The sequence below is a fragment of the Castor canadensis genome, chromosome 5 (genome assembly GCF_047511655.1).
Source record: "Castor canadensis chromosome 5, mCasCan1.hap1v2, whole genome shotgun sequence".
NCBI lineage: Eukaryota > Metazoa > Chordata > Mammalia > Rodentia > Castoridae > Castor > Castor canadensis.
Genome location: NC_133390.1, coordinates 9,592,965 through 9,731,013, shown reverse-complemented (window position 1 = coordinate 9,731,013; position 138,049 = coordinate 9,592,965). Strand labels below are relative to the sequence as shown.

The following is a 138,049-nucleotide window of genomic DNA, read 5'->3' as shown; positions in this document are numbered from 1 at the left end:
AGGATGTAAAATTCAGTGTTTCAAAAGAGTAAGAAAAGCGACACCTGTTGTTAAGCTTGTCTTTTAGGGTGGGCTCACCCAGGATTTATTTTATTTATGCTATTCTGTGTTTTTCATTTTCAACAACAACAACTCCAAATACTTTAATGTTTAGAGAAAAAGTTGATAAACTTGGTCTGAAAACTGCCTTGATTCTTTCTTCTCAAGGTCTTGCTGTCCTTCTGCCTACCTTTTCACAAAGGATGCCACCAGAAGAAAAAATGGATAAAGGGTTGAAACAAAATGACTGTCCCACCAAATACAAACCTTTTATTCATATTTCAGGTGAGTATTCATGGAGCACCTCACACCAACTGCATAGATCATCACCATCTCTGCATGTGGGGGCAATGCCTCCCACCTGTCACCAGGTATTGTGAATGGAAATGTTTTCGGAACAGTAGAACACTATGTAAGTGATGGCACTCTGATTTCTCTTCCTGGTTCTCCCCATTCCACATATGATGGATTGTTTTATTATTAGAGTGCTGCGGTTGTCATTTCCTATTTGTCAGGATGAGGTGTGATTACAGGTGAGAAAGTGTATTCTGTTACCCTTGGAGAGCTTGAAATAGTTTTTCTCTTGTCTTTTCCCTTCTCTTCCTCTCCTCTCACTTTACTCTTTCCTTCTTACCTCTTCCCATCTTACAGGTATGATTATCTTCAAATAATCATAGTAACAGAACCACAGCTACAAATCTTTGGGCTTCTCTCTCTCTCTCTCTTTCCCTCCCCATCTCCCTCTACCTCTTCTTCCTTTTCCTTTGTTCTTCTATCCTTTACTAGAGGGGTGGCAAACATGGCCACTACCTCTCTTAGTGGATTCATCTTCATCTTCCATGAGCTCTTACCTCAGTGAACATGATCCCCAAAGTCAAACCTCGTTTCTCATTTTCTCTTAGGAAAGTTGAAAATCTTAACTCGTAATATGGTCATACTGCTTTTGCTCCTAACTCTGTTCTTTCTCTGCTACTGAGAAAGAAAGGTTCAATTGGTTGCCAGAAAGGCCTGATCGTCCACGTAACCCACCTGAGGCACAGGATCATACAGACAGTTCTTGGCCATTCCTACTGGCTGCTGTTCTGCTGGTGTCCAGATGGTTTTAAGTTAGGCTGGAGACATTCCCTGCCCTTTGGTCTCCTCTTTTTTTGTTGTCTGTGTTACCCAACTTCTTATTACTATAAAAATACCTGAGCTAATCAGCTTATAAAGAGAAAAGGTTAATTTTGGCTTGAAGTTTTATAGGTTTTAGTCCACGATTGGTTGGCTTCATTGCGTTGAGACTGTGGCAAGGTGGGAGCACATGACAGAGCAAAATTGCTCACTTCATGACTAGGAAGCAAAAAGAGTCAAGAAGGGATGGAACCCCTCAAAGACATGCACCCACCCCATGACTTAAAAGCCTTCAACTAGGACCCACCTCTCTCATAAAGCTGAGAACCACGCCTTTAACACATGGATCTTTGGGGAACACTTAGATCCAAACCATGACATTGCAGCTTTATTCCTTTACCCCATGCCTCCTACCGTCCCCATAGGCACTCTCATTGCCCTGGGGCTTCTATTACTTTAGAAGAAACACACCTAAGGCAAATGACTTTTCTTTATACTTCCTCCCCAGGAGAAAGACAAAGGAAGAAAGGGCATGGAAGTCACTCCTGCCCTCCTGGTGAAAGATGATAGTTGCAGAAAGATGGAAGAGAGCCCCACCTGGCTATCTGGATCATTTCCATCATCAACCCACATGGATGTCTGTGTCTTCAGTGTTGGCCATTGCTCTTAAGTCTCTTCTGTTCCCCTTCTTTGACCATACCTTCTGAATGATTCTCTTAGTTACAAGAGGCCTGCCTCAGTTTCCTCTCAGAATTCCTCTGAGCTCAAGTCCTGCTCATGAGGGGAATCCTTCCCAGATGCTGGGATTTCCTGGCATTCTTCTAAGGGCTCCTGGAACATTGCTCTGGTTCTAAAAGTAAACCACTGCTACCTGCTGGGGCCCTGCAGGCTGCCCCAGCCCACCAGTCTCATTCCCATCGCCGTGCCCCTCCAGCTACCAGACCGACAGCAGAAGCACCTCTATTCTCTCCATGACCCGTTTCCCTCCTTTGCCAGGGGAACCTTCCCTCAGTTTCCAGTTTTATAAGCCCCAAGCTGAAGATCCCTCCTTCTAACAGGGCCTAGGACTCCTTCACATCTCAGCACTGTAGCAAAAGACCACAGCTGAGACCTCTAGATAGCTCTGGGCAGGTGAGCACAGAATGTGTTTGTTTATTTAATTTTGAAAATTAAAAAGCAATTGATAGCTGTCATATGAAGTATCCAGATTTGAATTTCTATTACAAAACTCAAGGAATGTGGAAAAGCCATGCACAGACTTTGGCAGGGCAGCAAACTGGCAGGAGCTGATGGTGTGAGCCCCTCTACACAAAAGGCAAATGAGAGTTAGCACTCTGCCCAACAAGGACCCTTGACAGGCCCCAGTTCCCAGGCCCTGCCTGGTCCTGCTCTCGACCTTTTCTTTCCAGGACCTATTTTCTGTAAAACACCTGCGAGCCATTGCCTGTTCTTTCCCTTCGCATACCTGCAAACTCATTTCCTCATCAAATTGCTTTGACCTTGCTCATTTGTTGTGTTGCAAGTGTTTTTTGGCTGTGTTAGATGTGCTTGTTGTGTTTATCATTTTAGAGCAGTATTTATTAACTTTTCTGAGTTCTTCTTAGTGGGGGGAAGGTTGGTGGGATAGCACCTACCTAACAAGTTGCAAGACCCTGAATTCAAACCCTAGGACTGCCTCCCAAAAACATCTCCACGGGAATTTGAGAAATGTTATAGCTCTCCTTCTCCCTGCTCCAAAATGCACATATGTGCAACTTTTTACCAACTGTTCAAGAGATTTGTACACTACTGATAGTGTAATGATTTGTGGCTGCTACATTAAGTATCATTGATTCAGGCCACTGTCTTTTCCATGAAGCAAACTCAACTGGGTTGAGTTTGGGTCTCCAATGTGTACTGGGCTCAATGAAGGCCTTTGAATGTTGCCTAGCTGGTGGACAGCAAGATGTCTATTAAAATAGTCACTGGAGCTGCCACTGCCCAGGGCTTGGAAACAAATGCAGTAATTCACAACACTGTCCAGAAGTCCATGGAAGAGGATGCAGGTGACTGTCCACCCAAGATTCTGGCAACACAGCTGCCCTTGCATATGACAAATAACCATAATCTCCACAAAGTTATGAAAAGAACACATATCCAATTAAGAAAGCTTTTCCAAAAGAAATAACAAAGTTCCCACCCCCGTGCCTCTCTCCACCCCATTTTTTGTACCAGAATAATGCAGTGCTGATAAGAACATGGATAAATTAATTACAGTGTGGAATGTTATTCATGAGTGGGAAAGAACAGTAAAGCTATTCACATAATCTTGAATAATTTGAATACAAGCACTGCCTTTATGTTTTCTTAAAAATACTACATTGGTCCAGTTTATACAGACATGGGTATAATCTTATTAAATGCTGTGGATTTAAATTCGAAAAGATAACAATATGCCGGGTGTTCTCCAGAGCCAGAGAGTAAAGAGATGCAGGAATTAGATTAACTCTCTTCAGTCCCTGCCTGTCTGACGTTACTTTGGTGTACCTCCTGAGAACGCAGCAGCTCTGTTGCGGATGAAGTCCCGCAAATGGAAGGACATTGGCAACCCTGCACTTAAAACCAGTACTGGTGGCCTTCCTGGGAAAGTGTGAAAAGGTTGCTTTTTAAAAACAGGATTATTTAAGGTCATTGTTATGATTCTGTGTTATTTCGGCTAGGATCTTAAACCTGGAAGTCAAGATCCATATGGGTTGGTGTGGGTCCCTTTGGTATTGAATGAGTAAGTGAGTAACACAGACAGAGGCTGGCTCAGAGGATTGGAGAAAACACATTCAAAGGAAGTCTTTAGAAAAGGAAATTTCAAAACAAATAAACAACAACAACAAAAAAACCCATAGTATAAAATTGGTAAGAAGTAAAAAGATTTTGATGACAGCCTGATGTTCAGGTTGGAATGAATCCTTACTCTAAGTCACATTCTGATGTAAACTTAGACTCCTTTTCTTAAATTTTTGCAGAAATCATCCCCTCTGATGACTAGTAAGTTCCATTCAGTAATAAGTGAGTTCTTGTACACATAGAGTATGGAGCACCATATCAATGCATGTCTAGATCTGTCTGCCTTGAGGGACAGAGCTAAAATGCCTCCTCTCTCTTCTCACCAGCAGTCCTCCCAACCATAAAACATTGATTCAATTCAGCTTGTTTCCTTGCTGGAAACAGCAGTACAGCTCTTGACAGCTTCAGAGTGTCCCCTTCCACCACCTTCTGCCCCTGAAGGCTCTCAGGACTATTTTTCTCTTTTCATTTCTGAGAACCCCAGGAAAAACCAGCTTGGATCTACTTTTGCAAGGAATCTGACAAGAGATTCTAGGCTGATCTCCTGGTGTAGTCTGACCCTTCTCCACCTGATCTTGGGTGATCCATTTTACCACATTTCATTTCTGTCAGATATGGATGACCACCTTGGCTCTCTTCCTAAGCTACAAGCTTCCATGGATAAGTTATACCAATTGATTTGCCCTTTAGGACTTTGCTGTGACCAACAAGGAGCTTGGCACATAGGAAGGGCTTCACGGATATTTCTGAAGTAGATAAATTGGTTACTCATCTACCCATGATTTCAGGGTACCCCTTCCCAGAATAAGTCATAGACTAGTCGATGCCACCTGGCGGTGCCTAAGCACAAAAGAGCATCAGTGAATGTTTGTTAGGTTGAGTTGACTTCAGAGGAATGTTGGAACATGGAAATTTGGACTAGAAAGGTGAGTAGGAAGAATAAATGTGAGTGACAGTATCTAAATTAAAATCTTTGTCATGAAAGCAGATCAGACCTTTTCTCCTCTGGTATTGTTCTCTTGGAAATCACAAAATGCCCACAGAATCACAAGTGTTGAGTAGCCAGACAAGGAAATTGTCTTCAACAAGGGCGGTGGTTACTCAGTGTTGTTTCTCTAGACATCAAGAGTGTCCCAAAGACTAGTGTGTGCCATGTCTGGAGCTCCTTATGGAGTCCCAGGCACTGCAGCCATCCATCCACTCGTTACACTCTAGCTGAGGCACTGGAGCTCTCTGTTTCTTGTCTTGTTCATTTGTCATTCTGAGTGATAAAAAACCTGCTCCATTTGACTCACACAGTGTCTACCTGATGGCATGTGATGAAGGTAGACACTGTGTGAGGAAGTAAAATCACTCCTTTAAATCCCTCTGCAACAAAGCAGTGAACTGTAAATAAGAAAGACAGAGAAGAACATTCTGGATGAGAAAACTCAATGAGTTTGTGCATTGATCTATCTTTCAGCTCTGAATATGAAGCCATAATGGATAAGATAGAAAAATGGAAAGCTAAAAAGAGATATTTGGTTTAACAAAAGCATAAAAGAAATTTCTGGAAGACTCTGACCTACAGGGATCTTTGTCTAGAGCCATCAGGGAGCTTGGCCCTTGCTAGGCAAACTCAAGATGCTCCACCGAGATGGCAGACAGGAACCAAGTACACTATACAAAGTCAGAACTCGGGTGGGGACCCAAAAGGTGGAAATAGTGACTCATCTTTGCCTGGTGACCAAGACTTTGGAAAAATGAGACCCAACCCCAGGCAAAATCTAAGCCTAGAGACAGCGTCCCAGGGATCACAATAAGGCAGAAAACCCAAAGTGCTGTTACAAATCTGGTCCAGGATAGAATCCCAGAGTCCAGGTAGAAGCTGCCACAAAATGATTATCAAGGAAGGGCTGCTGGAAAGAAACATTTAAAGAAACAAAAAATAAAATAAAATAAAAATTCACTCAAAATGAACCTAAACACCGAAATTCAAAGACATATGAGAAAATCTAACATTAAGGGCTGCTGACAAACCCTGTCTCATTTTAGGAAGTTTGCACAGACTTCCAAACCACAAGGGGCAGGATCAAAAAGGAAAATCATAAGACAACCTAACTGAAAATAGACGCAAAAATCTACATGAAATATTAGCAAACAGAATCCACACAGCGATAACTCTAAAATAAACACTGTATCATTACCAAGGTAAGTTTATTCTCGGAATGCCAGGTTGGTTTAAATAAGAAAATCAGTAGATGTAATTCACATATTAGTAGCATTAATATTACAGTATGATGGTCAATTTTATGTGTCAACTTGACTGGGACATGACAAATATTTGGTTGAACATTATGCTGGGCGTTTCAGTGAGGATGTTTTTAGATGAGATTAACATTTAAGCTTACGGATTGAACACTGTGGGTCTCATCCAATCAGGTAAAGGCTTGTGTAGAACAAAAGCTGATCTCCCCTGAGTATGACACAATTTTCTTATCTGTTAGTCTCGAACTGGGACATTTTGGTTCTTCCCGGTTGTATAGTATTCTGCTGGCTCTTGAACTTGAACATTGGCTCTGCAGATTTTGAATTTGTTAACTCGACATGGTGGTGTATGCCTGTAATCCACTAGGGAGGATGAGGTGGGAGGATTGTGAGTTAGAGGACAGCACAGGCTACATAGTGAAACCCTGTCTCAGTAAACAAAATGAAAAAAACCCAAAAACAAATAAAATTGGAAACGGTATGGGAAAAAATTAAGCAAAGAAGGGAATAGGGAGTGCTGGCTGGTGTTGCGGGTGGCAAGGAGAGGCCTCATTGAAAAAGTGACATTTGAGTGAATCTCTTAAGGAAATAAGGAAGCAAGATATTCGGCACCCTGGGAGAGCAGAGGAAGCAGCACAGGACCCTGAAGTACAAAAGGGTCATGCAATGGTTTACAAGTGGTCTGTCCCCCAAAGGTTAATGTGCTGAAAGCTTAGTCTTCAATGTGACAGTGATGGGAGGTTGGGCCTGATGGAGGAGGTATTTGGGGTTATGGGGTAGCACCCTTGGAAGAGATTAATGGTGGTCTTGTGGAGGTGGGTTAGGTCTCATGGAGTGACTGCCCATCATGCCTCTCTCTTGTGCACACCTGCTCTTCTTTGCACTCAACTGCTTCTCCTGCTTCTCCAACCACTAACCTGATTTTTGCTCCTATCATTTCACCTTTTCCAGAATGTCATGTGAATTGTCATACAGTTGGTAGACTTATGTCTAGCTTCTTTCACTTAGTAAAATAGTTTAGAGACTTCTCTATATCATTTCAGGTTTCAGTAGTTTGTTCCTTTATATTGCAGATTAGTATTTCACTGTGGATAATTTACTTATCACTAGTCAATAGATACTACCTTTGTTTCTGCTTTGAGATTCTTAGAAATCAAATTGCTAGAAACACCCACTTGTGTGCATCTATGTCAGCATTTATCTTGGCTAAATACTTCAGAGACATAGGTGCATGTTTAGAAGAAACTTCTAAATCGTTTTCAAGTTGGTTGTAGTATTGTATGTTCCTACTAGTAGTATATGAGAATTCTGGCTCCTCCTCATTCTTGCCAGCATTTGGTATGTTGGATTTTAAAAATTGCAGTCATTCTAGTAGGTGTGTAGTGGTACCTCATTGTGGTTTTAATTTTAGTTTCCCAAATGACTAGTGATGTGTGTCTTTTCATATGTTGGTTGGCCATCTTTATATCAAAATAGAAGTTGTTCTACTTTAAATCTGAAATATCCCTCCCGAGGATTTGATGAGCTCATAGCTTCATGGGCTATTGGGAGGTGGTAGAAAAATTAGGAGATGAGGCCCATTGGAAGAAGCAGGTCACTTGAAGGTGTGTCCAGCTGCCATAAGATGAGCAGCTTTGCTCTGCCATGTTCTCCCCACCTCACTAATGGGGCCAAGCAACCAGATTTCCAGATGTCCAGAAGTCCAAGATCAATATGTCAGAAGTTGGTGTCCCTCAAGGCCTCTGTCCTTGGCTTGAGGATAGCCATCTTCTCACACTGTCCTCACATGGCCTTCTCGTGAGCATCCCTGCTCTCTCTGTCCCTAATTGTCTCTTCCTATGGGGACACCCTTCAAATTGAGTTAATGGCCTCATTTTAACTTAATTACTTTTTAAAGCCCCTATAATTCTAAGGTATTGGGGATTAGAGCTTTAAAATATGAATTTAGTTCATAATAGTGATGACAGTATGATTGTAGGATACAAGTTTAATATAGAAAAGCCAATTGCTTTCTTATATACTATCAATATGTACTTGGAAATTGAAATTTTAAACACAATACTTTTATAATAACAAAAACAAGAAAGAAAGCAATTCTTAGGTGCAAATCTTAAAAAAGTATATAGGATCTACCTGCAGAAAACTATAAAACTCTGATGAAAGAGACCAAAGACAATAAAAATAAATGGAGAGATATTTCACATTCATGGGTTAAATAATATTAAATCAATATTACTTAAATGACAATTATTTGTAACTTGATCTATAGATTCAACAAAAATCTCTCAAAGTCACAGAAAGTTATTCTATGAATATCAATAAACTGATTCTAAAGTTTGTATGGAAAGACAGAAGACACAAAGTAGCTAAACAGTATTGAAGAAGAATTTGGAGAAATGACACTATATAAAGGTCAAGGTTTACTATTAAAACTCCAGCAAGTGAAGCAGTACAGCATTGGTCAATGGAGCAGAAAAGAGGGCAGAAAAGGACCTAAAAAAGTAGAGTCAACTATCTTCAATAAAGTAGGAAAGACAACTCAATGGAGTAAAGGTAGTTTTATTAATGTCTGGTACTGGAACAACTGGACAGCCATATGCAAAAAAGTGAATCTAAACAAAGATCTTACATCTTTCACAAAAATTAACTGCCATGAATCATAGATTTAAAAATCCAATGTAATACTATAAGAATTATAGAAGAAAAAAAAGGGGAAATTTTCTGTGACCTTAGATTTAATGATAATTTTTAAAAATACATACAAAAGCATGATTCATAAAATTAAGCATATAAACTATATTTTAAATTAAAATCTTCTGTTCTATGAAAAATACTGTTAGAAGAATCAAGATAGTCATTGACTAGGAGAAAAATATTCACCACCTATGTATCTGATAGAGAATACAGAATTTGTATCTTAAAAATGTCTTAAAACAATAATAAGAGAATAAGAGATACAGTTTTAAAATGAACTAAAGATCTGAATAAACACATCATCAAGGAAAATATACAGATGGCAAATGAACATGAAAAGATGCCAGTCATAATTTGTTATCATGGAATTCCAAACTAAAACAATGAGGCCTTCAGGAATTGCTCAGTGGTAAAGTGCTTGCCTACCATGTACAAGGTCCTGGGTTCAATCCATAGCACTGCAAAAAATAAAATAACAATGAATTATTCTAACATACCTACTAGAATGGTTAAAATCTAAGCAATTGAAAATACTACATGCTGAGAAGGACACAGAGAGCTCCTGCTCTCGTTCATTGCTGGTGGGAATCAGAAATAGTACAGCCATTGCAAGACAGTTTGGCTGTCTCTTATAAAATTAAATATAGCCTTACTATAGAATCCAATTGACTTGAAAACATGTTCATATAGAAATCTGCATGTGAATGTTTAGAACAGCTTTATTCATAACTGCCCAGATTGGAAACAACCAGGACTGAATGAAGAAACTGGGTGCATCTATACAAGCAAGTCTTGCTCAGCAGCAACAAAGAAATAAGCAGCAAGCTTATCATAAATGCATATTGCTAAGTGAAAGAAGATAGTCATGGACTATATATTCTCTGATTCCAACCACATGTCAATCTGGAAAATGCAAAACTATAAAGACCACAAAGTGATCAGTGGGTGCTAGGGTTAAGGGGAAAGCAGAGGATGAATAGGAGAAGCAAAAGGATTTTTAGGGCAGTAAAATTACTGTAATGGTGCATGCATAATACTATGCATTTGAGCATAGACTAGTACGTATGCATACTATGTGTGGTCAAAAACCACACACAAGTGAGTAAACTTTAATGAATTCAAGTGAAAAAATAATTTAGGAGGTTGGGGGGGGGTCCAAGGAAGGAATGCAGACCATGACAGGAGAATCTAACTGTGTTACAAATGTGGGCAAAAACCTCACTGAAGGGAAAGGGAAGGGATCACGACCTCAGTGTCTTCGGAAATGAATGAAGTCTGTGTGACTACAAGCAAAAGGAATTGCATATGAGCACTGTACTCTAGTTGATAAAAGTGCATCCCACAGCAGTACTAGATAACAGTTCTGATACACTGCATATGTGGGCTGGAATGGAGCAATTATGTAAATGAATGGCAAGTGATGGGAACCAGGTTTCTCGCTGTTATGGGAATTCATAGATAAGGAGGAGGGAAATTTATAGATAAGAATAATGATTCTTGTAGGGACGGATTTGAATTGGAAATATCAGTATGAGCTCACATTTAGCTTAATATAGATACAGATGTTACCTATAGAGGAATTTACAGATATGTGCATATACACAATTTAGTCTAATCATATATTTTTTCTATTTCTGAGAAGGCCTAAAAGAAGTGATATCCCAAGTAATAAGAAGCATGCATAGCACTTGGTTTTTAATACTATTTTTCAATAAAAGAAACCAGAACTCCTTGGAGAAATGCCTGATTCTAGGACTGGAGCCAAAAATATGCAAGATAAACCTAGAGCATCTGGTAGTGCCAGAAGGTAAGGAAATGCACAAGACAAAACAAAACAATGGGAGTGTGTCAAAGAAACACAACTGAAGCAGCTTTCAGTGGCCAAAGCTGGAGTGATGTGAGCCAAAAAAATATATTCCAGACTATAAATACTCATTTATCTAATTGATATAAATAAGTGATTGAATAAGTGAATAAATGAGGAAGAAGAGACAAATTCCCCAGGCAGAAGAATTTCAAATAATTTATGTAGATACTCTACCTTCAGGAGCGTGGCTAAAACTCCCTACTCCATAGGTGCAGGCTGTGCTTAATGACTTCCTTCCAAAGTACACAATATGGAGAGAGGGAGAAAAAGAGTCACTGTGCAGAAGAGAGATCTGATAATCACTGCCTCAGGCAGGTGACCAAGGCTACCATCAACACTCATAAATCATGTTGACAGTGTGTCTGCTTGATATGATGTGAAGAAAACAGCCCGTCCTCTCTGTGCTCTTCTTCTCAATAACCTGTAACCCCAAATCTTATCATGAGAAAAACATCAAATGAGTTCCAGTAGTGGGCTAGACTATAATCCAGCCAGTTCTCCTCCAAACTCTCAAGGGCACTGGAAGAAAGGAAAGTCTGACAAACTGCCACAGACCAGAGGACCCTAAAGAAATATAGTGTGGGATCCAAGAATAGAACAGAATAGAATAAGATTTTAAGTAAAACTTTAAAAATAGAGGCAAATGATGAACTTTTGTTAACAAAAGTTTCATTGTAATGATTGTATAATGTTAATATTAGGAAAACTACATGGGTATATAGGAATTCCCTGTATTATTTTCTCCCTTTTTTTCTGGTAAATCTAAAACTATTGTAAAAAAAAAAATAAAGCTTTTAAAAAAAGAAAAAATTCAAGGGGACAAACTATCTTAGTGCTATGCAAAAACACCAAGATGAATCTCCTGAATATAAAGGGGAGGTAAAGAAGCCAGACACAGTCTTCAAGTGCCAGGCTTCCCTCTGTACAGAATTTAAGCTGGCAGCTCTGGAGGGAGAGCTGGGAAGAGCAGCCCCTTGGAAAAGCAGATCAGATGGTGACCCCATGACATCGTGTGAGGGGCTCCTGAGGTTCAATCCAGTTTACCTGTGTATGTTCACATTCTGAAAATTAATTCAACTGGCATTCAGCTTGTGCCCTTTTCTATAATTCTATATTTATTATATTATATTATAATTATATATTTATTAAATTATTATAAACTTCAACAATGATAAGGAAACAAGAATGAGTCAGAAGTGTGTGACTGCATGGATGAATCTAAAAAACAATGATGAATTAAAAAAAAAAGAAAGTTGTCTATCGAAAGATGCCAATTTAAAATTTTCACTGTATGTAAAACAGACTATATATTGCATAGGAACAAAATTTGTTCTAAAAATACTCAAGATTATGGATACCAAATTCATGATAGCAGTTACCTCTGCTGAGAGATGAACAGAAACAGAAATAAGGAGGATTTTCTCAATTCTATGTATGATGTCTTATATATTAAAACATCTGGAGTTGGGGGTGTGGCTCAGTGGCAGAGCACTTACTAGCATGTGCAAGGCCTTGAGTTCGATCACCAGCACTGCAAACATAACAAAGTCTGAAACACATACGGCAAAATGTTATGTTGTGATCAGTTGTATTCTAGTGCACGGGTAGTCATACTATTCTCTATATTTATTTCTAGTTTTGAAATATATATTACACATGCAGACATATATGTGCATGTGTGCTACAAAAATGCATAACTAATACTGTATAGAGCAATAACAAACTAGGAGAATAAAGTGTTTTGTCATTGGTACTTGTGCTCTGTGCTGTTGAAAATGAATGGATCCATAGACCCTTTGTGCTGTGGAAACTTGGCTTTTTTTCACCAAGAGCAGTTCTAACTTAAGGACAAATGACCTTTGCATTTCACCAGCCTCATATCCTTGCCCTCATATCTTTTTTGAAATCTAGTCTCAGAGTTTCCTGGAAGATAAATTACATTTGCTGACAAGACTCTTTAGATCGGCTGGGAGAAGTCAGATATTGGAGGTAAGGGAAAAACCTGCCAGCTACTCAATCCTCCACTCCAGAGCACAATGTGAGCGCCTGCATGGTCCTGTGAGATATGATGGGGCTTGAACTCTGGGGAGCAGAGAGAGTGCAAAACAGCTCTGTCAGTACTTTGAGGCAAAGTTGTCAGAAGTCATCCATTGGTCTGAGAGATGAGAGAGGGGTTGAGCACAGTCAGAGGATGACTTGAGCAGCTGTGTGAAGGTAACTCTGTTGACTGAGCTAGAGAGCAGGGTAGAGAAACAGGGTTGACTGAGGAAGGTTCTAGACTCATCAAGAAGTTTGTCTTTGATTGTGGTGTGTTTGAGATGCCCTTCAAAGTTCAAGTCTAGCTGGGGCCGTTGCTCAAGTGGTAGAAAGACTGCCTAGCAAGCATGAGGCCTTGAGTTCAAACCTCAGTACATACAAAAAACAAACAAAAAAACCCCACAAAACAAAGTTCAAGGCTGGGGATGGGCAGTTTGCTGAATGTGGTGGTGAAAGAGGAGTTGGTTTGGAAATATGCACTTGGATGTCATCAATGTACTGATGGTGCTTAATGCCATGGGTTTAGACGAGACCACTCGCCCTGGAGAAAGGGTTAGAGATGTCTGAAGATCAAGTCCAGAGCCACTGTAATGGTTAGAGTATAAAGAAGCAGGGAGGAAAAATCAATGAAGAGTAACCTGATGAGAAAAGCATGGTCTATTCAGAACTGATGTAGTGAGGGAGTCAGCCACCATCACTTGCACTTGGCAAAGACCCAAAGGCAGGCAGGAGAGGGGGGAAGAGTGTATTGGAATAAAGGGAAGACTTAGATGCTCTGATTGGAGGTTATTGGTATGGGGAAGTGGCAGGTGGACTATCTTACACAACTGGTTGTGGGTTTATCTGGCTTTCTGTGATTGGCTCCACGTTGGAAGAGGGTCAAACATTGGGGAAGATAGGTGATCAAGTCCTGGCCATTTGGGGTCAATTATGAAAGGGCTGATCTCCTGGGCAGGCTGTTACATGTTCTATAGTTCATGTGATCTGGCCATTGTCTATTTGAGTCACTCTGGAGAATAAATCAGGGTAGGAAACTAAGAAGGAACCAAACTAAAAGAGAATATCTTCTTGGAAGTCAAGAAAATTATCTTAAAAAGAAGTTGGTGGTCAACTGTAGCAAATGTTGCTGAAATGTGATGAGGATGCCAAGGAAGGTGAAGGTTTTCCAGAAGAAAAAGAGACATAACTATTGTCTTGCTAAATTTTCAAATGTGAAAAAACACATCTTCTTATGGCTTTAGGCAATGGTGGAAACATGAATTAGTAGAGTGAGTTAAGAAGAGAAAACCTTTCAGTCTCTCTAGGAACCATGCACATCCTAGCTAAGGACTGAGCAGCAAATAGTGTGCCCCTACATCAAAGAAGTGATTTTCAGTCTAACCCTGGAACCCATAATTGGTTAGATAGTGATATCTGAGGCAATGATTAACCTAAAACCCAGGCCCCACACTAAATGGTCTAATCATATGTTAAGGATTCTATTATTATGTAGATTGAGACATGGGTTATTCTCCTTCAAAGACTGTTCGGAACAGAGAAAAAAACAATGCTAGAGGTCAATCCCAATATTTCATCCCAAGATGTTAACCATGAGTAGAAATTGTGTAATGATATTTTCTGTTATCATAAGTATGAATTTCTTTTACCTAAATAATGGAATCATGTCACAGAAATTCTGTAAAGTGCAAAATAGATAAGTTATCCAGAATTGAAATAGCTAACATACCCCTTTTAGAACTATCTGAATCATCTTTGATGAGTGACTTAAGCACTGTCTGAGCCTTTGTGAGGATACACAGGCTTGGTGTAAATACAAACTCATATTTCTCTGGGAACTTCCTTAAATGATGGCAGAAAGAGAAGAGCATGAAAAAGTGAAAAAGGATACCCGTGAGCAATGGTGAAGGCACTCTTCTCCTTAAACTTTCTCAGACTCAGTGTCTTCTTCCAGTTCCTCTTGCCCAAGCCTACCTTCGTCCAAGCCCAGATGGCTCTCAAATAGATTAAGCCAATGCACTGGTTTGGATAAACCCCCCAAAGTCCGTGTGTTAAGGTGTGGCCTCACCCCTGGCACAATTGGAGGCTGTGGAAACCTTGAGAGGTGGAGCCTAGTAGGATGTTTTCAGGTCTTTGGGGGGGGGCGGATTCATGTCCTCAAAAGGAGATAGTGGGACCCTGGCCCCTCTCCTCATTCTTTTTCACTTCCTGGCCATGAGATGAGCGGTTTTGCTGAGTCATGCACTAGCCACCATGATGTGCTGCCTTGCTACAGGCCCCAAAGCAGTGGAGCCAACTGACCATGAACTGAAACCTCCAAAACCATGAACCAAAACAAACCTTTTTTATAAGTTGATTGTCTCAGGTATTTGTTATAGTGATAAAAAGCTGACTAACAGAGCTAACTATCACCTAACTTGTTCTCCTGCTTGTTCCTCTCCTGTCCATCCTTCACATGGCCACCAAAGGATCTTTCAAAATTCCACATCCTACCACCCCTCTCCCCTATAATGTTTTATAGGCTTCCCTTTGCTGAAAGACTCTAGGCCAGACTCTGGTAACACATAAAAGATCCCTCCACATCCTGCCTCCTAAAGGAGGTTTTCAACCTTGGCTACATTTCAGAATCTAGGAACATTAAAAACTGCCCAGGAGTTATGGTTTAATTAGTCTGGGCTGGGTCCCAGGTATCTGGATTTTTATTTCATTTCCCAGGACCTGGTGACGCCTCGGTGAACTATTTGCAGATTCCTGTGCCTCTATTGGAGAGTCAGTTGTTTTCTAGTCTCAGATCTAAAGAGAGATGTAGGAACTTGCCTTGAGGCTTGAATTATTTTCCTTCCACTCTTCATAGTTGGTAATCAGTCTTCTGTATTTAAGGGTTAAAAATAAGAAGGCCTTTGGTATTTCCAAGTCTGGGCCCTATTGCAATATGCAGTAGGTTTTGGAAGGAAAGTGCAGGTAGGGATGGGATCTTGGGTCTGGAAGGTTACCTGTGAAGAGAGGATGCCACCCCAAAATACTCCTCTTTGGCATATGAATCAGTTTGATCTAAAGGCTATAGAGAACAAGCTGATGCAGGAAAAGCTGTAAACATAGGGAGTAACTTTACTTGCCATGAAGGAGTGGAGGTGTCTCTTTCTCCCAGCAGGAAGAGGACCCTTAACAGCTCCTCAATGGAGAAGGCACAGACTTCAATCTGCTTACCAAACCTTACTAAGCACCTCGTTTATCATACTTTGTCTAGTCACTTTCCCATAACTCGCCTATCCCACCCAGAAGCCCCTCAACCCCTTGGAGCCCAGGATGGAATTTAAGTCCAAGTTCTAGCCATGTTTTTTGTTGCTCACCTCTGAGAGCTCCCACGTGTATGTGAGTAAGGATGCACATGTTAGTTAATTCACTTGTTTTACTTTTGTGAATCTGTCCTTGTCCGCTTTAATTTACATGACTTCAGTTGGACAAACCTAAAATAGATAGAGTAAACAGGATTATTTTTTTCTTCCCCTACACTTGTGAGAGCTGATGAAACAGCAGTTCCAGGACTGGCCAGCAACTCAAGGTGAAGGCGTAGTAGGTAGAAAAAGGAGGACCGGTGGCCTTGGTCATGGTCAAAAGCCCTCATCAACATTGAGTTCAGGGAGTCATGCATTCCACAGTGTCCCTCCTTCAGTGGATCTTCAACTGGTCCTTAATGTCAAGGATGATAAAAGAAAAATTCTAGAATGTTCTAAACTTAATTACCATGGTCAGTAGATGGAACAGGGAAGAGGGAAGGAAGATTAACAGCTATGGAGTAATCAACAAAAAAGATGGCTTACATTCCTGAATGTGTGTTGAAACCTTGACTTACATCTCATCACAGCCAACCCCAGGACCATTGCACCCTACTTACATCTAGACTTTCTGGATTGTTACCCCAACCAGTCTAGAACCAACAATTCCTCTTGCTTTCTTATCCCAAAGCTTTCCCTACCTGGCCTAATTCTAGTCCTCTTACCCATAGCCAGGATAGACTCATGTAAATAACTTAGGCATTGCCCCATTTTTGTTATAAAAATACTCTGAGATCTGAATCTGATAGACTTTTTCCTAACTGCTCTCTTGCCTTGCTGCTGATAGCTGCAGAAACTTGTCCAGGGATCTGGTCCTTATTCTGGCTATTGCCCATAATGGTTCAAAAACCCTATTATCTTAACAATCTCAAAAGTTTTGGTTTAACAGAGGAAATCCAAGTTAAAAGAATTAGGATTTTTCCCTAGTATCAAGAGGAAAGGAGAACACCCCTCTCTCAGTTTTCTAAGAGTTGTTAAAAATAAAACTGAATTGAGCAGGGAAAAGTTCCAAAGAGGCCAGCTCCCAGAGCCTGAGTAGGTTCCAAGAGGCTCTGGGGCTGCCCTAGATATTAGATCTAGAGATATTAGATATCTCAGAAAAAAGGAAGCAGCATACAGAAAACAAAAGTGAGGTACAAAGACAACTGGATTGGTTAAAATTTAGCTTTTTTAAAAATTTGGCCCTGGTTTGAATAGTTGACTGCCTATGGTTGTCGGAAGCTCAGCCACCATGATTGGCTGGGACTCAGCTATTGTTTTAAGGGTAGGTTACATTTAATTTACACATCAAGCAGTCCTTTTCTTAGGGAATGGTGCTCAAACACCAATTTTGGGGCATCAGGTGTGCTCATTACTCTGAAAGTGTTAGAGTTCCAAGACTTTGACTGAAAAAAGAGTTATTAATTACACATATACACACAATATACACCTGTACTTAATAATTTACACTGCTACTTCTAACTCAACTTTATCATTACTGAATTTTTATTTCAACCTTATCTTATTTGATGGTTGTATCTATTGTTCCCTTCAAATTATGGTTCTAAAAATGTCCATATATATAGTTGGCACTGTTGTGGTCTCTGCATCTGATAGAGTCAACCAACTGTGGATCAAAATTATTGGGGAAAATCTGCATCTGTACTAAACATATATAGACTTATTTCTTGTCGTTATTCTGTAATCAATGTACTACAGCAACTGTTCACATAGCATTCCCATTACAGTAGGAATTAGTAGTCATTTAGAGATGACTAGGTTAAATGTGAATACTATGCTATTTTATATAAAAACTTGGGCATTCATACATTTTGGTATCTGTGGGGTCCTGGAACAAATCCCCCATGAAGGCCGAGGGACAAGTGTATGTATTTCTTGTTCTATCTTACAGTATTCACATAGCAGTCTCAAATGATACTAACAACTTTACTACTACTGACAAGTTCAGTAACTACTAAGTTTATTTCTAATACTTCTTATTCACGAAGGCTATTTTACTGAGGATGAACAGCCCAAGTACTGTGTTCAGCGTTTTCTGAGATAATTCTCTTTGCCATATCAATTTGATACATAGTTGGGTGAATTTCTTTAGGTGTATAGTATGGAACTGTGTTATCTTTTCAAATTTCATTTAATCTTTGGTGACTGTAAAACATTTATGTAGCTTTAAAGTCAAAATTAATCCTTTTGAGGCAAGGTTTTACTATATTGCCCAGGTTGTCCTTGAACTCCTGAGTTCAAATGATTCTCTGGCCTAAGCCTCCTGAGTAGCTGGGACTGTTAAGTTCACACCACTGTGCCTGGCTTCAAAACTAATTCTGAAAGTACAGAGAATTCTGACTTCCAATTCTATCCTACCCCATTCCTATTCAATGTTATATTTACTCATTCTATGTAGGCTTGCTAATTTGGGGCTTATTTTATGATGTTTTTTAAAATAAATAAGAGAATATGTATTTGCACACACACATATTTCAATTTATTTATTTTTTTACACAAATTACAATATACATGCCCTGTATCTGACTTTTTCTACTAACAATATATTTGGTATTTCATTCATCAATTAGTGGGTATATTCTATCTTCTTTTAATGTCCACATAGCACTTACAACATGTGAATATGTCATAATTCTTTCAACCAGTCTCCCACTGATAGACACTTGACACACTCTTATCTCTTGATGTAGGGGCTGGCACTTCAACTCCCTGTCAACTACTGCTTTGCAGTAGATGAGAGAGGTGAGACTTTGGGGATATCACTCAAGACTCATCTACTCTTGGCTCAAAGCTACAGGATTTCTTCTGGGTGCCAATGCTGTCTCTTGCTTCAGCAAGATGGGGTTGAACATGTGTATGATGCCAGAAGCTGGCCTTCACCAATAAACATAAAGAGTGGAACACTGAAACCATCCCAAGCCTGGAAGAGGGATCAGAGACTCCACCATCCCATACTCTAGCAGAGACTAGTACCAAGCAAATGAAGTGTCCATTGTAATACATTACTGCCCACAGGAAAACTGATAGCAAAAGATCTCCACATTCTCCAATACAGAAGAAGATGAGAACACCTCCCCAAACAGAGTTTGAGGGATGCTGCTGGTGGTGCCATTGGAAATGGAGAAAAGATTTTAAGCATTCTTAAATTTATGTGGGGACAAAGACTCATTGGTTTCCATCCACAATCACAGCCCTTATTATTTTCCTACAGGTAGAAACTCAATTGTCTGAGAAAGAGGATGAGGTCATCACAATTGGCTATAAGGCCTACAGATAGAGTTGTAGGACCCTGAGGGCCAGGATGGAGTGAATTAGAAGGTTTATTGTCTTTGGGTCCAAGAGGTGGTGGTTGGTGAGCATATTGGAAAACTAAGAACCAGCTGAGCTTGACAATGTAGGGGTTGTAGACAGAAGAAAGCTTTAAGTACACAGGCCCCATGCCAAGGCCTGGGAACAATCCCAGACATGAGGACCCATTATGGAATTGTGATCTCACCCATAGTAGGCCCCCACTCTGCAGGTGGATTGTCCATAACCTCTGCAAGTTAAAAATGGGATCTGTCCATCTCTTGTCAAGGCACAGCTCAACTCGACTTGGAACCCCAAAACAGTGTGCTCCATTCTAACCCGCATCATCTGTGTGCTCAGAGGGTCACTAGATCCCAAGGTGGGCTTTGAACTGGATGTTATCACTAAGCAGAGATTGTGGACCTGAAAATCCTGTACTTGAAGAGTGGGACCATTTGCCAAAGTCACTCAGTTTCTTAGTGTCTCATTTCTTTGCACCTACTGGGAATGAAGACCAAACTCAGAAAAAAACTTGACCTTTCCATCTCAGGGCATGTCCTGTCTTTAATATAGGTGTAAACTTACCATGGAGTTACTAGTCATTCCTAGTAATTTTCTCTTGTGTTTACCTGGACACCATTCTCCTTGGGTTCTGATTAGGTCACCCTGCACTTACTGACCTGGCTCACCTCACTCCATCAGTCAACGAGTGTTCATTGAGGGACAGTTCACCCAGCGACACATGTGAAATGGAAAAAGATGCTTAGGACACTGGCTTGAGCCTGGAATTCAGCCAAGGGGTCTGCTGACACATGATCCAAGGTCACATGCTTCTTAGATTCCCTAAGAAGCATGGCTCTAGCCAGGCATGGTGGCTCACACCTATAATCCCAGACACTCAGGATGCAAACACAGGAGGCTCACAAGTTTCAGGCCAGCTCAGGCAACTTAGTGAGGCCTTGTCTCAAAAAAAAAAAAAAAACAAAAAAAACTCTAGAGTTTCTGAACTTTTCATGTGAACCTACCTAATCGTGGTCAGTCACAGGTAAGTCTCATTTTCCAATGGCTCCTTCTTCTTTAGAAAACCACCCGTTTTACTTTAAGGGAAGTTAAATTGGGGGGTCTAGAATTTCAATGTACCACTCAACACTTTCCTTCCCTGAGTTTTTAGAGGAGTGCCTCACTTTGTGAATTGGTAGCACTCCAAAGCAGCAAACACCTCCATTCAAATCTGTGTACACAGAAACAGCTCCCACCTGCCCTGTGCTAGTTACACACATCTAAGATGGAGAAATCTTCACCTGAGCGATTGGTGTGAAAAGTTCTTCCCTTGCCAGTTATGCCCACTGGGACAGACCCTGAGTCCTGGGTCTTGTGGAAACTTGCGTGATGGTTGGGCAAGGGGGTTCAGAGGAAGGGGAGGGGCTCCTCTGTGTAGTAGAGAGAGAAGAGCTTGGCCCTGGGCATGTGTTTGGAGGGTTTGGGAAGGTAGAGGGTGAGGAGAGGGAGGAGGGTGGGGTGGCAGAACGTTCTACAGGATGAGTCCCTTCCTTTCAAACCAACGTAAATGACCAGTGAGCACAGGGGACACCCAACATGGCAGGGTAAGGCAAAGCCAAGCCACAATCAGATACCACTTACTACTCACCACAACAGCCAGAATGGAAAGTCAGATCACAAATGTTGGTGAGGATGTGGAGAAAGCAGGGCCCTCATCCGCTGCTGGTGGAAGTGCAGGATGGTGCAACTGCTTTGCCAAGTAACAATTAAACCCACTTACCGTATGACCCAGCAACTGCACTGCTAGGTATGGAAACTAAGAGAAATGAAAATGCATACTTGCATAGCCACTTGTGCACAAATATTCCTGGTAGCATTATTCAGAATAGCCAAGAAGTAGAAACCATCTGAACGTCCATCAACTGGTGAGTGGACAAATAAAATGTGCGGTATGCAGACAATGGAATATTACTCAGTTATAAAAAAGGTATGAAGTATTAACTCGTGATACAATGGACGTGAACCTCGAAAATGGTATGCTAAATGGAAGAAGCCAGTCATAAGAGGCCGCATATTATATGATTTTGTTCATACGAAGTCCAGAAGAGGAAAATCTGTTGAGACAGAAGGCAGAGTAGTGGTGGCTTACAGCTGAGTGGTGGGGTGGAGTGGGGCAGGGACATTGGGAAGGTGATAGGTAACATGGGTGACAGTGTCCAGAGTTTCTTTTTGAGATGATAGACGTGTCCTCAAATTGACTGTGTTGGTGGTTGCTCACATCTTTGAATGCCCTCCCAAGCCGTTGAGCTGTACACCTTATGCTGACGAGCTGCCTGTATGTGCATTATAGCTCAGGAAAGCTGTTAAAAGCAAAACATCTTCTTTTTTCTCTTTGTATTTATTGTGGAAATCAATGGTCAGCTACATTTTGTCACCAGGGAGGTGTGGGAAAGAGGCAGAGGCAGGTGGGGAGAACATACAGTCGGACTCACACCAGGCTATGGAACGGAGGCTTGAAACCACTTTACCCAGATCTTAGGGATCCAACAGGACCAGTTGGCATCAGAGTTGAAAACAAACATCCTTTGACCCTCACCATCATCCCTACGAGCCGAGAGTGCTCCTCTGGCTGTGCTTGCTTTGTCAACGTGTCTTGAGTGTCCCCAGCAGGGCTGTCCATTTGTGACCCTCACCTGGGAGAGCAATGCCCTTACTGGTACCACAGCTCAGGAGAGGCCAGATCCCAGAGCAGGATTAGGCTTGGGATGTCTTCTACAGTCACTCTAGGACACTCAGAGTTTCCAGCTCTAAGTATCTAGAACTTTCTAAGCATATGGAGTTGCTTTAATGAAGCAGAAAGACAGGAGGGTAATAAAAGGGTTTCTAAAGTATATTTATGCATTGTAATAAAGTGTTGAGTATATTTTATTATACTTACTTATTTTTTGGTGGCACTGGAATCTGAACTCAGGGCCTCACACTAGGCAGGTACTGTACCTCTTGATCCATCCCCTCAGCCCTTTTTGCTTCAGTTATTTTTCTAATTGGGTCTACTGACTTTTGCTTAGGCTAGCCTGGACTTGGATCCCTATGAACACCTCCTGCAAAGGTGGGATGACAGGTGTGTGTCACCATGCCCAGCTTTAGTAGTTAACACGGAGGGTGGGGGGGGGTCTCATGAAGTCGTTGCCTATGCTGGTCTTGAACCATGATCTTCTGGAGTAGATGGGATTACAGAAATGAGCCACTGTGCCTGCTCATTAACTATAGTGCATTTTTATAGGACATTGTTTAGCAATTATCTCAACATCAACACTCTGTCTAGTGATTTGCAAACCTACTTGTATGTCAAATGCTCTACACCAAAGGATTATTTTGTTCTTGGGTCCCTACGGGAAATTCCTCAGGAATGAATTACTATTGTGCGTTTGGAATTATGTGGTTACAATGACCCCATATTGCAGATCAGAGCCTCATGAATGCCCCCCTTGTCCCAGCTCTTCAAACTGGATCCTACACATCTCAAGGTGATGACCTTTCAGAAAACTGCTGGGTTTCTAGTCTTATCACCTCTTCGAAATGTTTTTTCATCATGCAGTGACTTCTTGCTTCAGCTTACCCCCCTGACCTGGCAGTCACAATGTGAACATAGCCAGGGGGCACAGAAGATGACAACCAGCCCATCATGGCAGCACCTGGGGAAAGCCAGGCTCCAGCTTCCATATTTGGACACATTGTCTCCACTGAGAAAACAACCATGTGAAATATTTATGTGCATCACCTGTGTGGCCTTAGGCTCTACCACCCACACAGACCCAGCACGGCTCAGTGGTATTTGGGAGACCTGTGTCTATAAAGAGTTAATTAAAAAAGAATTGAGTTAAGTGGAAGCAAGTCAGTCAACAATTATTCATTGAGTTCTGAGCATCCTGTTAGGTGCTGAGAAGTCAGACAACCTAGTTGAGCGCCTCAGTAAATGGGTAGAAGAGATGAGCAGGGACCAAATATCGGGTCAGGTTTGGCGTGTAAGAGTTTTGAGGGCAAGGCGATAGATTCTCAGGAGCTGGGGCAGGGATATGTAGCCGTGCTTGATGGGACTGGCAGGCCCCCCAATGGATGAGAGGCTTGAGAAGGGTCTTGAAGAATGACAGGGAGCTGGAATGCCAGGGGAAGTCATTGCAGGTGAAGACAGAGGTGGGAGATGTGGTGTATCCAAGAAATACAAATGCCCCATTCCATATGCAGTCTCCTCGGTAGCTGAGAATGAGTTTCTTTGGTAGGTGGTTAGCAGACTGAGTTTGGCCTTTGAAGATGGCAGGTCATACACTTGAAGACTTCACCCCTCAGAAAGCTCACCTTGGTGGTGGTGTGGAGAATGGATGGGGGAGGCTTTGCTTATACTAAAGTGAGAATGAGGGGCTGAATTAATAAAGTAGCCCTAGGAGTAGAGCATGGTGGGCAGGTTCTAAAGACAGAAGAGGGAATGGTCAGGATTTGAGAAGTGACTGTAGAGGGAGACAGGAAGACAGGACACCTCATGCCCCGAGCTCTAGTCGCTGGGTAGGTAAGGTACCTATCACTGAGATCAGGAAACATGTAGGGTGCTATGGTTCGAATGTGTCCCCAAGGTTCATGTGTTAGAAACAGAGCTGGATCTTTAAGAGGTGGTTTGGAATGAGGCTCTGCCCTCAGGGATGGAATTGCACATGAGGGTTTGTTGTCCTTAGATTGGGCTTCTTACCATTGCCACATGGTTACTTCCTGCCATGTTGTAAGTCAGCAAGAAGCCCTTTGCCATATAACGTGCAGGACCCTTGACCTTGGACTTTCCAGTCTGCAGAACTGTGAGAAGTAAATCTGTGTTCTTTATAAATTACCTAATCACAGGTATTCTGTGACACTAGCACAGAAGTTAAGACTGAGAGGATAACACTGTTCTCGGCTGTACAGATGCTGGAGTTCCCAAGAGGGCTGGGTGGGAGATGTGAGGCAAGCAGGAGTCTGGGCCCAGTAAGCAGGTCAGGGCTCTGAAAGATGCAAAGCACACCTCTAATGGTGACAGACACAGCCACACATCAGCAAGTCAGCCTGGGATACCTTTCTCCAGGAATTAACTGACAGCTTTGGGATGAGTATCCCAGTATCTCCCTAACATAGGAGAGGGCCTAAGTCAAGGAGGAGAGAGGATGACAGGGACACTTCGAGCAGGTCACATTCAGCTGATCACAGTGTCTATGCCTCAACTCTCCATTGCATAATTTAAAATGGAAGAGGTGAGAGGCCCTGGGGACTTAACCACTGTGACACATGTCTGAAAAGTTTCCAAGACAGCCTCTCTGGTTTTTAGAATTTTTTTCCTTTTAGAACTAAGACTGTGCATCAGGGCACTACCATCTGGAGTTCCAACCGTATTTCTTCCAAGGCACACAAAGAGTTTAATGCATCACCTAGGTCCAGCTTGACCAATTTGCGTTTCTGGAGGAACACCCATGAGGTCATTCTCTCTTGAAAGGTGCTGGGATAACCAAGCATTATGACAGAGATGTGCTTTCTAAAAATCAGGAAGCAGGCAAAGAGTGTGGAAGCAGTCATTGGACAGCTTTATAAAAATATCCATAGAAGTGGACATAAAGAATAAAACATGAACTTCAACCAGAAGTGGTTTCCCTTTTCTATTGCTACACAAGTGCACTCACCTGAGTGTTCTTCTCCCACACAGAGAGAAGGAGGTTGTTTTCTTTATTACAGCGTACCACTTGAAGTGTTTAAGCTTCACTACTGGTGCAAAATTAGCTGAAAGGAGATTTAAGCTGGTGTTTTAAATTTCTATTGACATAACAAATCATCCCCAAACTTAGTAGCTTAAAACAACCACCATCGTTTTCTTTCACCCCACTCTACATTGGTTGGCTTCAGTTTGCAGCAACTCTGCTCCATGAGGTCAACTGGGGTCAAAGGCTTGGGAAGGAGGGCTGGATTTTGCTAGAACATTCAACAATAGCTTCTTTACTCATTTGTCTGGTATCTTGGTATTCCTCCCTGAGACCTTTATCCTCTTGACAGAGCATCCCAGGGCTCTGCTCATCCTCCAGCAGGGCCTCTCTCTCTAGCAGGTAAGCTGACTTCTTGCAGCTGGCTGCAAGATGACAGATGTAGAAGCTGCCAGGCCTTCTTATGTTCAGAACAGGCACAGTGCCACTTCCATCATGTTCTGTTAATTAAAATTGGGTCTCAGAACCAACCCAGACTCTGTGGGAGTGACTTTGCCAGGAAGGCCATGAGTGCTGGCAGACATGGCTCCTTGGGCACCATATTTGTGCAGTGGCAGCCCCAGCCATCAGTGCTAGAGAGTCTGTGCGGTGTGGTGGTGAGAGCAACAGCCCTGAATTTAGATGAACATGGTTGAAATTTTATCTCAACTATTTCCTGGCTGTATGACCTTGAGCAATGTCTTTCTATGCCTCAGTTTCCCTCAATGGGAAATGAGGGAAATAACAATTTTACAGAGTTGATGTGCAGATTAAGTCAGGCAGGAGGGCACACAAGTGCTTGGCACAAGGAGGGAGCTGTACATTGTGTTTCCATGAGTTTGTAGATGACAGGTACATGAACCCGTGTGGACAAGACCAAAGAAGGAATCTTGAAGAGAGAGGTCTTTTTAGTTTCTGCAATTCACACAGCCTTTCCCAAATGCAGCTGTGAGTTACATTTTATACAAGCCAACGGCTCTCCAGGCTATGCAAGAAATTCTTGAGATTACAAACCCATTAGTTTTCATTGAGAGGCGAAGGATGCCAGCAGAGTGAGTCCTCTACCGCCCAGAGAGGAGGAAGATGGTCATTCTGAACCTTCATATTTTGAACCTTTGGTCACCAGCTCTGCCTCCCAGCTCTGTCAGAGGGACTGAGCAGGAAAGGGGACTTGAGAAGGCTAGGACTTGGTCCAGAAGGAGCTCAGGTTGGCCCAGTGGGAGCCTCCTTCCTGGTTTGTCGAAAACATCCAACATCAAGTGGTGTGGACTCTACTTGCACGTGGATGACCCCAGGTTTACTTCTCTAGCTCAGATCTCTTCAGAGCTTCAGACAAGTACATCCATCTGTCCACTGTGTCTAAGAGGCCTCTCAACGCAGCACTGCCCAAGCCAGACCCCTCTATGGTTGGCAGCTCCTGTCATGGCCCCAGTAATGCACAATTCCTTCTTGCCATTGTGGACATCAGGTGCACATACACCTGATGTATAGGTGCTTCCTCTTTTTTTTTATTTTTTAATTTTTTTAAATTTTTTTCAGTGCTGGGGCATCTTGGCTGTTTCCATAACTTGGCTATTGTGAATAGTGCCGCAATAAACATGGATGTGCAGGTGCCTCTGGACAGGTGCTTCCTCTTGAGTGTGAGCTGCACCTGTGACCTGCTGCAAATGAGTGGAACTCGTGATTGAATAAGGGATGAACGTCACTTCTATAATTTGGCAATAAAAACTGCAACTTGCATCTTGCTACTCTTCTCTTTCATGGAGAGGATCACTTGATAAGGAACTGAGGGTGCCTTCCAGCAAACAGAAGGATCCTACCTCACTTGCACCTTATGATAACTGTGTCCCTGGTGAACACTTTCAGTGTTGCCAGCATCTTGCAGTCTTGTTAGAGACCTTTGGTAAACTGCCAAATACCTGACCCTCATAAAGGTAAGAAACATGGATTGTTTTAAGCTACTAAATTTTGGAGTCATTTGTTACACAGCAGCAGCTAATGAATACATCTTCCAAACCTACTCCTTCACTCTCCTGCGTTTTGGTAAACAGTATTTTCATTCATCCAGTCATTCCTGATCCCACCCCTCCTCTTTTTTTCTAAATAAGTTCCACCCTTGTCCCAATCCCAATGCATACACAATCAGCCCAACTGTAAGTCCATCAGCTCTCCTCTAGGACATACCTACATTTGGCTCCTCACCATCTCCTTCTCCTCCACCCTACTGTCCTGATGTCTCCCAGGGACTTGAGCAAATATTTCCAAGCTTCTTTTCTGGGACCCCAGTCTTATCTCCCATAGCCAGTGCTCCATAGATCAGCAAGAACATTCTCAGAAAAACATATACTGGGTCACACTCCTCTCATGCTTAAAGCCCTCCAGTGTCCTCCCATGTGATTAGAGCCACACTCCAACCTCTCCCTACTTTCTTGCCTTCTTATCTTACTCATCTTCATGCCAGTCTTCCCCTCCTGTCTTATCTCACAGTGTTCCTAATACACCAGCTTTCTCCCTGTGCCACAAGCACCCAAGCTTCCTCCCCACCTAGGATGCAATGGCTGCTTCTGTGTCAGATTCTTCCTCCTGCCCCTCTATCTTCTCATGGCTGAGCGGGACAGACTCCTCCTCAGAGAGCTTCCCTGTCCATAGTCACCAAGTAGTCCTCTGTCCCTTTACCTGTGTAGTGGGCTGAAGAATGCCTCCAAAGATAGGCATGTTCCAATCCTGGGACTCTGGGAATATGTGACTTTTCGTAGCAAAGGGGCTCACAGATGTGCTTTCGGATGCTGGGTTGAGGAGATTGTCTTTGATTATCTGGGTGGTTCAATGTGGTCACAAGTGTCCTTATAAGAGGGAGCAGGAGAATTTAATGCCAGCAGTAGGAGAAGCGACAGGGTGGTGTAAGATAAGGCTCAGTACTCATTATTGCATGCTGCCTTGACATCTGGTCAAATTGGAACGACCACTAATGGCCTAAATGCAAGTGCCCACTGCCACTTGCTTCTAGGGCTAAGGTTCTTCAGCCAAGTGACCCTCCTCACCAAACAGGCCAGGTGAAACTCCTTTTCATTTTTGGGTAGCGGGTTTCAGCTCCCTTCGAGATCAGGGAGTTTTTTAGACATGTCAATCATCCTCCCATAGGAACCCAAAGGTCACCTCATCTTGATTCTAGCTGTGACTTGAATGTATGAGTCCCCCAAGATTCGTATGTTGGGGGTGGGGCCTTGCTGTGGTTTGAGTGTGTCCGTTTCAGAAGTCAGGTGTTCAAACTTCATAGCTAATGTGATGAAATTAAGACAGCCTTTAAGAGATGGTTAGTCCACGAGGGCCCCTACCTTGAGAATGAGATTAAGGCCATTACAAAGGAGGCTTCATGGAGTGGTAAGCACTCTTACCCTTCCCCGTGTGAGAGCACAGCACCCCTCTCTCTGGAGGGTGCAGGAAGAGGTGCCATACTGCAAGCAGACAGCCTTCAGCAGATACAAGACCTGCTGGTACCTCGGTGCTGGGTTTCCTGGCTTCCAGAACCATGAGAACACAATTTTCTCTCCTTTGTAGATGACTCAGTCTCTGGTATTTTGCTATAGCGGCCTGAAACACAAAGTGGAGGGAGTGTTTGGGGAGAGCCCAGGGCCATCAGTGCTGAGATTCGGGCTCACCACCCCACCCCTGTGCTGGCCTTGCATCCCTGTGAGTCTGGCCCTGGTGACCAGCCACACCTCCTTGCCTTTGAGATCGCACTTCTGTATGAACTGTACATTGCTGGATAGCTAACTACCACTTAGAGGCTTAAAACAGCAAGAGGGGTCTTTTCCGTTTCCCCAGGTCAGAGACCCCAGGTGCAGTTGGCTGCCCCCTCTGCTCAGGGTCTCCTCAGGCAGAAGTCAGGGTGGCAGCCTGAGCCACGGTCACACATGACATTCACGTCCCCTTTCAGTTGTTAGTGGAATTCACGTCCATGTGGTGGCAGGACTGAGGTGCCGTGTTTCTTGCTGACTGCTGGCTGGACTGTTCATAGCAATGAGTCAACACCCCCCACACCCCACACACATATTTGCTCCTTTCTGGTCAGCAGGGGGAGCAGCTGCCTTTGATTTCTTGTAAAGATGTGCCTGATTAGGCCCGGCCCACCCAGGATAGTCTTCCCTCTGTTTAATTTACAGCCAATTCTTTTCAGATCTTAATTACATCTGCAAAATCTCTTTTACCATATAAAAGGATCTAATCAGGAGTCCTATCCCATCATTGCCATTGGCCCTGCCCATGCTCAGACAGGGTTATGCAGGGTCTGTTCACCCTGGGCACAGGGGTGGGAATCCTGGGGATTATCTTAGCAGTTAGCTCACCACACCCCCAAGTCTGAACTCATGTCATTCATTGCCAATCCTGCCTACTCTACACTCTAACTCAGGAGCACAGCCCCAGGGCAGGACTCCTGCAGCCTCTGGGATGCTCTGGTGACTAAGATGAGGGAGCTGTCTTTTCAGACCTGGGATGCCCCGCCCCTCTGAGGCTCCTCACCTCTTCCCAATACCCTGCCTGCTGGCCCTCACCTCTTGGCCTCCCCTTCCAGCTCCCCTTTCTTTCATCCTCTCCAGCCACTTATGGCCTCCTTGCTGTGGCTGTACCCAGACATGTGGGACACACAGCTGCCTGGTGGTCTTTCTTTGCTGCCACCTACCTGGAATGCTGTCTTTCTAGACAAGCAAGACACTCCAGTTTCCTTCCTTGGTTTCCTTCAGGCCTTTTTACTCAAAAATCTCCTTCCCACTGTGGTCTCCCCGCCATCCTCCCTATAACCTCAGCCTCCACCTGGGGCACTTCCCTTCCCATTCCCTGCTTCCTTTCCCTCCTTGGCTCTGCAGTAGCCACAGCCCAGTACAGGCAGGTTTGGGCTGCAGCCTGGGCTGGTAGGAAGCCCTGCGAGGGGCTGGAGGGGCAGCTAAACCTGCTTAAGTCCTGGAGCAGCTTCCTGTCTTTCCAGCTCTCCAGCCTGGAGGACCTGGCACTAGGAGGAGGGGGAAGTGAAGGGTTGGTCTGAGATCTGTTGTTTTGCTCCCTGGCATGGGTGTCTGCTGGGGAGTCAGGCCAGGCTCCCAGGTGGGTGGCAGAAGTATGAATTAGGATATACCTGGCCCAGGTGGGAACCAGACCAGCCTGGCACCTGTCTGTGGATGCACACCCTCCCCTTTCTCCCCCTATTGCCTGGGACAGGTGAGGATGGCATAGGGGCAGAACAGGCCCTAATTAAAGAAAAGGCCTGTTCTTCCCCTTCTCTGGTTCCTTTCTGGTTTCTGAAGTCCCTGTAAGCACTCCGTGGCAGGTTCTTCTCAGGTGGTTTTGAGCACTGGGCAGAACTCTTCTCTTCCCCCTGCCCACGAGCCCCAAGCCATGGTGTCCACATCACTCAGCACAGGCCAAGAGGTGCCTCTCGCATGGCGGCCAGATTACCTGACTCATGTCAAATCATCTTTATTGAGACATGCTTTAATATAACAAAATGCACCTATTATATGTGTAGCTTGATGAGTTTCTGACACGAAATGCCTATGTTACTAGTATGTGGTCACTGCTGTTATTTCTGTGTTGTTCCAGCTAGATCCAGAATGTTTACATCACTGGGAAGAGTTCTCCCATGCCCTGTCCCAGTCTTTCACTCTAGCCAATCACTCTGGAGAAGAAAAATTTAAAAACAAGTTTTTTTTTTCTTTTCTCATTGATCACCCTGTCCCAACACAATCATGTCTCTTTCTTCTTCTCTTTCATTCCTGTTGCTCTAGCAGTCTGAAAATTTGCTGCTTATTGGCTCTGTATTAGTCAGTTTTCTTTGCTGTGACAGAATACCTGAGGAAATCTCTTAAATGAGGAAAGATTTATTGTAATTCACAGTGCACAATTCAGAGGTTTTGGCTGTGGTGCTTTGGCTCCATTCTTTCTGGTCTGTGGTGAGGCTGCACATCATGGCAGAAGTGTGTGGTGGAGCAAAGCTGCTCACCTTCTGGTAGTCAGGAAGCCAAGAGAAAGAGAACCAGAGAGAAAAGGGGCCAGGGACAAATTAATCCCTTTAAAGGCATGCTCCACTGACTTACTTTCTCCAACTAGGTCCCACCTCCTAAAGTTTCCACAACCTCCCAATAGTCCATTAAGCTATGAAGTCATCAATGGAGTCATCCAATTCATTAGTGGATTAGTCCATTGATAAGGTTAGAGCCCTCAAAATCCAGTCACCTCAAAGGTCCCACTTCTGAATGCTCCTATACTGGTGACCAAGCCTTTAACACATAAGCCTCTGGGGGTCACTTCATATTCAAACTATAACAGCTCTACTGATGAGAGAGATAGGAGCAGGCCTCATTAGTTTTCTTTTCTTTCTTAGTGGATCCACTGATCCATCCATCCACCCACCCATCCACCCATCCAACATCTATCCATCTGTCCACTCATCCATCTATTTGTCCACCCATCCATCCATTCATCCATCCATCCACTCATCTACTTATCCATCTACCTCTAAAGTCCCTATCCATCCAATCATCCATCCATCCACTCATCCATCCATCCGTTTAGCCATCCATCCATTCATCCTTCCATCTGTCCACCCATCCATCCGTTCATTCACTCATCCATCCAATCATCCATCCATCTACTCATCCATTTATCCATCCACCATCCACCCATTCACTCATCCATCCATTTATCCATCCATGCATCCATCTATTTGACCATCCATCCATCCAGTGATCCATCCATCCATCAATCATCCATTCATTTATCTATCTATCTTATCTATCTGTCATGTATGTTGAGTGTCTACTGTGAGCTAGCTATTAGAATTCCTGCTTCCACTCAATTTATGTTCTAACAGGGAAATTAAACGATATAGCAATTTTGATGAAAAGGTGATACGTATTACAATGAGGAAGAACAAGGTAGGAATGGGAGCCTCAGTAGGCGTAGCTGGCAGTGATTCTTAGGGACAAGAGACATTAGTGAAGGAGATCTGCAGAATAAATATTGAGTCAGTTAACTATTTCAGTATTTGTTATTATATGCCATCAGCCAAGTGCAGTGATAACTGCTCATGAGTCAAATAGAGGTGAGCAAGACACACAGGCCCTGCTCTTATGGGGTGTGCATCATGGTGGAGTTAATGGGACTGAGCTGGGGTGATGGGGTGAGTTGGAATATGCATATTGGTACACAGGGAAGAGAAATCATGGTGAATAAGAAGCACTGAAGATGCTGTGTGACGAGAGTATGAGTGTGCGCCAGGAGGGGTCCTGATGGCTGCAAACGAGAGAGCTGTCACAGCGGCTCAGCACCAATGAGGCCTTGCTCTCTGTGAAAAGTGGTTATAAGCCCCAATTGGAATCTTGAAAGGAAAAGAAATACCGAGTGTGGGCATCACATCCCCATAATTGGCAAATCATGCCCGTCTTTCATAAACATAGCCATGATTAAAATGACCTTTTACGAACAGCAGGGAAGAACTACTGAAGAAAATGAGACCTGAGAGAATAAAAACTATCTACCTGATTGCCACATAACTTTTCGGTGAGTCACACAGTGAGAGTTTTGGGTAGAAAGTAAAGATTGCCAGGAGAAGTTCCATCCTTAAAAACAATTCTGTGTCCTACATTAGAGACAGAAGTCCAGAGAACCAGGGGGGAATATTGGTCACTCATAGTTGACCTTCCTGAATAATGGGAAGGTGAATTAGTTATGTATGCAGTTTTCATCTGAATTTTTGACCTTTGCATGAATGGGACTGGGTACAAACTATTCTATGAGGTCCACATTGCACAGAGTTCTGTAAATACTGAGAAGTATGACATACTTCAATTGCCTGTTCAATTTTGGTCACAATGTATCCACGTGGTGGATTTAGTTATCTGCAGTTTAATAAATTGATAAAGTCTATTTGCATTGTGGTGAGTTCTGAACATTTATGTGGTGAACACCTAAAATTAAAGCTCTCTGAAACTCAGATCTCCTGTGGGCACCAAAATGTACAACATTCTGAAAATGTAAGCCCCTAAATGCTTGCAAATCAGTGTGTATAACCTAGATATGAAAGCTGAATAAATCACTATGGTCCCATGGTCACTTGCCACCCTACATTTGGGTTTAGCTTACCTTTCAAGGGACTTTTTCCCTTGGATGCACTAAGTTACTTATCATCAGATCAGCAATATATTCTACCAAACAGTTATGGTTTGGGTATGAACTGACAGGTTCATGTATTGAAAGTATGGTCCCCAGCTCATGTTGATATTTTAGGAAGTTCCGGAAACTTTAGGAAGTGGAGCCTGGCTGGACAAAGTAGGTCACTGGGTGTGTACCTTTGAAGGTTATTCCTGGTCCTCAGGCCCTTCCTCTGTCTGTCTGTTGCTTCCTAGCTGCCAGGAGGTGAGCAACTTTGCTCTGCCATGCCTTTCTACCATGATGTTTTACCTCTTCAGCAGCCCATAAACAATGGAACCAGACCAGCATGGACTGAAACTTCTGAAACTGTGAGACATAATAAATCCTTCCTCCTTTAAACCTGAGAAATACTCTGAGGGATTTCCTACAGTGACCAAAAATCTAGCACAAACCTGTTTATGAAATACATTCACTTGCAGGGGGCCTATGACTCGTGCCTGTAATCCTAGCTACTCAGGAGGATTGTGGTTTGAAGCTAGCCCTGGGCAAACACTTCCAAGACCCTATCTTGAAGGCAGCACAGAAAAGGGCTGGTGGAGTGGCTCAAGTAGTAGAGTGCCTGCCTAGCAAGTGTGAGGCCCTATGTTTGAACCCCCAGTGCTACCAAAAAAAAAAAAAAAATTCAAAGGCAGAGTGTGTTCTGTGTGATTCTGCCTGGTTTATGTCTATCATGTCTGCCTGGTTTATGTCTATCATTTTACATTTTACTGATCCCCTCTCAGACAAAGAAATTTGTGAGTTTCTGACATATTCTAACATGGGGTCCTTCAGATCCAGCAGTTTGGTAACCAGAACCAAGTGTATTGCAAAATTTAAAATTTCAGCTGAAGTTGATACATGCATAGTACCACTCAAATGAGATCTTTCATCTGAGGATGTTTACGTGGGTTTCTATTATAGGGTCTGTCAGTTCACTGGCGGTAGGACCACCAACTTCCCCCACCCCCCCAGTAATGTAAGAGGACCCACTGGAAGTCTAACTTAACTAGCAGCACATCTCAGCTTTCTCGCAGGATTGTGAACTAGGATTGGGGCCAGTACTACTCAGTCTATCTTTGCTTGCCAGCTGGCTTCTAGTTATTCAAAATGAATGACAGCTTCACCCCATATTTCTACTTGGAAATATCTTCCTCCTATCCTTAGGTGGTCAGTGAGTCTGCTCAATAATCAGATCTGATCAAGTGGATTAAAATGTGGATTTTCAGCATGTTTAAATCATGAATGTATATAACTTTAAAATATGCCAATGCTCTTATCATTTCAGTAAGATGTATGTCTCATAAAGCATGTGAATTTTTATGGAGAAAGGCTTAGTGTTAATTATGGTTAAGATTACTGTCACTTTTGACTGGATAAGGTAGCACACACCTGTAATCCTAGCTACTTGAGAGGTGGAGGTAGGAGGATCATGGTTAGGAGCCAGGTTGGGCAAAAAAGCATGAGACTCTATCTGAAAAACAAACCAAAAGCAAAGGCATGGCTCAAGTGGTAGAGGGCCTTGCCTAACAAGCATGAGGTCCTGAGTATAATCCCCAGGACTGTACAAAAGAAAAAAGAAGAGAAAAAGTCTCTTTTTTTTAGCAAATAAATGCTGGGTTATTGAGGCTTTCTTTTGTGGGCTGGCCAAGATGCTCATCACCGCTTAAAATAAGAGTTTCAGAAAAAAAGACAGCCAGGGTTTTAAACAGAAGGCTCTCAGATCTTCCAATGCAACTGGCCTTAGTATGTTCTGTGGACATCTCTTTAACAGAAAAACCCTCAGATCGTAATCAAAAGCATTCTTGGGGTTGTGGGTGTAGCTCAGTAGCAGAAAGCTTTACCTTGTGTGAAGCCTTGAGCTCTATCCTAAGCACTGAAAATACACACACACAAATAACTGTTCTGTGGATGTGTGAACAGGGTTTTCATCACAGCTCATCTACCTGTACACTGATTTTGATTTCGGTTTTATCTGTTTTGCCCTTTTGTGAGTGATGTATGTGTGGACGGCAGATACTCTGTGAAGCACAGCAGAATCGGGTTTGTCAGTTCAAGCTGATAAAGGAATGTGTCCTCCTGGGACTGTGGAATTCAAAGGGTTCACAGCTTAATCCTGGAAATAAAATGAGAAACAAGTAACTTCTCCGTAAAGAGCATATTGTGCTGATTTATTATAGAATGCAGTTAAAAAAAATAGTTTGAGGTTAGCCTCTCCAGTTTAAAAGCACTTAACTAGAAACACTTGAACAGCTACGCGATGGTCTCTCCCTGACGGCTCCCTCCTACCAAGTACTGTAAACAGGGTTTTGAGAACATTCAATCAATTTCTTGTTAGGAACAATCAAGCATTCAATGCAAACATATCTGCTTCCCAAAGAAAACCATCTTCCAGGTTTTCAAAGCATGCATTGTTACTTGGCATCAGTTATTTCAAAATGACAAACTTTGTTGTTATGGTATTATAAGGCCAAAATATAATATCTATTTACCAGACATACACATTACAACTAGAAAAAAATTACAAATGTTCACCTAGTGTGACAATTCCCGCAGGAATTAGTGGGGAAAGGCACTGCATCCTTCTCATGTCAACACACATGTACTACTCACTTTACATGCTTTGAATTCAAACCTGTTAAACATGGGAACAGCATTTTCTACAACACACAATTCACAGGTAGGTTAATATGTCTTATACTATTCTTCCACTGCCCTAGTTTTTCACCCAAGTGTAAAACAGGTACGGATATAAGCTGTCAGCTTTATTTACAAGTTTATCTTGATGTTTCAGTGGGGTGAAAAACCAACTATCTCAACCAACAGTTCCCAACCAGGTTTTTGGCTATGATGCATGTATAGAAACCACTACATAAAAGAAACAAAGGAAACTGATGTCAGACCCCAAACACCTAAACTAAAATTTCTCACCCACTAAAAGTTGGCAGTGAAACTGCTATTTTTTGAATTGTATAAGCTAAACTCTACATAGGAATTTCAGGTCGACTTCTTTTGTAAAAATACAAGTTACATGTTGCACCAGACAGGTGCTGGTGAACATATTTCAGGTGGAATTCCTTGTGTGAGTGCTGTTGCAAAGATAGTCAGGGATCTGGAGAGGGATACAGATTTCCAATGCTTTCCTAGCTTCCCAAAAGCTGTAAAACAACAATGATGTAACTTCATATACAAAGGTCAGTCTTGAAAATCAGTAATATACATGCACAAACACCAGAACATGAGGGAGGAAATGAAACACTACAGTTTCCACATGGCATTGTGGGGTTTTCACCATCTTTCAGCCCTGGATTCTTGGCGGCTTTGCATGATGTCCTTTCCTACCAGTTTGGGTAGTACCCTGAACACTGGTTAGAAACAGAAAGCTCTCCCTGCACCCACTGATCAAACCGTCCTTGGCATAAACAGAACCTACCAGAAAGCAAGTACAAAATACTATTGTTATCAGTTTTCTCAAGACATTCCCAAATGTCCTGTGCGATCACCACAAATTCAGTGAATGGCCCAAGACATTGCCGGGTGCCATGGACATGGTTTGAGGTGCAGCATGAGAACAAGGAGACAAAGCCTTGATTCTCTTCTGAGCAACATGAACTGGAATTTCCGCCACAGCGGTCATGGCTGCCACCTCCAAAGTTGTGACCAGCCCCTTGCACAGTACAAAGATTCCTTCCTTGAGTATGATTCAGAACACGTCTTCACCCGCAGGCCAGTTCAGCTTAAGTGGACAGGTGTGTACTCCGGCCTTCTCGTCTGGATAATTTTTGGCTTGCGTCTCTTCATTCTTTCCATCTCTTCCTCTTCCTCATTCTCTTGATCGCTTTCACACACATGGACCACCACGCTGGGAGTGGTGTCTGTCGCTGCATGCAATTCATACTTCTCACCTAGGGAGAAAATAACTGCAGGTTAACTGCGACAAAGTCCTCCAAAGTCAAAATACTCTCAAGAATAAATGCAGTAACACTGACAGTTTGCTCAGCCACCTCCTGCCCACCATAAACAGTGATGAGAGACACAGTCAGGTCCATTTTGCATTTGTATTTCTTTGGTTGCTCATTCAGAAAAAGATACCTTTCTATGGTATAAGGCTGTTTTCAGTCAAACACTCTGAACCCAGAAATGTGTGAAATGTATGCTTTTAGATAACACTTCTCATGTCCACCAGACATCCCAGTGACTCCAGGAAAAGGGCAGTGAATGAATAAACACATATGGAAACAGACATCTGAACCTTCTTCATAAGGCTCCCACTGAGGGTGACAGCACACACCAGGGATTGGGTGATGTACAGAGGCCCTTTGTGCACATGCAGGTGTGGCAGCACTGAATCAGGTGCTCCTTTGATCTTTTGTCCTCTGTATCCTTTTTCTTATAACAAGTATTGACTGCCCAGGGGCCAGGGGTGTTCCATGGTTGCTGTTCTTGACCAGGCTCAAGTTTGCACCACTCTGGTTCAGCAACGGTAGGTGAGCCTTCTGCAACTAAGAAGCCTGGCGATGAATGAGGCCCTGGGTCATCCCTTCAGAGCTCCATCCAGGCTACAGGGAATGTGCCCCTTGGGTGTCGGTGGGAGACAGTGTGGCAGAGAGGCTACCAAGTGCACTGTGAGCCCAACCAGGGCTCATGGGCAAGGTTTCACCTCCCTGTGCCCCAGTCCCTTCCTCTGTAAAACGGAACAATGGAGGTATGACATCATGGAGCCAATCATATGAGTAAAAGCACACGAAGACTTAGTGCCTAGCTCACAATATCATGCCTGACACATGGCACCTAGAATTATGGTTAAAAATGGAGGCTGGGGATGCAGCTCAATGACAGAGCACTTGCCAGTGAGGCCCTGGGTTTCATCTCCAGCACTGGGGGAAAAAAAGTTGTTCCTTGTGCTGGCTGACTTCCAGGTGAAAGGGGAGCTAGGCAGGGCCTCCAGCCTCCTGTCTCACACACAATCCTGTAAATATGGAAGGCACTTTCACTCACCGGAAGATGGCTGACATGCCTCTATCCCACCCTCAAGGATAGACTATTGGTGTAAGTGCATCTAAAAAAGTACAGGAGCCTTAGTTCTCTCAGAACATTAAGGTACAACACATCCCACAAGTCACTGGAAACGTGGGCCTCTTAACAAATCCTTAAGTATCTACCTCAGTCAAAATCCAGTAAGCTGGGGGCTTAGGGATATATTTGCAAAATCTTTGCAATCCTGAAAAGCACAGCTGATATATGAAATATTTGAGCTCATTGTTATGTAAGCCACTGATTTTACCATGTCTTCTCTGTAAAAATGCTTCTTCCCAGCCTTCCCAGGCGAGGTGAATTCTGGAGTATGAGGAACTGTCATTCACAGCACTTGTTGCCTCTCGAACAGTAGGGTACTTGCCCCATTAGGAAATGCCAGCTACTCCCATCACTAACTCACCAGAAGACTTCAACCTCCCAGCTTCACTAATGAATCTGCCTATGAGCATCAGATGCTTCCTCAACTGGCTATTTTCCTTCTTGACCTTCATACCATGATGAGTGCTAGATAATGTGATTCTTGCTTTATAGCACCAGGGAATTTCCGTTTGGGCAATGTTTTCAGAAATGTAATCTTTTCAATATGAAACTGCTGATGGTCCACGAAAATAAAACCCTCAACCCAAAGGAACATCAGATTGTTGGTCAAGGAGAAACAAGATGTTGATGGTCTCAGCACTTACTCAGCCTGCTCCACTTTGGGGCAGGGGAGGGGCTCACACCTCTTCACCTGAAGATCTTCTCTTGCCTGACCCCTCTACCAAACCCTAGTACACAGGACAGGAGCCACCAAAATTTTATTATAAGTTTTCAAAACCATGTACTGAGCACTGACTGTGGGCCAGACACTATATGAAGTGCTTTTAAAACTGGGGGATGAACTTGTTTTTGGCCCATGATTCTACTGGTGAGACCCATTTTATGGACGAGCAGCCTGAGGCTCTTTCTTCACAATGATTGGTGGTTCTCCTTCTCCTATCCATTAAAAGGCCAGAAGAGAATCAGATTGATGGTGAAATTACCTTGCCTAATAATGAAATTTCTAAAAAGAGGGCCTGTTTTCCCTTTCCAAAGTCCAAATGTTCATCCCACCTAGAACCATGGAACTTGAGGCCTGTGTATGAGCCACACAGGTGGTGCCTGGCGGGTGAAGGGATAGATCAGGGGACACTTCCTGGAGGGGCCCATGCATATGACCCCTGGGCAGCTTTGATCTCTCTTGTACACCTTCTCAAGGAACGCTCATTCCCAGTGATGGCACTGATGTGGGAGAATGAAAATAAGACAGCTTATAGCCAGGTGCTGGTGGCTCACGCCTATGATCTTAACTACTTGGGGGGGTTGAGATTGGGAAGATTCTGGTATGAGGCCAGCTGGGGAAAATAGTTTGTGAGACCCCTATCTCCCAAATAACCAGAACAAAATGGAGTGGAGGTGTGGCTCAAGCAGTGCACCTGCTTTGCAAGTGCAAAGCCCTGAGTTCAAGCCCCAGTCCCACAAAAAAAGACAGCTCATAAGATCACATGATCAGTTCATGGACCAGCTGAGAGCTTAGGACAATGCAGATCCCTCCACTCTCTGAAAGGTGAGCACTGTGTCTTGGGAAATCTGCCATGCATTCCTGCCCCCTGCCTATCTGAAGGAATTGCTCACCTGGGCCCAGCTTGGAGATAGCATATAGAAGATCATAGTTTATGACTGGAGTAGCGTCTTCCACTTGTTTCCAGCCAACCGGTGGAGAGGCAGGAGGAGAGATGAGAAACTGCTTGTCTGGATTGGGTGGAGCCAGGTGTGAGCTTCCTATGTGTAAAGTCTGAAGAGAGAAAATCAACATTCGTCACTGCATTTGAGGGAATGGCAGCAAGACTACAGCAATCTGGCAGCTTCTGGAAGGACAAGTGAGTAAGGACAAACCAATGGCCAGGCACCAGGAAAGAATAAGTTCCAGAATAAGTAAAAAAGGTCTGTCAGGAGGTAAAGGGATGACTGGATTCAGGTTATGGTGCAGGTCTGGTGAGAGCCCCCTGGAGAGCTGTGGGACTCATTGGAACACAAACTGATTATTCTGGACTTAAGACTGGCAGTGAATACACAGAGATGACTTCAGTATGAGTAGAAAGAATAAAGCCACTGTCACTGAGGTCAGAAGGGATCTCAGAATGGATTTCTTCCAGCTGCTCATCCCACAAACGCCTAGTGAAGGCCCAAGGACTAAGTCACATCTTTGAACCAACACTGGTTTTCACAGTGACAAAGCCAGGGCTCCCGCCACAAGGAGCCAGGGCTCCCGCCACAAGGAGCCTCGCACTTCTCTACCTCCTTCTGGGGCTCCCAGCAGAGGCCAAAAGTCAAGAGTCAAAAAAATTCACCTTCCAGAGATTTAAAAAAATAATAATAATAAGGAACAATGACCCACGATCCTAGTTCGATCTTAAAAATGCTATCAGCAATTAGAGGGCCATCTGGAAATATCTTACATCAAAAGCTAAAAATCGTATGTTCTCCCTCATATGCGGACTTTAGATAAAGGGCAAACACAACAAGGGGATTAGACTTTGATCACATGATGAGGCAAGAGCACACAAGGGAGGGGTGATGATAGGTAAGACACCCAAAAAACTAGATAGCATTTGTTGCCCTCAATGCAAAGGAACTAATGCAGAAACTTTAAAGCGACGGAGGCCAATGGGAGAAGGGGATCAGGAACTAGAGAAAAGGTTAGTTTGAGAAGAGTTAATTTAGAATGTAACATATATGTACAGGAAAGCACTGCAAGTAAACTCCCTGTATAGCTATCTTTATCTCAACTAGCAAAAACCCTTGGTCCTTCCTATTATTGCTTATACTCTCTCTTCAACAAAATTACAGATAAGGGCAAAATAGTTTCTGCCTAGTAGCAAGGGGGTGGGGGGGAGAGGGAGGAGGCGGGGGAAAAGGGAGGGGGCGGGGGAAGGGTGGGGGGGAATGACCCAAACATTGTATGCACATATGAATAAAAGAAATAATAATAATAAAAAAATTAACTAGTTTGGATTTTCCTTATGCTTCAATGCTCCTCCCTGAGTTTTTCATAATGAACACACATCATCTTAACAGTCAGAAAAGGTCATGAAGGTACTAAGTCATTATTTACATTAGCCCTCCCCCAATGCAGAATGGTGTATACTCACAGAGGTAGCCCCAGAGTCCAATGTCAAAGCCCTACTTGCTGCCTCCAAAGAAGCCCAGAGGTGGCCAGGGTATCTGCAGGGCACCTGCATGCTTTGACTTACACTTGAAGAACTTAGCAAGTTCACTTGAGAAAGAAAAGGGGATCTGGTTCTCTGACACAAAATCAGAAAAGCATCCTGCTACCAGGAAGCTTCTGAACAGGGTTCCTCCTGTACTAGGGGTGGGGAGGCTCAGAACCTGATGGGGACTGGCTTTACCTGGGGAGTAGCATTCTAGTAGCACCTTCTCTTCCCCTAATAATCTGCCAGCCCCTGTAACAATGTCAGATGGAACTTTGGGAGCTGCCTTGAAGGTGGATCACCTGTCACCTGAGGTCCGTGGGAGGGAGAAGGGTTGAAGGGTGGTAGGTAGGAAAAGTAGCACTTATTCAAGTCCCTTCTCTGCAGCTGTACCCCAAATACCAAGAGGGTTTCTTAGCATCTGCCACCTGTCTGTTAAACCATTTTTTCCCCATCAGGCCAGGCCTGGCAGCCCTGTGCTGATTGCATGCAGGTTTTAGACTACTAGTTCTCCACTGAGTGAGAGTGCTGTTGAGAGTGTGTGAGAACCTGCATGAACTGGGAACTACTCGGGTGTGCTCAGTCTGGAGTGGTCCTTAGCGTAACCCAGGAGCAATTCCATAAAAACCTGCTGCCCAAATCCTCTGGAGCTGGAGCAGCCACGCCCACAGCAATGCACCTTGCAAACTCCCTGGATGAATGTAGAGAGTGGGCTTTCTTCCATCATTATTCAACCCAAGGTTCAGGGTGATTTCTGAGTCTGTTTTCAAATTTACTTTGAAATAGATGACACTGAGAATTCAGGGTGTGAATTTCACTGTGTGTGTGTGTGTGTGTGTGTGTGTGTGTGTGGTAGTGGGATTTGAACTCATAAATTTTGCCTTTTTTGAAACGGATTCTTGGAGTTTTCAATCCATGTATAACATAATCAATGTATAAGACATTTTAGGAGAGGATAAAAGAAAAGGGACGATCATGCCTAGCAATGAACCCAACTCACCTGAGCAAAATATAACTTCATTTCTTTCCCCAGAAACTCAGTCTTGTGCAGCTGCAGCCTGGCATCTGCTGCAAATAAGGGGTTGCTGAAGTTGATTCGGACACGCTTGAAGCTCTTAAAATATTGAAAGGTGATATCTTTGTCATATGTCCTAAAGAGGGACTCAAATTTGGCCTGAAAAATAACAAAAACAATATAAAGAGTTAAAATTTATCTACATGTGATCTTTGACTAAAGGACATCATTACATTTCTTAGTGAGCTGTCAGTCATTTCAAGTACTCCTTTCTTCCTTTTTAGAGAAAACCTGCCCATTCTGAGACGATGCTGCCCTTTTTTATTTTGATCCAGAGCCTTGTACGTGCTAAGCATGGGCTCTACCATTGAGCTGTAGCCTAGCCCGACACTGACCTTTGTAGGCGTAATACAGATGATTTTATAAGAAGGTAAGAAGATATGATTTGCTAAATTCATTTAATCAGCAGAACAATTACCAATACTTAAACATTGTGAGTCAAGGAGGTGCAATTTGTAACTCTTTATCCCTGCCTGATATTCCTTCCCCAGTCTGGCCAACTCCGATCCTGCCCTCAGCTCAGGGAATGTTGTGCATGTCAAGATGTCAAATATTTCTTTAGGGCTTAAAAGTCCTGCAGTGAATTTGAAAAAGAAAAAAAAAAAAAGAAATTTTTGTTTTTAATTGAAGAACAATAAACTTAAAACAAAGTCTTGCATTTCTCAAAGGAAGTAGTTTTACAAAATTCCCACTATTGTTTTTATCTCAGTCTGTTACTTTTTAACTCTCTAAAATAATACTGGTTTAAAAATTAATTTAGTGCACACCAACCCATTCTGCCTTTGGCTTTCATACACAAATAACATGCCTTGTTTCAAAGGGCTGGTGACAATGAGGCAGAGTGAGCTCTCAGAGTGGGAGGAAGATGAGTTTCAGGACAGCCCACCAGCTCCTGGGAAAGGCTCTGGGCAGGCCTCCTGCCAGGATGGGGGGGGGGAGGGGAATGGGAGAGAGAGAGAGAGAGAGAGAGAGAGAGAGAGAGAAAGAGTGTGTGTGTGTGTGTGTGTGTGTGTGTGTGTGTGTGTGTGTGTAAGTCTCTTGTGCCCAGACTCCAGGAGGTCTTGAAAGGCAGGGGAGGGGATGTGAGAAAGAGCAGGTGGCAGGGTTGGGATCCTCTGCGGCACTCTCTACCTCGCACCAGGTAGGGGCAAAGGAGGACACCCAGCTGATGAAGTGTCTAGGGAACCCTAAGGCAAGGGCAGGACCAACCAGGCTGAGGACTGTAGGTAAGAGAGGCTTTGGGTGCCTGCTCCAGGCAAGGCTTGTAGTAGCAAAGCTGCTTCCTCTTTCGACAGGCAGGTGCTGGGGGCATGGGAACACCTTCCAACCTTGTTCTCTGCACATTCCCCCTTTTCTGCAGCTTGTGAACACTGTCTGTGACTTTCCCACATGGGTTCTGCAGAAGCATGTGTGAAAGATCACATAGGAGATGCGATACAGGGATTTCATAGATTTCTTCTAGCTGCTTAGGAATTGGCTCTCCACTATGGGACATGGGTGAATTTCTGGCATAAGGGTGTCTTGGTAAATTTGGAATTTCACATGACCTCATCAATATGCATTATGACTAACTGTGAAGTTTTGAAGTTATGATTCAGAATTTGGAAGAGATGACTGAATATTTTTAGAATATCAGTCAGGGCTCACGACCAGAACAACAGAAAACTCACATTATTGCTAAATCGAGATCACTACTATATCAATCTCTTATAAAATAATCTTACACATTGTAATAACTGATATCTAATTATTACAGTTGTTGCATAACTTCTCTACTTGATTGGAAAATAATGATTTTACTCACATAAGATTAATATTAATGACACCAACTTTGTAGCATGGTTATGCAAAGAATGCGCCTTATAATCTAGTTAAAAAGAACTACTGACCCAGCTTCTCAAAAACAACGTATATAATCATGGAGTTAAATTTGATTAAAAAAAAAAAAAGGAAACCTTTACATGTCCCTATATGGCTTGGACTATAAACCATGTAACACAAATACCATCTCCCAGAGAATATACAATATTCATTCTTACATGGTATTTTTAAAGATCAATTAGACAGCTGGGTAGCTACTGATGAATTACAGTTTAATCAAACAAAGAAGAAAAGTATAGTGACTAAAATTACTGATTACACTGATTTCTTCAACGAGAGCTGTGACCCAGGAGGTGCACTAACCCCACACTTGAGTCATCTGTCCAGTTTTATTATTTGCTATGGCTATGTTTTCTCTAGCCAGAGAAATCTGGAAGCTAGAGGTGGACCTTTGTCATTACTACAAACACATGGTAAATTTACAACATTTACTGCCCCATAGGAAATCAAATTATTCTGAACTCTAGTGTGCACTGTCAGAAGATGCCTCACTCTGAACAGCTTCCTCACAACACACACACAATGAAAAACACAGATCCCCAAACTCTCTGCCTAGCCAAGGAGGTGATCTAGGAACCTGGCTGTTTCCAAATACTGAGATCTTCAACAATTCCTTCACAGTTAGCTCCTTAGGCAACAGCTTCTGATTTTCAAGACTCAAACCACTTGCATTATTTTGAAACCCTCAAATCCACAAGAGAGCCATACAACCCACCAAGGATTTCAGTTAATAGTTCCAACTAGCTTAATGCTTTGAAAACTCGCGAAAATTACATTTAGAAGCCTTACCCTGGTTTCACTTTCGCTGAAGATGTCACTGTTTGCCACACAGGCAATCAGGGAACTAAAACTGTAGTTAAAGTTCCTAAAATGCATCCTGCTTTCTTACAGGGAAAGCGCTAGAGACCTACGCAGTCAAGTCCCCAGCGAAGTTCCTTTGTGACAGCCTGTAGGTTCTTTCTGCAGCCTGTGCTTATAAAGCATGGAGCACCAGCCCCCTGGGGGGAAAAGCTCAGCCTCCTGAGCATCCTGTTTGGACAGCAAATTCCTGAGTCAAGTCCTGCATGCTCACAGGCAGACAGGGACAAAGTGTAAGTTTCTACTGGAAAGAGGTGACGTCAACACCTTAGTCATTTTCCCTATGCTAATTACCTCTGGCGGGAGGACGGAAAAGGCAGCTGAGGTTTGCTTTGCAGCTGCTTTATCCGCCCCTCTTGCGGCATAGTTTCCACTGGTAGTAATTCCATTCAGCCAGTCAGACAACGCGCTGCTCCTTGGCTGAATGGGACGGCCCTGCTTAAGATGGAAAATGTTACAGAAGAAAAAGGACGAAGGTCCAGGGCAGTAAACAGCAATTAGCCTCCAGGGAAGTTTCAAGGCTTTGGGAGACCTGGAAACCAAAGTCTTGGTGAGTCTGATCCCAGCAATTTCCTGGAAACCTCAATCAATGTTTCATATTGAGCATTAGAAAAAACATTTTGAAATCTGTCTTGGTCAATGAACTGTTTTTAAAGAAAAAAAGTGGGATTTACTTTGAAATGTAATGTTTTGTTGTTATTGCTTTTTTTTTTTTTCCAATTGAACTTTATTGGATGAATGTCCCAATTCCCATTGGTATTGCACAGTGGGATGATGGGAAAAGATCCTAAAGCAATCCTAGGATCCTCATTTGCAAACGTGATTATTGTAATTTGAGAACCAGGTATATGTAATACTTGGAACATTTTCTAATGGCTACTCAACTCAAAGATGCAAAAACGTTTTACAGTGCTGAGGATGTAGCTCAGTGATAGAGCACTTGGCCTAGCATGTGCCAGGCCCCAGGTTGAGTCCCCAGCACTACAAAAACAAATGAAAACATTAGAGAACGCAGCCTCTGAAATTAAGATAGAGGTCATGCTTAGAGACTCATACACTGTTCCTTTTTAATAGGAAAGGAAGAACTGAAAAGAATGTATACTGTAATTGACAAGCTTGTTCAAGTAGGTCCTCTCCTTGGGGAGATGCCTGGTCTGGATCACAGTGGGATGCAAGACTAACTCCTGTCCTTTTAGAATACTGCAACTCTAACTTCTAAGCACTTTACCAGTTTTAACAGTTTCAGTCCTGCAGTCTGGGTCCTCAGTCTTTCCCATGCCCACAACTTCATCACCTAAAAGCACCCAAGGAATTTAAGCACAGATATCTAGCCTTGGGGCCCACAGGAACAGATCTTAAGCTTCAGGAAAGTTAAGTAGAACCCACCCATTCACATTTAAAAATTTGCTTCAAAGCATCATTAAGGTCAGCCAGTAATTAAAAAGAATATATGCAAGAGGAAAAAAAACAAAGAAACACATTTAGCACAAAAAAAGGAAAAGCAGTCTTGGATGAGTGTTGCTTAATTTCAACGCAATATGCCTTGCTGCCAACTGTGGGGTTATGTAACCAGTTATGGTGTTTGCTTTGCCAAATTATCTAGAACGCCCAACCACAAAAAACTTAAATGCATTTATTCAAAAAAAGTGTAGAACACTATGAACAAACAGTAGGTATGGGTCAAACACCAAGGGAAAGTGGTCCTACTGGATGGTGCTGGAGAATGTGTGCTGGGTGCTGGGCTTTCAGTGCAGTCTGTAGAGGGTCCCAGAGGCACAGCATGGGGTTGGAGTAGGGAAGCTGGATGGGGGGTGGAGCAGGGGATACAGCGTTGCACTTCCCTCCTCCAGAGAGTCTGTGCTGCAACCATTGGCCTCCTCCTTTTGTCTTTTTCCTGGAGCCCAATTTGCAGAGCATTTCAGGGTGATCAGAGGAAGAGGAGGCTGATTTCACTTTCCTTTCTTTCTTTTTAAATCGTGACACAAAACTCTAAGTCAGTTTTGTGGGCAAATCTGAAACAGTTCTGTCCATCAGAGACAATAGTACTGGCTCATTGGAATTTATAATTTTGATTTCATTATATGAATGAGGAAGGTAAAAAAAACAATGAGATATCTGAAGTCTACACAACTGTCTTTGCTTATTGAAAGACAAACCTTCCACCAGGCCAGTGGGACCTGTAATTCTGTACCTGCCTTTGAACGGATCAGCTGCATCTGAAATGAATTCAGTGAAGTTCAGCATTTCCATTTTTAGATCAGGAGGAGGGCCTGGTCAAAGTGACACTGCCATGTTGCTGGAATGAATACCATCTGACAAAAAAGTCACTAGGACACAAAATGTGCCAGAGCCCTGGGTCAGCAGAGTGTCCCTAGGATTGGCCACCTGAAGAGGTTTCCTAGGAATCTGAGGGACTGGACTAGATTTGAATTTTCAGTGCATAGTGTCTGGACATTTCAGGTGGCTTGCAGCAGAGCACAGGGTTTCCTGGGACCCCTGTATCAGGAGGTAACACTGCTTTGCACTCATCTTACTTTCTATCTGACAGTTTTTGATCTGAATGTCAGTTCTTTGGCTACTCTTAAACATGAACTTGGATTTCCAAAGATCCTATGCAAAAGAATTTACATTGTAAATAGTGATTGTCCTGAGAATAAAAATTGATCCTAAGCAAGGATTAAAAAGTCCACTTTTCAATTTAGATCTCCTTGTGGTTTGGGAGATAGGATATTCTTTTTTGGGGGAAAGGTAGAACTCAGGACCTTGGGCTTACTAGGCTCTACCATCTGAACCTTTTTGCATTGGCTATTGTTGAGATAGGGGCTTGCTTTATGCCTAGGCCAGCCTGGACAGTGATCCTCCTCTTTGTGCTTCCCCATGTAGGAGGGATGACAGGCACATGCCACCATGCTCAGCCATTGGTTGAGATGGGGGGGTCTTGTGAATTTTTTGCCTCAAACTGTGATCCTTCTGATTTCCACTCCTAAGTAGCTGGGATTACAGGCTTGAGCCATCTGGTGACAGGACATTCTTGATTTTTCTTGTTTTGTAGCCCAGCGTGATTTGTGGATGCAGTGCCCAGGTCAAAGCTCATTAGAACTCTTAAACAGCACACTAAAAATCATACTCAAACCAGTAAACCTTGAAACCAGAAGCTAAAAAAGAAATATTTTTGTCAACTCAAAGCTCACCAGTGTTCACATTTCTTCCTTCTACACCATAAAAATCATAAATGAAGCTCTTTAATTTGCATTTGCCTCCTCTGGTTTCATGCAATTAGAAGTCAATGTCACTAAGAAGTTGCTGTTTTCAGTGAGGAAAGATTGAAGTTTAGGATGAATCCCATTGTTTTCGTGACAGCATTCCCGAAGCATAATTAGGATGACCTCAGTATGGCCATTGTGAACCCCAAGGTTTACAAACCCTGACAACGGTGCCAGGAATGTGCCACCCATGAAATTTCACAAAATCAATTGATTAGAGAGGGAAACCAAGTTTTGACTTGGATGTGAAAAGCAACACAGAGCAAAGAATGAAGCAATTTGACAAAGATCTCTGGAGAAGGAAGATGGCAGCACACTGAAAATGGTTTGCACATTTATTTTGAAGCTAAGGATACTCAGATTTTATTTGAGCTTCTAGTCTCTGAGATAAAATGGAGTAATTTTAGTCTTGAGTTTTGGAAGTTTTATTGTTATTTATTATCTGCAACCTTTCCTTATTTTCCAGTGTTAATTGAGGAGAGAGTTCATGTTCTCAACTTGTAAAACATCTATTTATTCTTCAAAGCCTTTCACAAAGAAAGGCCTTTCAGAAGACTAAAAATTCTCGTTATCTTTTAACTGTGACCCCTGGGCTTTCATTACAGTCTGTCTTTCACCTACTTGGTAATCTCACAACAACATGGAAAGCTTCCTGAAGACAATGCTGCTCATCCCACAGCTCCTGGAGACGCAGACAAAGCCTGCAGAGGTCAATGATGCTGACCTTGAGAGCACTGCACCAGGGAGGGCCCACTGAATGCAGGCCAAGAGTGAAAATTTTCCAGGACATCAAAGTGCCTTGGCCATGGGTGCTACATAGCAGGTGGCAGGTGAAATTTCTGCTATGGCCTCAAAGTACTTGAGGGTCACACATTTGCTCCGTGGGTACCAGGTGCATCCCCAGAGATACTTTCTATGCCTTTAAAAAAATTAATTTTACTTATTATCATTATTTTTGGTAGGACTGGGGTTTGAACTCAAGGCTTTGCACTTGCAAAGCAGGCACTCCACTGCTTGAGTCACACCTTCTACGTCTTTGCTGTGCACTGGATGGCACTGCGCCATCAGCTGGATATGCCGAGGCTCCACCACCCTCGGAGGCACTGCTGTTCTTCCAGGTCTGTGACAGCCAACCCTCTACACAAGGGAGGAACATATTCAACTTAATAGCTGCTCATCTTGTCTTTTTTTTTTTTTTAAGCACCTGTTTTTAGGATATGTTTTATAAGGTGTCCAGTGTACAGAAGAATTTGTATAGCGTTTACAAGTAAAATGCTTGGCTGGCAAAGGTAGTAAACATCTTTTAGCAATGAGGTTCATGATCACAGACATTTGGAAAGCGTTTGTCTAGGCAGGAGTATGAGTAAACCCTCCATTTTCTTTAAGGTCATTTATGAGGAGTGAGAGTAAGAAAGAGAACAGGAAAAATTTGTTTCTTTCTGGTATCTTTAAAGGGATTTCTATTTTTGGTCACTTTTAGGGGTAAGCAGAGAATGGGCTTGGGGAGGCCAGGTTTAACTCAGGAATTTATGACTTTCAGTGTGGTGAAATCTGCTTGGCCACAGGAAAAGGCCACAGTGACAAGCAGAATGCAAACACAGCAGACAACCTTCCCTTTCTGACAGGCTTGGAAGCCTCTAACCAGAAGACTGTACAGAAAAAAGCAAGGTGCTGGTTCTCCAGCCACAGGGAATGGCAAGTGAGAATCCTAAATCTGAAATAAGAAAACCATCTCACAAGAAAGTCAAATGTAATATAGAGCATAATTTCTGTAGGAAAACAGAAGATGTGGTATTAATAATAAACTTTTTAACCTGGCACATTTCTAATACTTTAAAAAACAGAGAAGCCTGAAGTATCATTTGATACTTTGCATAGATTAGCAAAACAAAGTGTTAAATAATTTATATTTTGGGGATAACACAGAAATTTTAAGAATGGCTTATTTATGCCATTCTTAAATAAGTGTGAAAAATGTGAAAAATGACAGATGCTAGGGTGCTCTGAGTTCATAGTGTTAAAGGTAAAAATGCTAAATATATATTTTATCTGGATGGCAATTGTGGTCAGTTAAAGTTTATAGTGGCATAAAGAAAAACTTTAATTATCAAAAGAGAGAGACAAGGAGGGAGGGAAAGGGGAAGGAAGGAAAGAAGGTAAAGGAAAAAGGAAGAAAATCATCAATCTAAAGTGGGGGGGGAGGGGAGGAAGAGGGGTCACAGTTCACAGCAGATTTCATCTTGTTTGTGAAATTCCATGTATCCTCGGAATTCTATTAGCTTTGGTTTCCTTATTACCTCAATCTTTCCTTAGTATATAAAGATTAACCACCCGCCTAACTTCTTGGAAAGGCATTGCTTACAATGTTTAAGATGAAAAAATAGCCATAGGCCAATCAAAATGATACTTAATGACTTGGAGACCAGCACATGAGGATTAAGGGAGGCAACATTTATTTAGAGATTACTGGGGTCAAAGCCACCCTAATTAACCTTCCTTCCTTGCTCTCTTTAGTCTATTCCTTTCCAGTCCCACCTTGCTTTGATTACTTATTTTAACTTCTGCTTTGATGCCATTCTCAGCCAGAGGCACAATACTGCAGTGACAAAAATCTGAGCCAGGAAGGACGCACACCTTCTGGGAGTTTCCCTCTGGCAGCCTGGCACAGAGCTGGGAGACGCAAACACTGCACCGAAAACTGGCAAGAGACTGGTAAACTTAAGTAGATCAAAAGGTTAGAAGTTCATGGAAGGATGGAAAAAGAAGAGGTAAAACTGAAGTCTGTAAATCTAAAACACTAGATATAAAGTACAGTTCTCAACCTCTTGCTAAGCAGAGGTCCTATTCACGCTCAGTTTCGAAACTCAGGAGTCAGCTCAGAAAGTAAGTCTTTGCTTTAGCCAAGTCCTGGGAAAAGTGTGTTATGTGCCCTTACCCACTATTTCCGTCACCATCCACACGCCCCGTTTCCACATATGTAGTGGAGAAGCACGGGAAGGACCATAACATGTGCTTACAATGTATTCTTTGCTGACTAAAAGTCTGGTAAGTCGCATGAGGAAGTGTGTACTCTTCCTCGTGTGGGTAACACAATGATGGAAAATGTACTCACGAAACAATGAACCATAAGCACGATACAAAGAAGCCCGCAACCCAACGTGACTATTCCCACCTAACATCACAGAAGAGAACAAGTTTGTCCAGCAGAAAAATCAGAGTGTTCATATCAAATGCTCAAGTCTTGGACCCATGTCTTTGTACCAAGTGTCAAAGACCCAAAAGCTGTTCTCTTTCCACCAGGCCTATGATGCCTGGCTACTTACCCCTTAGTAAACTGAAAGCCCCCCAGTTTAAGTATTTAAAAATTGGAAACTTTCACAGGGAAACTGAAATTTTGATTTTTTTTGTGGGGGTGGGGGGGGAGTGTAGCAACACGGTCTGGAGCCCTATGTGGTTTTGACTAAGCAGACCCCTTGGAAGAAACCAGTGCTCTCCAATACTTGTGCCCCCATCACTCCTTTTGTTCTCACAACGGCCCCCTTGCTGATGACTGACTCCAAAGGCACTTGATTTTTCAGTATCTGGCTTAACTTAGTAATTCATCAAAAATAGCCACCTGCTATAGAGCCAGGCACTGTGCAAGAAGCTAGGGACACAGGCAGAGCACTTAGCTCAACTAATTGACACCAAACTATCCATCAAGAGCATCCTGTCCTCCCTCCCACACAGCAATTCTTTATATGTCTTGTGGCCCATTCACAGGCACAACGCATTTCCCTGGTGACTCGCTGTGCATTTGAAGAATTTCTCCCACTCTTGAAACTATAGTTAAATGCCAGGGAACGGTGAGACATGGTTATAGAGATAACTTTGACTGTTCAAAACTATAGAATCCACAGTTGGTTTCACCAGTAGTTGTAAGAAATGACTGGGTCATAGCAGGTAGGTGGACAGCGTGGCTGAGGAGGGCAACCCCAACAGTTTCAGATCTCATGAATGGAAGCAGAAACATGATCTGAAGGTGTTTTCCAGGTGAGATTTTTAAGACAGTTTTTTAAAAGACCAGCTTGTGAAAACAGCATTTTAAACCATTCTTGCAAAAATCTAGGATACAGTTTTGATCACTATCTTATGGTAAAAATATCTGATGGTATGATCATGCCTGATTTCATCTTTTTAAGAAATCTATCCATTAGTTGTACCACCCTGGGTTATCTGACTCTGAGAAAGGTCATGTTGGCTCTACTGCCCTTGATGGATGGAAATCATTTGGCATATGTAGTCATCAACTATGTCAACCCAACCAACCAGCAGTCTCTGGCTTCCAGACCCTACAGCAGAAGTTCTTGTGAGAGGGTTGAGGGGAGAGGGGAGAGGAGCAGGCAGCACTGGGAGGAGGGAGAGTGGGGCTACAATGCCATCCCATGGATGGAGTCCTTCCTGACCTGCTGGGGAATTCCAAGGTTGGGTGCCCTGCCCTGGAGCAGAAGGGTGAGGCTTGGTACCCCACACAGGTCAGGACCAGGACAGGGGTTGCCCTTAGAATGGGTGGAACTTGGGTGTGGTGGCTCATCTCAGCTGAAGTACTCCCCAAAGGACAGCTGTGGGACAAATGTCACTGTGTCCAGTGTACCAATGAACTCTAACTAACAACCAAACAACAAGACAAAAGTTTAAGGAACTAAAAAGCTCCAAAGACTTGTACCCAACGTTAATTTGAAATCTCTGATAAATGTGGCAGTGTTTAAACCATGAAAACGCTGTTGCTTCCGCTTAGAATCACCAGCTCATCTATACAGGAACCTTAAAAGAAATACAGGTAAAATAAGTAACAAATGCTACAGTTTAAACTTTCAGGGCAAACTATGCTGATTAAAACCTTGAATACTGACCCAACATTTTATTTTAAGGAAGTTCCCAGGGCTAACAGAAGCAAAGATTTAGATGCAAATTTGTCTCTGCATGGCTGTTTATGCAAATGAAATATCCAATCAGTGACCTGACAAGAAATATGCTACATTCATTCAGCAGACTATACAGCCAGTCACACTAAGCAGGAGAAAATTGTTTAATGACACGAAAACATGTTCAAGACTTGCTGTTAAGAGGAAAGAACAGGTTATGAAGAATGTTTATTTTGGGGAAAAGTAAGAAGACTGCATTATTTTCCTTTTTGCTTATTTGGATTTACTAGATTGTTCAGAATGAACACTGAGATACCAAAAAGGCTTTTCTTTTCCTCCTCTCCTCATTAGATGATATGTATCAATAGTTAACAGACAGACTTAAGTAAGGGCTAAAGGTTAGTCCAAGGGGAAAATCACCCTCCCTTTTTTTGGCACAGAGGTTTGCTCTCAGAGCTGTTGATTTGTTTGCACTATATTTAATTGGTATCATGGCCTTTATTTTGTTGGTACTGGGCTTATTATGCACAATCCCTAAGCCTGGTGTTTTTAATCTATTAATATTTCAGAGTATCAGTTATTGAAAAAAAAATCCCATTTTTTAATCAAGGAAGATAAACAGGGATTCTACCAGAAAATGCTTATTTTGCTTTCCTTTGATAACCTCTCCTGCCAACTCTTATTATGTAGTGAAATACCCAATTAATCAGTTGTGTTGGCTGAACCATTTGCACTAAATCAGGGCCATGCATGTGCCAGGGAACAGTAACTTGATTCTGTTCTGAGACATGCCACACATGGCTGGGCCAAACTCTGCATATATGTGTGCAGACCTCACAAAGCACAAAGCACAAAGCACATTCTGTAGACTCTAGAGGGGCCAGCAGAGAATATCCATTGCTGGTTGGGGCACCGCAAATGACCTCCAGTCAGCAAGTCTTCTGACAGAAACTGTCGGGTTCTTTCTTGTTACTACCATCCCCACATCTACTCCTTTCTAGTCTACATTACTGTTTCTCTTCTTGCTGCTCTAGTCACATCCTGGCTTGTCCTTTCTCCATCTATGGCCCCTTCCTTGGAATCCCCCTTCTAACAAGGCCAGAATGTTACCCAATAAACTTTTCCCCATTACGGTGTTAATGGTGACAGTTGTTTAATGTACAAGGCCTTCCAAGAGAATTTGTATTTAATCAGCAAAATCTGGAGATCAAAGTCTCAATCCAAAGGAATGTACTGCTAAAGGGAAAATTCCAGGCATGAAGCCAATTACAGGGGAAAATTCCCTGGACAGGTGGGCTCTTCTAGGGCTAGGTGCTGTCTACCTGGAGATGAAACACATCTTTTTCAAACACCTTCATTGCGTAGACTTTTAAGTCTAAAGGACAATCATGAATTTGTCCATTTAACCCCCATTTATTAAAGATCTGCCATGTGCCAACTTGGACCCATGGCTCAGGCAAATTTCCCCTATTACACATTCTTGTAACACAGGAACCTCCAGTTCTTAGCATGTACAGCATTTGAATTAGTTTCCTCCACTAAACCAAGGGGAGACCAAGCCTCAGACCGTGGAGCACTTAAAATCCTCCATAAGCATTTGCTGAACAACTCATGGGCTAAGTACCAAATGCTTCTCTGGATATACAAAGAGAGGGAAGTATGGCCACTCCTTCAAAAAGCTTACAGTCATATCAATCAGAAAATACTAAGCCATTGCTGGGGGCTCAGTGTAGTACTCAGCACTCTACTAGGGGCCACAAAAGACTAAGACACAATTCTTGCCTCTATTAAGCACAATTAAGCCCCTACTGGGGTTTAATATTACATCTTGGGAGATAGGACTGCAAATTGGGTGACAAAATAGAAATGATCTCTCTCGTGTTGCAGATGCTCAGAGCTCAGAGTGGTGATCTGCAAAGGTTGGTCCAGAAGGTAATGATCCCATCTCAATTGATCACAGAGGTCCGGCAGATAAGGGACTTGAGAATGGGGATAGATTTTAAATGGATAAAAAAAGGATATATCTTTGTATTTTCTCATTCTAGCTGGTAAAAAGGGTATTATTAACAAAATTAATGTTTTATGCAGAACCAAATAAGGAGTTACTTTTATTCACAAGGTGTGTGGTACATGCCAATAATCCCAGCACTAGGGAGGCTGAGGCAGGAAGATCATGAGCTTAAAGCCAGCTGGGCTACATACAGAGACCCAGTCTCAAAAACAGACAAATAAGCAAGCAAACACACAAATAAAGGACATATCCACTTTATTCATTTTGAACAAATTCCTTTGATTGGTTCCCTGCATTTTTGGATGGCACTGGCTAAGTGCTAATATCTGTTAACTTATGTCATGGGCTTCTTGGGATATCCTACCTTTGCCCACTTTATTTTTAAAATAAAAGCAATCTATGCAATCCATGTGGCTCTATTTTCTATATTTGGTGAGACTATGAAAATGAATAAATACATCAGGCAAAATCTTCTGTTAGGGCATATGCCCAAATTTGGGCTTGGAGAACAATGTCTGCAAAATGGAGGTGTATGTAGGTTGATGCTCAGCTGTAATGAAGAAATATGGCAGACTGAACTTTCCAGAGATGGAGATAACACTGTCTCCCACCACATGTTCTTGGAGAACCTTACCATTGTCCCATAGAGGTAAAATGTCTGTCTTCTGCCCTTGGATATGTAGGGAGGCTTTGTGAGTGTCTCAATTGATGCTATATGTTGGAAAGGATACCATGTGGCTTCCAGGGTGAAGTCATAAAAAGCCATGTACACCGACCTTGTTCTCTCGGGATGCTTCCTTTTAGATGTAGTCACTGTGGTAACAGGAAGCAGCCCATGAGAGGCCTAAGAGGAGAGGGCCAAGGCCCCAAAGCCCCCGCCGAGTTCCTACCTGCCTGTCAGCCCAGCTTACCAGCTATGTAAGTGGGACATCTTGAGTGTGGAGACTCTATAGACTGTAGCTATGCAAATGCAGCAGATATGGCATGGACAAGAACCACCTATGTAGAAACTGCAGATCCAGGAGCAAAATGTCTGACTGTTACTTTAAGCTGTCAAGTTTTATTATTTTTCGGCAACAATAACTGAAATAGAATTTCCCTGATGGACAGAAGTGGTAAGAATTGTAATTAATCAGACTGGAAAGCAAGCAAGACAAGTCAAAGTGAGTAACTGCTTTTCCAAATGAGACTAGAAGAGTAGAGTCTGCTACAGATGGGTGGTGAATGTCCCCCAAAGACCCATGTATGGCTTGGTAGGTTGGGGAAAGTGAAAAGTGATGGAGCCTAAAGGGAGGTCCTTAGGTCACTGGGGTGACCTTGAAAGACCCTCACCCCTTCCTTTTCCTTTCTTACTTCCAGGCCATTAGGTTTTACTCTGGCGTGTACTCCCACCATGATGTGTTGCCTCCCCACAGACCCAAAGCAACAAAGACAACCAGTCATGGACTAGAACCTCTAAAACCATAAACTCACTTAAAAATGGTTACGATAATAACTTTATGTTATGGGTATTTTACCACAATTTTAAAACTGGAAAAAAATGGAGTCTTTTCAAATGATTGGGGGAGATTTTGATTTTTGGATTTAAGTTTCTTAGCATTTCTTTCAGCAATCATTTTCTGAGTTTTTCCTTGTCAGAGGAGCCTGTGGAGCTGCCAGAGAAGCACCCATGTCAGGTCATGTTCATGTGTGACCACCTTCAAGTCTGTGAACAGCAGTAGGAATGATATGAACTAACAAAGAAGTGGCAAGAGCACCCTGAAGGGAGCCCCTGGGCTGGTTCACCAGGGATCCTCTTACATGAATGTCAATGTCTGTCCTTGAAGACCAGGAAGTAGATCAATGAAGACTATTGTATGTGACTTGGGTTCACAGAACCTGCTGTATCATTTGTTAACAACATTCTCCTCCCTGCTGTCTGTGGCCGCAGTTCATGGAGACAAAGTATGGGACCATCTCTTCTGACCTTGCCTATAGTCAGGGTGTGGGCTGGATGGGTCTTCTTTGGTTCAGTATCCCATAACCTTCTCTGGTGGATGTGTTCCCTCAGGAAAACAAAACCCAAAGGTAAAAACAAGGCCAAATCACAAAAGCAAGCTCAAATCTTCCCTCCCCCAGTTCCCATGCCACTCAAGTTTGTTACAGCAGGGCACAATGGGCAATTTTGGCTAGTGGTACATGTTGTTCACACTCCCAAAACTTGGCAGAGGACAATCTAAGCACCAGCCTGACCAAAAACCAAAACAAAACAAAAAAAGATTCTGTTAGTGGAGACATAAGACCATGGAAAATTGACTGAAGCCATGACTAAGGTCATTTCAGAAATAAGGAAGTGTATTGTGGGCTCCTTGTGGTTTCTGATGAAACTTGCTGCAGTGTGGGGATGGGTGAAAGGCAGACACAGAGAAAACAGACATGCACACTTGGTGTGTGCTTTTGAAGGATGAAGTAGAGCAGACATGCGTATCTTCTGTGTTCTGATATTCCATGTACCCGTGATTTCCCTCAGTGTTTCTCAACCCATGTTACTTTGGAGAAACAATCTCTCCTTGTGTAGCCTTGTCCCTGTCCTTTTAGACTCTTCTCCCTCCCTGCATTCTCTATGCTGATTCTTCCTCCCTCTCCCTCTAGTTGTTGCTGCAACTCCAATGTCTTCCAGGGATTTTCAAATGTCCCTGGGAAGAGGCCCTTGGAGAATAATGAACCCGTGAGACTTAAAATTAGCCAGGTTGTTTTCATACTCCAAAATTAGCCCCAGCACACCAAATGTACTCATTTAATTTCTTTTTAACAAGAAATAATGAGCTCTTTTTTTAAATACAGAGCCCCTCTGAAACGTCATTGCAAGCAGGTCTAAAAAGGAGACGCTGATATTATCCATAACTCAAAAGCCGGGGTGAAACACACATGCAGAAATACTGGAAGATTTCAATCTTGAATAGAAAGTACTTCTGCAGTAATATAAATACTCTTTGACCACCTGAAAGATGCGAAAAGTAAGGGATTTACTGAAATAAAATGGATAAAAACAAACATTTAAAAAATGATGCAAAAATCACGAGGCAAAAATTTATTTTTTCATTAAAAAAATCCCACCTTATAATAACTCCCCACACCCTAACATTTCTTGCCAGCAAGTCAAGAGCTTGTTAAGTTCTAACAGGCTCTAAGAGGAAGTGACATGAAAATGCTGACCTTATAGTATTGCTTGGCAGTTGCTTCCTTATCATTAGATTTTATTTATTTTTTGGCTTGGAAAATACTGAAACTATTTTCCTTGTTTTAAACTAAAGAAGCTCTAGCTGAAAATCACTTAGTGTTACAATAATATTAACATGCTGTCAACAGGTGGTACCTCCTGTTTATTTCAGAAGCTGATGCAATGAACACTAAAAATGTGAAGAAAGAAAAGTCAGTACACTTAAAAGCAAAACTACCTTTGTTGTTTGAAAATAAACACCACATTCCCCAGTGCTATCAAGCAAATAATTATAACTCTCCAACTCAGAAAGTAGAAATCAAAAGCCGCAAACAACAACCAGGATACCAGGAACTCAAGAATAGGAGGAAGCTAGTTCAGAATAGAAATGGGTTTTTCCCTCAGATGTATATTTTACAAGAAGTGTTCAGTTCCATTTTAGATGTGGAAAGATGTTTTCCCACACAAAGGGAAACAGGAAAGGTCTAAGTGGCTTAACCTATTACTATGTCCTATCTGGAAAATCCTAAAATAAGGTGGAGAAAATGATTAGTCACGAGGGCATGACTTATCAAACATGACTGTCGGGATAACAGGCACATACCTGTACGAATAAAAACGGCCCCAAACATGATTTGGGCGAACTGTACTTATGAAAGGTCCATATAGTAAGCAAGACAGTGGTTCTACAGGTGGTAGAATGTTTTTGTGTGTGCACGCAAGTACATACACTCCCATGAGGTTGAAGCCATCTTTCTTGGCCACCAGAACTAAGCTACTGAGGAATGGGCAAGGGGCTCAGTCTTCCATTTGCATAGGCTAACGGAGCCAGGTCACAGCAATCCTCCCACATGTCCAAGAGAACAGGGCCTCTCCAGTGGAGATGAGAGATCTCTCAGCATGGCCAGGTCTTCATCTGGGCCTACTGCTCCTTCCAGACTGTGCTGCCCTCTCTTTTCTGCCCATTCCCCCACCTGTTCCCAGCCACGTAAGTGAATATGCTACACCCTAGGAGATACACGAATTAGAGAAAACAGCTATGACAGAAAGTCAAAGCTGTCATGTAGGGCTGGATAAAGGACTTAAATTTTAAGTACTGCTATGGCTGAATTCTGTTCCCCTAATCTCCACTGTGATGGTAGCAGAGGTGGGGCCTTAGGGAAGGGATTAGGGTTAGGTGAAGACATGAGTGGGTGTTCATGATGGGATTAGTGTCCTTGTAAGACAAGACCAGAGGGCTGAGCAGGGTGGTTCATGCCTGTAATCCAAGCTACGGGAGAAACATAGGTAGGAGGATATGAGGTACAGGACAGTCTCAGGCAAAAATTGGTCACCCTATCCAAAAAAATAACTAAAGCAAAAAACAGGCTGGTGACATGGCTTAAGGGGTAGAGTGCCTGCCTAGCAAGCACAAAGCCCTGAATTTGATCTCCAATACTAAGAGAGAAAGAGAAATGGGGAAGGGGGGAGAGGGAAGGGGGGGAGAGAGAAGGGGGGGAGGAAAGGGGAGGGGGAGAGGGAGGGGGAAGGGAGGGGGCAGAGGGAGAGGAAGAGCCTATGGCTTCCAAGTCCATGTTCTTAATTTTTTGACAATGAATTAAGACATTCAACATATTTTATTTACAGTGTAACTTTTGCTTTCAAAGCTACATGTGGAATCTGTTTTATATAATTGGTTATTGATGATCAGGAATTTTAGAATTAACATATCAATAATCAGCAAAACGGCATGTTTCTGATTTTGCAATAGCTCTTCAATGCCTTCTTCAACAGGGAATGCTGGGAAAGTGGAGTTTCCCAATGAGTAAATGTGATATGTATGTCAGAGCAGCAGATGGCTGAAATTTAAATTCTATGCAATACTAAAACTATTTTGAAATATAAGCATAGTACTTTTAAAAACAGCTTTATTAAGATACAATGCACATACTCTAATAGTACTTTTTAAGATCTCTCTTTATGTTGAGATGAAATTGATATAATATTTAACATAAAATTAGTTGAAAAACATTATTCAAGAAAGATTTAAAAGCTGCTATTAACTTCTATGCCTACTAGTTTCAGTCTTCCAATGTTTAGTGCAACATATGTTGGCAGAAGAATGTTGCATTCTGTCTTACTGCCATCTAAATAAAACTTTATTTTTTTAAGTTCACACTGTAAATTTAAACAAAGGTTTAGATCAGAGTATGAAGTGACTACAAAGCAACATGTTTTTCTGTTTATTTTTTCTGTTTATTTCATGCAGATTTGAGGACCTTGCTGAATTGTAGTTGCTGAACTGGCTTCTTGTGGTCCAACACTGGCGAAGGAATGTGAACTCTGGACTTCTGGGTGCTGGTCTATGACCAAAGAGTCATGTCTGAAGTTCTCCTTCATTTGCCTTCTGTTACTCATGCTCTTATTGTCTCCGTCCTATCTGATGAAAGAAAGCAGTCTTTGGACCATGACTAAAGCACCATGCCCATACACGCTTGGCTTGGGTGCTGGCGTGTTCTGACTCATGACCTCGGTGGCCCTCACAGGCACTGGTGAAAGAAGAGTCAGACAGCAGGAGCCACACTTGTGGTAGTTTATGACAAAATGTGAAATCCACTTTGTCGGCACTCTCCAGAACTTAACCCTTGACTTTATATAAATATTTTTACTTCTTTTAGGGCAATGTTCACTTTCCAATGTGGTGGTTTAGGTGATGTTCTAATCTGCTCTGGAGGTTGAAAATGAATTCACCAGATGATTCACTGTGGTTGCTCAAAACCAGTATTAGTGGCGAGTACCTAAAACCTACAAATGACAAATTATGAAGGAAAACTTGGGAAATTGATACTCTCACCAACCAGCTGATGCTGATGACTATTCAATCCAGGTTCAAACAAGACTGCCCAATACCTGCCTCAATTCCAATATACATAAAGCAAAGAGGGTTTAGCTCCATGGGTGTCACCCACAGCTGTCCCTAAAGGGATGCAAAGGGAGAGGACAGTGATGGTGACCAGGAGGAGACTCCCACATGGCTGCTGTTCTTCTGAAGTACTTCTGAGTGGAGGTAGATGGGAATTGTTTGCCAATGTTATCAGTCACCATTTGCTCATCCACTCATTGTTTTATTCACTGAATACTACCAGGGGCCAGCCACTAACTAAGCCAGCTGCTGGGGTCCAGAGATGACGATGCCATCATTCCTTGAGAAACCAGACAGTCCCACAGGGCGCACCTGATCATGCAAACTCACTCCAGGAGTTATGAAGCACAGATCCAGATGTGACCCCGACACCTCCTGTCCCCTCCCCTGATGTTCCTGTTGGTGGTGGTGGCGGCTTCAGAGCAGTATAGACGTGAGGGAGGTGCAGCATATGATAACAGAGAGCTAAGACCCAGGTTCCTGGGAGGAAAAAGCCCGGTCTATTCTGTTCACAACATCCTGGGTGGATTTTTCTATAAGTTTAATCAAGTAAATCCTTCTCCAATGGCCCAAAATACCATTTTGAGAATTATGTTATCATTTGGTTCTTATTTCCACAATAAAATTTCATACCTGCCATTTGCCCACTAAGCTGGAGATAGAACTATTCTCAAAAAGATAAGGAAGAATCACAGATAGCCTGAGTCTGAGGAATAATTTTCTAGTTTCAAAGTGATATCCACGAGTTTTGTTATGGGCTGAATTGCACCCCCTTCCCCATTCATATACCGACGCCTAACCCCAGTACTTCAGAATGTGACTCAATTTGAAGGTAGGAATTGTAGAGATAAGGTAAAATGAGGCCATTATGGTGGCCCTAATTCAATCTTCCTGGTGTCACTCTATGGAGAGATCTGGACAACACAGGGACACCAGGTTGAGGAAAGACCATGTGAATACAGAGTAAGAATGTGTCATCTGCAAGCCAGGGAGAAAAACCTTGGGAGAAACCAATCCTGCCTGCACCGTGACCTTGAACTTCCAGCCCCAGGAATGGGAGAAACAAAGTTTTTCTTGTTTAGCATCTAGTCAGCAGTATGTGCACAGTGCCTCCAACAAACTAATATAATATTCAACTTAAGAGGCATGTAACAATATAAAATATGTCCATCTTGAACTCTCACCCTAAGCCTCATGTAAGGGCTCCGTGGGAACACAAGTCCTATAAATAGTTCAATGTTTTCAAGGAAAAGTCTCTAGAAAAAAACCCAATTACACAGGAATGCAGTGGTGGCTCCAGTCTACCCCACTTGTACATACCAGAAAACTTCAGACACATTTAAGGGAGTGCATAGAGATTTACATTTATCTGATGAAATTCAAATCCTGCCATCATCCAATACCATGTTATAGGTAAGTTAGACATATATGCAAAACCACAATACGCACTGATTCTGATAAAGTAAGACAAGCAACTCTATGACAATGATTAGACTTGCCTTTTCAAATGCCATATTCTTGGCAATCATCTGGAATGGGCTCTTTTTTGTTTCCCAAACTGAAGATCCAAGGAAAATGGTAGAAAAGCTTTCAAAGGCACCTAATACACCAAAATAAAACATCAGAAATGGATGCGTGCCAATAGTAACTATTTTTACTCTTACGTCTGAACACTGTTCCTTTTCAAATGGCGTGTATGAAGGTCTGCTGGTGGGGCTCTAATTGGAAAAGTCACAGCCATGTAGCCTTGCAGAAATATCTATAATCATTTCTTCCTTGGAAAAAATAATGACAAAATCCTGAATCATGTTTCCCAGGATTTTAAAATAATGATGTTGATTTGCTGGTTTATTTGAAAATTCCATGGTAATAAAATAAGAAATTTAAGGTTTAACCTATTTCCCCAGGGGCAATCAAGGGAAATGACAGGCGGCTGAGAGCAGCTCTGTCACTCCAGCTTGGCAATATCTTCAGCTAGTCCCAACCCACATTCTGTCAAAGGAATTCTGAAACCAACTGCTGGGAATTGCTATGCTGGGACACTCACTCCCTGGTGACATTCTTTCCTGATTTGTCCTTAAAGTTGATATTGAAGAATTCTTAGCTCTCTTGTACTTTTGTGCACAGAACTTCTAGTATTTTTTCCCTTGCCAATGAAGTTCATTCCTAGTGAGGCAATGGGTGATGTGTGGGGTCCCTGAATTTATTGAGTTAGCAAGAAGCCAAACCCTAAAGGCTATCAGGTTATCACAGAGCTCTTTTGTACCCAAGACTTCAGGTCTCTTTCTATCACATTGCAGCCCCTCTTCTCATCAGGACTCTAGAAGGTTTGCAGAATGTTCTTTACCAACTGAACTTGCTGAACCCTTCCCCTGCAGGTTACAGTAGGCTGTGTAAAAAACATCTTGGAATGAAGATTTAAGACTAGGGCTCATTTAAGTCCCAAAGAAAGACTTAAATGACCAAATAGTTCTAGAAACTTTCCTCATTGAGAAAAGTCCAGTCAATGGAGAAAGGAAGGAATTACCAGATCTTTACTAGGTTTTGACAGAGTTTGGGACAGACAGCCATATTCTCAGAAGATGAAGTGAGGTTCAGTACACAAGTAGAAAGGCCCTACTGGCTTTCCCATGGTGAGGACTCACACTATGTTCCCACCAGGGTTCCTGGAGTGTTGCGGGGGAGGGGGTCTAACTCAACAGATGGGATTCCATCGATAGTGTTGGGGACCCCAGGGTGATCCCTGAACCAGCAGCACAGGCATCACCTATGAGCTTGAAGAAATGCAGAACGCTGGGCCCCAGCTGAGAGTTACTGAAGTAGAATATGCATTTTAAGATCCCCAGGTGATCCTATGCACAGTGAGACATGGTCTGAGGTAAGAGGGAGGAAGAAAACACAGTACCAATTTTTACCATCTGATTGCTAAGTGACACTATTTGATAAAAACACTAAAACTTCCTGCCTTATCTTCTGGACCAATAATTCTCCATAGGAAGTGTGCCATACTGCCACAAATGGCAAATGTGGTTTATAGGAATTCCTCTTGAGAAAATGTTTATCAGGTTGCCAAGAGTATCAGAATCAACTGGAATTCTATGGATATTCAACACCAGTGTAACTACTCATAGACAGCCTCCATTCTTAATTAATTACTCTACTAGATGTGTTGGTTAAAAAGGAAGTTTTATACACATACCAAACTGGAATTATTGAAGGCCATATGAACTTATTCATCATAAAACTCAGGGAAGAGGCTGACTTGACTGCATTTTAATTGACTTACATTAGCAATAAAGCAATCAAATTTTAGTATTTGATATATTTTCAGGATTTTCTTCTAGAGATGAGTTTTATGAACTTCAAATGCCTTAAACTTTTAACCCATCCCATTCCCACAGGCTTTTCTCTTTAATGGGATGAGAAGAGACTGGAACACAATGACCTTATTCTACATTTCAGACTACCTTTCTAAACCACAGCATAAGATGGGAAGAAGCACTTTCTTTTGGACTATAAATGGCACAACTTTGTAAAAAGCCAGATCAGGGGTTGAAGAAAAATTATTAGAACAAAAGAGACAGACAGATGCTTCTCCTTTGTAGCAGCAACTCCACCAAAGCCAACTGCTTCTGAAACTTGACCTGGAAGCCTCAATGGGCTTTCAGATGAATGATCCTAGCCCTAGTGGAGCTGGTGGGAATGGAAACCTGTTTGAGCCAACAGCAGGGATGAGCAACTACTGAAAAGACTTTGGTGGCATTTGCTCCATCAGCACTTATTAATTTTACCTCAAAAAAAGAGAATTGGAAAAAACTGTAAGAAGACTCCAGCTAGGTGTCTGGAGCATGATGCCCCATGATTTACAGCATGGAAAGTCATGGAAAGTCAAGCCACTTCCTGATAGCACACAGTTCAGGCTGGCCACCGAAACACTTCTTCTGACTAATTCATTCCATGCTGTAGTTTTCCATTGCTGACTCATAACCAGATCCTACTCTTTTCATTTCCTGAAGTGATTCTGATGAAGGTTATTCCACATAAAGAGTGGAACTATACATAAACCCCAGAAACCTAGGTACAATTTTAAAATCTTAACTCTAAGTCCCAAGTAAACGTTTGACTATAATTTCCTAAGATGAATCAGTGTTTCTGGGTTCTAGAGAACACGATATATTACAGTAGAGGAGCCTGTAGCACAGTGCTGGGCTCATGATCAAAACTTACTGAATTCAATTCCAGAGTCAGATCTCGTGACAAAACAAACAAGCAAACAGCAATAATCTTTTCGGATCCAAAAGGTCTGAAATCCAGACAGGTGATAAGATGCAAAATAGGTAAGGGATATCACTTACACTCCAGTTCTGTAATATGGCACTGAATTATACTTTGTTTAAAGGATATTTCAATATTTAATCATTGATTTTTTGACATATTATCAAGAGGAACAGGAAATACTTTAAGGAAGATAAGTGCTTGAACATTACTTGTAATTTCTTTAAAAAATCTTAGAAACAGTGCACAAATTTTCAGTTGAAGCTATGAGAAGGTAGTGAACAAGTGAACTCTATTAATTACTTTTCATACTCATCCTTCTTTTAGTCTTGTTTTTATTTTTCTACTTACTGTCCTGAAAAGTATGTATTCCTACATAAAAATGCCAAAACATTTTGAACTATACCATGCCTTGCACAAAAAAATCATTGTTTTATTAAATCATTCAGTGTTTTTAAATACTGTGAATGAGTAATTTTTAGAAATCTTTCTCTCAATCTGAGTTGTGTATTTGGTGCTGAAACAATGCACTGGTAAGACTGCACGGAGAGGGTCAGCAATGGCTGCCACAGCAGCCAGATGAAGGCTGATGGGGAACTGTGTGAGTGCGTGTGCCGGGGAGTGTGTGGTGTGATACTGGAACTGAACCTTAAGGCCTTAAGTATGTTAGGCAAATGCTCTACTGCTTGAGTCACAGCTCCCAACTCCTTTTGTTTTCTGCATTTTGTTTTTTAGACAGGGTCATGCTAAATTTGTCTGGGCTGTCTTTAAACTTGTGAAACTTCTACTTCTACCTCCCAAGTAGCTGGGATTATAGGCGTGTACCACTATGCCCAGTTGTGATGGGAATTTTATAAGCTGGATCAGATGGGATGGTCCATCTTAATATCCAAAAGAGATTATGTATCTCCTAAGGTACAGGAACAATCAGTACAAGACATCTCATGTGAAGTAGTCTTGCCCAAACAAAAATGAAACAAATATTAACATGTGAATGGATAAAGAAAATGTAGTATATATACACACAATGGCGTTATACTCAGCCATTAAGAATGAAATGGTATCAGTTAATGGAAAGCATATAGAATTGGAGATCATCATGTTAAGTGAAGTAAGCCAGTCCCACCAAGACAAGTGCTGTAGTTTTCTCTCATTTGTGGAAGCTTAGGGAAAACAATACAAAACAAGCAAACAAAACAGGTTATAAAAGCAAAAGGGGACTACTAAGTAGGTAGAAGGGGAAGGGAAGAGGGGAATAAGAGAATAATAGATGGAGTAGATGATCAAAGTACATGATATTCATGTATGTGCAAGAAAAATGATCTTTTCTATCAAAGTATTTGTTACCCTCTTAGATTACTTAAAAATTCCTCAGGTCGCCATCTTAAGTGACTTGCATTTTTAAAAGATCCTTGCTTCTTCTTCTGGATTCCTGTACAACTCCATTGCCTGCCAAACTGCATGCCCTAACCCATCCCCCAAGCCTTTTAGCCAATTGGGAAAGACTGTGAACCTTTGACCTGGACAAATCCCAGGTGAGGGGCAAGCACAGCTGCATCAGGAATATAAGGAGGAGCCACTGTCAGCCATTTTGTGCTTGCATGTTGCTTAGCGGGAGTGAGCACATGCTTGCTCCCTCTTGATCAAGAGAAATTGCCTTGTCAAGACTTTCTGTCTCGGGCTGGCAAAGTGGCTCAAATGGTAGAGCACCTGCCTAGCAAGCAGGAGGCCCTGAGTTCAAACCCCACTACTGCCTCCGTCCCAAAAAAAAGATTTTCTGTCTCTTGTGTGTCTGTTTTTGGCACTGGAGGGCTATCAATTCCAACATATGGAAATGCAATATATGCCAATTAAAATTTAAATTAAATTAAAAAACAAACAAGAAACTCTCACTTTGACCAAGCTTTCATATTCATGACTTTACCATACACAGATGGAATAAAGGAAAATCTAATGGGTTCTATCAGAAAGGAATTGCTGTGTCCTGGTAGTGGGGCGTTCTATCAGACAAATGAAACAATTTCTTCCAATATAACTGCTTACGGACAGAGAATCCAGACATTAAGGGACAGGAGACAGATCAACAAATGCAATGGGTGCATCTTATTTGGATTCAACTTCAAATGTGCTAATTATAAAAAAACATGCATAAGCCAATGGGGAAATCTGAACACAGAATCGGTATTTGATGATATTAAGAAGGTACTTTTATTTATATTAAGAAAAGAGTCCTATCTCTTTGAGATGCATCTAAATAAAATATGATGCCTGAAGTAGGTTTAAAATTACCTCATGGTCTAAGGGTGGGAAGGGACAGTTATGTATTGATAATTGTTCAGGATTGGTGAGTTGACTGTATGGGGTTCATCAGAGTATCCTCCCTGCCTTTGTCTGCACTGGAAAATCTCCATAGTAAAAAGTTATTTTGAAAAATTAAAAGGCAGCCAGGCACCGGTGGCTCTTGCCTATAATCTTAGCTACTCAGGAGGCAGAGATCAGGAGGATCAAGGTTCGAAGCCAGCCTGGGCAAATAGTTTAAGCGACCCTATCTCAAAAAACCCCTTCACAGAAAAAAGGACTAGTGGACAGGCTCAAGGTGTAAACCTTGAATTCAAGCTCTGGTGCTGCAAAAAAAAAAAAGAAAAAACAGGCAAAAAAGAGGCGAAGACTTGATAAGGAATTTAAAATACGGTCGGCACTACCTGTACTAATTCCAAATAGACATGGTAATATGATGGCTTTCCTAATAAAATGTGTTACTCACAAGGTGAATATAGGCAATTTTTATTTTCTTAAAGAGAGATAGGTTTCTGATAGAAAAATCTCATCATGACACTGAAAGTATACAGAACTCTCCTGGAAATAGTTTCTTTAAACAATCAATATACTAGTAGCAAAAATATTTAGATTATTTGTATAATCGTTATATAAGGAAAGAAAGGAAAATACTGAGACCAGTTTTCAAAAGGCTAGGAAAGTATGAGTACAGAAACATCTCCATTGTTTCTCGGCCTTTTGGCTAAGATCAAGTGTGAGAAACGTCTCCATGCTCCTTTTAGTGAATACCAAGTACTAAGGAAGTTTTTGTTTCTGACTGTCCCACCTGCAGCAAGTCAGTCACAATACCTGAAAGGTAAGGGCCATGTCGATGGCACTGTTGATGAGAACACTTGTTGTGAAGACCACACCAGAGCCACCTGAACAGATATGCCACTCAGGTACCTCACACCTGTGTGGCTCCTTCCAACCCCCCAGATCATAAATACTAACTCACATCACCCCCAGCGATCTAAAGAGGTATGGAGGTAACTAGATGTTTTTATTCATCTATGGAAGACTGCTGCAGACCATGTGATAGCTCAAGTTAGGGTGTGAGTTGAGGGCAAGGCCGGAGACAGCCAACCTACCACTGTGGAACCCCAGAGGGCAGCTTCAACTCTCACCATAGACTTCCTGCCCAGCCTGGGGGAGATATTAAATGGAATGACGTGTTCAGATGCATATAAGCAAGTATCATGTGGTGACTTTTTAAATTTTGAGATAATTTTTAAAAATAGTAAACATGAGAACAACTTTCACATTTAACATACTTGAAAGATGAGAAAGCTGGTGTCTGTTTTCACAGAAGATGATGTTAGCAGACTTAGCAGCCACTAGTGATGACAACGATGAAGATGGTGGGAAAATTAGCTACCATAAACTGACAGTAACACAAACTCACTGTACTATAAGGTACAGAGACAAGGACCCTACATACATTCTCTTATTTAGTACCCCAACCACTCTGACACAGGTACTACTACTTTTTTTTAATAGAGGAGGGCCTATGGTTATATGTGGTACTTAATTCTCTTGGATGTTTGACTGGTAATCAGAATCTGAAGCAAAGAAGGAATGAAATTATACCCAGCGTTACACAAATTCTTAAAATAGTGAGGAATGATCCATCAACCCCACGACAAACTCCATTGACAAGTTCAAGCTGTCAAGGAGGTGCCTGTGGGCCCATGTATTACTGATGGAAAAAGTGTAATGCTATTAATGCTGCTGACAATCCACAAGACATCTGACTACTCAGTAGAAAACATTCTAGAAGGCGAGCGCACTCCTGGGAGAAGGCTGCTTCATACAGCCACTACTGAACCCTTGAGCATGGGAGCTGTGTTACCCTGTACAGGAGACCCACCCTAACAAACTAACTAACATGCAAGAAAAAGAACAAGATGGAAAGGCCTCCAAGAAAGCAGGTCTCAGGCTCAGGTCCTGTGGACGTTTCAGACTACAAATGAGGGTCAGGAAGACAGACCAGCTGGGATGGCCAAGAAAAGGCATTGTTAGGAATTATCAAGAAAGGAAATGATCAAGAACAAAACTTTTATCAGTGCTTAAGGAGGAAGAATAAGACTTCCATTTTAGACACTGATCTGAAAATGGTCAAACATTAAATTTCTAGCAATCAAAAGTTTATATACCCTTCAGTTTTATAGAAAACCTGGTTATTCAAGATGACTTAATACACTCTCTAAGGATCTTAAATAGTAGAGGGTTTTACCTGGTTTTCCAAGAAAGCATAGCATCTTGGGAATTGAATCCTGGTTTCTAGCCCTGGCTCTGGCAGTAACAGTTTTGTCTGCTGCAAAATTAATGATAAAGGCTTTGGTTCCATTGCTCAGAATTTAGGATGTGACTAGAAAAGCCACAGATGTGTATAATTCAGCTTCAATAACTGAACCAAATGTGGGAAAGCAAACTCACAATGGAACACTATAAAAATGTTTCACTTGAATATCAGAAAAAGGCTTCTAAGTAATCATAATCATAATAAAAATGATATATTGCTGCCATTCTAGCTGCACGAAATTCCCACTTGAGTCACTGGAAATTGTGAGAATGCAAAAGTGGATAAATGTAGCCTGGTAATTCCAAGAATAGTTGGAAATTTCAAAATGAGGCCAGGATTAGGGAAATAACATAAAGAAGGAAACTTGCCTGAGGAATGAGATGGTGTCAGGAAGTTTAATAAATCTGTGTTTGACTCATAGCACAAGATTCTTTCTGTAAGAAGAGACTTCATTAAACTCCATTTGTTCTGGGCACTGGTTTATCTGCTTAAGAGAGTTCAGGTAAGTACAACCTTTTGTGGACCCTCATGATGAAGCCTATTTTGTAAGAGGTCACTGAAGCATTCCTTTAGCTTTCACGGTCAAGGAAGAAGATAAAGAATTCACTTGTAAGATACACAAATGCCGTGCAGGTAATTTGGTCTAATAAGCTTTGAAATGTCATGCTCTGAAATAACCATCCCCTGTTCCAAGTGGAGGAAATCAGTTCAAATACCCGGAACTGGATGCCACAGAAAGAAATGACATTCTGAATGTGGCTTACGTTTTGCAGCCTCTGTCTGCTGATAATTTCAAGATACATTCAATCTACCTACAAGGTCCTTTCACAGCTATTAACTCATTAGAGCTTCTCATAGTCCTTAGAGAATGAGAGGAAGCATTCCTTAGTCTTACCTCTGCTCATCGCCCGTCATATCCACATTCACATTCATGCTCTCTGACTCTGTTACCCAGCATGGCTGACTCAAATATTTCTTTCTGAAAATCCTTAAGTTGGTCTCCCAAGAGGCACAGTTCAGATATATTGACTGGCCTGAGGTGATTCAGTAAGCATCACTTAAACAGAAGGGTGAGTTTACACAGGTCTCAGGTTCTGAAATGAGAATGGGTTTGGGTCATTAAAAAGCTTTTTCACCCGATTTATATTTTAGTCCCAGGAATCATGGTCTAGGCATCTTTCAGCACCCTGACACAAACCTAGAAACTGCCTAAATTGGTAGAGTAGAGGTTGCAGGAGTCATGACCCAAACAGCCTCAGTCAGTCTGAGGGGCCTTGTAAGCCTAGACTCACACTAGCCCAGCTGCAGCACCATGGAGGTTTGAGAGCTTCTATGAGAAGGCTAATTTTAAAGTCCCAAACTGCCACATCAGGAGACTATCTTAGTCCGTGTGTGTGTGTGTGTGTGTGTGTGTGTGTGTTTGTGTATGTCTATAACAAAATAACTGAGACTGGATAATTCATAAAGGAAAGACATTTATTTAGCTCATGGTTCTGGAGGCTGGGAAATCCAAAGCCATGTTACCATCAAGGGCCTCCAATACTTCAACTCATGACAGAAAGTGGAAGGGCAAAAGGGCAAATGGTTCAAAGCACCAGGGGATGTTTTTTTAACAACCTACTCCTGTGGTAACTACTATAATCCCTTGAGAATCAACCTAGTCCTGAGAAAAGGCCTTAATCCCTCTTAAGTACTCAATCACCTCTTAAAGTTCCCACCTCCTTTTAACACCATTACATTGGGAATTAGATTTCAATGTGCGTTTTTTGTTTTTGGGGTGGGGAGGCAGGGGGATACAAAGCTCATCCAAACCACAGTAGATACCAACCTAGACATTTGTAAGAATTTAAAAGCAGGGTGTTCCTTTATCATATCTCCATCTTTTTTGTTACACTTACAATGTAGAGGTATTAGCAAACACAAGTCAAAATCAAGGAAAAAGAAGAAAAGTGAACAGTGGATATCCATCTCAAGGTTGACTTTGTGGTACACCCACTTCCTGGAAAACAGTTTCACAAAAGGAGGATTGTTGTAAAGTTCGAAATGATGAAAACAGGGTTTTATAATGGAAACTATTTTGCAAGTCTTTGAAACTTTTAATACTTAATATAATAATCTAGAATGTACCAGAAGAAAATTTGGTTGAAGTGACAACAAAAAAGAAAACAATGTGTTAAAAACTGGACCTATAAACATGATTTCACAAAGACATCAGAAGGACAACACATCTATTTAGGAAGCTCACAGGGTGCCTGGTGGGGAGCTAAGAGAATTAGTAGTCAAATAAAGAACCAGAAAGAGCAATGTCTGGCAAAACTGTTGGCCTATACTACTTGTGAGCTAATTCTGTGTTGAAATCACAACCACTGTAGCGGATAAATGTTCCCAATCTATGCAATTTTCTCTAGCACCAGGAAACTTTGTTTTGGCAAGCAGTTACTTTTAAATTTTTTATTTTTAGCACAAAGAAAAATGATCCCTAAAGTGTGTATTTATAAGCTGTGGTTGGACTATTTTTGATTCCACAAACAGTGACCTGTCTGTATATCCTATTCATTTTAAATTCTAGTCTAATGTTCTCTACATAAATGAAAATTCATCTGAAATATCTTCTTCCAACAGTTGAAAATACTGAATAAGTTTTAGGTGGTTGGTTTGGATACTTGAAAGCAGAATTTAAGAATTCTAGCAATTTCTGTAAAGTGTTACCTCTTTCTGGGTTATTTTACATAAAAGTTATTAGCTCAGTAATCTGTTTATGAAAAAATAGAAGCTAAACATGAATCCATACACAGTGATGGTGCCAATAAAACCTGAATTTTAACTCAAAAATGTTCTCTCTGTATTGGCCCTACTGTAGCCCTGCTGTTCAGGCTACCTCCTGCTGGCTGTATTTTTTTTGTGGTACTGGAGTTTGAACTCAGAGCGCTCCACCACTTGAGCAACTCTGCCAACCCCACACCCTGACTGACCCTTTGTGTGTTGAGTATTTTTGACATAGGGTCGCCTGAACTACTTGTCTGGGCTGGCTTTGAACCAGGATTCTCCTGAGTCACTAGGATCATAGACCTGAGCCACTTGGCTGCCAGCTGCATTTCAATAGGCATGAAGTACTCAAGGATTTGGCTCCTTAGAAGGCTCCAGATCCATCCCTATTAGTTCGGAATGACCCAGAAAATCCCAGGTCGTTTATCACTCAGAGCACTAGTGTCACACGCACTTCCATTTTCTTCCATGTGACTGCATTAACTGAAGTGGGGCACTCCCAGATCTGCCTCATATTTTCTGTGAGGTCACACGGAGCAAGCAATTCAAGAAAATCCAGCTAAATGCTCTGTGAATTCCATTACTGGGCACATAAAACAATCATCTTAGTCCATTGCTTTCAGGGACAATCTCTTAAGCCACACTTTGGCTAAAACTAATAAAGACTCCATGGAACTCTGATTTACACTGTGGTGATATCAGTTTTGGAATGTCCTTATGCTCCTGGACATCAAATTATGGACAGCCTTCTGTAGTCACAGGTTCTGTATCTGTAGATTCAACTAATTACAGATAAAAAATATTCATATACAAACAAAAATTCTATCTGTACTAAACCTGTGCAAATATTTCCTTACAATTATTTCCTAAACAACAAATTATAACAACTATGTACATAGCACCTACGTTGTACTACTTATTTTAAGCAATCTAGAGATGATTTAAGGTATACGAGAGAATATGGAAAGGTTGTATGCAAATACTGTACCATTTTATACGAGGGACTCAGAGGATTCTTGGATTCTGATATCTGCAGGGATTCTGGGACTAATTCCCATGGATACTGACAGATTTCCATTCCATTCTTTCTTCTAAATATTCTGCTCCATTCATTCATCACTGACTATGTGCCAGGCATTCCTAGAAAAGTTTATTTTCTAGGGGATCCAGGCATGTAGGTGACACATGAAGAAAGCCAGCTGACAAAATCTGTAAGGGAGGCACTTGCAAGGGGACACAGATGAGTGATGGTGGCACAGCAGGGGTGTTGGATGGGCAGGCCACTTCAGTCCATCTTCCCAAGGTGTTCTGACTTACTCAAAGTCTAGAACACTTTCAGAAGGACACATCTCATCAAGTCAGGCAAATGCAAAAGTTCATGAGGTGGTGGCAGAGCTCTGAGTTATTTAGGATTGAATCCTAGCTTTACTTTGCACCCACCACCTTGGGCAAGTTATCTAATCTCTATGTGATCATCCATAAAGTGGGATAATACCTAGTACCCAGTTCACACAGTTGTTACAAGGATGTATTAAGTGCAAAATGTTCATAGTGCCAGCTCTATTATAGTAAGTACACACAGGATACTCTTTCCAAGGAATCCAAGACCCTTTTGATGGTGCATACTTGTCAGCCTTCTGCCAAGTATCTTATATGGTAACTTTCTATTTTAATTACTCTTCATTTCTTTCATACCCTTGACACACAGGAAGGGGAATCTTCCATAAACAAACCTCATACCTTAACCTCTGCTCACCCCAACACCAGGCTCAGTCTCATCAACATATTGTCAGTGTGTACTAATTACAAGTCTACTGTTTTTCAGGATAAAAGAATGTTGGGAGATGAAGGCCTTGACTTTGGAGAGCTAACCTCTAGTGCGGAAAGCCAGTGAATTTATGTTAGAAACAAAAGGCACTGTACACTCTAGTGTGCAGTGTGAATGCAGGCCCAATACTGACAGAGTATTTTTTAGTTAAAATGCAGATTTATTAATGCTCACATTGAAAAGTGGCTCAACCTTTCTGAAAAGCCATTTGGCAATATGTGATGACATTTACAAAGGGTTCATAGTCGAATTCTCTAATTCTGTTTGGGAAAATTAATTTCTATATTAAGAGAGATAAAATGCATAAAGATATGTAAGTTGGTGCTATTGATGATAGAAAGATATCTTGGGGAAGGAGGGATGCTGGACCTGAGAAGTTGGGAAGGTCAAGGAGGAGCCGTTGTCTTGAGGCAAGGCCACCGAGAAGAGGCAAAACTTTGACCCCTCCACACCTCCAGCCTGCGCAGAGCATCTCTACTTCACGTTAAACCGAGAAACCAGGAGGGCCCCCAGGCCGCCAGACGCCCATGCCTAGATGGTTTGGGAAGACACGGACAAGGTGAGCTAAGCAGTACGTGGTACTTCCACAGACATCCCTGGGCCAGATCAGCATAGCCCCCTGGACAGACCGACCCCCACCTGAGGAAAAAAGAGAAACTGAGTAATAAGCAATAAGAACAAAAAAGACACGCAGGCAAAGACACCTCCAAAAAGGAGAACTATAGGCCAATCTCTTTAATGAACACTGATGCAAAAATCCTCAACAAAATAATGGCAAACCGAATTCAACAACACATCAAAAAGATTATTCACCACAACCAAGTCGGCTTCATCCCAGGAATGCAGGGGTGGTTCAACATACGAAAATCAATAAACGTAATAAACCACATTAACAGAAGCAAAGACAAAAACCACTTGATCATCTCAATAGATGCAGAAAAAGCCTTTGATAAGATCCAACATCATTTAATGATAAAAACTCTAAGAAAACTAGGAATAGAAGGAAAGTACCTCAACATTATAAAAGCTATATATGACAAACCTACAGCCACCATTATACTTAATGGAGAAAAACTGAAACCATTCCCTCTAAAATCAGGAACTAGACAAGGATGCCCACTATCTCCACTCCTATTCAACATAGTACTGGAATTCCTAGCCAGAGCAATTAGGCAAGAAGAAGGAATAAAAGGAATACAAATAGGTAAAGAAACTGTCAAAATATCCCTATTTGCAGACGACATGATTCTATACCTTAAAGACCAAAAAACTCTACTCAGAAAGCTTCTAGACATCATCAATAGCTAGCTACAGCAAGGTAGCAAGATATAAAATCAACATAGAAAAATCATTAGTATTTCTATACACTAATAATGAACAAACTGAAAAAGAATATATGAAAACAATTCCATTTACAATAGCCTCAAACAAAATCAAATACCTAGGTGTAAACTTAACAAAGGATGTGAATGACCTCTACAAGGAAAACTATAAACTTCTGAAGAAAGAGATTGAGGAAGACTATAGAAAGTGGAGAGATCTCCTATACTCATGGATTGATAGAATCAACATAGTAAAAATGTCTATACTCCCAAAAGTAATCTACATGTTTAATGCAATTCCCATCAAAATTCCAATGACATTCATTAAAGAGACTGAAAAAATCTACCGTTAAATTTACATGGAAACACAAGAGGCCACAAATAGCCAAGGCAATACTCAGTCAAAAGAACAATGCAGGACGTATCACGATACCCGACTTCAAACTATATTACAAAGCAATAACAATAAAAACAGCATGGTACTGGCACAAAAACAGACATGAAGATCAGTGGAACAGAATAGAGGACCCAGATATGAAGCCACACAACTATTACCAACTTGTCTTTGACAAAGGCACTAAAAATATATGATGGAGGAAAAGCAGCCTCTTCAACAAAAACTGCTGGGAAAACTAGTTAGCAGTCTGCAAAAAACTGAAACTAGATCCATGTATATCACCCTATACCAAGATTAACTCAAAATGGATCAAGGATCTTAATATCAGACCACAAACTCTAAAATTGATATAGAAAAGAGTAGGAAATACTCTGGAGTTAGTAGGTATAGGTAAGAACTTTCTCAACGAAACCCCAGCAGCACAGCAACTAAGAGATAGCATAGATAAATGGGACCTCATAAAACTAAAAAGCTTCTGTTCATCAAAAGAAATGGTCTCTAAACTGAAGAGAACACCCACAGAGTGGGAGAAAATATTTGCCAGCTACACATCAGACAAAGGACTGATAACCAGAATCTATAGGGAACTTAAAAAACTAAATTCTCCCAAAACTAATGAAGAATATAGAATAAAGAAATGGGCAAGTGAACTAGAAACAGAACTTTCTCAAAAGAAGAAATTCAAATGGCTAAAATACACATGAAAAAATGCTCACCATCTCTAGCAATAAAGGAAATGCAAATTAAAACCACACTAAGATTCCACCTCACCCCTGTTAGAATAGCCATCATTAGCAATACCACCACCAACAGGTGTTGGTGAGGATGCAGGGAAAAAGGAACCCTCTTACACTGATGGTGGGAATGTAAACTAGTACAACCACTCTGGAAAAAAATTTGGAGGCTACTTAAAAAGCTAAACATTGATCTACCATTTGATCCAGCAGTACCACTCTTGGGGATATACCCAAAAGACTGTGACACAGGTTACTCCAGAGGCACCTGCACACCCATGTTTATTGCAGCACTATTCACAATAGCCAAGTTATGGAAACAGCCAAGATGCCCCACCACTGACGAATGGATTAAAAAAATGTGGTATCTATACACAATGGAATTTTATGCAGCCATGAAGAAGAATGAAATGTTATCATTCGCTGGTAAATGGATGGAATTGGAGAACATCATTCTGAGTGAGGTTAGCCTGGCCCAAAAGACCAAAAATTGTATGTTCTCCCTCATAAGCAGACATTAGATCAAGGGCAAACACAACAAGGGGATTGGACTTTGAGCACATGATAAAAGCGAGAGCACACAAGGGAGGTGTGAGGATAGTTAAGACACCTAAAAAATTAGTTAGCATTTGTTGCTCTCAACACAGAGAAACTAAAGCAGATATCTTAAAAGCAACTGAGGCCAATAGGAGAAGGGGACCAGGAACTAGAGAAAAGGTTAGATCAAGATGAATTAACCTAGAAGGTAACACACACGCACAGGAAGTTAATGTGAGTCAGCTCCCTGTATAGCTATCCTTATCTCAACTAGCAAAAACCCTTGTTCCTTCCTATTATTGCTTATACTCTCTCTTCAACAAAATTAGAGATAAAGGCAAAATAGTTTCTGCTGGATATCGAGGAGGTGGGGGGGGAGAGGGAGAGGGCAGGGTAGGTGGTAAGGGAGGGGGTGGGGGCAGGGGGGAGAAATGACCCAAGCATTGTATGCACATATGAATAATAAAAAATAAAAATTAAAAAAATAAAAGAAAGAAAGATATCTCGGGAAATGAAACCAAAACCAAATGGGAAGCTTGCTCCCCACAAGAGTAGACAGCTTCCATTCACTGAATGCCAAGTGCTAGCTTCTCAACGCCAAAGAAAGGAAAGCACAAAAAGGCTCACAGAGCCTTCTATGTGTGTGTGTGTGTGTGTGTGTGTGTGTGTGTGAGAGACTGGGTTTGCACTCAGGACTTTGTGCTCACAAAGGCAGTCCATTTTGCTCTGGTTATTTTGGAATAGAATCTTGTGAACTAATGGTCTGTGATGGCCACCTGCCTCTCGATCTCAGCCTCCCAAGTAACTAGAATTACATATGTGAGCCACCAGTGCCCAGCTCTCTTCAAGACCCTTCTAGAACTCCATAGAGCACAGCATGACTAGAGCACAGCATGACTGAAGCACAGGGTATGGGGAAGAGAGCATTATAGGAGGAAATAAGAAATAACGCCCAGAAGTAAGCATGGGCTGGATCAGGTGATAGAGGACCACAGATGCCATCCTGTAAGTATTGTGAGAGCACTAGAAGAAGGAAACTAGTTTGTGACTTGCAAAGACATTGTAGAAACCCTACAGACCTCAACTCCAGGGAGGTGAGCAAGCCTGGACCAGGGAATAAAGAAGAAATAACAATCAAGAGTTATAGCCATGGAAAGCACATACTTGTTTACAGAAAAGAGTTAAAGCAAATCTGAAGTAGTATGATGTTCCTGATTTTCTTTTTTTCCCAAAAAGCCAATGCAAACCTCATAATTACAAATACACATTTTCCTTCTGCACAGCAAAGGAAACCAGGCTCAAGAAACAGCCCACAGAACTGGAGAAAGTCTTGCCAGCTACTCTTCTGATAAGGGACTAATATCTAGAATCTACAGGGAACTCAAAAAACTCAGCCCCCAAAGAATCAACACCCCAATGAAGAAATGGGCACATGAATTAAATGGGGGAATTCTTAAAGGAAGAGGTACAAATGGTCAATAAATACATGAAGAAGTCTTCGCCTTCCCTGGGTATAAAACAGATTTTGTCTCACCCCAATTAGAATGGCCACAATCAAGGGTAATAACAGCAACAAATGCTAGCGAGGGTGTGGTGAAACAGAAACCCTTATACACTGCTGGTGGGAATGCAAGTTAGTACAACCACTATGGAAAGCAGTTTGGAGATTCCTCAAAAAACTAGAACTGTCCTATGATCCAGTGATACCACTCCTGGGCATCTACCCAAAAGAATGTAAGACAGGATACTGTAGAGACATCTGTACTGAAGTTCATTGCAGCACTATTCACAATAGCCAAGCCCTGGAAACAACCCAGTGCCCTACAACTCATGAATGGATCAAGAAAATGTGGTACATATACACAACAGAGTATTACTCAGCCACAAGGAATGGTGTTTGAAGGTAAATGGATGCAACTGCAGGACATCACGTTAAGTGAAGTTTGCCTGGATCAGAACCATAAAAGACGCATGTTTTCTCTCATATATGGAAGATAGAGCCAAAGATAAACATATACACAGAAACAAGCTGATCATATACAAACCCAGATGTAGAACATGTTTGTAACAGTGGAACTACTCTATGGAACTTGGGGAAGGAGGGAAAGGAAAAGAGAATAGTAGAGCATCAGCAATATCGCATACCATAAGAAGTGAAGGTAGAGGATATAAAGATGTGTATTAAAAAGTGTTGAAAAACAGGGGTGGGAGGTAAAGGGGTAAGGGACAGTATTCGAAGGCATCAAACAGACCAAAATAAAGCACACCCACAGAGGGCACACACTGAGACTCCCCTTTGAACGTCAACTTAAGTATCAGTAATGAAAATCAAGACTGTAAAGCAGGAACAGTGTGTGTATGGGGGACTGGATACTACTGGAGGGGAGGGTGAAGGAAGGAGATATGGTGAGGGTATGTGGTTGATGGACTTCACATACCTATATAAAACAGAACTAAAAAACCTTCGCAATTGCTTTAAATGGGGTGGGGAGGGGGCTGAGGGGGAGAGATAATGGAGGCAATGTAAAATGTACAATATAAGTCTAATCAGAATTGTCACTATGAGTTCCCCCCCATATAATGAATATACACTAATAAAAAACTTATAATTAAAAAACCCAAATACTCATTTTCCTACTTTAAAGTGCTGGGCTTGATGTCTACGTGTCACTTAGGACAGTGCTACCCGAAGTGTCATCTGTGGATGTGGGTGGGTCAGCCACAGGAAGAACGCAAACACAGGAAGCCTTTAGAAATCTTGAAAGCAATCAGAAGAACTGCCTGGGCTGCTGGGGCTAATCATAAAAGCTAAGGCTTGTGCTTTTTGTTCCATTTCATTCTTCTGATAACTCATTTTTATTATATGATTGCATTTATTAGTTGGAAAGAGATTGCAAGTTGAAACAGAAAGCAGGTCTTCCTCCTTGGTCATTTGAGAAGCAGTGATAGGAGGCAACCCAGAGCACTGGACAGTGGGAGCTGCATGGTCCAGACAGCAGCCCACAGCAGCTCCTACTCAGCAGTAGCGGTGCCTCACCATTCTTATCTCAAATGGGGCTATGGCCACTCTCACACAGGTCAGAATGGAGGGCTCTGTGGCTGAGAAACAGCTGTGCTAGATGATACCATTAGTCACTGCTGCTGGTGGTCTCATCAACACAGAAGACACTGCTCCATGGGCTAGCCAGCACTGTTCCAATAGGCCTTGAACTCCTCTATGGTGCAACAGCTTTACATTGTGGCTGCTGTTGTTGACAGTACTGGGGGTTGAACTCTCTTGAGCCACACCCCAATCCTTTTTGCTTTAATTATTTTTCAGACAGAGTCACACAGTTTTGACTGGAGCTGGCCTCAGAGCACAATCCTCCTACCTACACCTCTTGTGGAGCTGGTATCATAGAGGTGCATCACCACGGCCGGCTTATTTGTTGAGCCAGGTTCTTGCTAACCTTTTGCTGGTGCTGGCCTGGAACCATGATTCTCTCAATCCCTAGTAGCCAAATACATTACTTTTATAATCTTAGAGAGGCAGCATTAGATGAATTCAATGACCTTCCCATACACTGTATGAAATTTTTCATTTAATTTCATTTTAATTAATAAATACTAGTCACAAAGAGATGATATGCTTTAGATTTACAGGGCCTCAGTATCTCTTCACCAGTGACTGACCATAGGGCAGGGCTGAGGTATGGTTTTGGCTAGAAGGTAACACCCACGCACAGGAAATCAGTGTGAGTCAATGCCCTGTATAGCTATCCTTATCTCAACCAGCAAAAACCCTTGTTCCTTCCTATTATTGCTTATACTCTCTCTACAACAAAATTAGAAATAAGGGCAAAATAGTTTCTGCTGGGTATTGAGGGGGTGGGGGGGAGAGGGAGGGGGCGGAGTGGGTGGTAAGGGAGGGGGTGGGGGCAGGGGGGAGAAATGACCCAAGCCTTGTATGCACATATGAATAATAAAAGAAAAAAAAATCAAAACTACACGTGTGCATACGTGCATGTGTGTGTGTACACATTCTGAATGGGTGCTGACTCATGACTGATGGTGTCAGGCTTTTCCCTGCACACCGTCTCCTGGACTAAGGGCTGGTCCTGATGCTCACACAGACACTTGCCACCTCTTTAGGACCTGACGCCTCTCTGGAATGTACTAGGTACCACCACAGAGGAAGCAGGGATATTTCTGGCTAATGGGACAGGGCACTATTTTAGAGCCATGTGAAGATGAGATGGAGTGGCTGGGGGCAGAGGAGGCTGCTCTTTCCTGGTGCAGGCAGAAGCCGGGCAACTATAAGGTGTGGGACTAGCAAGGCCACCCAGCACCAGATAGCTTCTGGGCAGGTGTATTCTCAAGTGTTTTCCCAGGCCCAGCCTCTAGTTTCCTTGCTGTGTTCCCTGCTCCTTTTCCCTCTCCCTTCTCAGTGCACATGCACACACACACACACACACACCCCAGAAAGATCAGTATCTCCCACCGTGTGGAACCAGATCTTGTCACAAGGACAAGAGGGAAGGTTGGATGTGCTAAAAGACCTTGATTCTGCATTCTATGACTTGACTTTAAGCCAAAAATCTGATCAGTGGTGTGGCTCTGCCCTCCACCACCCCTACTCCCAATCACAGTGTGGATTTGCATATTTCTGCAATTTGAAACTGGGTACACACAAACCAAATGCTTAAAAGTAAGAGAACTATAAATAATTTCATTGAAAAATGAACTGAATACTTAGAAGGCTGGGAATCCCAGCTCTAAGGTGTATCCTCTGTTATAAGGAGGTAACTATTTAGGAAATCTCTGATCAATTTCGAAATTTAGAATTTCAGCTTCCTCACTGACTGGGAAAACAGTGTTTCTTTGTTAGATTTAACTACAATCAAAGACATTCCTAGCTACACAGGCTTCCTGGGAATGTCCTACTTGTTATTGTTGCTGATATAATGACATAGTAACAAAAGAGGAAAGCGGGAGGAGTCTTGTGACTCAATTTTGCTATTTATATTACAGAGTTCATTCATTCTGCTACTTGGACAGAATATAACCAAGTGAAATAGGTATAATCCTAGGTCTCTCATACATGTGATCAGTCTCACAGTCAAGACCAGATTCCTCTTGATGGATAACTGCAAGGAAAAGGCTGAGGTCTAAGAACACAGAGGGTGTTGACAGATCTGGGCAGCAATACACTTACACAGCTTCCACTGGGATGTGAGTCTCCCACAGAGGCCCCAAGCTCCTACTTTGACAGCACACCACATCTCATCCTAAGGAAGCAGGGTAGGCGCACTTGAAAGCAGGCCTCCTGCTTTAGCTCTTCAGCTCCTGCTGATGCAGGGCTCCAGGTCTCATTAGCCCCCTGCTATTAGAATTTAGCCTGGAAGTCTGTACTTCTTTTTACTCAGGTTTGAAAGACAAAGGAAAGGTACTCTAAACTTGACACAACCCCTCTCCCCAGGTCCCACAAATCAGCCAAGGGCTTTGTTCTATAATTAGATGGGCTGTTAGAACTTGACTTTGAGTCTATAAAATGTGTTCCTGGGAGAGATGGCAGTGGCCTCCTTAGCTGCCTGGCGTTTACAGTGGAACTACTAAACTCAGAGGGGTAGATGGGTCTCTGAATATTAATGGGAGAGGTGCAGGATCGGGGGTTTCTAAGCAAGAAGGAGCCTTGCTTCTCAGTAACTGTGCTCAGGAAGACGAGGGCAGCAGCACCAGCACAGGGAGCATCCCGGTTGCCTTTCCTGTACCCAAGGGGGCCCAGAGCCATTTCAAGTCCAATTTTACTTCAACCTCTTTTTTTCTCAGTGCTTCTTCTTTCCTGTGCCAGTTTTCAAGGATCCCTAAACAGCACTTAATCACATTATGGGCTGCACAGGTGTCCATGGCTGGCTAAGAACCAGCATAGCACTGTCTCTGTGAGAAATGCCTTCCAAGTGCTAACCTGTATGCTCACAGAGACCTTCTGGAATAAAACTTATTTCAGAAGCTCAGAGAAGCGCTATATAGGAGTCACCATGAATCCTAAAAGATTGGGCCTCAAATAAGAGGGTGCTTCTTGTAAGTTATTTTAAAATAATTTAATACGAACACTATAAAGCCAATGCCACCACTATCCTATGGTGATTCTTTCACATTACTATATTCTAAATTGGCGATCTACTCATGACTCATGGGAAAGGTCTGTAGCTCAGCCAGAAGGCAAGGCCTCTTCTTCCATTCCATATTGAAGACAGGTCCTGCCCCGCAGTCACTGAGGAAGCCACCGAGGCAGGTTCTGGAGGTCACACATGAGGAATGGGGGTGGAGAGACAGCTGGAAAGGAAGGGAGGGAAGAGGAAGAGAAAGGAGAGGAGGGGAGGGGAGGGGAGGAGAGGGGAGGAGAGGGGAGGAGAGGGGAGGAGAGGGGAGGAGAGGAGAGAAGAAGGGGAAAGAACTAGCTGTGTACGTTCTTCCCGTGTGCCACAACTGTGCCAGGAGTTCATGGACACTGTCTCAAATGTCTTATCTGGGTTACGGGGTAGGTGTAATTCCTGTTTATAGGGAGGAAATTAGTCATCTCAAAGAGGTTAAATACAGTGTCCAAAGCCACCACTTGATTCCTTTCTGGAACCAGTCTTTGAACACAGATCTCCAAGTATAGGGGCCTCTATGGGGTGTGGTGGAGGCGAGAAGGGGCTGGAGGAAGAAAGGGGTGGGAGGGTGTGACCATGGCTTCTCCTGGAAGCACTGTGGCTAAGGATCATAAGGTGGGGAGCAGGAGGCCTATGCCCATGTCTGATGGGGGCATCAAAAGAGCCCTAAGCCCTGGGGGTCTGGGGGCTGGGGGCTGGGTTTTCAGTAAGTGTAGTGCCAGTCAATCCACCAGAACTGAGATAGTGAAAAAGGCCCTTTCCTTTCTAAAAATGTAGCTTATAACTAAAATATGATCTAGAGAAAATAAGAGAGTACTAATTGAGTAAGGAAACAATAATGAAAAGAAAAAAGAAAGCTTTTTGGCACAAGAGTTCTCCATAATACTGAAGTAAATGGCTTCTGCATGTAACTATCTTCACTTAAGAACCAGTGGTATAAAAGGTCTGGTAAATAAGAGCAGGGTTAAAGGACCACCTTTTCTGCAATCTGAGTTAGGACCATAGAGCAACATGTCTGGCCTCATAAAGGAGAAAAGAGAGAGCATCTCATCTACATGTTCCATGCTGCACAGCTCACATCTCTGTTGGGAATCACAATTCACATTGCTTTCATGGGTAGCACATCTTTCTGATAATATGCCTCTGTATTTTGGTGATGGTGGCCTTTTTTTGGAACACTTGAAACTAAAATATGATATATGAAGTGTATGATGAACCCAGCAACACAATTATACACTAAGAATAGAATGTGACCATCACCCACATCTACTTTTCTCATGCTGTACTTGACAAACTTGTTCTAAATTTGAAAAGAAGAGCTGCAAATAGCTTTTAGTACAGAGCTAGAATACACTTGTGTTTATAGACTTATATGGTGCTGTATAAAATATCTTTAAAAAAATCCTCTCTCCAATCACTGACTCAAGCAGGTTGAAAACTTTAACAGATACTCCTAAAAATTTATCATAAGGATAAAGAGCAAAAAAGATCTCTTCTCAGAAGGCAGTTGTTTTCTTTATAAATGATTAGGACAGGTTAAAATATGTCAAAACATTATCTGGTTTTCCAACAAAGCTGCTAAACAATTCTGAGTTAAAAAAGACACTTAAAAACTGATTAAATATAGTCTATAAAATTAAACATACATACTTCTTAAAAATAAGAATTGTATTAAAACATGAAGGTGCTTTTAATTAAAGAAATTAAGTTTCCTTAATATTGACAATGTTTTAATTTAGAACTACACAGAGAATACAAATAAAAGTTTTTAACGACTTTAAAATGAATCATTAGGATAATTTACTTAATTTGGTAAATTGTAACTGCTTTTACTTGAGGCCTATCCAAGACCTAATCTAATCATTGCTAACATAATTGGTGACCAAGAAAAGCAAAGAACGATCACCGTAGAGCAAGAAAACCCCTCTTTTATCCCTAAGGAAATAAAGTACAGTCATCCCTTGGTATCCAGGGGGCATTGCTCTAGCAATCCCTCAGATGCCCAAATCCACAGGTGTTCAAATCTGTTATATAAAGTGGCATAGTTTTGCATATAACCCATGCATACCCTTTGGTCTACTTTTAATCATCCCTAGATCACGTATTATACCTATATAGAATTGTTTAGGGAATAGTGACAAGAAAAAGAAGTTTGTACATGTTCAGAGTTTTGTTTAACAGTTTTGATCTGTAGTTGGTTGAGTGGAGGGAGTGGATCTGGAGGGTAGGTTGCATCCAGCTGCTCTGAGGCATTTGAAGGCATTTACCATGGTAGGCTAGAACATCTACAGAGCCCACTGTGCGTCATGTTATGGCCACAGAATGCCTATGAAATGAGAACAAGAGCAGCTAGTTTCCCTATGGCCAGGAGATTTCACAAGGTAACAAGGCCTAGGATTAAAAGCCCACTGAGATGGTTCCTCTTGCCCCAGTGACGAACTGGAATGTCAGAGGTCTGGATTCAATCACATACCTTTCAGGTCCAGGACCTACAGTTTCTATGGCAGCAGAGAGACAGTCATATGACAGGAAATGGAGGGCAGGCACAGTTTCCACCTTGAGAGCCCTCCTGATGGTTTGGTATCCTCAACTGTAAAATATAGGAAACTGTAGGGGAATGGAGAGGGCACAGGGAGTGCAGGGGGCTCCAGGGCTAATACCCATAGCACAGTGGAGCAGCTCCACTTTGTTTTATACATTCAGAAAAAAATTTACTTAAAAAGATATTTCACTCACAACACCTCAAACCAAAAATGAAGCCATTTCATAATCAGGGACTTGGACAATCTCTATGGTTTCTTCCAGCTTCAATATTCTATAGTCCATGGAAATGGGTGAATTTGGCTTATATGGACTCTGCTTCCTGACCCTGGCAAACATCAGTTGGAAATTCTGCATGTAAGACAAAATCACGTTCTTGGCTGAAGGTTCAGTTTTACAATAGTGATCCAAGGATGTGGTTTGAAAACTGGCTTGTAATACACGGAAAGACCCAAAGCTTCTAATTTCCTTTTGCTCTCACTTCTTCCTGGGACAAGTTTTGGCATAGGAATGGTGGCAGGGAGACCCAGAGAGAACATGACGTCAAAAACTTGGACAAAGTCAAGGTTATTTAGATAACTTTTCATATGAACCATTACTGATGGAAATTGCATGCCTTGATGGAATTTTCATGTCCTGTTACCAATCTTGCCTCACCAAACTTCAATCACACGCTTGATTGTAGACTATTATTCTTGTATGCTACAGTATCGGCTACATCTCACTACAAACACATCTGTACGGCTTCAGAAGGGTCTGCAAAGCCGTGAGTCAAAACTGCATTCAACGTTTGTCTTCTTAGCATGTTTCACACCTTTTTAAACCTTGATCCTTCAGCCTAAGTAGAGAACCTAAACTTGTACTTGGTAACTATCAAGTTCAAGTACCAAGTTCACTTCTTGTCTTTGCATCTGGACTTGAGCTTGGCCCTTCTCCAGTAAGTAAATAAGAAACACCCTTCCTCCTTCTTCCTAAAGAGAAGGCCTCCTTTTATTCCCTCAGGTCTGCTTCCTCCTGTTCCTCCAAGGCCTTACTTACTTCATCTATAATCACTCCTACCTATGGCTTTTGTTATAGTTATTGTGCACATTTTTTTCTATTCAGTAGATAATTGTTACAATTATCTGGGTCACAAAAAATATATATAAAATGTCAGATCAGAAATGAAGAGCAGCCATTTAGGAGGCTCAGCATAACTAGGAGTCTCAGAAAGAACAGAAATAAATGAAAAGAAGGTTAAGAACACTAAAGGTAATTCCTCAGGGCTAAAGGACCCGAAGAATTCAGATGGAAAGGGAGATGACCAGGAATAAAGAACTACATATGCACACACCTGCAAAGCATTTCAGGGTAGCAAAGATGAAGACAGTCATTTTAGGAAAAAAAGAAAGAAAAAAACCAGCCACCTGTCAGAAGACCACAAGCTTCCCTATAATAAAGCTTGCTAAAGAAGCGATATTCCCTAGAGAAGTCTACATGCAGATCCCCCATCAATCTAGTGTAAGGGTAAAATACATGCCTTAAAAGATACTTTCAAGAAATCAGATAATACACTTTTCATTTTTTTCTGGTGGGAAATAGATCATGAAAATGTAGTCCAGCAACATGAAGTCATAAACCACAAGAGAAGAAGACATGGAATTTGGACATCCGAGATCCAACTCAGGGACAGAGTGTAGGGACATCCAGTGAGAGTGCAGTTCAGCCTGAGATCTGGAGAAGAGCCAGTCAAGAATGGACAACATGAAGACAAAATATGTGTCATAAATGAAAGGATGCAAAAACTCAACATTGTGATAAAGGACTCAATACATGAAAAGAAGATAATAGAAAATAAAAATACTATTCAAAAAAGTCAGATCCAGTATGAGGTAAAGCACAGGATGACACGACTTTAAGTTTGAGTATGAAACAGGTATGTTTGCTTGCTCCTGCTAAGGACATCCTCTTTTACTGCTTCTGGGTCAGAGACTGAACCTGCTCAGAACTAGCTGCTGAGTCCAGCATTGAAGAATATTTGTACACCTAGAAGAGCATATGCCCTTTCCATTCTATGAGGGTCAACAAATATGTAAAGCATGGCCAGGGTTAACAGCACAGGATGGGAATGTTAACACCTAAGTGTGAATGTAAGGCAGGGAGAGGTGGATTTGGACAGGCAGAAGGGAATCGAGAAGAAATGAGAGAAGGAATATGTAAACTTGGGATTCTAAAATCTGAGGGCATCTGCTAGTATCAGTTCATTTATAGCAAATGAGGTTTCAGTGTCCCCAAGTCACTCTTACCAATCTTGGTCCTAGGGTTTCTCAGAGTGTGTGGTTAGAATGAGTCTTCTCTTGGCAATAGGCACCTGGCCCTTCATTGTCATCCAAGCCTGGGTGGCCCCAAACGGCCCAGCCCTGTCCTCAGCTTGTAGAGCAGTGCTCCACAGGGAAACAAAGTCCATCCTTCAGTTTTTCCCATCGGGAGCTGCTGCACTCAGCCTGCTACTCTGCCCTCCGCTCTCATTTATTGAGCCCCCGCCCACCTGCACTCAGCACCATGGCCTGAGGTGGTCTCGCTCTCAAGGTGAGTTTGCCTAAAAGAGGTCAATACCTGTAGCCTGAGGAACCAACCCCTACCTAGGGTGAAGGAAAACAGTATGTAAAGAAAAAGTATTTTTTAAAGACAGTTACCATGGAAAGATCAGGAATCTAGACTTTTTAAACAAACTTTGCTAACAAGGGAAGGCAGGGCACGTGTGAAAAATCCTCTACCTGAGATGACAGGGTACTGAGGGTACAAGATGTTTTGTAAGGTCATTCTGTGACTCTACAAGATTTCACTTAATCCTCAGGACAACTCTTGGAGGTAGGCCAATGGTTAGAGCAGAGAATGTAAATGTTAACTATGAAGGAGAAAAACTCAGAAGATGGGAGCAGGCCCATCCCAGGCTTGACTGGCACCAGAGCCTGGGCTCATCTATCACATTGCTTCCTCAGAGGAGTGAGTGAACTCATGTAGGAGCCAAATCCCATGGAATCCTCTAGAACTGCTGTACCCTAAATATGATGGATGGAAAAGAGCTATGGAACATGCAGGAGAGCTTGAGGAAGATTTTAAGTTGTGTCTGAGAGCTCAACAATAAAGTACAGGGGTTTGAACTCAGGGATAGGCAAGTGATTTACCACTTGAGCCACACCTCCAGCAGCAGTTTATTTTCAATTGTTCAGAAAATTCTGTAATAAAATTGTGTGAATCCACAACCATCTTCCTAGTTCTTTCCTCTATTTCCAGTGTAAGCACAGGACTTGCACTATCTTCATCAAGTAAGTTCAGTAAAGGAGCTCTACAGGCTCACAGCTGTACCACTCTACAAGGATTCTTTCCAGCAATAAGAGTTGGGGCCCCTCAAAAGGCAGGGCTCTGGACAGCTTCCAGACAAGCCTGTGATAAGAAAAAGTTAGCCCTAGGGACACTGTCCAACTCAGACACAGATGAACTGCAGAGGTGTGACTATTACAAGTTCTAGGCTTGATGGTGATCTCCTTTTACTTTAAGTCAGTCTTCCAGGGCTGCTGAAAAGAATTCACATGAAACTTGCCATGAATATGACTGCTGCCTACTAATGCCACGTATCAGGGTCCAGAGTGTCACCATGCAGCACTGTCAGAACCAGTATCTGTACCACAATTATCTCAACAGCTCAAAATCAAAGAAGAGCCAATCAAGGACTTCCAAGGGGAAAGGAGAAGGCCCGTGTATTCTGCTGTCATGGGTAAGGCAAGTCCTGCTTGAAACATACAAACATCTTATCTGTCCTCAAGTGTGCTGGAAGCAGAGGCGGGTCTGTACAGACTGGTCAGCAATTGTGACTTCCTGTAGCTTCCTGGGGCACTCAGGCTTGACAGCAAGCAGGGTCAGCACAAATGGAAAGAATGACAATGTGTCCTTCCACCTTCCTGAGGCCTGGCTGATATGGAAACCGGCTGGTGCAGGAGGCAATGGAAAGTATGAATCCATTCTTGCCTAGGGGTGAATGACTGAGGAATAATCAGACCAGAGCTTGTGCTAAAATATCATGGCAGCTCATTTGGCAAGCTATTATCCAGTCACGTCCTTCCTTGGGGCTTCAGGAATGATATGCTGCAACCCAAAGCAGCTGGAAAGACAGTGCTTACAAAAGCAGGGACAGACGCACCCTGAAACTGATGCTGGGAGGAGGGATGAGAGTGGTGGCTGGCAGCATGGATTCCTACGAAATGAAGGGCAGTGGGCAGCATATGCAAGTCCTATGGCTCCTCACCTTGGTGCATGGCTCACCATGATCTAACGGGGTGTGTGGCCTTTGTCCCACTCTGTGGATGAGGGAATCTGCCCAGGGACATCAAATGGCTACCTTGAGGTTGCACAAAGCAGGAAGACCCCAGGTCTTGCAGGTCTAACACCTGGTGACCTGCAAATTTCTCACCACTGAGGTTGTCTTCCACATAGGCATGTACATGTATAATGCTGGAAACCCAGAAAAGGCCCAGGAAGGCCAGCACTACATGGGCTATCTATGAATAGGGCTAAAGCAAAAGGAGGCAGAGGACGGCTTTAGACCACAGCTTTGAAAATGTCCTATAGACAAGCGCTAGAAGAAACACGTATAGAAGCTCTGAGCAGTGGGTGGGGAGTTCCAGGCCCTTAGAGGTGAACCCAGAGTTGTTCCAGAGAAGCTGTGGCCTCTACGGGAAAGAGCCACTGAAAATGTCTTTCTGACCAACATGCTATGCCTCTCTAAGAACTGGTTGGGATTTTTGTTTGTTTGTTTTGCTGCTGTTGTTCTTATTGTTGTTTCTAAATGTCTCAGAATTGAAGAAATTGGTTCTAATTCCAACAAAGTGTACATGCTAGTCCTGGGGTCCACACTGCCTCTGTCATCCCAAAACTGGGCTTTTCCCAGATAGGTGGAAGAATTGGTATCAGCCTCATCAGTGACCTCCCGACTTTGAATCTATTATTAAAATGCCAATGGGGCTGAACTTTCAAGTCAGACACATCACTTATACTCGCAGGCAGTTTCTCAACTAATTCTCCCAAAGAGGTATATCTTCAGTGTGAGGTAGGGAGATGTGCAGTTTTCTTCCCGGACTGCTGTGCACCAGGACAGGGGTCTATGCCTGTTTGAAAAGGCAGTGTACCCATTGTAGCCTGTGATACCATGGACTCACTCTAGCCACAGGTCATCTATCAGCTTGATGCATATTCATGAAGCAGGTGCTGTTCTTAGCTGGCTACTTAGTGGCGAATTAGACAATTGCCTTTATAAAGCTGATATTCTTGCAAAGAATGAGGATAAGTAATTATCCTCTCAAGAAGTGACCCATGCCACAAAGACAATTAAGAAGACAGACATAGCCTGTCTGGGAAAGTCTTGGGAAGACTTCTCCAAGAAAGTGGTAAAGATCCAGAAGTGCTGCGATTGGGGTTGTCTGGGGAAAAATATTCTAGGAATCCAAGGCCTGAGAGAAAGACCATACTTGGCACACTAGAGCAACAGCAAGAGTCTAGTGTGGCTCACACAATGGTAGAAAAAGAGCCAAGGAGGCAGGTCTGGAAGAACAGAGAGACCAGTTCATATTCAACTTTGAAGACTCAGGTAGGCATGTGGAGCGGACTGTAAGTTATGCTGGGAGCTGCTAGAGAATTCTGAGTGAGAGCAGCTTGATGTACCTCACGTTTTCAAACCACCATTGGCTGCTCTGTGGAGATGGGGTTCCAGGATGGCAGAGGAGATGACAATTTACAAGGCTGCTACAGTGATCCAGGCAGTGGAGGACACCAGCACCTACTTAGACAGAGGTGAGGTTGAAAGGCAGGAGAACCTGGAACTTTTCTGAAGTGACACTGCTGGGCTGGAGGTGGGTATGGGGAAGGAAGCTGAGGACCAGCTGCCTAGACCTGGTGCCATTTTTAAAGACATCAGAGAGGGAACCACCTCCTAGTTGTTTCAGAAACAACAGTGCACACTAATAAGTTCCTGCAGTGCTCTGTCTATTCCTCTAGAGAGCTTAGCTTGCTCTCACAGTGCTGTGGACTGAATTGTGTTTATGTCCTCCTGCCCTGCAAACTCATGTGCTGAACCTAAACTGCCAGAACTATAAAATCTGACTGTATTTGCAGATGGGGCCTGGAAGGAGATGATTAAAGTAGAACAAGGTCATTAGACTGGGTCTGAATTCAATCCCACAGCTATCTTCATAAGAGGAAGAAACTGGGGCATATGAATGGACACCAGAAGTGTGTGTGCAGAGGGAGGCCCAGTTAGGACACAGGAAGAAGGTAGTCACCTGAAAGCCAAGGAGAGAGGTCTCAGGAAAAACCAACCCTGAAGACACCTTGATCTCAGACTTCCAGCCTCCAAATCAGTAAGAAAATAAATTTCTGTTGTTTAAACCACCTTGTCTCTGGCATTTGTTATGGCAGCCTGAGCGGACTAACACAAATAGTCTATATTATGGGAATATAAAACAGGTCATGTTAAGAGGAGGGTCCTAGTAAGAGGGGAAGGGTAAATGAAGAGGTAAAGGAGGGTGAATATGGTTGATGTACTTTCTATGCATGTATGAATATGGAACATTGAAACCTGTAGAAGTCATTTTAAGAAGTAGATGGGGGAAGAGGGAGAATAATGGAGGGGATGAACCAAACCAGGTACATTGTAAGCATATATGGAAATGTCACAATGAAACCCCTATACAACTATTACATACTAATAAAAATGTCAAACAAACAAACAAAAAATGAAGTACAGGTTTTGACAAATAAAAAATAGCCTATTTTACTTTGAATCTCTATAAGGTGATAAACTTAACTATAATTTACAGAGACTATGTGACCAAATTAGCCACTGTAGAGACCTGAAGATGGCTGACCATTAAAAAAACAAACCACTCCCTTCTACACTCACACGCACACAAAGTTCATGGTTCACAATGGTTAAAATAGTAAAACCTAACCAAGCATTCCTGTTTACTCCCAGTTACCTTGGGGCTTGCTGCTGCCCCTGTCTAGATCCCTAAGGACAAGACTAGCCAAAGACAGCTTGCAAGAACCAATGGGAGGGTCCCAGCCTGCTGCATGTCACCATGCAGCAATATGTTGACCTTAAGCCTTTGCTGATATTGGAGGCAGAAAAATCTCATACCTTACTTCAAGTAATCTCTGTTAATATCCCAACCCGACCCTCAGAAAATTTTAAGAATCCAAAGGGGAATCAGAAACTCTGTTATGTTGCGAATACCCAAACTCTCCTATTCAGAATGAATTCACCCAACCACTTCAAAGCAAAAGGATGATGAAAAATGAGCCTTCTAACACCAGAGTATTTCTCTTTGTGAATGTTTCTACCAAACCTAAAAAGCAGACATTATCATTGTTTAAAAAAATGTGCCTTGTAAAAATAAAACTTCCAAATTATAGTTTGTTCTTGTGAGTAACTCCTTAAATACATCACATCCTTCCTGCAACAGGTTTTCTCCTCTAACTCATTCTTCAGTCATGGCTAACTGCAGTGGAAAACTGCATTCCACTGTGAAATATAATCCTGTTGATATTAACACCTATTAAGGTTTTCATCAAATTGTTAGGTGAGGCCATGTAATTAGGGGCAGTCAGGGGGAAAATTACAAAGGATGCAGAGGCTATCAGTCCAAAGGAGGTAAATACCAAAAGACAATCATTCCTTTTAACTCTGGGTCATGTGCTTATGCATTAAAAAGAGCTCACAGACCAGGCTTTTTCAAACCAATGCAGAAACGTGTACCTGCTTGTCTGGGACAGTCTGAGAAAACAAACCTGCACCCCATGTGTTTTCCTTCCTAAGTTTGACTTTCACCAGAGGATTCACAGGAGCATCCTGAATCAAAATAACAAAATTAAATGCACATTAAATACTAGTGCCTAACAGTCTCGTGTCAATGTGTGGCCTCAGGAAGCAGAACCAAGCAGTATCTGATGGTCATGTTTTGCTATGGATACCACCTCTGCAGGCTGAAAGGACAAGGTGATATTCTATACACACTGTGTGCCTTACTATTAAAATATTATATCCAGAATATTGAGAAGAATTGAGAGTTTGTGGCTATATAGCGAAACCCTGTCTCAAAACACAAAACATACAAAACAAAACAAATGATACATATGTATATATACACACTCTATGTATGTATATTATTCCTGTTAAAAACAAACTTCCTCTTTTTTTAGGAGGATTACTAACAGAATTTTTGTTGAATAATTTGCAATAATTATCTAAGTTTCAACTTTATCCTCTACACTCATTTGGTGATTACTTACAACATCCACAGTTCTAAGAGGTCTTTGGGGACCCTACTGTTGTACAGAAAGAATCATATTTTGTAGATCTTCCCAGAATAGTGCATTAGTTACAGTAGTACATGCTAAGATATTTTTTCTACTTTTTGATTTGTATTATATCATATTAAGTCAAGGATGCAGACTGTAAACTCTAGAATAACCACTAAAAGAATAATATTATCTAACTGCTATTAAGTAGAGGGGGACAATGAAATAATTCTTTACTTAATTCAAAAGAAGGCAAGAAATGGAATAAAGGAATATAGAAGTGGAATGAATAGAAAAGACAGTAAGATAGCACAAAGCAGAAGAATGCAAGAAGATGAGCTATGCAAATACCAATCAGAAGAGAGCTTGCATAGCTATACTCACATGATGCAAACAGACTTTAGGACAAGAAGCATGACTAGCAAAAAGAGGGAGCTATAGAATGGGTCTTGAATGTCTCCCACAGGCCCTTGTGTTAAAGACTTGGTCCCCAAAAGTTGTTCTACTGGAAGGTGGTGGGACTTTTAGAAAGAGGGGACTTGTGGGACCCAGGCCCTGTCCTCTTCCTTCCTGCTACTTTCCAGCCATGAGGTGAATAGTTTTGCTCTGTGGGATGCTCCCCACCATGGCCGTCCAGCACTCCCACCAGGGAGCTAAAAGCAATGGGTCTGCCTGCTCATGAATTGGAACCTCTAAAACCATGAGACAAAATGAAACCCTTTCTCTTTTTAAGTTAATTATTTCATGCATTCTGTTACGGTGTCAGAAAGCCAACAGAAGAACAATTAATAACGAAGAAAGAGTCAATTCACCAGGGAGCTACAACAATGCTAATTCTGTATGGGCCTAATAAATATATAGCTTCAAATCTATAGAAAGCAAAAGCTGGTAGAACAAAAAGGAAAAATACACATATCTAAATCATGGTGGTGAATTTTAATATGCTTCTCTCAGCAACTAAGTGAACAGACAACAGTCAGTAAGGGCACAGATAATGAGAAAATACGAATAGAAAACGTAACCTCACTCACTGCATGCGGTTAGGTAGGTGTCTAACCACTGCAGATGCACACTTTTCAACTGCACATGAAACACTGATCAAATCTGACTTCACATCCAACCATAAAGCAAGTCTGAAGCAATGTCCAAGAACTAAGAGTATTTTCTGATCATTGTGCAACTATGTTAGGAGTCAACAACATAAAAGATGACTCAAAAACCCCCAAGTGTTTGGAAACTAAGCAACATACTTCTAAAAAGTCTATAGATGAAAGAAAAAATTGCAGCAGAGGTCAGAAAATATCTTGCAGTGAAAATCATGAGACATGACATATCAAACTTGCAAGATGCAGCAAAAGTCACACTGAGAAGAAAATTTATAGCCTTATGTAAATACATTGCACAAGAAGACTAAAAATCAATGTTTTACACACTGATCTCAAAAAGCAAGAAAAAAGGACAGAAATCAAACCCAAGGAAAGTAGGGGGGGGGGGAGCAGCAAAAACCATGGGAATATAAGATTAATATCCAATAGAAAAAAATTAAGTTAAATGTTCCTGCTTTCAAAATACTGATAAATTTAATAAAATTCTGACAAGACTGATGAAGAAAAAGAAAGAACAAATTGTCATCATCAGGATTCAAAAAGAGGACATAACTATATGTCCTATAGATATTAAAAAGCCTATAAAATTACTAGAAAAATACAATTTATAAAAAATGACAGAAATCATCAATTGGTTTTATACCTAGAAAAATACCGAATCTCTAATTTAAAATCTCAGAAGAAAAGTCAAGACCAAGATGTTTTCATCAGTGAAATCTTCCAAACATTTAAATAAGAAACAATATCAATCTTATATAAACTCTTCAACAGAAGGAACAAAAGGGGAAAACCTTCCCACTTGTTCTATTTTATCATAACCTGATCCTAAACCCTGACAAGGATATTCTAAGGCGGAGGTGGGGGGGGAACCTGACAGCCTATGTCCCTCATGAGCAAAAACATAAAATTCCAAAATGAAAATAATAGTAAAACAAAGCCACAATTACAAAACAGAGTACTGCCCCACAACCAAGGAAATGTGAATAAATGTGTGTCGAAAGACACAGCAAATGTGACAGCAGCACTATTACAGGGCTTCCAAGGGGAAACCATCCAAGAGCTATCAACAGTAGAATGATACACAACTGTGATAAGCTCACACCACAGACCAGAAACAACGCAATTACCCTAACTACTACTATGTGCGTGATGCTTATGTGTCAGCTGGGCTGGGTCAGAGTATCCAGATGTGGTCAAACATTCTAGATGGTTCTGGGAAAAACCGTTCTGGCTTCTGGATGAGATTAAACATTTAAATCCATGAACTTTGAGTAAAGCACTTTGCCCTCCACAATGTGAATGGGACCCAGCCAATCAACCGAAAAGAACAAAAAGCCTAACCTCCCTCAGGTAAGAAAGAATTCTATGGCAGAAGGCCTTCAGTCTTGAACTGCATGCAATACTGGCCACCATGCACCTTGGAATCTATTAACTGTGTGAGCTAACTCACTGCATCTCTACACACACACACACACACACACACACACACACACCCTACTCTCTCTGCTTCTCTGGAGAACCCTAACCACTACAATAAACAACAACAGGGAGGAATTTCATAAACATAATACTGAATAAAAGAAACCAAGCACCAATAATTTAAAAACATGTTTCCATTTACATCAAGTCCCCGACAAGCATGTGACCATGGAGGTAAGAGTGGTGGGTATCCTGGTGGGGGTGTGGTGGTAACTAAGGAGTCATGACTGGAGAGGGACATGAAGGATGCTTCCAGGTATGCTGGTATTGTTCTGTTTCTTGATCTGAGTATTTTGTAAAATTTACATGTATACTTTTCTGCACATATACCTTAGTGTAAAAAAAGTATTTTTTTCTTATTGATTATACTTCATATCCATTAGGATGACTGCTATCAAAATAAATAAATAAATAAATAAAGGGAAAAAGAATAAGCATTGACAAGGATGTGTGGAAATTAGCATGCTATAGCACTGTGAAAACCACGATAGTAGTTACTCAAAATATTAAAAATAAATTGTCGCATGGTCCAGCAATTCTATTTCTGGGTTATATACCAAAAGAATTGAAATCTGGGTCCTGAAGAGATATTTGTACAGCCATGTTTATAGCAGGACTCACAACAGCCAAGATGACAACAACACAGGAGTCCATTAATAGCAAAATGAATAAACAAGATGTGGGATATTCACACAATGGAATATTATTCAGCCTTACAAAAGAAGGAAATTCTGTTAATAATACAACAGGGATGGGCTCTGAGGACACCATACTAAGTGAAATAAGGCAGTCACCAAAAGACAAATGCTGAACGATTCCATGCACATGAGGTATCTAGACTGGTCACACTCATATATACAGATAGAAAGTAGAATTCTGGTAGTTGTCAGGGGCTGGCAGTGGGGAATGGTTTGTTGATGATTAATGGGTACAAGTTTCAGTTCTGCAAGATGAAAAGGTTCTGGAATTTGGTTGCACAACAATGTCAACATACTTAACATTTCTGAACCGTATGTAAATTTAAAAATGGTCCCGATGGTAACTTCTATGTCACATGTATTTTTACCACAATTTAAGAAACAATCAAAAAAACTCGTTCATTGACATATTTTGACATGCATTAATGCTTTACGTCCTTGCAGTTATATTAAAAATTCACACACAAATGAAAAAAAATTGTATTAAAGAAAAAAAAATCAAAGCACAGTAAAGACAGTAGTGATCCTCTGGAGAATATAAAGAAACAAAGAGACATGTATTTAACATTCAGACCTATTTAGCCTCAGTGCATTTCAGTGCGGGTCTCTCAGTGCATTTCATGGGGGCATAGTGAAGAAATGGCTTTGTTGATAATACAGCAGTGTAACTGCATGGCTTTTTAAGTCTTTATCTTCACAGGGTTAGTTTTTGGAGCGGGATATCAGGGAAGTCACATTAATATTCCTGGAAAAGGGTAAGATCACTAAACATAAGAGAAGACTTACTTCACTTTAGAAGATGTGATGGTTAATTTGGGAGGGGGGGATTGAACAGGGATTTGAACTGAGGGCTTCATGCTTGCAAAGCAGGTGCTCTACCACTTGAGCCACACCTTCAGTACATTTTGCTCTGTTTATTTTTGGACATGGGGTTTCGTGAACTATTTGCCTGGGCTGGCCTTGAACTTTGATCCTCCTGATCTCAGTCTCTCAAGTAGCTAGGATTACAGGCATGACCAGTGCCCAGCTATACATTATTTCTGGGTGTCTGTGACGGTATTCCAGGATGGGCTAGCATTTCAGTCAGTGGACTCAGTAAAGTAGATGGCCCTTGGACTGGGATTTACATCACCAACTTTCCTGGTTCTCAGGCCAGCTGAGATTCCCAGTGATCCTACCACCCACCTTCCTGGGTCTCTGGCTTGCAGACACAAGCTGTGGGATTCCTCACTCAGTCTTCATAATTGTGTGTATCAAATGTTCAGGCTAAATCCCTGTATGTACATCTCTACACTGTACTTACTCTGTTGCGTCTGCTGTTTCTGCAGAGCCCTGATCAGCAACAGGAAACTTATGGACACTTCTCATTCTTACCCGTTTGTCCTTTGTTTACTGCTCCTGTTCACACTGGCTTCACATCAGGTTCACACCCACTCTGCTCTTTCTGCCAGAGGCCTTGATGCCAGCCACTCTCTCCATTCAGACCTCCACTTAAAAATCACCTCCCAGGAAAGACCTTTGGGACCTCCATGGAGTGCCTCCTGTCATTGGTACCACAGCTTCCTACCTGCTTTATTTGCTGTATATAACTAATATATTTTAAAAAAATATTTATCTCTCATGAAAATATACATTTCGTGAGGGCAAAGACATGGCTTTGTTTTCCCCTGGATCTAGATACACTGTTAGAATGATTCAATACATATTTGTTGACTGAACAAATCAATGAATAAATTAATGAATCATGAAAAAGCTTCCCAGTTCTCTAATCCAGAAAGGAGTGAGAACTAGACACTCACAGGAAAAACATTCTACATTCCCTTTCTCAAGTGAGTGTTATTTATTTATTTATTTATTTATTTATTTATTTATTTATTATTCATATGTGCATACAATGCTTGGGTCATTTCTCCCCCCTTCCCCCTCAAGTGAGTGTTTTCTTTGTATCATCCTGACACAGAAATTTTATGTTAACCAACCACTCATCCCAGCCCTGGGCCAGTACTAGCATCTTACTGGGCACTGACACTCCAAGATGCTAAGCTTTGGGCCAGCATGTCCTCCTATTGGACACAAGTCCTAAGGCTTATCAGTCACATCCTTGATGGCCCCTAGGTGCAGGGCCTCTGAAGGAAAGTTATAAGAGGGCTAGAAGATTAGGTGCCCAGACACGTGGGAGGATGGGTCCCAGAATCCCCCAGGATATTAAAATACTCAGATGTTTAAGTCCTAATGAAAAATGGTTTACTATTTGCATGTAACCCATGTGCGCCTCCCGTATACCTTAAATCAGCTCTAGATTGCTTATAATATCTAATACAATGTCAATACTGTGTAAATAGTTGTCATGCTGTATTATCTGGGGAATAATGACAAGGACAAAAAGTCTCCATGTGTCCCCGACAGTTTTTTCCAGAGCAATTTCAATCTGTGGTTGTTTGAATTGAGGGATTGAAACTTACAAATACAAAGGGCCAACCATGCATGAGAGGCTTGGAATTTCATGGACAGGTAAAACTATGCTGCTGTTGAAACAGAAAAGTATCCAGCCAGTTATAGCTATATATTGGTGTATTCAGAATGACTGGATTTGGATGGTCTAGAAGTTTATGAGCCCAGCAATATTTTATATCTTGACCTTGCAGGTCATGTTAAGTGTTTATTGAATAAAAACCCTTATGAGGGCTGGGTGCCAGTGGCTCATGTCCATAATCCCAGCTACTCAGGAGGCAGAGATTAGGAGGATGGTGGTTCAAGGTCAGCCCAGGCAAAAAAGTTAGTGAGATCCCCATCTCAACCAAAAAGCTGGGAGGCATAAGTAGAGGCACCATGGTCCAGGGTGGCCCAGGCAAAAACATAAGATCCTACCTAAAATGTAAGCAAAGCAAAATGGATTGGGAGCCATGGGAGCCATGGTTCAAGAGATAGAAGGCCTGCCTAGCAAGTATCAGGCCCTGAGTTCAAACCCCAATACCACCAAAAAACCAAACCAAACAACCAAACAAAAACCCTATGACCTGTGCACAGCAACGCCTATGTAGTGAGAAGAAACCTGGCAGCTGTTTTCCTTATGAAATCCAGCCCCACATGCTGTTCTCTCTGGCCAGAAGAGAAGGACAGTACAGATAAAACCAAACAAAACCGGCATGGAGGAAGTTAAGTAAGGCAGGGACAGACAGTGCAAGGGAGGAGGGCACAAATGACATTGGATAGCTGGGGTAGCAAAGGTGACATTTAAGTCAAGAGCTGAAGGAGGGGAGGCAGCGAACTGTAGCTTTTTCAGAGAAAGCTATTCCAGGAGGGAAGAACACACATGACCTAAGGGGAGAACATGGTGCATTCAAAGAATGACAGTCGATGGTGAGGATATGGGGAGCCACGGTGGGGACATGGATGCCACCTACTATAGAGCAGATATAGAGAACTATAGGTCAGAACACAGTGGAGGAAGCGGTAGCTGGGTTTCAAGTACAACTGTCTGAAGGACAGCTGGAGCTTAAGTCTTCTAAACTGCCACTGAGTCCTGGGCCTTCTGAACAATCCACCTAGAAAAAGGGCTTTGAGACCCTCGTATGGTTGGTCATGTAGTTTTTGCACTAATACCAGACATCCATTATTTTACACCAGTCCACCAAACTTAAACATCATCTCATGTGACTCACCATCCTTCTCCACCCAAGTCATAAATGCACAACGTGGTTACACAGTGAACCACAGCATGACTGGATTTGGCTGCAAAAAGTGCCATGACAGTTAACCAACTTAATTGTGGTAATCATTTCACGATGCCTGTGTGGATCAAATCACATTGTGCACCTTAAATATATACAATTTAACTCGTCAATTATACCTGGAAGGTGGGGGGAAAGGGCCATCCAATGTAATGAAGGTGTGCGCCCCCTCTTGGCACAGTGCCAGAATTTCAGATCCGTCTTTATCAAGCCTCCCTCACTGTAGATTAGGGTTTAGATATATCAAAGAAAATGGTGGAGAGCCAGAAAACTAACCAAATTCACCCAACTGTCTGAACTTCCATTCTAGAGAGTTTAGCTTAAAGCCTTGCTATGCACCTGGACATCTGTATCACGGTTGATTTCTGCCCATGTTGGCAGGTGAGGTGGCTCTCATGCTGGGCAAAGGCACATTCCCATCATTAGTTCCTGATGATGGTACCCAGCCACACACCCACACTCTTTGGCCCTGTCCTTGGACTGACTAGGCTAAAAAAAGGTTTGATAAAACCCCTGGATCAGTAGTGGGCTGTTATACTTCTGAACACGGACACTGCTCAGGAGGCGATTAAGGTTCAAGTGGAGGGAGGTAAAGTCACATTTTCCTAGCACTAGGATTAGATGTCAAGTTAATATGAAAATTGGACAATTTGTACCTTCACCCCCCCACACACAATTGAACTCCATTTTCTCCCGAACCACATTCTTGGGGCCACTGAAGTGCCTGTCATTATTCTCTACCAGGACACCAAGTTTGTAAGAAGAGAATCATTTATTAACAAACTCACATTGATTTGAATTGCCTCTAAAAGTGAACTGAATCCAATTATCTGTTACTTGTGTTTTCTGAAAAACACAAGTTTCCAAGAAAAAAGCATTTCTTGGCTGACGCTGTCTCTTTTCCACCCAGATTTTCCTATATAAGATCAATGTTCTCTAGTGATTACTTCAGAGACGTCAGTCTACAATTATAGGAAAACTTCCATGGCTTGACTTAATTGGAGCACCAGGAGGACGTGGGAAGGGACTGCGGGGCTGGCTTTTCCAAATGCACATGGAAAGGGGAGGACAGAGAATGGGGGACTGGGCTCCAGGAACTCACAAGGGCTTCAGCAAAGCAAGACCCAGAAGACAGTGGTCATGCACCAGTGCTGTCAACTTCACTCTGAAGTGAGTTCTATCTTCCCTCCCCCAGATTTTAGTAAAATTAATGCCTAGTTTATACAGACTGTTATCAGCTGATGTTCTCAATCTTGCTCATTCTGAGACAGTTTCATAGAAGAAACCTGACCAGAGGGAGGCATAACAGCAAAGCACTAATATTTGTTGGTCAAAAATGCTCAAATATTGACAATTTCATGTGTTTAAACCTGGTACTAACTGGCCCTCACCAACTGTCAGAGCACTGATAATATCAGGACATATTGTCCTCTTAACACATTGTCACAAATAAGTGCTGAATTTTATGGCTGATGTGCTACCCTGAGTTACAACTTTCCTTTCAGGGAAGTTACAAAGGCTTTAAGCAAGGTTGACACAAGTGTTACCTGTCCCGTCTATTAACAGTGGGCTCTCTGAGGCAGAGGAGGGCCACAAGGCAGCCTAGACTGGAACAACTTCCCAGGTTGGACAGCTGAGGGAGATGGAAATGACCTGAGTGCATGACAAGATAGGCTGAGGGACTCTGTTGCTAAGCCCACTGCTGTGTGGAGAAAGGATGTGCACTGGTTTCAGAGTAGGAGTAGGCTTAGTAAATAAATGAATGAAACTGTCCAGAAAACTGAGCCAGATCCTGTCTTTGCCCTCAAGGAACAAGGGCTCAAAGGAGTGGTTTATATCCCAGAGAGATCACCGCCCCAGAGAGACCTAGAATTCCATGGCAAGTAGGGAAAAACTTGCTAGTGTTCACTCATTTATTTTAATTCTGGAGTTGCAAGGCTGGCAGAGAGATGAAATTGCATTCCTACCCTGTTATTCAGCATCATGGCCAAGGGATTATTTTCACAGTTGTTGCAAAACAGAAAGGGGCAAAGATGTTCCCTGTTGATGGATGATATTAGAAGAATGTCTTTCTTGACCCTTGAGTTGGAAAGTGGACCTCATAAAATAAACAGTCCTACAGCTGAACACTAGCCCATAAGAAGAAACAGAACTATCAAGCAATTGGAAAGACAGAACAAACTGTAGTCAGAGACATGGATAAAAAAAAACAAAAAAAAACTGTGGAGAGGTGTCCCTTTAGGGAAACCTGGAGCCTGCTGAGGTCAGTCAGTTACATTTGACAGGTGTAATACAGGGCATGAGGTGAGGCACAGTCCCAGGGCTCAGAAATGGCAATAGAAGGGCAGCTGTGTGCACAGAGCAAAAACAGTGTTGGGGTCAGAACCACGAATGTTGCTGTCTATACGGAGACAGGTATTGGCCTGTGGAGAGACTCCCCAGGCTTTGATGTCCTCACTGGAAAATGGGACTAAAAACAAGTGCATGTATCACAGGATCCTGGACATCAAACTGAACAAGTAGCCAGGGTGAGCTGCAGCAGGAGTTGTGGTTAAGAGCTTGACTGGAATGAGGCAGCTAGAGTTCCATATCCTGCCCCTCCCCTTACTTGACTGTGCAACTCCAAACAAGTGACTTGACCATGCAACGGCCTCAGATGCTCCATCCATAAGATGGGGACAGGACCAGAGGCCACTTTCTGTAGTGAACAGTACCTAGTTGGCACTGAATAAATTCATGTTAGCCATTCTCCTCTGGGGAGGGGTATGGGAGGCAGGAAAAGAGTCACAAGAGAGGGAGGAGAAATCCCCCTCTTAGAGCTAATTTTTAAGCTCTAAGTGTTTTAAGGCTTCTCCCTGCCCATGAAAAGAAAATACAACAGCACCTGCCAAAAGAAGACTTATGGTACTCTGTGTTGGGATCCAGCCAGTGACTTTTAGCACATCACTGACTCCGCTGAGCGTGTCCAACTACTCACCACCAATCTTAGCACCTGGGGAGTGAGTCCTGCCGCAGATGCCTGTGCTAGAAAGGGAAATAATGTGTTTGCTGAGGCTTCCAGGAGACAGAATCGTGTCCCACCTGAAGAGCTGGCTTCTTAACTGGGAAATAGACCCAGACATGCGCATAGGCTTCGCTGGCTGCTGGAATGCATAGTGTGTCTGTTGCTTTCCACTGCTGTGACAAATACCCTAGAAAACTAACTTAAGGGGGAAAAGGGCTATCTGGGCTCACAGTTTCAGAGGTTTCAGTCCATGGTCACTTGGCTCTGTGTTCTGGACCAGTAGTGAGGAAGAAAATCATGGCAGAACGGCATGATAGAAGAAAGCTGCTCGCTTCATGGAAGCTTGGGGGTAGAGAGAGAGAGACAGAGAGAGAGACGGAGAGAGAGACGGAGAGAGAGACCGGGGGCAAGTTATACCCTTCCAGGGCCCCCAATGACCTACTTTCTCCAACTAAGCCCCACCTCCTAATATTGCCATCAAATTATGAACCCATGAATGGGTTAATCCACTGATGAGGTTAGAGTCCTTGTGATCCAATCCCTTCCCAACAACAACCAAGCCTTTAACACATGAGCCTTTGGGGACATTTTCTATTCAAACCCTAACGAACAACATTGCTTCTCAATATCCACTAACTTGCTTCCAAAGAGCCCTGGACCTGTGGTATCAGAGAAGGCCAGGACACACTGTAGTCCAGCCAGGAGAGGGGATACTCTGAGGAACCCCATTCAGTCCATCTATACATAGGCAACAACTTCCACATATGCCTGTGTCAAGGGCTCTCACTGGGAACAGAGAGGACCCAGCCTGGAAGTCACCTGCCCTTGAGGCAAGACCAGCAGTCATTACAGAGTGAATCAGAGCTGACCTCTGTGGAGGGTGAGTTATGCCCTCTTTGAACACTGCCCACCTGTGGGTTGTGGGGTCTCACTAGAGCCCTATGGGGTGCTGTTGTTATGATTCCCACCTAAAAATGGCAAGCTGGGGCCCCCACAGTCTGCTGCTGGGAACAGATGAGTTGGGGTGAGGCCCAGGCACTGGGACTCCTGTCCTCCCAGCTCTGACCTTCAGATTTGAATGTGGCCCTCCTTTTCTCCTGGGGTAGCTCATTTCTGCTTTCTCTGAATGGCTGGGTGGAAGCAGAAGCTAAGAGAACAGGGTCCCCAGCAACTGACAGATCTCATTTTAATACATTTCTTAAGTTTACATGAAACATCTATGCTGGATAATCTAAAACATAAACTAAACAGATAGGGTCTATATAAAGAAAATGTTAAACCTGTAGTGAATGACATAAAAGGTGGCTTAAGTAAGTCATACAATATTATAGGAACATGATATGGAAAGATGTCAGTTCTCCCTGAGTAACTCTATGACCCCAAAGCAAAGTCACTGAAAATATCAATATGTCAATATCAAATAGGACGTCCTATTTTTATTTTCATTCATTGTAGAAAAGTAAAGAATAGTTTGAGTAACAGAATAATTCTAAACAAAGAATGAACAAATGACATTGGCCAGGAAAATAAATACTAAAGGGAAGTAGAATTGGGGAGAATTAGCCATATTAATTGTTAAATAAGGCTAAAATATAAGTCCACAGTCATGAAAATAGTATGCAGCTGGTTCAGAAATAGATGAAAAGGTCAACAGTAAAGTCCTCATACAAGTTTGTTTAAATGCCATTTAGGTGGTATTTCAAATCTGCAAAGAAAGGACTGCTTAGTAGACAATATTTGAACAAACTCACAGGCCACATGCAAACAAGAAAACCAGAAACTTAACTCAACTCCTGATAACCAAAAACCTAACTCACTCTTGATAACCAGAAACTTAACTTACTCCTATTGTGAAGTAAAGGCAAACATCAGAAATAAAAATGTAAAATTACTAGAAGAAAACACACCCCTATACACTTGGCCTGCATATGAGACAAACCCAGAAGACAGGAGGCAAAATTTCTGCAACTGAACTACAAATATAAAAAATAAAAATTTCTGTGGGGTTAAAAAAATTGGCAAATGGCAAACTAGAGAAAATATCTGTTAATGTTAAAGTACTAATTTCCTTAATATACAAAAAAAAAACTTCCTACAAATTCTTAAGACCAAAACTCACCAAAAAGTAGTAAATCATACAAGCAAAAAGTTTACAGAGAAAAAAAAAATCAACAGATGACCACAGCATATTAAGATGGTAAACCTTGGGCAGGCAGAGCACCTGGTTAGCAAGTGTGAGGCCCTTGAATTCAAACTCCAGTACCACCAAAAAAAAAAAAAAAAAGTCAACTTTGTTCCCAATGAAGGACAGGCAAATTAAAGAAGGAGATAGTCTTTTTCAACTGGCAAAGGTCCTGGCAATGATCCAAAATGATTTTTAAGCCCAGTATTGGCAAGAAAGCCAGGAAAGAGTAACTCTTATGCAATGCAAACATTTTAGAGAACAAATGGACAGTCTCTATCAAAAGGTAAAGCCATCAGAAATCCCATTTCTAGAAAGGCATATCCCAAACTTACTTACGTAATTAAACAGCTACATGTCTAAGAATGCTGCTTACAGCATTGTTTATAAAAAGGAAAAAATACCTGAAACAACCGAAATGTCCATCGATGGGGAAGGCTAGTACAACTGGGTTATGTTCCCATAATGAAACATCAGACAGTCATCAAAAGAAATGCACTGAGTCCACGGGACAGATGTCCACAGTGTTTTTAAACAGCAACTAGCAGGATAATAACATAGTATTCAACATAATATTGGGTATTATAAGTATATGCATCGTGCATATTCAAATGCATTTGGGGCTACATACACCATACGTTTATACATAGCTTTACTTTTTTTAAGGGTTTAGGATTTTAGTGGTCTTCAACTTTGTGTGAAAGGATACACACAAATCTTCACAGAAGCTGCTCTAAGGAACATGCAGAGAAAAGATAACGGAGGATTTTTAGTAAATGCTTGTATTCTTATTTTTTATGACTAACTACTACTTTTGTAATTATTCTTCAAATCACAAAGCAATCTAAACAAATGTAACAATCTATCACTGATGCTTAGCAAATGGTACCTATGAACTGTGCTCTTCAGATACCCCTCCCTAATGCCACCAAATAGCTGTATAGCCAGCAGAGCAGAGACCTAAAATGGCTGTGCCCTCTGGCTGCAAGTGATGAGTTATCCTGAATGGGCCCCAAGAACTGAGTCTGACCATACTATGTTAAAGCCCCTCCCACCAATCTGCAGTTCCTCTGGTGCCTCCCAATGACAGGCATCTGGCAGCACTGACTGGGGACAGACTGTTGGGTGACAATGATTCAGAGGTAAGAATTGAATCTTAAGACTGGCTCATTTAATTAAAAGCACAGCAGGGTACTGTGTACGAAGCAGACAGCATGCACTTTATTATGGAAGACCACCTCCCCTAGCACCATCTCATGGAAACCAGGACAGCTTTCAGAGATAAGATACTTCCAAGCTGATTTTGCCCTCCTAGGACAAGATATGGTAAAGAATTCCAAGCCACCTACTGTCAGAGTGCTAAAGGCTGGTTATGTGGTAGGTGGCAGTGGATCAGATGAGAATGCACTTCCAAGAAAATCTGTTATTCTCCTAAAAGGCATTCTAAGGCCAATGAAAGAAAAGGGATGGAGGAAGGAAAGGGGAGGAGAAGGAAAGAAAGGAAAGGAAGAGGGGAAAAAGGAGGGAAGGAGAGAGGGGGAACCTCAGAACTAAAAATTACCATTTATTTTTCAATTATAAGATTTTTTAGCCTAGGATTTCTTGTCATCTACAATAATGATTTTTTTGGCAGTACTGGGATTTGAACCCAGGGCCTCACACTTGCTAGGCAGGTGCTCTGCTACTTGAGCCACTCCACCAGCCCTTTTTTGTGTTGGTTATTTTTGAGATAGGGTCTTACGAACTATTTGCCTAGGCTGGCTTTGAACTGCGATCCTCCTGATCTCTGCCTCCTGAGTAGCTGGGATCACAGGCGTGAGTCTCTGTAACCGTAACATGGTAATTTGATGCTTTACGGTTCATGGGGTTTCCATATTCATTGTTATTTGAACTTTTTTTTAAGTGTTTAGGATTTTAGTGGTCTTCAACTTTGTAGCAAAGCTCAGTTTATACCAAACAGCTCTTTTAATAAAGTCCCAACATACTATGGTAAAATTACGGCTTATACTAGGCATTTACAAGTGATAATAAGTCATGCTATTCTGTTGGTATTGTATATCTTACTACAGTATTCCGAATAAGTCTACATCATACACACACACACACACACACACACACACACACACACACACACACACACACACTCACCACTGTGGAAATTTTAAAGCCACAGACCCTACTGGCCAGAAATAATTTGTGCAATTTCTGAAAGCAGGAAAATAGGCTTCCTATTAAATGGACTTGAAAGAGCAATATTTTAATTTCTGTGGTGGTTTACTTCCACTGCTCTACAAATACCTAAGTGCCTACCCAGTGGCAGCAAAGTCCTGGGCACAAGATTCACAGAAGCAAGCAATGCAGGCACTATCATCTTTGCATTTCACTAATGATTTCAGTAAAAGCTCTACCTCATGCATGCTAAACATTCTCAGCTCTCTGGACTACCTCCTTTCATCCTCACAGCAATGCCATGGGGGCAAGTACTTTACTACTCCACTTTACAAACAAGGAGACCGAAGCACAGAGAAGTTACTTCCCCAAAATCACACAGCCAGCCACTGGCAGAGCTGAAACTTGAATCCAGGCTGACTTGGCTCATGGACTCAGCCTCCTACCTTCTATATGGTACATGTACATACCCTAAGCTAGGGAAGGGATTCGTCTATATAGAACCTTCCACTCTCAGCAGAGCCATGAAAAGCAGTCAGATTAATAACTAGTAGCAAGAAAACCTGAAAGTAGGTGATCCTGTCAGTGCAACCCTTGTTCTAACTAGGAGGGAAAACAAAGGAGGAAAAGAAAGAAAAAATTGACAAGAAAGAAATGAACACAGAAAAACTAAATGGTGACCTAATACATAGCCACAAACAATATATACTGACAATATATATACTGACATTACAGTGAGATCCTTGATAAAGACTAAATATTTTCTGAGTTATCTCCTGTCGTCAGATGCTACTACATACACTAACACACTGTATTTCAAGCTTATAGCACCCTAGTGGTAAAGATATCATCAAACCTCTCTTCACAGATACAGGTTGAGCATCCTAATCCAAAAATCTGAAATGCTCATTTTGGATTCTGGATTTTGAGATTAGGGATGCTTAACTGGTGAAATCTATGCAAATATTTAAAAACCTAAAAAACTTCAACATCTGAAATGCCTCTGGTTCTGAGCATTTTTTTTCAGATAAGGAAAACTCAACTGCACAAAGAAGAAGCCACCACAACTCCCAGCTGCAGCCCTCAGGTGGCTCTTCTGCTTCATTCCAAGCCACCTATGCAGCCCAAAATGCTCCCTGCTGTCCTCTGCCTGAAAACTCCCCCTCCAAATAGTATTGGAAGTCTTCAGCTCAACATGCAAGTCCCCACCCACATCCCCTCTCACCCCATATTTTGTTTGAAAACTACATCTTGGATTTAGCTATTCTAGAAAAAGATTTTGACCCAAATGAACCCTGGATTGCTTTCAACCATCTGTGAGTATCTGCAGGCCCATTCTTGAAGGGTTGCGTGGTGCAGTTTTCTGATGGGTAGACTGTTTCGGGGAACTGTAAAGGAGTTTTACAGACAGAAAACACAACCCATCTGACACTCACAAGTCAGGAAGCATGAGTGAAGTCAGGATCTATCCAAATCCCCCAGACCCTCAGCTCTAGCCCAGGATACTGTCTCTATATGGTCTGAGCGGTGGTAACTGTGGAATTATCTGAGGGTAGGGGCTTCCATATGAGAAAGCAATTCTCACTACACAGGTCTGGCAATCTATCTACCAACATAAGTAATCTAGTTAGCAACCTAACACTGGAAGCCTGCTCAGAAAAGCCCCAGTATCTCTAAATAGGGTTTTCATGGTGAGTTCTTTCTTTGTAGTGTGTGTGTGTGTTGCTGGGAATGGAACACATGGCTTCACACATGCTAGGCAAGTGCTCAACCTGAACTACATCCTCAGCCCCCTCTTTGCATTTCTTTATGCTCATCATTTCTCTTATTCCAAGTAAGCTGCACCAAATAAGAATATGTGGTAGAAAATTAGACAAACTTGTGCCAAGAACTAATTAGAGCAGGTGGGTCATTCCTTTAAGAAGTCTCCCCTTTCAGGAAACACAGCTGCCCTACTTCATATTCCAATCAAAAGACAGCATCACCTGCAGTAGGGAAAGCTCTTTCTTACTTGCCTGGTTTTCCGCTGGGAGATGGGACAGTGTCTTTCCTCCTTCAAGTTTAAATTACAGATTTATCTTCTCTATAGCTCAAGCAAGTGCCTGCACAGGCACTTTCTGTGTGATGTCTGAAAGAGTCTAAGTTAACCAGTGGGATCCACTGCAGAACACACAGGAAGTGACTTCCCCCTGGTGGTCATCTCTGGTCTTCTGAACAGCATTAGCACAAGACTCTCTCTGTCCCCTCCATAGGCAGGGACACCTGCCCTTTGGCAGCCCTCTAACAGTGACCTGCAGACAGGCCTCCATCAGGTGTTACCAGCTATCCCTGCTCTGACTGGCTTTGACTCTCCATGTCCTCCGTGTTTCCTGTGTGCTCTGGGTTCTTCGTGTTAGGTGGGAAAGGAGAGGATGTTATTGGGCATAGAAGTGAAGGAGCTCCGTCAGCACCACGGGGACCTGAATTCAGTTCTAGTTCTGCCCACATCTAGTGGGCACTCCTGAGACTACGTCACCGCCCCTCTGAACCTGAGCTCCTTCCTGGAGTGAGGCCTTGGAGAAGCCCTTCTCGTTGTGGACTTTGGGAATGTCAGAGTCAGTTGTGCAAGAACCATGAACTTCTATGGTATTTGTTATTTCTGTAAAGGGAGAAGTTGCTTTCACTTAGAAAATGCGCAAATGATACTGTTTATCTTAGAAGGTTGCAAGAGGGGTTAAATAAGATGCCATACATAAAAAAATTGGCATTCGTGGTAAGTGCTGAATAAATAGGATACTTACAATTAGTTGTGTGATTATTAGCTTTATAACTTACCATCCAAACTTAAGCGTGAAAGGGGTGCTACTAGGCATTTCCCTTGCCTGGTGCAGTGGCATGCACCTGTAGCCTCAGCTATTTGGGTGGTTGAGGCCAGAGGATCAGGAGTTTGAGACTAGGTCCAGCAACATAGCCAGACCCTGTCTCAAAGAAAAAATAATAAAAGAAAAGAATTTCCCTGAAACAACAGGCAGAAACCAATATGACATGTCATTCTGTCAATAAGGAAAAGCTATCATGACATTTGGAAAAGTCTCCAGTAATTGTCAGATTTTTACTTTTTGGTGGTATTGAGGTTTGAACTCAGGGCTTTGCACTTGCTAGGTGGGTGTTCTACCCCTGGAGCCACGCCCCCAGCTTATCAGACTTTTTAAACAACATCTCTCTCCAAGTGTTCAGGCACTGTACGGCCATCTTTGGTGAACTTTCAAATGGTAGCTGGACAGAAAATTGGTGATGGGGTCATTTTAACCCTCAGTGACACAGGGTCATCTCGGAAAAGTCTTACATAAATTTCCAAGATCAATTAAAGACACAAAGTTTAAGTAACTGAAATTTGTCTTCGCTTTAGCCACCAAGGTTACATAGGATATGGCGGGGTATGGGCAGAAGGCTGGAGAAGCAGGATGGATGGAGAGAACCGGAAGCACACTGAAGAAACTTTTTTGGGGAAAATTTCTACTTGGAAAAGTATGATAGAACCTGTGGGTGTGGGGGGCAAGGAGCAAGCGGATTGTGTTCCACTGATAAAAGAGTGCAGAACCACATAGTTCTGGAAGCCAGCAATGACCTCACAGAGATGAGCTGATTTAAACCACTCAGTGAACAGATGAAATAAGCAATATCTGGAGAGGTGGACTACCTTGCCCAAAGACAGACAGCTAATTACTGATCTATAAAGCTCTTTAGTTATGTTTACATGACACACAATACAAAAAATTAATTTGTGCCTTCCATGATGGCATGTGAATTTCATGAAGGAAGAGACAGAGTCTGTCATCCACCAAGGACTGTCTGGGGCAGTGCCCTCCTTTACCAACCTCCCCAGACTGTGAGGTGGGTGTTGCTGTTCTCATCTGGCAGCTGAGGCTGGGACTTGGGGAGGATGATTGATATGTCTGGAATCCCATGGCTGGTTTTCAACACAGTGTTCAGAACGAGGATGATACCGAGTAAATATATGCTGAATACAGGAATGAATGAAATGAATGACTGAATGAGTGAAGTGATGGGTCCAGGTCTCCCTGGCTTCAGTATTCAGGCCCTGGTATCTGTTTCAACACAAGAATATCATCAAGGTTGCCACTGTGCCTGGCCCACCATAAGCTTTCAAAAACATCCACTAAATATAAATGCCTGACTGAAGGAGTAACGGAGTTCTAACTCGTGTGAACCTCAGTTTCCTGTAGATAAAAATGTTTTCTTCACAGAGCTGTCCTAGCATTTAAATAAGATGCAAATGGCATAGGAAGACTTCATATGCATTACTGTCATACTGTGAGCTAAGTGCACATCCTTCATAGTTAGCTAAGCTGGGTAAGTCACTGGATGACATTTCCTGGCCATGTGCCATGTGACTTGGGACAGTCCCCCACTCCCCCTAGTCAATGCTTGTCCTCAGCTACACATCTGTAGAATGGAGATAACAGTATAGAGTACTCACAATACAAAATAAAGTACCTTGTATTAACAAATGGGAACTGTATTATCTTTTTTTTTTAAAAAGAGCAAAGATTAACAAAAAACACTAAAGTGATAATTATGGACCATGTTTGTGTCCCTCCCCCCAAAATTCATATGCTGAAGTCCTAGCCCCCCATGTGACTGTATGTGGAGATGGAACCCTTAAAAATTTAAGGTTAAATGAAGTTCTAGGGCAGGGCCCTGATCCAGTAGAATTAGGGTCCTTAAAAGAAAAGGAGCTTGCTATTTCCATGCACACTGAGAAAAGACCACGTGAAGACAAGGAAAGGTGCCCCTCTGCAGGCCAGAGAGCCTCATCAGACCCTGATCTCAGACTTCCAGCCTCCAGGATTAAGAAAATAAATGTCTCATGTTTAAGCCTCCTAACCTGAGGTACTTTGTATTGGCAGCTTGAGCAGACTAATATGGTGATAAAGTAAGACAAGTTATTGTTATGTTGAGGGGAAAAATTCTAAAATTAGCTCTCTGAATTAAATAACATTTTTGTCTTCTAATTCTAAATCCAGGCCAATCTCAAATGCCTCTCTCTACAGTATTAATTACAATTGCAGTGGGAATTTCATACTGCACCTGTAGAAATTAGTAATGAAAGGAAAAATACTAGGCCTTTCCAACCCACAAGGGTTTAGCTTCTCAACATCTTCTTTCAGAAATGTGATACTTCAGGAACTTAGTAACATGGCTGTACTCCTCTCAATGGTGGGCTTTGTATTAAATTGTGCAGGCTAAAAGTGTATTCTTTCATGTAGTTGAACGTTAAAAGGAAAACTCAGACTAGAAGAAACCTTAAAAACATTTTTTTTTTCAGTACTAGGGATGGAATCCAGGGCCTTGTGCATGCTAGGCAAGCTATCTACCACTGAGTGACACCCTAGTCCTTTAATAAACATTTCTAAACATGAACTCTCCACAGAAGTCCAAAAAGTTTATAAAGGAAGAGATGGTGTGACAAGTATCTTGCTGTGGTAGGCGGCCTGTTGTGCCCTCTGTGGACCACTTCCGGTACTCATGCCTTTATCAGGCCCTCTTCTCTACCTGTACTGCTTGACTTACTCCTAGGAACCAGAACACATAGCAAAGCAATGGATATTGCTCTGAGATTTGGCAATGCAAAGATGGTGGGCTCCATCCCATTTTGCACGCCCTCTCGCATGCTCTGAGAGAAGCCAGCAGCCATGACGTGAGTTACCCTATGGAAAGGCCCATGGGGCAAGGAACTCAGGGGCCTCCAGTCAACACACAGCAAGGTACTAAGGCTCTCAGTCTAAAAGACCACAAAATCCCCTCCTGTCAGCCCTCAGTTCAGTCCTCAGGTGAGACCAAAGCTGACACTTGATTGTGGCCTTATAAGAGGCTGAGGCAGAAGCATCAAGCCAAGTCACCCTTGGATTCCTGCCCCACAAACACTGACAGATAACAAATAGCCACTAAGCATGGGGTCAGTTTGTTACACTCCAGTAGGTAATGAATATACTAACCTATACTGTACATTTAGTATGATGTCCCAATTGCAGTGACAAGTATTTTATTTATGTAAGAACTCTTGGCAGCCCCATTTCACAGGCAGAGAAACTAAGGAACAGATAGGGTAAATACATCCCAGGGTCACTCTACATATGTGGCAAGGGTCTGCTTAAGACCCATGCTCTTAACCACTGTGCTGCACTGCCTCCCTGTGGGCAGACTTCACTTCAGGCTTTCTATGATGACTGAAGCTCAGGTAACACAAAGCCAACCCTTTTCTAACATCAATGTTTAAGTCAAGGCAAATCATATTCTCCTGATGTTACATTTTGAAAATGTTTTTGCTTTTCCCAGGAAGGACAGGTGAGGCATTTTTGCCATTTGTGGCCAAAGTACAGCAGGTTAATGCTCAGAATAAACAGCAACGTACTTCACTGACTCCTCATCTGTCAGCACCCTCAGGCTCACAAGCTGATTAGTATTGACATAGGGAAAAATTCTCCCTTACAACTGAATTGTCTTCCAAAGGACTGGCACTCCCCCACAGCCCTGAAAATGAGTCCTAATGACTGTACACAGCATTGTGGGGGAGGCTAGTCACCATATACATACAGGTGTGTACACAATCACCATGGCTATTATAGGAGCAATGCATTCACAGAACTGTGCAAACCAGTTTCTCACTGATACATACCAAAAAGAGAGGATTATGTGGTCTGATTATGGTTTTTAAAAGGAAAGAAACAAAGAAACAAAGAATACAGGTTGAAATATAAACACAGGAATCAACAGCCTATACTTTTGCTATCCTGCTCTATCACAAAGCCTATTTTTCTGTTCCCTTATTGTGATTGTCCTGTGATTTGAAGTCTATAGTTGCAGGCACAGTAGCATTTATAATTACTGCTACTGAAGAAAAATGCTTTGAGCAATGTACAGAGAAGCAGACTGGACTGAAAAGGAATTAGACACTTGCTAAAGAGTGGAGGGTAAGGAGGGATTTAAAAATCTGTGGATGTTAAAAGTACCTTATTTAAAAGCCAGAAATTCAAAAGTTAGGAAGATAGTGGGTAACTTCTCAACCAAACAGTGTACATATGTAACATGTGAATTAGAAAAGCATACAACATTTTGAACATGCCCAAATTAATTGAACTGTACCATGCTGGAGACCAGATCATGTAAGGAGAAATTTTATCCATAATTTAAGTCTGAGAAACCACATGCTTTGCTCTCATACTGGGATAAAAAGTGGACATGGCATAAAACCACCTGGATCTCCCAACTGTTACTCTCTGGCTAGAATGTCACATTTGACATACTGATTTGGAATGGGAACAGGCAGAAACATGGCTAAGGATGTACAACCTCAGCAGCGGAAGCTGTGTACATCAGCAGTATCATCTCAGATCAACCACTGAATTACCTTTGAAGGATGTCTTGTCTACCAAAAGACAAGCTCAGGGAGACCAAGTCTGTGCTCTGCCCTGGCGTACAAAGCAAAGAGAAAGGAAGTTGCCCATGAATAAGAGTAAAAGGCTCTGATCTCCCAAGCCACTTCCCAAAGGCTTAGGCCTGCCTGCTGCCACCAATATTCTTGTTTTCAGGCTTCAAGGTCAAACAACACTCCAGGAGGGGTCTCCAGTCCCAGAGCCTAACTCCCATTATGGACCCAAAGAAATTAAGGCACAGGCAGGCTGAGTTATCTGGCTAGAGGTGGAAGCCAGTTATTAATTATTCAGTTACTTTTTCAGGACACAATCATGGCCAGGCTCAGGCCACTGCTTATCAACCTTGACTAACAGACTCACTTGAAGATGACCCTGGCTATTCCCAGCTCCTGTCTGAGAGAGGTCTGGAGTAGGTGGGGCATAGGATTTCCTCAAAGCTCCCTGAGATTCTAACATTATGTGGTTAGAGTTAAGATCACCTTGCTCAGGGGCCTCCACTGATGGAAAGAATTTAAGGTCCTCATTTAAAATCTTTTCCTGCTGATCAGCATATTTTGTTATAAAAAGAAAATCATGGAGGTAACTATCACATTCATACTTTAAAGGATCTTTTTGAAGAAAGTGAGTTTATTCCTTATAAAAGAGTAAATTTTTATATGATTTTCTAACTGAGCCCTCAGGCAAAGCTCTACCAATCAAATACATATTCATGCTTCAGACAACCAACAAAAGGGAGGGGGATGTGTTTCCACTGCTAAATGGAACTCTGCTGTTTGGGAACTCACAGCATACTACCTGAGAACTCTGAAATGCCTGTTAGCTTGGTGATGTCTGAAAAAAACTTATTCTAGTGGACCAACTAACCACAGCCAGCACTCAAAGCACATGTAAATACTGGGTCAAAGTATAGCTTTGCTTTTCTAAGTAGAAAAAAATTCACAAGAAGAGTAGTTAGTGCAAAGAAATATGTCAGGCAAATACTTGTACAAACAGGAAATAATCTTTTTTTAATAAGAGTGTTCATTCATTTAAAAGGGGGTGAATCTAATAATACTATTTTAAATGAATGAATGATAATACAGATTCTGTTATTTTTAGATAAACATTTAATTAACATATCCTTTAAAAGTTATTTACATTACTGCTGATGATCCATATCAGACTAAAGTGTTAAGTTACAACAGTATGGGTTGTAAATTCTCAAATTAACTAGTCGTTCAGATCAATTTCTTTTCTTCCTTTAACCATGTGAGCTACATGTAAAGGAGTTGGAGACTATCTTTTTTCTGTAGGCCATCACTCCCCAGGATAGTCCTCCCACTGACTACTTAAGGAGATGGGATGCTAGCCCATAGGGACTTTCGTCATCTTGTAATTAATGACCTGTTTACTCCAGGATAGGCACTACCAACATAAAATAGACTCTCATTTTCATTATAACACCCAAAGGTGGCACACCAGTCTAAAGGAAGAATGGCCTTTAAAATACTAAGTGGTCAGGTTGAGATGCAAAAGTCACATCATTCCACTTAGAAGGATGGCGTTAGCTAATTCCACTGGCTGGAAGACTTACTAATGACGTCCCACAGTATTAAAGCTCTCCATTGTCTTACTGCACAGAGCTATTTGCCTTTGGGGACTGGGACCCCATAGGTCTTCACTTACTACAGACCCTACAGGACCCTATGAATAGGTGGCTAATGCACAAAGTTCTGAGCTTCAGGAAGGAGAAGATGCTCAAGTGCCCTTTTCTCCATCTCCTAGACCATCCCTAGAACAACTGCCTTGTATCTCCCCAGCAATGGCAACAGCCCACTATCTTTCCACTTCCTGTCCTACCCCTTGCCTTCCTTCCCTGCAAGCCATTCTCCACCCATCTTTGCAGTTCAAACGCCATCTAAAGGTACGGTGGTCCCCAAGGCCCTTTAGTGGACCCTTCCCTGGCTGCTTGCCTGACCTCAGCTACCACCCACCCCACCTCTCTTTCAATTCATGCTGGCTCCCTGGTTTCTTTCTCCCGAGTTCACCCCTGCATCTAAGCTTCAGCACTTGCTATTCCTTCTGCCTAGATGCCAACCAAGCCAAGATCTCTCCAAGGAGCTTCCTCCTGTCAGCCTAGTCCAAGCTGTGCAGTCTTTCCTGGGCCACTCAACCTACAGAGGTTCCACACTGACTCCTCTATGTGTCCCTGTACTAACAGTGTTCCCAAAGCCACTCTCTGCCATCTCTGGGACCTGGAAGTCTGACCATACCTATGGACATGATTGCTTGGGCTCCTTTGCCTTCTGGCTGCCTGCTCATTTCTGCCAGCAGATCAAAGGCTGCAGTACTCTGCCACGGGCTCTAGCATCTCAACTCCATCTTTCAAATGTGGGGTTCCAGCCACACTGCTGCAACAGGGCATCACGGGCTAGCAGAGAATGAATACATGAATGAATGCCAGCCCACGGTCCCCACTCAAAGAACTGCTTTATTTGTGAGACCTTCCTTGACTATCTGATGTCAAAAAGCAACCCCCCTCCATTCCCAGATTTCCACCCTCCAAGTCTTGTTTTCCTACAGCACCATCATCTTCCAATACATTTGATATTTGTTTATTGTAGTTCCCCAACCAAAAATGTCAGCCCTGAAGATAAAAATGCTATTTTATTCCCTGTTGTATCCTCAGATCCTAGAACAGTGCCTGGCCCACGGTAGTCTCAATAATCATTAAAATGAATAACCAGCAAGTGGATCAATTTATATACAGTGTAGGTTCAGAATTGTCCCAACCTGGGGAGGAATGTAAAACCATAAATTGCAAGCAAGTAAGTGCAACAGTCTTCCAGGATGTGATCTTGCTCCAGAGAAAGACAGCCTAAGAAAAAGACTGGAAATGCTTGGAAGGTTTTTGCACAAGAGGAGTAAGACCCTGGGTGATGACAATTGTTGCTCTACAAAGCATGCCCAGCAGCTTATGCGGCCATTGTAAATCTTTCCTGAAAGGAAATGGGCATATAAATTATAAATAAACACCATTCCCTGTTGCACAGTGGTGTTCCTCTTGGCAGTGCCTCCAACTACAGTTCATTGACAGTGCGTGTGGACCCAGAGCCAAGTGCTGAACGCATTGCTTTTTTTGACAGCTGCTCTCTTAATGGGGCAGCTCTCAAAGACAGGTTTCACTCCTCAAAACGCCTACACTGTCCAATTTCTATTCTGCACAATAATTGAAGATCTGAAATAAATTCCTCCTTTCCCATCATTGATTACTCATCCCTGCCCCCTCACCCTCCAAAGTGTCTAAATTATGTGGATTTAGAAGGGGGTGGACCAACTCCCCGTGTATTCCACGTCCCTGGTGGTGGCATGTCACCCCTTCAAGAGAATAAGATTTCTGGCTAAATCTCCTAAAGGCTTAGAAAAACGGTCCCCTTCCCTCCAACACCATTCGACCAAAACTGGCCAAGCAACCGCAGGACAATGAGCAACTACAGATCCTCACCCAAACACTGGCTTCTCTTCCAATAGTGCAGATTGAGAATGCAGAGACGTCGTCCTATTTACGAACAGTGAGTCACGTTGCCGGTCAACGTCTGTTTCCTCGTTCCTCCCAATGAATGAGGTGACCCCCTCCTCTAACGAGTAAATGCAGGGCTGTGGCTAAAGCCCCGGAGGACGGTGGGCGCTCTCCGCACCACTTCAGGTCTAATTCATTCCCTGAAGGTCCAGCACTTCGTCATCCCCCGCCTGGATAACCAACCACCCGGGGCGCAGGGACGTCGTAGGAAGATTTGGGAGCTCTGGACAGAGGCGACCGCTGCGTGCACGTCCAGCAGGTGCTGGGGGCCGGGGCCCTTGAGCGTCGCCCCCACCCGCCCCAGCTGGAAAGGAGGGGACCGTGTCCCCGGGGCGTCGCCGCCCCGCCTTGCCCACGGCCAGACGCCAGGACCCGCGCTGCCGCCTCCCGGCAACAAGTGTCCGCCCACCGCCCCGACGGCCCGCCCCGCCCGGCCCTCACCCGGCACAGGCCGTCCACGAACACGCGCGGGTCCAAGTGGCAGGCGATGGTGGCGCTGGGCAGGTCCTGCAGATCTACCTCCTCCATCTCGCAGTCGATGAAGCTCCAGTCGCCGCCGCCCTCGTCGGCCTCGTTCGCCCCGGAGAAGGGCGCGAAGGGCCGCAGCGTCACCTCGGGCCGCGCCCGCGCCCCGGCCGCCTCCGCCGCCTCTCCGAGCCGGGGCCCGGCCACGCCGTCCTCCATCCCAGCGCTCGCGCGTCGCCGGGGCTCGCGCTCTTCCCCTCAGCGCGGCGGCCGCCGGCTCCCGGTTAACCCACTCTGGACTGCTCTGCTGCCGGCAGCCGGCGGTCACCAGGGCTCCCGGAGACGCGGCTTCCAAGCGCCGGCCACTCCCATCCCCGTTCTGTGCGGGAGGGGTAGAAAGCCTGAGAGGAGCCTCACCCGCCCAACCCAGAAGGCAGAACGCCAACGATTTCAGCCGCGGTCCCTTTAAGTCCAGCCCACTTTGGGCTCGTGTATCCCGCCCAACCCGAAGAGGCGACCAATAAAAGGATGAAGTCCTATCCACGTGATCCTCATTCTGCCGCCCAAAACGTGAAGCTTAAGCGCCGCCATGTTAGTTACGGGCAAAGGCCTCGTAAGCCTGTTCTGCTTTCCTGACTGCTGGCGGTGCCCGCTGAAGGACACCAGAAAGGGATGTGAACCCTTGAGATAGTAAGTGAGGAGGCAGCGCTTCTGTGGTTCCCAAACGGTGACGTTTTAAAACCCGTGGTCCAGCTTTGGGGAATTTAAGCGAAATCTGGTCCAGACTTTGTGGCCATTGGCAATTGTTAGATTCTTACCGTATATTATCAGATACGGTCGCATAAGGATAGAACTAGGCCAAGATGACATACTTTTTTCGGCTGACTTATTAGTTATATCAATGTCCGAAATTTATTTAAGGGTAAGTAACTCGTTTAAATTACCACTATGCTTTATGTACAATAGGGTATGAAGATATCGGATGTTGCCTTTGGGAAAAACGGAACCTCAAAAGAGCATTTCTCTCTCTTCCTACAAAGTAGATTTCCTTCACATGAAAGACCATATGATACAGTGAAAGCCTGAGTTTGAATTTAAGCTTTACCGTTAATTATTTGGATGAGTAATCTGAATCTCAGTTTCTTTTCTTAAAAAACGAGGTCATATGTGTTAAAAATCCAGTAAGTTCTCAATAAATGGTATCTCTGTTATTTGGAAGATGTGAAGTTAGTCCTGTATTTTCTCCTGAAGTAAGTTACCCCTCTAGTTAGAAGTGTGTTGGTTGGGTTTTCCAACAGTGTGACAAAATACCTGACATAAACAAGGAAGGAAAGGATTTATTTGATTCACAGTTTGAGAGGTTTCAGTCCATCATGGCAGGGAGATCAGTGGGGAGCAGATCACCTATGGCCTCCAGGAAGAGAGAGAATACCTGTGTGCACATTCAGGGTGAGGCTTTCCCCCTAGTTAATCCTCTCTGGAAATGTGGTCACAGACACACCCAGAGATGTGTTTTATTAACTTCCTAGGCCCTTTTCGAGCCAATCACATTGACAGTTGAGATTAACCATCACAGGAAATGTAACTGATTATAATAAGAAGTAAGTACACCCAACTTACAGCTGAGATTTATTCAGCCATATGTTCTATGGTTGCTATTATGATGATCTTGGTGCTTCAGTTTGTGTCCAAGGACATTAAATCCAAGAGAAGTAGGGAGACCCATGTTCAGGTTTGGAGAAATCAGAAACAATTGTACCTTGCTGGTAGGAATATAAAATGGTACAACCACTTTGGTAAACAAATTGGCAGTTCCCCCAAAAAGTTAAATACTGAGTTACCATATGACCCAGTAATTCCTTTTGTAGGTATATGTCCAAGAGAAATGAAACCATGTGCCCATACAAGAACCTATACACAAAAGTTTATAGCACCATTATTCATAATGGCCAAAAGGGAGAAACAGCCCAGTGTTCATCAACTGATGAATGGATCCACCAAGAGAATTCCATACAATGAAATGTTATTCATCCATGAAAAGGAATGAAGTGCTTACTGATATTTGCCACAACCTGGATGGACCTTGGAAACATTTACTAAATGAAAGAAGCTGGTCACAAAAAGCTACATATTATTCCATTGAGACTAAGTGTTCATAATAGGCAAATCCAAAGAGACAGAGAATAGATGGGTGACTGCCAGGGACTGAAGGAAGTGTCTGTAAATGGATAAGGTGTTTATTTTGAGAGTGATGAAAAATTTTCTAGGATTGATTGTGGGGTAGATTTTATAGTATTTCATTATATCTAAATAAAGCCAGTAATTTTTTAAAAAGGAGAATGTGATCAAGTCCCCCTGGGATTAGATAAAATTCAGCAGAGTGGATGACCTTGGAGAGTCGAAAACTGTAAAGTCCAGCCAGACATTCTGAAGAGGCTAACAATGGCATGAGGCACCAGTTTTGGAAAAACAACGTCCAGCCAACCAGTTGCTGGGTGGATCCGTGTTGTTTTCATCCTTGGGACAGTATGCTCTTTCATTGCCGGCTTACTGTAAGCCACTTAGAGCATGAAGGGGAGGACTGATGGACAGAGAGCACAAGGAGAAAGAAAGCTCCAGAGAAATAGAAACCCACGATGCTGCAGAGCACAATGTCCCAGCTGGCTCTCCACTGTGTTAGACAGGAGCAGTGTACAACCTCAGGCCTGTGCCAAAGACAAGGTGACAGTAACTGACTTTGAGATGCTGCTGTTGTCACATGGATACAAATCAAGTGGGTTTCTACAAAGCAAAGAGGGTGACATTTTTTAGCACACCAACTAGATCAATTTGTCCAATAATAACACCAGTTTCTTTGGTGGGGCTCTTAGTTAAATGGGTGGGCACACACACTATCACTCTCACAGACAGGTGTCATTTCTGCAGATTCTCATAACTGAGGCTCTGTGAGATCAAATGACTTTCCCACAAGCAAACAGGCAGCACGTGGCAAAGCAGAGTCCAATCGGGCTCACTTCCCATGTTGCCTCTGCCCCTTGGTTTTACAGGAAACAGAAAAAAAAAGTCCAAAATGTGGCAAGAAGTAGAAAGGAGGGAAAATCAGGCAGAGGAAAGGGAAATTGAGAGCAGAAGGTGAGAGAGGCCTGAAGTTGGAAGTGGGTGCAGGGGTGATGACTAAAGGGAGAGCAGAGCCCCACCTAGCACCTGCTGCGGTGCAGGGCACACTGAGATACCTGGGCAGGTGCAGGTGTGGTGCTTGGCTATGTGCCAAGCTCTTTTTTTTTTTTTTGGGTGGCATTGGAGTTTGAACTCAGGGCCTCATCCTTGCTAGGCAGATGCTCTTAAGGTTTGATCCACTCTACCAGTCCTTTTTTGTAATGGGCTTTTTTGAGGCAGGGTCTTAATGAACTATTTGCCCAGAGCTGACTTTGGACTGTGATCCTCCTGATCTCTGCCTCCCGAGTAGCTAGGATTACAGGTGTGAGCCACTGGCCCCTGGCTGTCCCAAGTTCTTTAGAGCACTCAAACTATCAGAGTAAATGACAGAAAGCTCTCGGTAAATAGGATTACTATCATGCTGTCTGCATCTGGGTAGTCATGATTCTTGCCTTACGCAGGTGACCTATTTAGTGATGAAATGTCCTACGAAACTTTATAGTAACTATGCTCTTCACCAAGTCTTTTTGGTGGTTCTGGGGTTTGAACTCAGGGCTTTGCACTTGCTAGGCAGGCACATGTTCCCAGCCCCAATCACCAGGCGTTTTAAGTTCAAGCTTAGAAAGTTCTGCCTTGTTCTTTCACTGACTCCAATAATCTCACAATTAATGACCACTTCCTGAGTGGGAAAAATGGAGAATATGTTTCAGCCCAGGCAGAAACAAAGCAAAACATGCCTCTTAAATATAATCACAGATATTTCTGGGGTGTGAAATCAACTAAACTTGGGGCAATCTTTTAAGAGGCTGTGCCACTACTAGACAAGAACTCATTTTCCCAGCCTTCTTTGGGAATTATTAACTATACCCTATGCCTGGCTGCAGAGTTGGAACCTAAGACCTCTCCCTGCTTCCCAGCATTCTCTTCTTATTGGTTCTCAGGAGCTGATTTGCTCCAGACCATTCCAGAAAGGAAAGAACCCACGGTAGTAAAGAATTGCTCTTTTTTTTCCCAAATAGGGAGGGGCACACATTGAAATTAATATATCTTCCCACCTCCCATCATTTCCTCTCCTTACACTTCCTTTATGTCAGCCGTTGCAATCACCAAATATAAGAGGAGGCACTCAGAAAGCCACGTTTGATTATTTTTGTTCCTAGCACCTGCCTCTGACATCTCTTGCAGCCGGATTATGCAAACATGCCTATGAGGGATAAATCGGCCCATTCATTTGCCAGGTGGATAAGTTTCACTCTACCATACCTCCAATTGCTTCTTATTTTCTCCTGGAAATTCAAGAGGTTCTGTGTGCAGTAGGCATTTGCTGAACGCTTATTAAATGATCCAAAAGCATTTCTGCACATTCTGAGAAATTATAGACATTTAAAAAATGTATCTAAGGTGGAATGTAAATAGTTGAATTTCTGAGTGTTTGCTATTACAAGGGATGAGCTGTTCCAAAGACTGCTCACGCAAATCCAGCCTTTAACTAACTCCATCAGAAGATGCTATTTTGTTTCTCCTAAAAATGAATACAAATAACATGCTATTTATTTTGTTGTCTTGTTTTGGTTTGTTTTATGTTAGAGAAGGGAATCTCTTTTCCATTAAAACCCACTCTTTCATTCTTAAAATCCACTATTTTAAAAAACCTGTTATTTTTTGGTCACTTGATGCTGAGACATATATAATTCAGAAAGCCAGTTTGGTGGAAAATATTGGAATTTGGTTAGTTTGTCTTTCCAGGTTTGGACAGGAAGCTTGCTTTTACATTTCTCTAAGCTCTCTTTGCAGTGTGTTGATACTCCTGGTTTTTGGGTGAGTTGGGGTTCTTCTGGCTTTGAGAATATAGACCTGTGAAGCCAGTTTAAACAAGGAGGAACTTAAATCAAGAATGTAGGGCATCTCATGGAAGCAAAGGCAGAATTGTAGCCAGGCCTTGGGAAGGTCCTAGAAGCTGGACCTTGAAGCTGCCCAGGAGTCAGGTGGTCTTTGGGGACCATCTTGAGACCATCAAAGGGAAGGAATGAGTATGGACACTATTGGGTGTCCCTAGAAAGTTAAGTTTTCAGTGAGCTCCCGTTGTTCAAATGCCCCTTTATTCTGAACTAAAGTCAGAGACCTGGAACAGAGTCACATCCTCCTGTGCAGAAGCCAGATAGACCTGGCCTGAGCTCCACTTTTGTTCCTTATCTCTGTGGGGAAGTCACCTGAGCTCCTGAGTCTCCTGGTATAAATAGAGGATATAAACAGCCTCCTTTCAGAGATTTTTCAGGGGCTTGAAACAAAGTCCAGCTGTAGAGGAAGGGATCAGTTTGGGACTTTTTTTTTAAATTGCAATACTGGGGCTTGAACTCAGAGCTTTGTGCTTTCTAGGCTGGCACTCTACTGCTTGAGTCACACCTCTAACCATGAAGAAGGGTTCAGGATAGAAGGATTCAAGCTGATCTTCCATTTGAAGAATTCTTTCTTTTCTAAAAAACAGTCTTTTTTTTTTTTTTGGCAGCACTGAGGTTTGAACTCAGGGCCTCATGCTCGCTAGGCAGGCACTCTACCACCTGAGCCACTCTGCCAGCCCCAATAACAGTCTTTAACAATGTGATAAATAGCTCTTTTCCTCTGGTCAGCTTCTAGGGAGTGACTACCAGGACAGAGTTGGGCTGGGACCAGTTGCCTATTTTGCTTATCATGAGTTCTTAAGCTGTGAGTTGGATGATCCATTAATGACTTGTCCCATCCCATCCCTAGTCTAGTGACTGTATGTCCTTGACAGCCACCATGTGTGCAGGGCAGCCTGTCTGGAGGGCTAACTGGTGTTATTGCCATTATTCCAATGGGAGGGACTTGCTTTAAAGAAAAGGGCATATTTGGGACCTCTCCTGATGCCCTTCCTTGGGGATGGCTTTTAACTGGGATCTAGGTTCCTTCTTTGATTCCACTGGGTAGTGTAGGAGTCACATTTTATTTTCCTGTTACACCTAGCAATGCCTGGTGTGTTGGTAGTGGTGACTTAGTATTTATGTACTCTCTGGAGAAAGCTAAAGTGGTAACAGGAACCCAGCCTTGTTCTTTCACACCTGGGCTCCTCCTGACCTGACTTAGGGGGGATGCCCACTTTCGTTGCAATGCTGTGTGCACTGTTCTAGATGTAGGAATATAACATACATGGAACAGACAAGAATCCCTGCTATAAATGTACTTATAGTGGGGGCAGAAGAGGGGAAAATGGACAAGAAATTTAAAAGTAAATACAACATGTAAATGTTAGTTGTGTATATGGTTTTAAGTACCAAGGAATGATGGAGTGGGTGAATCAAACTATGATATATTGTAAGAACTTTTGTAAATGTCACAATGTACCCTCAGTACAACAATAATATGCTAATAAAAAAATAAAAAGGGTTGTGGAACTCTGGGCCATTCATTTTTTCTTTGCTCCCTGGCTCATGATGTGAGTAATTTTGCTCCACCGTGTGCTCCCACCATGACGAGTTGCCCCGCCACAGGCCCAAAACAATGGGGCCAATAGATCATGAACTGGAATCTGAAACTGTGGGCTAAAATAACCTTTTTCTCTTTATAACTTAATTATCTTGTGTGTTTTTTATAGTGATGAAAAACTGACTAGCACAGGGATTAAAATGATGGAAATTTATGATGGATAGTTTTGGAGATCAGGGGGCTAAAATGGGTCAGTAGAGTTGCTATCCTTCTGCTGACTCTAAGGAGGATCTGTTTCCTGCCTTCTTCCAGGTTCTAGAGGCTACTGTGCATCACTGCATGATCCTTTGCACCCACTGTCATGTTTTCTTCTCCGCCCTCCTGCCTCTGCCATCTCATGATCTCACAATTGCCCTTGCAGTTGCAGTGACTCCCCCTGGATTATTCAGGCTCATCTCCCAATCTGAAGTCCTTAATCTACCACATCCAAAAAGCCCCTTTTGTCATGAAAGGTAACATATTCACAGGTTCTGGAATGAGGATGTGGACATCTTTGGGGGCTCCATTACTCTTTCTGCCATAAGGCTTTGGCCTGAGCAAGGAGGAACTGCTTCATTCAGAGAAGGTAGCCTGCAAGGTGTGTGTGTCTGGGGGTGGTGAGGGACAGATATGAGGAGCTCACTTTGGGCAATTAAGACTTGACAGTCTCTTAGATGTGAAAGTGGAGGTGTGAAGGAGGCAGTTGGCTGTAGAGTCTGGAGTGCAGGGGAGAAGTCTGGGGATTCAGTTCTGGAAGGTGTTCAAACCCATCAGGCCACCAAGATGATGATGAGTGCAGCTGGAGTGAGTGTGGCTTTAGATGAGAAGAGTCTGAGGTCTGGCCTGAGGCATGGCCGTGCTCAGACCTCAGTAGGCAGTGATGCCTGGTAAGAATGGGAGGTCAGAGATGGCAGAAAACCACCAGATGGGTGGAGTGTCCTGGAAGCCGAGGCTAGAAAGTGTTTCCCTCAGGAAAAGGGGGTCTTCCATGTCTAATGCAGCTGCAAGTTGAGCCTGGAGGACTAGGAACTGAGTTTGAATATCCAGGCTTGGAAGTCATACTAACTTTGGAAAGAGAAACTGGGAGAAAGGGGACTGGAGACAACGGGTTTCAGAACCCTGTTAAGAAGTTGAGACCTAGGGATTGGGATCACAGATGAAAGATGGGGGACTAAAGAGGAGTCTTGTTTGTTTACAGATGGGAGGGTACCCAGGCCTGAGTGGAGAGGATCCACTCAGGAGCAGCAATAGAAAAACTGTCCATAGCTGTCATGGAAAGAAAGCAACATACACCATGCCCAGCACCCACAGGTGCCAGTGCGGTGATGTGACAGTGGCCAGGATTGGGAACTTATGATTGCTTCAATTTTAATGGAATAGGAAATTGAGAGGATGAGGGATTTTAAATGCTTTGAACATTTAAAGCAAGAGAAGAGACTAGGAAGTAGTTCATCCTCTTGGAACACGAAAGAGTGAATGGAGGAAGGTTTCATATGCACACAAGTGTAGTATGCGTGTATTATGTGTGTATACAATAACATATATTAAATGTGACTAGCACGTAAATGTATGCATATGGCAGGTGAATATATGCAGATGATTACAATATATGCGTATACATTAATAGATTATATACTAAATACAATAAAGTGTATGAATGTGTTCATATGTTACATACAAATATGGAAACACATACATGTATGTAATAGCATTATTAAATTGTGTACATTGAATGGTGTGTCATTTAAAACACATGTATTATGAAGTATCTCCCCCACTTTACTAATATTAAGTGCAATGCCTGTTATAAAACATGCATGAAAATGGGCATTTTAAAAATATAAGAAAAGAGAAACAAACACAAATTTAAATGTTTCTTTCATTTTTTTCCTTCTCCTCTAGCACAGAAGCTCAATGGAGACAAGATCTTTACCCTTGTCTTGCTCTGCTCACCCTAGAATGTTCTGGGCATAAAGGGGCCCTCAATAAATGTTTGTTAAATAAATTCATGAAAAAATATATTTTATTTATCAAGAACCAAAAAATACTTTGGGCCAGGCATGATGATGCATGTCTGTAATGCCAGCAGTAGGGAGGCAGGGACAGGAGGATCTTGAGTCCTAGGCCAGCTTGTTCTACCTAGAGAAAGAGAGAGAGAGAGAGAGAGAGAGAGAGAGAGAGAGAAAGAATAAGAGAGAGAAAGAGGAGTGAGAGGAGAGAGATTGAGATTATTTTGTCTTCTCAAAAATCTCAACAATTACTTATCAATAATGCCTTAGTGGAAGTAATGAAGTTAAATATACTTCATCCTTTGCAAAATTGTGCTATACCACATCCTGGCATTCTGTGCAGTGCTTATTACTTCACAATTTTCATTTTTTTCAATTCCACCCACCAAATAGGCAGAGGACTATGATTGCTGTTATTATGCAGTGAGTAAATTTTCATGTCCCTCGAGGCCAATGAGCTATTCTGGAAAATGAATTGGAAGTTTTACATTTTTATAAGTTTCATAAATAGGTATCAAAACCCACAGACCCCTTGGAAACCTGTAACAGCTTAGAAAATCGTGTTTCCAAGTTTTAAAGTGCAAGATATGAGAGCCTTCATAGATGTTACACATCGTTTCTTGGCAATAAAATCCCTTAATGACAGAAACCTTTCCAAACTTCTGTTTTTGAAAAGTTCTTACCATAGCACAATTTTCTGGCAGAAAGTGGTTACTTTCTCACTTGTGTGAAATGTCACCTTGACCTTGAAGGCGAAGGTTAAAGTTGCTTATTTATTTTAAACTCTTGCCAAGGCTCCATCCTTCTAACCTGGCTGGAGGTGCTCACACCCATAGTGAAGAGGTGCCAGCTCTGTGTCTTTCTTGTCCATCACTGCCTGCTTTGTTAGAAATGTCTTCAGACTGTTCTTAGCAAGCATCTGTGTAGGGTACTTGCCCATTTCTGTGAGGATTAGCTCAGTTAAAAACTAGACAGTGTAATCCGCAAATCCTCTCCATGAACGTGGGATCTGTAAGAAGAGCAAAATTCTAGAAGCACAGCAGGTTTTTTAGAGCCTTGTCAACCCATGCCACAGGGAGTTGGTGTCATTTGCACCCCCATGACACCTGCTTGACTGACTCCTACAACAGGGTGGTGGCCTATAATTCCAGCTACTAGGGAGACAGAGACTATCAAAGACAGCTACTTCCACCTGAACTGTCTCCACATGATCCATAGGCTGTGACTTCTGGCTGGAGAGCTTACTGCATACATTTAAAAGGACAAAGTGAAAGTCACCTTGTTTCCCATCAAATCTGCTCACCTAGCTCTGCTCTAATCTGTCCGTGCCATCTTCTCAGTCCCCAGGGCAGAAACTCAGGAGCCCTGTGGACTGCTCCCAAGTGACCCATCTCCAGACCAACAGTTACCAGGTCCTGAGTACTTAACCTGGATCAGTGGAATCTATCCCCTTCCCCTCCTCCCTTCTCCAGTTTCCTAGCTCAGGACTGCATCATTTCCCATGTGGATCACTTGCTTCCGCCTGAGCTCTCCCTACAAGTCTCACCCACCAATTCCATTTCCATGCCAGGCTGGTGCCTTCCAGTCTTTCCCAGGAAGCTGCCGGGAGCTGAGATAATGACTTAGTGCCTTCTCCATCCCTGGCTAAGTGAATTTACCAGAATGTTTCCAAGGATCAGTTGTCTACATGAGGATCCTGAAATCCCTAACAAATGGTAGCAGTCCACTATATGATGTTCTTTTTATTACTTTTATCAGAGACAGTGACCATATGTCATGGGAGCACTTCATGCCTCTCTCCCCCATCAATCATGAGCCACCTGAGGAGAGGAACTGTGGTGCTCTCCTTGTACCCAGTATGTGCCAGACACACAGCAGGCACTTGATATTTGTGTCTGTGTGTCACTGGAAGGTGGACCCCTTCCTGTAATTATACAGTCATTTGTCACTTATGATCAACACAACATGTACACACGGTAAACGTGTTTACATGACAAGAACACACGAGGCTGCTGCTGCTGGAACTATGCATGCACTGTTTTATAGTAAGTCGTCTTTTACAAGTAGGAGAGCACTGTAAAACAGCAATAAAACCTGTAGTGCAGTAAATGCATAAACCAATAACACAATCATCATTATCATAACCTATGAAGACGATACATAGTTTTACGTGCTCTGCAGTGGGTTTGGTTACACCTCATCACCACCAACATGTGAATAATGCCTTGCACTGTGACATTTCGGCAGCAGGGACGTCACTAGAGGTAGGAGTTCGTCAGCTCCATATTAATCTTGTGGGGTCACCATCACATATGCAGTCTGTCATTGACGGAAACACCAATATGTCCCCAACCTGCATCCCTTAATAACTGACTCTGAAGGAGTGAATAGATGAAGAAATGAATGGGTGATTGAGGACATCCTTCCAATAAGCTGGAGAGAATTCTTGTGTGTGTGTGGTACTGGGGTTTGAACTCAGGGCCTCACACTTGCTAGGCAGGTGCTCTACCACTTGAGCCATGTCCCAGCCCTTTTCACTTTTGTTATTTCTCAGATAGTTAAGAGTCTGGCCTGGATTAAGATCCTCCTACCTACGCCTCCTGCATAGCTGGGTCACAGGCACGCACCACTTCCCAGCTTGTTGGTTGAGATGGGGGTCTCACTAACTTTTTGCCTGGTTTTGCCTCAAATATCGATCCTCCCAAAACTCTGCCTTGTGAGAAACTGGGATTACAGGTGTTAGTCACCACACCTGGTTAGAAGGCTGCTTTTCAGTTCCCCTAATGCAAGCTGGTAGGACAAAAGCACTGTTTATTACACTAAAATGATTCCAGCAGGAAGCAGATAGTGTAGCCCTCAATCTGGTTTAATTCAGGAATTACTTTTCGTTTATCCTGGAGAGTAAATAAACGATTCTATAATTACAGTTGAACAATAGGTACTCCAATCTTTCATGAGTATTGGGCTTTTCCAATGGGACGTTCACCTCTCCTTGGGGGCGACTAAAGAGACCCTAAAGTTTCTCTATTGCTTTACATTCTGATCAGTTTCCTCAAATTTACATTTATTTTCCAGTGCTTTCATGGCTTTTTTGGGGAGCAAGCGTATTTTTTTAAAAAGCACTGTATTGAGCTATAACTGACATGTACTAAGCTATGTACTTTTATACTCCTACATTTTATACTCGTAGCTCAAAAAGCCAAAAATAGGTGGGCCCAGTGATTCATATCTGTAATCCTAGCTACTCAGGAGGTGGAGATGGGGAGGATCACTGTTTGAGGACAGCCAGGGCAAAGAATTCTCGAGATCCCATTTCAAACAATAACAGTTGAGCATGATGGCAGGTGCCTGTCATCCCAGCTATTTGAGAAGTATAAATAGGAAGATCTTGATCCAGGACAGGCTGGGAAAAAATGCAAGACCCTATTCAAAAAATAGCTAAAGCAAAAAGGCCTGGGGATGTGGCTCAAGTGGTAGAGCACCTGTCTAGCAAGCATGAGGCCTGAGTCCAAACCTTAGCCTTGTCCCCTCCCAAAAGACCTAAAAAATAAAGGAACAAATAAAGAAACTGTACAACGTAACAAGTTTCAACATGTGATGACACCATCACCACAGTTAAGAGACAGAACACATCTACCCCCCTAATTTCCTCATATTCCTTTGTCATCCCTCCTCCCACTGCCAATCTCCCACTGATCTGCTTCCTGTCACCATCCATAAACTGAGCTTTCTTGTTCTTTCTTCCCTTTTCATAGATTTTTCTTTTTTGGTGGTACTGGCATTTGAACTCAGAGCTTTGTACTTGCCAGACAGGTGCTCTACTATCATTTGAGCCACACCACCAACCCAATATCTTATTCTTAAGTCACAGCTTTATTATGTTAAATCTTGCCAAAGTTTTAATTGGATTAATTTTTTTCTGGTCTGCTGAGTTATTTCAGTTGCCTGCAAAACAGCTTTCGTTATTTATTTGTCCTGGCCTTTCTCTCTTACCTCTGTGTTCTCCTCTGTCTGAGCAGCCTGATTCACTTCAGAAAAAGGACTAAGTGACTAGCATGCATTTCCTGCTGTTCGATAAGAACTTTTCCTCAAAGGGAGTGGCATGTTTATGCCTAGGAGGGTTGGGGGTTGGCTGCAGTATTACAAGAAGTGAGCTAGCTGTCAGCCTTTGGACCTCAAAGTGTGGAAGGGAAATGGGTTTCTTGCGACGTGAGTCTTAGCTTCCCTAGGAAGCTTGATTCGTTTATTGGAAAGTTCACCAGGGTTCTTACTGTACTCTGTATGATGTATGTATGCATACATCCATGTGCGTATGTGTGTGCATGTGTACCTATTGTTTGTGTGTTTATTATGTATTTTATGCACATTTGTGTTTGTGTAGTTGTGTGTGTATAGGCACATACCTGCGTGTATGTATAACGTACTGTGTATGCGTTTATATGTGTAGTGTCTGCACATGCATGCATATAAATGTGTCCCTTTGTTTACTTTTTTGTGTATATATGTACGCATGTATGGGTGTCTGTGTATGTGTGTGCCTGTGCACATGTGTAGGTGTGTATACATGTGTATTTATGTGCACACATGCACACACATGCATCAGCTGGTACACCTGTATAGGTTGTCCCCTACACAGAAGCTTGAGGTAATCCCCACTTCAGCCCTAAGCCTCTGCTAATCCTGACCCTGGGTCCTCTTCTGGGTTCTTTCAGCTGTGTGGTCTCTTTGGAGATGCTCAATCCCCCAAAGCTGCACTAGTCAGTTAGATGTCTTTACCATGTTAGGCGAGGGCCAGGTTGAATTCTCATGCAGGCTATGTGGTGAGAGCCTCCTGTCTCTCAATCATGGTTTCTCTTGGGAACTTACTGAGTGTCTCAGAGTCACCTGTGAGCCAAGGCCACGCCTCTACAATGTGAAAGCACCAGTCATTTGAGTTTATAAACAGAAATATTTTCTTCTACAAAACCATTTTACCTGAGTTTTTATTAGCTTTGGCCAGAATAGGGTCAGAGGTCACCTTCTACTCTGAATGTAGGTGCTTTATGTAGCATCTTAAAGGCAAATCCATTCCCAGTTAATTAAGGGAGCAGAGTGGAGTAGGCTTCCTCTTCTACAGTGGGAGGTCCCTTTACAGGGCTCCTGTGGCCATCTCACTACTATTTCAGGAATAATCCAGATTTACCTTAGACAGCTAAAGCCCCAGTGTTGTATATGGTGTTGAGATGCAAATGTTCAAAGTATTCCTTTCCATCAGTCAATATTCTTGATAAAAGCTGCCTAATAAAACATAGTCTTACCATATGATCTAGCAATTGCATTCCTTGGCACTTACCCGAATGAGTTGAAAACTTTTATCCATAGAGGTATTTACAGAAGCTTTATTAATAATTACCAAAAGTTGGAAGCAACTAAAGGAAGCTCCTTTAGCAGGTGAATGGTTAAACAAGCTGTTATACCTATTCAATGGAATATTACTGCTAAATGAAAGGAGCCAATCTGAAATGACTATATGGAACTTTATATACTATATAACTTCACCTATATAGCATTCTAGAAAAGGCAAACTATGAAGTTAATAACACGATCAGTGACTCCTGATCTAGGGGCTAAGGGGGGCAGGAAGGGACGAGTAGGTAAGGAGTAGGATAGTTTTTAGGAAAGTGACGCGACTGTAATGGTGGATACATGTCATCGTATAATTGTCAAAACTCACAGAATGCGTAACACACAGACTGAACCATAATGCAAACTATAGACTTTAGTTAATAACAGTGCATCAGTATTGGTTTATCAGTTGTAACCAACGTATCACCCTAATACAAAATATTGATCACAGGGGAAACCACGAAGAGGGGGGGAGAGGTGGCATTTGGAAAAATAAATACATATGTTCCACTCAATTTTTCTGTAACCTAAAACTGCTCTACAACATAGCCTGTTGTAGACACTTAAAAATGGTGTCTACACCTGATTTAAAGCAATAAAGTAAATCTGCCAGAAAGAATTAGTTAATACCTCTTCTGGATAATATTACAGAATGTATGTCAAAAGAATGACTTTACTGTTAGAGTAGCTAATTGTGGAGGCTTTTTTTTTCTCTCCTTAAATATTCAGAAAATAAAATTCATTTATCCCTTGGGGCTTCTCACAGCAAATTGTAAGGTAAAGGAAGAGCAATCTGTGGAAACACTGCCCCCTTGTGGTGGATGACAGACTTGCCTAAAAGTGACTCATTGCTTTGCCCATTTCATTTTCAGTGATACCCACTCTAGCACTGGGGACATGCCCACATCCCTTTACAAAAGCTGGGAGAAAGGAGGAAGAGAGAGGTAAAGGAGAGGGAGAAGGAGAACCTGGTTGCCTTGGTGGTCTGGTCCTTACCATTTTCCATCAGGCAGACCAACCTAATGAGAAAGGTTAGCTCTGTGGAGTTCGGATGTTTGCTTAGAAACGGCTCTGCCACCATTCTGCCTGTTCATACTGCTTGGTGTGGTTCCCCACTGTGTGCAATTGGTGAAAATATGGGGCATGCTCAGTCAGCAAGTATCTAGCAAGTACTATTTTTGGGCTAGGCACTCCTGTAGGTGATCAGGGTGGGTTTTTATATCTAGAAGCCTACCCTTGACATCAAGAAATATGGTGGCCTTCTAGCCCTCCTTCCTGGGTGTGGGAGATATATCCCTTGGGCCCTGAAATGTATGTAGCAGGGAGACCTTGAAGAGAAACTGTAACTAGGGGAGGGTGGCCCTTGGCTTCTGGACGGGGGGAGGGTGTATTTAAAAGGATGTCACCACCAAGAGGATGGGAGACACAGTGGGCAAGAGGCACAGTGATGGTGAAAATAAGAACTCACTTTGTCTTGACCTGGCTCTAGGCCAGCTGGGACAGCAGATTCATCACCCTATGGTGGCATATGGTGACTGGGCAATGAGTGACTGGTTCTAGGTCTCCTTGCCTCACAGAGGAAGCTTCCCATTATGAAGAGACTCTGGGAAGCTTCAGCCTCTGCTGCTCTTTCCTCACTACTGACGTGTGACCACCCATGTTGCCCTGGGAATCAGGGTTCTAGGGCTGCTGAGTGCAGTACCACCCACTGGATGGCTGAAGGTAGTGGAAATTTACTTTCTTAGAGTTGTGGAGGCCAGAGTCTGAAGTCAAAGGTCAGGAGGGTCTTGCCATTACTTCATGCTGCCCAGGTGGAAGCAGGCATGCTGTGTGGATATTACCACGCACGTGTAACACTAGCTCCGAAGTGACATCTCAAAGATGCCCGGATGTCAGGCTGTGGATCAAGGGAGGGATGTGACAGAGAAGCCAAAGGAAGAAAAAATTCAGAAAGTCCCCAGATGTCATCCTACAATAGTATTTAGGTTGTGAGCATCAGCTCTGAAGCCACAACCATTGATGGCAGGGCCTGGGGTGGTGGCATGTCTCATCTCTGCCCCACTTTGCTGCTTCTTTTCTCCATAATACTTAGAGCTATTTTATACCATGGAATTTAAGAAAGAGCTCCTTAATTATTTTGTTTCTTGCCTATGCCCTTGTACAAGTCACTGCAAACTTAGGGGGTTTAAAGCAGCTTATGAATTTTTGTTTTTTTACAATTATGGAGTCAAAGTCCAAAAGGAATCTTACTACATACTACGGTTTGAGTGTCCCCTGTGGCTTTCTGTATAAAATTTAATCCCCTCTGTGAGATTTTAAAAGGGTGCAAACTTTATCTGACTATGCTGTTTAAAGGTGGGGCCTTTGGGAGGTGATTAGGTTTAGATAAGGTGATCATGGTAGACCCTCCCCACCCCATGATTGAATCCTGGAGGTCGTCTAGGAAGAGATACCAGAGGACATACACATACCCACGCATGTACAAACATGCATACACATGCATGCATTCTTTCTGTCTTGTACTCCTGTGATCTCCTGTGCTGCCTTTGGACTCTACCAGCAAGAAGGCCATCACGACATCTGGCCCTTAGCCTTGGACCTTGAGAGCTGTGAGCCAAAATAAAACTTCCTTTAAAATTTCCCCAGTCTATGGTATTGAAATAGGACCAACACACGGAATCTGTCTAAAATCAAAATATCAGGGCCTTTTCCTCTCCAGAGGTAGAATCTGTTTCCTCGGCTTTTCCAGCTTCTAAAAGCTTCTTGCATTCTTTGGCTGGTTACTCTCTTCCATCTTTGGAGTCTGCAATCACGTCACTCTGCTCCCACCATTTCCTTTCTTTCTCTGACTCTGAAAACTCTTCTGTCTCATCTTTTCAGGGCACATATGATTACATTTGCCCTACCTTGGTAATCCAGCATATTCTCTTTATTTTAAAGTTAACTGATTAGCAACTATAATTTCATTTGCAAACT

The 138,049-nt window shown here is 42.5% G+C and overlaps 1 protein-coding gene, 1 long non-coding RNA gene and 1 other non-coding gene across 5 annotated transcripts; 1 reads left to right on the top strand and 2 right to left on the bottom strand.

Moving 5' to 3' along the window:
- Positions 1-35,511: 35,511 nt before the first annotated feature.
- Positions 35,512-121,396, bottom strand: Rcan1 (regulator of calcineurin 1). Of its 3 annotated transcripts, none has more exons than XM_020162824.2 (4): positions 121,020-121,396; positions 42,636-42,809; positions 40,059-40,218; positions 35,512-37,273 (listed from the first exon to the last, which is right to left on the bottom strand). In XM_020162824.2, exons 1-4 carry the CDS (start codon positions 121,260-121,262, stop codon positions 37,101-37,103), a joined length of 750 nt encoding a protein of 249 aa, XP_020018413.1. In that variant the 5' UTR covers positions 121,263-121,396; the 3' UTR covers positions 35,512-37,100. The 3 variants fall into 3 exon arrangements, with proteins under 3 accessions (XP_020018413.1, XP_073928830.1, XP_020018419.1); XM_074072729.1 differs by lacking the exon at positions 121,020-121,396 and adding an exon at positions 120,504-120,850; XM_020162830.2 differs by lacking the exon at positions 121,020-121,396 and adding an exon at positions 45,381-45,630.
- On the top strand, positions 45,725-50,530 carry LOC141423195 (uncharacterized). The gene is made up of 2 exons (XR_012447868.1): positions 45,725-45,999; positions 49,318-50,530. It is a non-coding gene; the product is annotated as an uncharacterized lncRNA (long non-coding RNA).
- A 5,303-nt stretch (positions 121,397-126,699) lies between the features above and the next one.
- Trnaa-agc (transfer RNA alanine (anticodon AGC)) lies at positions 126,700-126,772 on the bottom strand. Its single transcript has one exon. It is a non-coding gene; the product is annotated as a tRNA-Ala (tRNA).
- Positions 126,773-138,049: the final 11,277 nt, after the last annotated feature.

What these genes read in the sequence shown, in the direction of transcription:
- Rcan1 (XM_020162824.2), bottom strand. Translation starts at nt 121,262, where the DNA reads ATGGAGGACGGCGTGGCCGGGCCCCGGCTCGGAGAGGCGGCGGAGGCG. An exon ending in TCGTGGACGGCCTGTGCCGG is followed by an intron (nt 42,810 to 121,019) that starts GTGAGGGCCGGG and finishes GTTATTTTTCAG; the next exon opens with GCCAAATTTGAGTCCCTCTT. An exon ending in TATCTCCAAGCTGGGCCCAG is followed by an intron (nt 37,274 to 40,058) that starts GTGAGCAATTCC and finishes TTTTCTCCCTAG; the next exon opens with GTGAGAAGTATGAATTGCAT.